Source organism: Dromaius novaehollandiae, chromosome 1 (assembly GCF_036370855.1).
Source record: "Dromaius novaehollandiae isolate bDroNov1 chromosome 1, bDroNov1.hap1, whole genome shotgun sequence".
In the NCBI taxonomy this organism is placed as follows: Eukaryota; Metazoa; Chordata; class Aves; order Casuariiformes; family Dromaiidae; genus Dromaius; species Dromaius novaehollandiae.
In genome coordinates this window covers 103,026,720-103,152,761 of record NC_088098.1, presented here as the reverse complement: position 1 = coordinate 103,152,761, position 126,042 = coordinate 103,026,720, and the positions used below count along the sequence as shown (strand labels likewise).

Genomic DNA, 126,042 nt, shown 5'->3' with positions numbered 1-126,042 from the left:
TTTACCAAGCCCAAGCCAGTCAGGGTGAAGTTCGACCCTACCTAAGAGAGCACAGCAGGAATTAGCAACATCCACAGGGACTTTTAAGCCTTCCAAGCAGACAACTGGACGCTGCCCTGGTGCACAGCCAGGAGCCTGGGGTGGAATCAGGGTAAGACAGGATGACTCTAGCAGTAAGGTAGAAACACTATGGAGGAAGCTATTCAGGATGAAGGAGGCATCACCATGTTTGTGCTGGCTTTTAGGGGGAACATACTGCTGAGACCCCAAGCCCAAACAGGCCAAGCTCTCTAGGGCCAGAGGTACCTGCAGCAAGCATAGGGGAGAGGTCACACACCAAGTCCCCTGCCCCAGCACCTGGAGTCGCACTGCATGCAGCAGGCGAGTGCATGGAGGCTGTATGGCTCCCCTCTTCCTCAATCCTTTCTCACCCTTCAGCTTATATGACCTCTGCTGCAGCAGCCTGGATCAGAGCAGGATGCAGGGCTTTGCTTGTCCTGTATTCTGCTTGGCCATGGGCTCCTCAGCACTTCAGCAGGGAGCACCTACAGAGAGCTCCCAGCACCACAGGCTGCTGCTGTGACCCAAGAAGGAGGGGCAATACAGCACTGGGTACAGGCTATAGGCAGGTTGTCAAAAATTGCTCCTATCTTTGCTTCACAGGTCTCAGGAGACATCCCCAAAGCTGGAGATGCCATTCCCATGTCCCCACAGTGACTAGGGAGGGGGCAGGAGGAAGGGAAGGGACGAGGTTTGCATGCTCAAAAGTGAGGGGTTGGGGCTGGCAGGGTCAGGGGACTTTGGGAATAGCATAGCATTGCCATGATAATGTGGCTGTCTCGGAGGAGGTACCGAAAGCCTACAAATAATCAGACACGCTAGCACAACAGACTTTGAAGTCTGCCATCAAGTTTTCTCAGCCCTGCTCTGACATCAAAGCCAGCTGGTTACTTCTCCCAATTACAGAGGCAAGCCAGAGCCAGCTTCCCCAAGGCTGGCAGTCTCAGCTGCAATCCTCCATGCCTGCTCTCGTGGGCAGAAATCTCCTGACAGAGCACAAGTGCCCAAATCCTCCAGCTCTTGCTGGAGCCAAGCTCACTTTCCTGGGAGCTCAGCTTTCAGCTACATGGGCTTTCACCTACGGCTTTTGGAGCCGAGCGAGATTTCAGTGGATAAAGATGTTGACACACTGCTGAACTAAACCACCAGCCAGTCCCAGGGAAGCCAGACAGCTATGAAACCAGCCTGAAGTCTAAGCAAAGGTGAAGAAAATAAATGTCATTTCTCATAACAGCAAGAAGGGCTGCTTCTGCTACTCACGTTTTGTGTGTCCTGTACCCTCACGGGACACAGCTCCATTGCATGTTAGAAGAAGAGTCTTCATGAGAAAAACCCACAACAGAGAACTTCAGCACAGAAAAGCTGTTACAATAGTTTTGCAGGGAGAAAAATAAAAGTTAATTGATACAGGAACTGAAACCAATTAGTTAAAAAAAAGTCTAAGAGCAGAACAGGCTGGGGAGCAGAGAAACACCCACCCTGTAAGGCTGCAGCTTTCTAGGACTGTGGTCACCCTCAGTCGCAAGCAGAAAGGGCTGGACCAGAATGGGAGCCCCACAACTCTTTTCTGGTGAGCTGGTGCTTGCTCTCCTTTGCATTGTCGTGTCTCCTGTAAAAAGTCAAACAAGAACAAAATTGGCCAGGCACTTACGGGGAGACAAAATTAGGATTATTTCTCCTTTACTGTGTCATTAGCAGACAAACACACTAGTTCTGAAGCTGTTCTGCCAAAGAGATAAAACTGGAGCCTCAACCACACACCTCATGTCTTATCCCAATACAGAGAAATGCTCTTGAGCCTTCCCTCCCCCCCGCCTTTGGCTCTTCTACACACAAAAGAGACAAAAAAGCTCACTCCTCTATCGGTATAGCTCCAGTCTCATAGTCTTGGTCAACAATGTGCTTCTGATATAGATCTCCTGGGCACCCCATCTTACTGCTCTTTACTTCAAGGACACCAACTGGGTTCACTTCAGATGAAGCTAAACTCGACCAGGTGCTCCAGAAGCATGCCTAAGTGCTCTAAACACTGACACATGCACACCTGAAGGAAAATTCCCCCCTAGACATGGTGAGGGCAGACACCAGGTCCTCAGCACAAACTGATTTGCTCTACAGATCCACTCCTTTTGTCCCACACTACTCGCTAACACAGACATAGCTGGTGTCACCCTGAGGGCACTCGCATCAGACATCCCTGACTGAAGCAGGAGGAGATGAAGAGCTGCTGTAGTGCTTCACCAAGCCCTTCTTTCCAACACCCACTGTCTCCCTACACCCAGCCTTTCCCCCTTAGTCAGGGCTGAGGGCTTCTTGGCACTGAAGGGTTGTGGCTGCACCTCCGCAGCTCCCCAGGCGCCCTTACATTTGCATCGTGCTCAGCTGTGGGGCAGCAGAAGGCTGGCAGGGATGATCTGCCTCTAGGGAACTGCGCAGCCAGAGGAGATGCTGCAGCAAGGGCAAGGCAGCAGGGAGGGAGCCAACACATGTCTTCCTGGCAGCTCCTCACAGCACCCCAGCAAGAAACGAGTGCATGTGGCACTTCTGGAAAGAGGCAGCCACTCCATAGCTGCCCTTTCCTGAGCTGTATCACTCTGCCTGCATGGTTTGGCTCTGAGGCAGTGCAGCCCATTTTCTTTAAATCACAGTGATCCCCTTGGCACAGCGCATGCAGGACCAGATCACATCACCATGCGGTTGACAAAAGCAGCCCCCTGCTTTGCTCGGCTGCTGCGTGGCACTAGAAGCTGTTACACACCTCCCCCAAAACCTTGCTGCGCCGGCATTCAAAGCAGCATTAGCATCTTTTAAGCAAGCCCATGATGAAAGACTATTTGAAGCAGATAGCAGCAGAGGGTAGCTGCCTGGTCTTTTTGCTTCTCGACAAATGCACTGACAGCAAATGCTGGCGAAGGGGAGAAGGAGGTTAAGAGGGAAAACAGAGAGAGCAATACCAATAGGCTCTTGTTCAGGAGGAACTTCTGTTAGGGAATACATAAAAGTATTAAGTGGTGAGAGAGAAGCTGGGTTTTAATATTATGCTGCTTAGGTCTCCAAGTTGTGGAGATGCTACGTTTCAAAACTAATTAGACTGACAGAGCTTGGATTCGATTACAAGATTTCCAGAAGCAAGAGGGTTTAAAAAAATTAAATGGCTGCCCTGGAAGTGTTAGCAAGAGAATTAAACAGCCATTGCTGCAGCCAATTGTTAAATACATTTAAGCTGGGAAACACAGTAACTCCAGCTGCTAAAATCCCTTTGCACCAGTGGCTGCAGTAGGGAACCACTCTCCTAACAGGCCTGATTGGAAGATGCACAATGTATGTGTTTCTCCAGCCTTAGAGGAAGGAACTGGGTCTCCAAGGTCCTCTGATGGCAACGTCTGAATTTGAAAGCATGTGGATTTTTCACCATCCCCAAACCCGTGGTAGCAAGCACAGCATGCAAGAGCCAAAGGCAGGCAACTGAGGGGCTGGGGCTCTAACCAGGAGAGGCTGCAGGTTCCACAGAGCAGCAAAAGGGCTACCCAGAGGAAGTCCCAGTGTATACATGGACAGAAGGCCCCATCTTTACTGCTCAGGATGCTGAGCCTCTGTCTGCCCTAGCAAAGTGCAGATGGACTATGGTCAGATGGACTCAGACCAATGATGGACTGACATACAGCTACACTCCTGAAGTGAGGAAAGCAAGGGAGCAACAGCAGCACTATGTTTACAGTTCCCCTAGCATCAAAGCCTTTGCTTTACTGACAGCTCACCTAAAAGAAACATATTCTCTCTGCCCCACTCCTCTGAAACCATGGGAAAGGCAGTAATTTCATAAGGGCCATTACCAAAGCCAGAACAGCCCCTTTTGAAAGCCCAGAATTGCCAGCTTCAGATCCTCTGAAGCTCCTAAAGCACCTTTCATTTATGGATTTCAAGTTTCTCCCCAAGCACAGATCCTCAGGCATTCTACAGAAATTCAGCCTGGAGCCTGGTGGGCTGCCAGGGTGGGACTCTGAAGTAAAATGGAGCATCGACATGCTGTTTAGTGGTCTGGATGTTCTTAGCTAGCAGAAAGTAGCTTCCAGCAATTCAAAAAATGCTGTACTCCCATACGCCACCCTCTCACCCTCCTCAGCATCAGTTTGAGTCAAGCATCCTGATCAACAACATGCCATAAACCCTATTTTCTCTTACTGCTGCATGAACATCCCAGTAGGAGAACAGCAGACTGTGGTGTAGGCAATGCCAGTGCTGTTGCTACTGCTAGCCTCGATTCACACTGGAGGAGGATGTCATTGCTGTAGTCACACAAACAATTATATTTATGCTAAGCCAAACCTATTTCCTTCCAACCAAAGGTAGGAACTGCAGGGAACTCTAGGGAGAACCGGTGCACAGCCTTGGTTAAACATAGACATAAACATAGACGGATTCCAGGTGTGTATGCTTGATCTCACTTCTGTGTGCTTGGACTGTGTGTCTCAGTCTCAAACCAACTCCTCCTTCATTGTTCTCATTGCTGCCCAAGGTAGCTTAATAAAGGGTGCACCCAGTAGCGCAACATGGCACCAGTGATCTTACTTTTGCCTAAGGCCTTCCATCTAACAGAGCCTGCAGCACTTCCCCTGCTTTGCCCGCAGGCCCAAGGAACATCTCTCACCACTGAAACGTGGGTCTCAGTCAAGCAGGAAGGGGTAACACTCAGACAGCACGTTGCTGCCACACAGAAGGTAAAGTTTAAACACAGCAATGCCATGGTTAAAGGTCCTGACAGCTGTTTTGTTAACACTGTATACGACCAGGTGGAGGAGGGGGAAGTTATTGAATAGTGACTTACAAAAGACTTTTCTGGATGAATGCAGGGAACTGTGGGAGAAGGAAAGATGAGGAAAAGAAAAAGATAATGGCACCAGGCAAGGACATCTTCACACACACTTAAAAGGCTATGGGCAAAACTATCACCTTCAAAAGGACCTTAATATTCTGTTTCAAAAGAAAATGCAAGCTGCTTCTGCCAGGCTCAGAACTCAGAGGTCAGTTTCTGAAAGGGCTCTCCCTAAAACATCAGAGACAAACATTTCGGAGCTAAAGGAACAGCCTATGCTTGTTAGGCTGCAGAGACTGATGGGAAAGAAGAAAAGGAATTAGATAGTGATAAAAAGCAGAGCTGGTACGGTCTATTCCTGTGGAAAAAGTCCAAACACCCAAAAAAGGAGAGAGACCTTGTCCTTTTCATTGCTGGAAGACTCACCTTACTGGCAGTGATTTTGCTCTAAATAAATGCTTCAAGACGATTGGTCACTCCCTATTGGTTCATCTACTGGATGAGTCAGATTCAGAAGGGCTGGACACCATTTGTGGATAACACACCAGGGACCTCAATGTAAGACTTGGATAACTCCAGTAGTCACATGGCAGGAAAGCTGCATGGCTGAAGACCAGGAGCCTGAGCAAGGGATATAAATCACAATTAAGGATGGACTGGATCCATTAGTCAACCTGATAACTGCAATCCAAGGTCTATTCTACATGGAGACAGAGAAGTTATGCAAGTAACTATAAACACAGCAAAAAAATAAAAAATAAAATAAAAAAAAAAATCAGGACTAAAATCTATCCTGGAATTGTTTTTCAAAAACATAGGTTATGTAAGAATGAAGGTTATCATGAGCTTGAGGATGCATCATCAGCATGTTGGTTCAATGACTACACCTACGTGCCCTCACTTCATCCCTCCCTATGCCATCATTAGAGGGAGCTGCTATTACCTCACTTCTCTCAGCCCTCATTTGCCTAGCCAGTATTAAGACACTCATCTCACCTATTTTTTCTTATCTAAGGTAAGTTTGTCACCCTAGTCTCTTCTATGGCTAACTGCAAGAAATGGGCACTTTCACATGGTTTGTATTCTAAAATATATGCCTCAAGCAGCGCATTCTTGAGGTATCTATTTCTCAAGTCCAGGATGACTAGTCTGGGTGCAAAACATGAATCTCATCAAAATTACTTTCAGGAAAACAACTTTGTTGCATACTAGATATAATGTTCAGCATAAAGGTTGCCTGCCTGGAGCTCATAGATAATGAGCAGTGCTTGTATTATGACAGCAAGCAGCCACTCAGGAGTAATCAGGCCATAAACATCATCTTTAGAAAGAAAATCTGTCCTTTCTGCTTTGGCAAAGGGAATCCAAATGTCTCTTTGGAGTCATTTCCCCATCAGAGATGCTCAGTTTTCTTCCATATTCTCTGGAGTCTCCATGACTAAAAGTTTACAAAACATTTGTAGGCGTGTGGAAGGAGCCAGCTTTGCAGTGGGCACAAGGCTAGAGTCCTAAAGACTGAGCTCTCAGCAGATGATTCAAGGATGAACAGCAACAGTACCTCCCCTCAGAGAGATAAGCAAAAAAGAAATGCAGAAACACAAACATCAGTCCAGAAGGCAAAGGCAAGAAAGATGTACTCCTGGAGGTGCGGAAGAAGAGGGACAGGAAATGAAAGAAGAGAGGCAGAGGGAGGTACAGAAGAAGAGGGACAGGAAATGAAAGAAGAGAGGCAGAGGGAACAAAACAGAGGAGTGAGCAGCAAGGCAGCAGACAAAAACAGAGAGGATGTACCTAAACATCAAAGGAGAGATTAATAGCATTTTATTTGCATTCATAACCTGCATTTGACTGTAGCTGCATATAGCTTTCATATATCCTTCCCAATTTAGCACAGTCCTAGAATCCCAGCTGATATGCTCAAGGCCTTTGCAGAGGTGAAGTCTGCAGAGCAGAGGGGGCAACGAGAGCCACAGAGCAGGCAACCCCCAGCTCCTTCCCTCAGAGATCTCCTCTGTGGTTTCTCAGATGCCCAGTAACTGGCTTGTTCATATTGCAGCCTTTGTACAGGGGGGAAAGCATACCCCTTTCTATCCAGTTCAGTCTTTAAGAAACTTGTGGGAACTTTGTATCTTTAAGATCTCTTGCCATCTGTTGAATATGTCAAGTTATTGGCAGGATCACACAAACAAGCAACCATCAGCCAGGTTTTCTTAAGCAACAAAAAAGAAACAAAACATCATGTCCTTCTATCTGAAGCTTCATTATTCTTTTTTTAAGCCATCAGAAGAGTACCCAGACTAAGTTTGTGGTCTAGTCTAAGGCCCAGTACATGCTGGAGCTAATAAAATCCCACGTGATCAAAGTATGATTATAATGCTAACTTGCTTTCACAATCTGCTTTGACAAACCCTCCTTTTCTAGCCCTTCAGCAGAGGTAAAAGCAGCTGCATTTACACTTCTGGCACTTAGCAGAATCCAACTCAGCCCCCAAGGGAGAAGAGAAAGTGCTGCCCAAATGGAAGGCTATATGCTGCATTTAAGGCGTGTTGCTTACCTCATACAAGAACGACCATTAGTTTTATCTTCAGTTAGCATGACAACACAGCTTGATCAGTTGCTGAAGGTTCTTCCTTGGAGCACTAACTCTCCTGCTATCTGCTATGGAGACAATAGCCCCCTGCAGTCATAAAAATGTAAAGTCCCACTGAAAAGCCCAGAGCAGTACTTTTTCCTAGGAAGATTTGCATGACCAGGTTCCTCATCTACACAACATGGTTATCCTCAAGCACACTACATATTGCCTGTCTGCTTCAGCCCAGCCAAGGCCTTAGGACTGGTCCTGAACTGAGTAGGGCAGTCAGCCAGAGCCATCACAGCACGACTGGGCCCTGCAGCGGAACAAACAGCCTCTACACACAAGTAACCATGTGGCCTGAGCCTAGTGCTCAAGAAGCAACTAAGTACTCAGGCCCTGGCACAGAAGTGCTTTTCAGGCTGCCTCTACTGTGCTAGGCAGCTAAATACTGCTATAGGCAGATAGCAGTGTCAAACCATGGCAGATACGAATTGATTCTGCAGAGATCTGGTAACTCTCACCATTCATAGCAACACTCAGTCAGTAGCCTGCAGCTTTCTCCCTTCACCCCCCAACTTTAGGTTTTGGCTTTACTTTCTTCTTTATGATATAATCATAGTACTGTTACATGAAGGATAGCAAGATCCAGGCCATCCCAAGAGGTGGGGGGACAAGATTGCATGAGACTAATCCATACTTGCCAGGAAGCATGTGACCTGCATGGCTGCTGCCTCACAAGCATCCCACTCACTACTTGGGAGTATGCACATGCTAAATGCTTGCAGCTGACAAAGGCGCTGCTGAGGGATCAGAGACCATTCATGGTATTTTTCTAATCTCAGCTGATAGTTCCTATTCCCCTCAGGAACTTAAAACTTGGTCCCATCTCCCAGCTTTCTGGAGGAACACACCATAGGGGACATTTCTTGACACCAGCTGCAAGACCACCAGCCAGAAAGAAGCCAAAGATCCATGCTTTGCTGTCAACTGGCCCACACGCCAGCTATCTCAGGTAGATCAAGCACCAGCCTGAACACAAACTGACTTTTTCAAAGCCAGTCTTGTCCTCCCAAAACTGCTTCTGCATCAAGCAACTTGGTGTTGGGAAAGAAGTCAGCTTCTTACTGTACTTACTGTGGTGTCTTACACTGCAGCAGCAGATAGTGGCATAATGAATGGGGGGGAAAAAAATTCTGAATTAAGCCATTGGCAAGATAAACAGGAGGTTTACTTCCACCACTACTCATTTTCATCCTGGTACCTTGGAAATGAGAAGTCTGGGGAAGGATCAAGGAAGACTCAACATCTAATGCCCAGGTTTCACAACTAGTATTAAACACATACTCCCGACTGACTTACACCCTAGCTAATGAAATCGAAACTCCCCCCAAAAAGTTGACTTACAGATGAGGGAGAAACAGCATAGATTCAGTAAGGAATTAAGAGCCCTGATTCATCGCACAAATGTAGGCAAACCATTTAAACTTGCTGAAAATTAGGGGTTATTCTTATTTCATCTGGTAGGCAGTGCTGGCAACAGTATTAAGATTTACATTTGACACTTGCTGCTATAATAGCGTCTGCATAAGTGCAAGCTACAAGGGAAGAACTGCTCATAGCTCAAAGATCAAGACCCACAGCACAGACTTAATCAAAAAAGGTTCGCTCTTTATTTTAAACATAAAAAGAAACATTTTACACAGCATTGTTAGAATTACTCAGTACCTGCATTCAGGAATTGTGCCGAACATTTTATTTTATAACTTTGAAATTAAAACAAATGAAAGAAAATATCTTGCCCTTCTGTTATACTATGTTCAAGCTTGTCCTGGGTCAAACTCCAAGTGCTTGGAGGAATTTACCAGCTTAACCAAGAGATGTGGCAAAGCAAACAGAGGAAGATCAATGTGAGCCCTTAGGATACTTAGACAATACCACAGGTTGCAGCTGGGAGGATATGGATACTTGTACTGCATCTCAGGCAGCTTACTCTCCTGACGCTCTCCAGGCTTAATACACAACCACATGCACACATCTCCACTCACATATACACACACTCCAATCACACAGGAAATAATAATAATAAAAACCACGGAAAGTGACCAAGACATTTTCTCATTAAAGACAAGATTACCAGAATATTTTTAAAAAGGGGAATAATACAAAATTGGCACAATTAGAAGGAAACCTGTGGGATAAGTCTAGCCCCTCAGCTTCTAGCCTTTCAACTACAGCAAAAATAAGATGTAAAGGGATAGATGCAGCATTGCCTTCCAAGGGACTGGCAGCAGTACGAGCTAGTGGTGAACTTGCTTCAGTTGGAATGACAAAGATGGTTTATTACAGGCCACGAAGGATGGTCAAAATTAACTAAGGGCATGGGGACCTTTCACTAAAGGGGCAGGGAGCCCTGACCAAAATAACCCTGAGTTTCTTCCAGCAGGGAGAAAGTGTGCTGTGTCGTGTGCTTGGGAAGAGCTGGCAGTTCCCTGCTCATTTGTTCCCTAATTATTGCATTACAGTCACAATCCTCTTTCCCCCAAAACTTAACCAAGAATACATAAACAAGAATTCAGTCTTCAAGGAGAACAAGTGACTGATGCTGTGCTTGAAACTTAACCAGTACAACCCCTCCTAAAATCCCCCAATGCCACAAGCTTTTGGTGAAGAAAGCAGACGTTAAAACAGGAAAGAAGCTGCTTAAGATCAGTGTGGGAAGGACAGCCAGAATTCAAAACATCAGACTAGTGTCCCAGAATATCTAGGGAAAAGCAAGATTTCACTACAGCAAGCAGAACAGGAGAGGAAGAAAAACTTGCTGTCAAAGTGGTATCTGAGTGAATCCTCTCCTCAATTCTTCTCCTTTGGAAAGCACCACTACAGATTTCTGGGCTTCCACAGCGGAAGCCAGAGACTGTTTCAGACCTACTCCTCAGCAGGAGCAGCTACAACTGCTGGCAACATAGGCCTTTTTAAAGCTCTCCCACAAAGAAAAACAACAGACTAGAAAAAAAGCTTCTGTGGATGTTCAGGCCAGGGTTTCCCAGAGATTTATAGGTTTGGGGTATGTCAGTTTCAGATCACTGCATGAAGTGTCTAAGAGTCAAATTTTAGAGCTGCAAGCCCCCACTCTGAAAGTCAAGCCCATTTTGAAGATGTCTCACATTCAGCTTCCAAAAATCATTAGCCATATGGCTGCATGTGTGCATACACGTGCACGCGCATGGGGGTGTTTGTGTTGAGCACAGAACACAGCTTTCTAGAAAAAAACTCACAACAACCTCAGAACAAAGGTCATAATGCAGGACAGGGAAAAAACAAAAGAACACACCACTCAAAAACCAATCTGGAATAGCTACAACGCTGAGTGAAAGATTCCACAAGTACTAATATGAAATGAAGCCATCATAATAACAAGGGCATTAGATCTGCAGCTCCTTTGGAATGTGCACTGGGATGAGCTGCTAGTGGAAGAGACAATCAAGGACAAAATTAATGTTTAGACTGGCAACAGTACACCAAACCACTACCTTCTGTGGATTTCCTCATCTAACATCTTTTCTTTCAACCTCAAAAAAAAAAAAAAAATCTAAGAAGGATGGAGCCCTGGCCTCAGCTCTAGACTCCCCACCCTTCTTGACATGAGCCAAACCCTGGCTGTAACATCAGGACAGGGTACAGTCCTACTTCCTTGTTTGTTTATACACAGTAACTTAATTCTGACTTTTATTGCTTAAAACACCAGCTGTGCTGGAAAGAGAGCTGCCAAGAAAAGGAGCTGCTCCCACTTAGGAGCCAGGTCAGAGTACATGGAAGACCAAAGCACAACTTCTTATATTATAGCACCTAGAAATATGCCTCAAACCCATGGGAAGCCCTGCTGCAGGCCCATGGACAAAGGGCCTTTTGCACAAGGCCAAGATCACTGGAACCTGAAGGATTCTTGCTTGTCTTAGGCCAATTCTTATTCCTACTCTGAATGAAACCTGAGCTGCACTTTAGCTACCGCAGATCTCAGACTCTGCTCACAGGCTCAAGGGTTACCAAGTGACTGGCAGCAGCAGTATTAGAGTCTGGTCCGTGCATTCATAATACCTAGCTTCCAAATCTCCCCTAAATGTGATCATCGGTTGGCCAACTACACACAAGGACCCATTGCCATTTTTTTCCATGAATCATACCATCACCGCTGAGTCAAGCTTTCCTACCTCTCTGCTGAGACCGGCAGAAAGCTGGGCCACATTCCTAGACACCACGTTGCCCCACCACAACAAGCAGAACAGTGTCTGAGGCACAACAGGAGCAGCTGTAGTGGAGAGAAAAGAAGGTGGAGAGGTAGAAGGAGAAGGTGGCCATAGGCAGAGATCCAGAAAACTCTTGTCTGAGGATTGACTCTTCAGGGTTGCTAAGCCAGCCCCTATTCACCACAGCTAAGAATTTTGAGCACTGAAAATAGAAAAATCCTTAAGAAAAAAATCTCAAACCTGCAGGCAGGCAAATTCTGTTTTGGGCTTAACCATAAACTCTTTGAAAGCCAGAGAAGAGAAGGCATGTCACAACTATAAACCAATTTTTCACCACAACAGCCTCAGGAGGCACCAGCAAGCACTCTTCTTCAGTCTTTGTCCTAACACAGAGTTAAGTCAGACACCAGGGCAGACAGAGAAAGGGGACAGGATGGTGTGATGGGGGAGGCAGGAAGAGCAGACTGGTTAACATGATGCAAGTCTAACACTCCTACCAGCTCCTTCATACCCATCCCCTTCCCCACCATCTTTTCATACCAGATCTTTTCAAAACCATGAGGGGAGTGAAAAACAAACAAACAAAAAACTCAGTGAATTTTGTCACAGGGCCCTGCTGAAAAAAGGCTTGACAGTTTGTACATGAGAAGGACTTTTCCCTGCGCAGAAAGTGCTGCTGGAAAAGGAGAACTCTGAGTTGCTAAATATGGCCTGAGCACTCTCAGGACATGATGTGTAACAAGGAGAAGCTTGAGGTTCAGGCTGAAATCTGAGAGGAAACGCACTGTCTTGTCTGGGCCTGCAAGTGAGTGTCTCAGCACAGTCCAAGAGCCCTGCGAGTCTCTCACGAAACGCAAGTGCTTTTGGTTCCCACGCTCAGTCCATCTCCATCGACATTAGCCGGCGACGTTCTCGTCTTGTTTCCTGCACTTCCTTCTTGCAGCACCAACGGGAGGTGCAGTAGCCGATGAGGCAGGATAAAAGTCCAATGACAGTGGCCAGACCAATGCCAATCAACAGGGGGTATTTGAAAGCATTCAGAACTGAAAGAGAAAGGCAAACAAAGTCATTACATCACTGAGAAATTCAAAGGGCATGTTATTTGTTCTTGTTTAAGAAAGGGGGGGACCCCACACCTTTCAGTCATGGAAAGATTATTTCAGAAGGGAATTAAACTAATTTTCCTTACTAACTTCTGCCTTTTGAGGTTTCAAAGACTGGTCTCTTTTGCCTCCCCTCCTCACCCTCTATTTCTTCCTCTACCATTCCAAAGACTCATAGAGACTGGAAGCACCAGAGAGACCATAGAGTGAGACAGCAAAGTGGAGCCACTTTCAAGAGGTACCTCATTACCTGTTCCTCCAAATGAAAGCTTTGCAAGGTTTCCCCAGATAAAAAGAATGCAGATGCAATCTGCCTAAGTTATTTTCCAAATGGTGAGGACTAGACTTATTTATCCTTTGTTGGATTACAACTGTGCATTCACCACCACTAAGCAATCCTGTCTAATCAGACGCCAAAGTTGGTGCCTAAACTAGCAATTCAGTCTTCTGAAGTGCTACCATTCAGCTAAAGGGCAGGGTCGGGAAATGGAAAGACTTTGGAAAGTACAGTTATAATCATCGTTACCTGCCCAGTAGGGAGAACAATAACTTCTGATTCATTCAAGTTCCTAGGACTTCCCAGCATGATCTTTCCTCAAATTGCTGAGAAGGAAGCTTCCAGTACAAAACCTTAGCTATGTGCTGAACACAAGCATCTAAAGCGCATCTTGCTTCTCATGAAAGTCTAGCAATGCTTGCAACAAGCAGACAAGACAAAGTGCAGGGAACAGCACATCTTGTGGTTAGGAGAGAAAGGAAGTCAGAGCTCTGTCTGGCACACTGTTCTCAGCTTTGATATTAACCATGACTGACTCAGTACTTTAACACACCCCAGCTGCAAAACAAGGCTTCCTCCTGCAGGCAGCAGAAGGGTTAACACTTGGAGAGAATGCTGCGTCTTAATTAAAAGATGCCCCAGCTATGTGTAATATCAATATTAGATCAAGAAAGAGAACACTCAGCCCTATGAGTGTGATCAATTCACACCTAGCAACATTGCAGAATTTAGAATCAGAGGTTGAAAACAACAAAAAAGGATAACAAAATCTAATCAGACTATCACAGTCACTTTTAAAAATAACCTCGGGAATATTTGTTACTGAAAGGCATAACAAAAGCTTAAAGCTCCCCCATGCTCACATTGCACTCTCTTACCATCCATTTTCACAGATAAGAAGATGGGCTTGGCTTTGATGTCAGGCTCCCGCTGCCATACCCCAGTGGCAGACCGCACCCATGGGGTCACTACGCAATAGTGGTTCCCAAAGTCGTGGTCCTCGCAGCCATACACACGGAGTCGAAATTCTAGCGGGCTGATTCTCTCCAGGCTGAGATCGCTGCTCCCGTTTCTCCTGCTTTGTGTCACAATCCCTCTCCGGTCCAGTGAGGCTAGCAAGACAGGCGCTCTATCCAATGCGAAGGAACGCACCGCAAACCAGAAGACATCAAAGGACATATCATCTGTGTTTGGGGACAGAGCAGAATTTGAACACACTGGTGAGCTCCAAAGGGTATTCACAGCGCCACTTTATCAGTAGAAGGGTGAATCTGCAAGTAGTATGAACAACTGGATGATTATTTCTGTTTCACCATCTGTCCTTCAAACACCAGCTTTCCAGCACAAACAGGGTTAATGGAAGAATCAGAAACAGTCTTAAGAGCACAAGTATGTCTGAAATGCTAAGACATGAAAAATAATTAGCACTGGAAACTAGAGGAACTAGGACTGATATTCATAGAAAGTACTCTAAAGGTTAATTAACAGCTGGGAATAGATGCTGGCATGCCCTAGACCTTCCAACATGTACAGGCAGTGGAAGCGCTGCTTTTGTGAAAGTGAGGTGAAATGTGTGAAATGGAGAAGGTAGAAAGGAGACAGACTTGAAGAGTTACCAGGAGAATTTCAGTAAATGCTGCCAGTTAGCTTGGGAAAGGGCTCCTAAAAACAGATGACCACTGAATGAAAGTGCAGTCAGCTTGTGAGTGAGTTTGGAGCTAAGAGCAAGAAGAAAAGTTTGTCAGGTACTGATCTGACAGTGGAAGACAAAAAGAGTACCCTGAACATGTCCTTAGTGGGAGGATCAAAGAACTGAATTGCAACAGGCAGAAAGAATATAGTTGCACAGAAAGGGTGACTTACTACAGGGATGACAGAGGAAATTGCCTGCTTTCCTGCCTACCATCTTAAAATTTATATTTCATCTCAGATGTAAGTTTTTGCTAAACAGGCCTAATGTCATGAGAGGTACTGATGCTGAAACTACAGTGACAAGGGAGCAGAAGTGCTACACACGTACTAGCAGAGTGTGATTCGCAATCACTATGTTCTTGCAGGGGCTACACAACCTCAAAGTCGGAAAGACTCTTTCCTAAAGATGCCTCTCACCCATATTTAGTCTGCCTAAATGAGGGCAGAGATTCTACAAAAAGCACAGAACAATTACCTACAAAAACACAAAGCATTCAGGATCAAAGCCTGACCATGATGCTTCTCTATGCATCTTCCACAGCTGATGTTTACTGTCATGCATCATCAGGCAATCATGCCTGTGTAAGTTTTATTATCCAAGGAGATAATCTACAAAAAGCCTTTGCAGCATCTTCCACCTTTAACATCAGCTGACAGGTAGTCAGAGTCCATCAGCACATCCAGCTCTTTTTACAGTCATGCAAGATTCTATTGATTGCATTAGCAGAGCTCAGTCTTAACCCTCTCAGGATGGTGTAGCTGAATATATACTTTAAAAATCACTGCAATGCTCTGCTAACATGTTAGAGTATTTTGGTAGAAAACAGCGGGGATGCTCTTACATACAAACTAGATACAGAGAACCAGAAAGGAAAGAAGTTTTTAAAGCAAAATAGGATTTGAATGCTACCTTTTCTCTGCCTGTGAAAGGGAATCCAACTGACAGCAACAAGGAGACACTATCACAATCAAGATGTGTAGAACCTAAAGCATAGAATGAACCCTTCTCTTCTGCATTCAGTTACTAACATGAAGATGAGTAGGAAGGATGCATCATGTCTGTTCTGATCCCCATTTACTGATTATAGTATGTTATTCTGAACATACTAGCCACGCCACTCTCAAGATAAATGGATTCTCACATATGGAGAAGTGCAGGGAAGAACAATTCATGGATGTTACATGAGACCAGCAACATCTGCCAGAGTCCTAAACTAGTATGACCTAGAGCATAGACAAGAGAGAGGGCTTTGGATGCACACATGTTCACCAATAGCTCTTCCTCCCTGTCAAATTAACAAGCTGATAGGCCCAAACTGGAAATGGAGGTTTCTGTCTGTGTGTGCGTGTTTTTGTTACAGCTAGAATGTGTGCACAGGGCTTAACCTTTTCACACTTAAGAGTCCCCCATAAATTCAGGGGCATATCAAACTTCCATTTGCTAGTGTTGAGATCCATAAGAAACACAGTATTAGCAATCTCAAACTTAAAACTGATCTTTCATCTAATTGAGTTTGCTGTTCCAGATTTGATCTCCAGGCTAATGGTAAAATTAAAGCCCTAGACCTGCTACTGTACTTGGATTCTTTACAAATTGAAGTGAATATGATTTTTAAGCCTCTCTCACGCAATATAACACCTCAGAAAGGAAGGGAACCTAAAGATAGCCTTGTAAAGCAAAGTAGGGACATCCTCAGCTATGCTACTTCAGGTGTAGCATTAGCTGTCCAGGTACTACATCCTCCCTCACTGCAGACAAAAAAATACCCTCTATTTGTGTGATAACTAGCTTCCCTGTAAGTTCCTCTGTGCAGGAATGGTGAGGAAATCAGCAGCAAGAGTAAAGAAATACTACAAGTCAGGTGCACAGTTCTCACATGCATCTTCAAAAGACAAACAATAGGTGAGAAGGCAGATGGCAGCACTCTGTTACTACCAGAGATGCTGCCTGACCAGTATGTTTTGGGACACCAGCCAATTTACTGCCCTGCTTGCCATGGCCAGCTGCTCCGGGTGATGACACAGAACCTCAAGAGGAAACCTGGCACATTTTGCAGCCCTACAGCAGGAAGAGATTTCCCAGTCCTATCTAGAGGTCAGCATAGGACATGGACCAGCAGCCCTCACAACCACCACTCTTATCTATCATACTGCAAATAGTACTGTCAGTTACTTGGCATAATGCTGACACCCACCACCACCACTACCCCCAGCAAAAGCAAAGCTAATAATAAATAAAATCACCACACACATCTTAAGTTAATGGGACCAAATTCTGACCCCTGCCTCGCATACTCATTCAACCATCTTTGGGAAATTCTGCTGGAGAGAGCTCCATTTCTGTAAAATACTCTTGGTCCCAGCTGCCTGTTTATGCCAAGTACAGTAATTGCACCAGTCCACACGTAGTCACTTTGGGAATAACCAGTTTCTTTTAAAGATCATCAAGATGGCCACTAGCTCTTTGTGCTTCCAGGTACTGCAGGTGCATGTAGATGCTTCTCAGGCCAAGTCCAACTACAGTGAACACACCATTGCATTTGCCATAAAGGTTTCAACAAGAGTCTAAAAAATCTCTCTCTCTAGCCTTCAGATTCCCAGACAAATTGCTATTTTTGAAGAATTCCTTCTTTTCATCCTCAAATGGCTCATTTTAGGTTCCCTTCCCTTCACACACAAAAATGAGTACAGACACTTGCTGTTATTTTAAAATAGCTGAATTTATCTTCTGTAGTTACAACATGAGACAACAGTATTCCACCAACATATTTTATTAGTCAGTATACACAGTGTGCAATTAGTGACTCACTACAGACAGAGTTAGAGGGAGGATTTGGCTGCGAGTATTCTTTGTCACTGTGAGGTAGCTTCATGCAGCAAAGTGATCTGATTCATTTATTTGTATCACACAGTTTTTCATACTATAAGAACATAGGAAAATTTAGCAACACCAGTGATGAACATGCCTAGCAGCTCCCAAGTGCTGATAAATACATGGCTTTACTGAGATAAAAGTCAGGTCACATGCTAGCTTCCCAAAGGCACCTGTTATCACCACCCCCCCACACACACCTTGTATCAGTGTTGACAAGTCACTCTCTCAATTTTTGTTCCCAATCTAAAAGAAACTCAACAACACCATGAGATACACCCTTAACACTGTAAAGGTGTCTTTCACCACTTTCTTCCCCATGCCACAATGTTGTAAGTATGACGCAACTGGGCAGGGACATGAAGCACCCCTGCATTACAGAGAAGCGTAACACCCCAATACCGAATTCATAAGGTTGTCAAGGACATCAGTGCCCCAGTTCATGCAACTTAATTGCTTTCTAAAGGAACACAGATCACTGGGAACTTGGCCCTTCAGAGGCTCTGTGAGCATACTAATAGTGGTGCTATACTTCTTCCCCTCCTCAGCTAGTGAGGATCATCAACATGTAAGGCACATCTTTACACACATTTCGATTTGACACACAGGACTAAGCTGTCTGGGTTTTAGCCGCTTCTCTGGCCAATCAGTTCTCAAAACAGGCAATCCTGTTTCTAGACCAGCTCTTAGGAACCATACACTTCCACTGCTTAGAATGGAGCTCTCAGCATCTCGTTACAGTGCTGAATCACAATTTTGAGACCCTTTTTGTTTACTACATTTAAATGAGGTTGAATAGGGCTTCCTAGAGAGCTGACCAAACTGCTTCAAGCCATACAAGATGTAAACAGAACAAGCTGATTTTGTTAAACTCTCCAGGGTGCCCACTGGGTCTGACTGGAGCAGATAAAAAAGCCATCTCCTTTCAGGGAGAGAAAGCAATACTCTTAAATCCCTAAGCATATAGTCCAAGAAGAGGTCATCTAGGAAGTCTAGAAAGATCATTTGTGAAAGTGTGCATTCAACAAAAATATTAGAAGAAGCTTTATATCTTTAGGGCACAGAAGTACCAGTAATTCCCCCAGACACACACACACCACCAATTCAAAACCCAACCACAGCTGCCAAGGCAAAAGAGCACTCCTTTAGACACAGCAGTTGCTGCTGACCTCAGTACTACACACTCCACTCCAGCAGGCTCTCAAAGCAGCACAGGAAATTAAAGCATGCAGCAGTCACACCAAAACCTTTTCCACCCTTCTGAAAAGTTTCCACAGGCCAGGTGTGCACAGACACAGTACTGTGAACTACCTCCACTAGACTAGGGCCCAACCAAGAATTAAGGCTCCTAGAAACACAGAAGATGACGAAAGATCATCATTCATTTAGCTTTTCCTCAGCTCCTTGCAAGCACTGTATTTTCCTGATTACGTGCTCAAAGAGGGAAAAGAGACAGCACTTGACAGTCCCTCCCCTTATTACATGAAGTGTACATGCTGACCAGTTCACACGCTTGCCAAGCTGAGTGGCTACAATAGCAGAGCAGAGCGTTTTCAAACTGTTTAGGACATGCACTTTAGGAAAAGATCCCATGAAATTCACTGATCCTTCTTTGCTCACAAGGGGGCCCAAAATACACCACCGCAGCAGATCTGCCACCAGAAGAGGAGGTCCGGAACCCAGGCCCTTTGAAAGCATTAATGCCCCACAGGATATAGTCAGAACAGCAATGTGCATATGCACTTGCTCGCCTCTTCTTTCACATCAGATTTCCAAACAGAAAAGCAGACCGGTAGTGCTGTGATCTGTTTTTCTCTAGGAGATGCCAGTAATTCTTGCTCTTCCTATCTGATTAGCTGGTTCAGGCCTCCTTCAACCCTGTACCTCACTGCCCCACTGGGATGACACAGTGCTGTTATCTTTCAGTCTGTCTAATGCTTTGCCATTCTTTTCAGGCAAGTGTTCCATTTCAGTTGTGAATTCAATTGTGATGCAAACTCAGCGCAGGGACAGATCAGAGATGGAATATGTGGATGAAGAGTTACTATTAACTACATCTGGTTGTTACCATATGAGCCCTTAAAACCCTTTTTCACCTAGCCTGCTCTGCTTTCCCACTACCTAGTCCCCTCCATCTCTCAAGGCCAAGCGGGCAGAGTTACAAGGGAACTCCACACACCCTGTAGCCATTCAGATCCCAGCTGTTCCCTGCAGCTCTTCTGCCAGTCTCATCCAGAGGACCAGCTAGGCTGGACAGCTGCCAGTTTCTCAGGCACGTCTGAAAAATGTATTTTCTCCACAAGAACATGCAGACTGGGGCTGGATGAACCCCAAATCCTGCTCATTCATCAACTCGAAGCTCAGAGCATGAACTCAGATGTTCCTCAACACCTGTTCCAATGCCACACTTCTTTACTCCTTGCTGTGCATATCCACTGTGTGTGCCTAATCTGCCCCGTTACAGAGAGAAAGAAAAAAAGAGAGGCAGAGATCCACCATGTTCACAATGATGTTACCCAGCTACAGAACAGATTATAGTGCTGACATTTAAAACTGCACTGGCTGTTCAGCAATCTCTGGTAACTGCAACAATTCCAAACTTCAGGCAGAGTCTATCAATTTGCCCTCTAATATCAATGCCCTCTAATATCAATGCCCTCTAATAAGGTTGCCCAGTTTAAGCTTAACTGTGCAGATCAGCAGATCCCTAGAGAGGCCACCTTTTTACTTAAATCCATTCAATTATGCTTATCTTGTCAGGGTTTCTCCCATTCTCACACTAGCAAGCACACTCATATCACAAAGCCAACTGCAGCAGAGCACTGGCAGGTGAGCCCCACTGTTAGCAAGTAGCTTCTTTCCGAGTTTCAAGTGGATGAAGGATGCTGAAGCCTCTTTGACAAGGCAATCCCAAGCTTATTTTAGCCATTAAACACCAGCAGAAGCAGCAGCTGCTCCCAGCCAGCAAGTATTGCTTTGTGAAGGAAGCCAGCTGCTTTGGGTACTGCTTCGCAACAATATGCATAAGAGCTTAGGAATACTTCAACTTAGAAGAGGCTTCTGCACAGCACAGTAAAGGACAGGCTGAGCCATACACACACACATATATTGCTGCAGAGTATGTTCAGTCTCCCAGGCTATGAATCTTTTAATTGCAATAAAGTTTACTCAGCTTTTTTCCCCCCTACAAAGCATTTCAATCTATCATTTTTTCACAAGCACAGAACTAATCTAGCAAATTGCTTCTGTGCTACACTCGCATTTAAAGTAAAATGGACAGGCGAACTTCCTAAACCTGATACTTCATCTCATCAGCAGCTACATAGTATTTCTTGCACAGCACCATCTTGTAGCATTTTATACGAGCTTTACACGAATCACAGCTTTGCTTATATGCTTATATATTTATATTTAGATATGTATTCTTATATTTAAAATATATTTTTATATGAACACATATAAAATGACTTTATTAAAAAAAAGAACTAAACTCACACCAAACCCCAATTTTTTTTTTTACTACAGCAACCAGAGCTATTCTGACATCATTCCTGATGAAAAGCAGCTCAGGAAACCTTTGGTAAGCAGCTAAGTTTTGAGCAATGCTCTGAACTTTTCAGCCCTTCACGAAAGTTTGCCATTAAAGTGTCCATTGCCCTTTTCATAGCAATCACATAGCACATTTATTCCTTCTTTTTCATGCAAAAGAGAGGCTCACCTCTGAAGGCATCAGCAAGGAATATTAATTTTCAGTATTTAGGCTACAGTAGGCAATTTTTGTGATTTTTAAATTTACATTCCTATCCACTCTGAAGTGTTCCATTTAAAATCCACTCTGAAGTGTTAATCTGACTGGCCAGTTGATTTAAGATTATTTCATAGATAACAGTGTTTTCTCCTAACAGGCTTTGCCTTTATAATTAAAGATGACAGGAAAAACTGTCATGGCCCATCTAGTGGTTATAGGCTGAGATTGCCAGCAGTAGGGCTCAGTGGGTACAGACAGCACCGGTGGGTTTAGCAGTAAGAACACTTCCCCTCTGCCCAACAGAATGTAAAACAAAAGTCTTGTTCTAAATGAGGTTGTGCAAAGCAAACACTCTCCTGGATTTAGCTACCTTGGTAAGACTTCCATGCTGGTCCTCAATCCCCCAGCCTCACTCAAGAAATATAGGGTTCTAGTTGTCAGTGTTATTCAGGCTGGTAAAGGCAAATGAGTTGCAACTAACGCATTTTTGTGGAAATACCTGGCTCGAGTGCTATTCCTTCCGTTGTGACGATACAGAGCAAATCTGCCAGCTCACCCTGGTAAATCATCTGGTTGTCAGAATGCACTGAGACATTAAACACAGGACCTAAAAAAGAATAACCACAGTTATGAATAACAGGCTTTTCTTCAATATCCAAAATCTTTCCTTGCACGTTTTTAAAGTGTTCTGTACTTGCTTATGGAGACAGAGGTCTGAAGTAGTAATAAGTAATCATATAATAGATTTGACAAAACAGTTACCTATTTTTAGCCACTAAGTCCTTTACTAGGACAAAGTACCCAAACTGCCAGACATGTAGTTCTGTTGGGTCACAGACCATGTACAACACAGAAGCTGCTGTCCAATCTGCCTTCCACTGTCGTGCACAAAAGCAGCCTTTCTTCCACTGGTGACTTTGCTAAGAGCAAGAGAGTTCAGGTCCCTAAGCTAATCCAGTCCAGATCTTTTTGGATAAGGCTCTCTATAGGAATTGAGGTTAGAGCAAACCAGTATTTACACAGTACAGATGGTTCTGCTGCAGGACTGAAACAGACAATACAAGCAGCACATCTTTTAACACTTTTCTGTGGGTTCTCCTTCAGGCTTCACCACACCTTCTGCCCTAGCAGATGTATCATGCCTAAAGGTATAGGAATTCCTCTAGCTGTAAAGTGGTGATGATATTGATGAAAACCACTAGGCCACTATGAAATGCTCATACCATAGGGATGTGAGAGTTTGACTTGAAGTACATATGAAAAAACAAAAAAAATTCCCCACATGTTGAAAACATCTATATCTTTGGTGCAAAATTAACAGTACCACAGTTTCTCAGATATGTTGCTAGTACTCTTCATTTCACAGGCAGAAGCTGAAGAACAAATCAAAATACCTTTAGTGATTTCTTTACTAAACAAGGCAAGGGAGATGAGAAGGAAAGCTGTTGTCAATAGTTCCCTCCAGGACAGCTTTGGGGGAAGGGGGCCAGGGAACCCAAGAAGGAACTTGGGGCTCAGATTAAAAACTGACCCTTTCCCTTCCCTTGACTCCTCTAGCTGCTGTCATTGCTAGGCTCAGCTACCTCCAGGATAGCAGCAGCACCAAGAATAGGATGGTCGTTCTGGGCAGGAGGGAAAAGCTGTTGAAAGAGTTGACCTTCCCCACTTTTTCAGGCTACTATTTTAGTACAGAAACTGTAATCTTCAAATCCACTAGAGATCTGTGGCAAAACAACACTTCTGACAAAGAACATTTAAGGAAACCATCCAAGCAACCCACCATCCCCTGCCTTCCCAACAGGTTCCTGTGGGAAGCTATGCTCATAACTCACCACACCGCACTCACACGTCACTTCCAATCTGAGGCTCTGGAAAGAGACGTTCAGATGCCATGAAGCCAGAGCTATCATTTTTGGTGCAACTATTCTAGACCACAAGGGCCTGGCTGGTTTTGGTCAGCAGAGATTACACAGCACACTAAGAGCTGAAATCCAATTACATTACAATAATTACTCTGTAGCTTCTTAAATTCCCCCCAGTTTCCAGTGGGCACAGTGTCCTGCTCTTTGTTACAAACCATAAATCCATTACAGTCCTATTCTCTGCCCCTGAAACAGTTATACTTCATATACCATGGTAGTTTGTACACAATCACCCCTAGAGGTTTTGTACCCATTTTCTCACTAGAAGTCACCTCTACTGAACACTAAGATGGCAAGTTACCCCTCCAAGCAAGGAGGAAATAGTGACAAAGACACACTAGAGGTTACATGTGGGCTACTGGCTGAAACTCCTACATGCTTATGCTAGAACATATTTAAGGAAATAAGAGTTCCAAATGCTCTGAAGCACAGCTGCTGCGCCAGTGACTTCAAGAGCAGGCCTTAATTAAGTTCAGCACTCTGGGATCCCTTCCGGGAAAAAGGAAACATATTAATCTGATTGCTTCCTCAGCCTCTGTCCAGGCCTCTTTCTACAGGAACTTTGTTTCCTGATATGCCCCCATTAACCATATTCCCCTTGCAGTCTACTTTATTCTTTAGAAGAAGCAAGATCTTTCCCATCGTTTTTTCCACAGTTGTGCAGCCACAAGTTCAAGGTGCTAAGGGACTAGTTAGAAAGGCAGAAGGGACCAGGGCACTCTGGCCAGCTAAAACCTGAAAAGTCTCAAGCTGTGCATGAACTGTCAAAACAATAGAAACAAAGTGACCATCAAATCTGCCAGAGGCATTCTCAGCACATATCCTCTGCTGCACTAACCAAATACAGAACAGCACCATCATAATCCTGGTCTGTTGTCTATAGCTCAGGCTCTACACTAAGTTCCAGCAGTGAGCAAAGGTCCACGTTGTGTCAGGAACATGGAACATGCTGCACTCTCCTATATGCTGACAGCAGAGTTCAGGCTCTGCTCCTGCAAACAGCTCTGCCCTGTCAGATGCTCGCAAGGATCGAGCAAGGGAGATAAACTACACGATTCCTATCTTTGCCCAGCAAAGGCTGGGCTGCAGGGTGCTCCGAGGCAGGGCAAACAAGGAAAAAAGGGTACACGCAGATAGCACTTTTTAGGTCTTATTTCTGGATCAAAAGTCCAGACCTCTACTGCATTCAGTAGACATAGGCTTCAAACTCTGGCATGCTCAACAAACCAGTAATGCAGAGTGGAGTTTGAGCATCCCCAGCTGAGTATTACAAGCATAAAAGCTAAGCTCTTTGGTCACTCAGCCAGGGAAGGCCACATCATGGTAACACAGCACTCCCCCATCCACACTTCCGGGTTACCAAGTGCATCTCTTGCCTGTCTCCCACGCAAGGAGTCAAAGTTTCCTGGGCAATAAACAAGCTACTAGGCAGCAGCTGCTCTGTCACGTCATCATCCTACTTCCCCTCAGTAAGCCATAAACAGTAATTTCCCTTTGGCTATTTCCCCACCAGGGTCTACATCTCCTACAAATTAATACATCCTGTACCTCCAGGGAAGAAATCACTGTCCTGTGTCAGAAGGGCTGGATTTCAACAGAGAACCCAGAGATATGTCAGAGGTTGTGCTCTTCCCTCTCTCCAGCTGAAGAAAACCAATTTCTCCCTCCCTCCCCCAGAAGCTTCATTACAGTGAAAGCTTCTTAGCTCACAGTCTTGAAGACTGTATGGTTCTGGCTTCCTAGGAGAAGCATCTTTTCTCTCTGCTCATATACCCCATACCTTGGCCTCAGGCTGCTCTCAGACATGAAAGGATAGAATAAAGCATCTTCATTGGGGCTTTTTTCCCCGCTACAGAACTTGACAAGACAGGAGACCATTTGCAACACGGAGAGGCATTAGCTCTGAGCTGGACCAGGAGGACCACATAACCCCCTACCTCTCCAACAGAAGGTGCATTCGAGTTGGAGCTGGAGCCACTACCCAGCCTGGGAAAAATTCACAGAAGCTGGCGACATGGCTCTACACTTCATTAAATGTCACCTGCATGCCACCCTTCCCTACAGAAGGGTTATTGCTATTAATTTCTTTTATATTTTTTCTGAAAATTAAACTGACCAAAAAGTGCTTTTATTCTGAATATTACTTGCCTGATTTATGTCCTCCCCAGCTTTAGCAATTTACCCTGACTTCAGCTAAACCCTTCTGGCAATAGAAAGGGAAGCAGCAATGAGCTGCATGCCAGTCTCAAATGAAAGCAACAGTAAATCAGTGTCCATTAGTGAGTTACAAGCAAAACCACCACCCAATCTAACTAGGCATCTGCAGACTCAAGAAAAGCACCTTAGCAAAAAAAAAAAAAAAAAAAAAAAAAAGGCACCAGAGCAACCACAGGATGCCTCCAGATGCACCTTAAAGGCTCTCAAGGACCCTCCGGGACAAATGTGCCATGAGGCGGTCTCCTGCAAACACATACACACACAAACACCAAACCCACAGATGCAAGCACATGGTAGCAGGGAACCCCCAGTGGACACTATGACTGACAGGGTCTCAGTATGCCACATTCAAGTGCTTGCAGTGTCACAAGAAGGACTGGGGGAGAGGGCAAACTCTCCTTCGATGAGATCTGAGTTTATGCTCCATTAACATTGAGAAAACTAGAACCCTTTACAGATAATACATGATGTGGCTTTGCCAAGCTTGCCACTTGTATTTAACAGCATGAAATATGGTTACTGGCACCTACTCATAATGCAAGAGAATAAACAAAAGAATTTAGTTTCAGTTGCAGGGTTGACAGATCGAGCATGACTTGTGAAGCTCATCAAGAACAAAGCAGAATTAAGTGTAGGAAAGCTGTTCAGTAGTTCCAAAGCTGAGGAACAATTAGAGCTGGATAACTTCAGGTTTGAAGATAACGATTGTACCTTCAGCTAATTTAGAAACAAAGAAAAAGCATGGACTTATAAAACAAACCAGCAATTCCGATTCTAAAAGTTAATCGACTCTCCCCTAAACTCCCATCTTCTGCAGTGACCTTTGATTTAAGCTAAGCCAAAGTCTCTGTTCCTTATCATACTAAGTAACTTCAAAAACAACCTTTTTTTCTTTAATGAAGTAATAACAACTTTACATTAAAGAGCATCTGCAGTCAAGAAAGGAATAAAAAAAAACAGCTTTCAGACCATTTCTTGATTTCTGAATGCTTGAAAAACATTATTATTTTAAATGGAAAGCAAAGAAGCTGAGGTTGGAAGTTTACTAGCACAGCCCTAGAACTGCTTAAAGGAAAAGCAAGTTCCAGGATCAGGACCTGTTTGGTTTAGTTTCTTCTGAATGCCCCCCTTCTGTGGCCAAATCTCCTTGCTCAAACCATTGATTTCATGCAACCCAGGAAGAAAATTCCAGGATCCAAATCCTAAAGTGACTTAGTTTTCAGCTAAAAAGTATATTGCAAATTCTTCCACACACATAAGTGAAATAGAAACCAAGCTGCACCAAATTTCATGTATTTAGTGCTCAATTAGGCTAAACAGGCTGGAGGGTTGAAAGGAGGCGCTAAAGTTCATTGAGTTAGTTTTCTCAGCTTAAAGATTTCTGTACTGGAAGAAAAAATAAAACCCCTTAGCCCTATTTAACTGATTTCACCCCATTCTCCCTACTTTGCTTCACTGCTTGATAATCCAACCAACTTCAGTCCCCCAAAAAAGGAAAGAGAACACAGAGAAGAATAATCAAAATCCAGTTAACATCTGGATTTAAAAACAGCAGGAAGAAGTCCTAATTACCTAGGTCCTAGACAACCTTTTAACCTTTTCTACTTCATCTTAGCCAGTATTTGTCTGCAAAAATAAGGTATAAACTCCCCACAGAACTGAGGTATCTTTACCTCAGAGCAAAGAGAGGTCAAGTAACTGGACTGACAGAGATCCTGTACAGACAAGAACCCTGTGCCTCATCCATTGCTTAGCACTGAAGCAGCAATCACTGCATGCGACTTCCCTGCTTACAGTGAGCCAGCTCCACAAACCACAAAGGGAAAACACTGATGCAATCCACTAGTTCTCTCGCTTCCAAAATATTACTCATATCTGTCTTGGCATGAGATCATCCACTCTTGAACTGAAGGATCCCATGATCTGCCTCTCTCCAAATAATGAGCTCCTTCACCCACACTATTCCAAGCCCCTTGCCCTCTCTCCCTGCTTCTTCATGAAGTTGTTCCCTAACCAGTTTCATACCAACCCTCATAACAGTTGTTACAGGAAGAAATACTCGGAGTAGTTTAGGCTATGCTTTCTATTTCCAGCTGCAAATTCACATATGTACGCACAAAGGCACACAATGACAAAGCATGTTCCTGCCCGTTAACGGGGGCTGGAAAATACTAGCCCTTCTTGCCAAAGAGTTTTGCTGTATTGCTCTTCATTCATTTCCATGATTAATGTTTCTTTCCTTTAAAAATCTCGCTGTTCTCCTTTTTGAAACTGAGTCTCTCTCTGGGTCATTACAGGGCATCATTTCATTTTAATTGCAAGTTCAACATCAATACTCAGCTCATATTTCAGCAGCACTTGGTTTATCTCTACTTCTTCCAAAGCGAATGATAACACATTGCTGTACAATGAGCTCACAGGCAGACGTAATCCAGAGTTGAAGATTTCATTGAGATGATTCCCTTAAAGTCCTCTTTTGTTTTGCTTTGCTTCTCCAGAGTTTTTTGCCCTCTGCTGAACAACACTGGGGGAAGCCAGCCCAGAGCACAGCCAAGCTTCAAATGGTACTCTCTCATAGCATACTTCTGCATACAAGAGAAAAAGCATCCTTCTCCCTGCTTCCCTCAAGGAAAAGTAAAATACCAGTGACTTCTGTGGAGAACACCAAGATTGTAGGGTGGGCAAAAGACAGTCTAAACACTACCACGGGTGGCTGGGCACAAAGTGGAAGAAAATTAAAGGATGAACACTAAAGAAAAATTTATTATTCCAAGATAAACCAGGTGGATTTCACAGAGACCAGGTGCCTCAGCATTAAAAAGGGGGCGGGGGGGGGGGGGGAACGCGCGCACACACACACACACGCGCGCACACACACGAAAACCAACCACCACACACAGCTGCAGGACCTGATCCCAGGCCAGTTCCCAGCTATTTGGAGCCCACCTTTGCTGGTGAACTCAGCAAAGGCTGAAGACAAAGGGGACCATGAAGAATGGTATCCTCTCCCATCCTCTGCTCAGCCCTTGCAGTGCAGAGGCACTGCCACTGAAGCTACACCTCTAGGTGACCAGGAGAGCCGAGTTTTCCAAGTGAGAGATTTCAGGCTAGTCAAACAGGATCACAAGCCTTACAAGAAGCTGTCTTGATATATCCAGCTTCAGAAGGAGAACAGCCAAGAACACAGAAGACAGATTTGTCCAGGCTAAAGGAAAGACTATGTGTACACGTATCACCTGATGGCTCAGGGCAGAGAAAATATTAGGATTCCAGTAGAAATGATTCAATGAAACTAAGAAAAAAAAATTCAAGGCAAGCACCAAGAGCTGCCTTTCTCCCTCAGCTTGCTGATCAACCTCTGGAAGAGATAACAGAACTTGTTTTAAACCGAGCTGAACAAAAAGAAGCATCAAAGAATTCTACTTAAAGTCTCCATATGGGATGGGTTTCTCCTCCTCTTCTATAAAAATAAGCTTAGTTTGGCTACAGTTATGGGATGCACAGCAGGCATTCATTTTATAAAATTAGTCTTATGATCCATGTTATTCATAAGCGCAGACCAGAGGATTCCCAAGATCCCTTCTGGCCTTAAAATATATACAATAGAGAACAATCTGCCATTGATCGAATATATGAAAACTAATGACCTACTAGGTTTTCCTCCCGACTTCTGGTTTACATAATTCAGTGGACGAAATGCGCTTTTCAGTTTTCAGTTCAGGAAGTTTCAAATAAATGCCTTTACATTAAAGTTTCAGATCATAAACTAACTGGAATATATATATCTCTCTGCAGCAGCAAGTGGAGAGAAGGTCTCTGCTTGCAGCCAGCAAGTTCTGCCTCAAATGGAAAGAATCTGAGCAAGACATTTTCCACAGATGTTCATGGAAAAACATTTCAGAGCACTGCCACATTTCAAGCGTATTGCAGCAGGAAACATTGAAGTTTCATGTGTGCAGTCCCCTGCTCATATATAAAAAGCTTCCAGCCCTCCTGCTGTTCAGATAGATCACATTGCACAATGCATATGCACAATATAAAATCCTTCCTCGAAACACGCTCTCCAGCTTGTACAGTTATCCAGGGAGCTGCATTCCCCCAAGCCTGCTTTTCCTGACCCTTTCCTATTAGCATCTCCCCTCCAGTTTTGGGAAGCCTTTCGTTCTCCCCAGAAACCACTAGCTACCTCAGCAATTCTCCCTTATACTGTTCACAGCAGGGAAAATATGGTGCCAGCTTCCTCCTTTGCAGGACGAGTTTGACAACCACCTGCACCACACAACACAACACAAGAGCATGTTATCTGAGCTGAGCTTTTATAGTTGCTCCACAATTTTGCCATTTACCTCTGGCTCCCTGAGTTAGTCACAGTTTGCAAAGACTCATCATCAAAGATGTCATCAAAGAGACATCTCAGTGGACAAAACTTATCCACAAAACACCCTCTTCCATCACGTACACCCACTTCCAAATCATTTTCTTTAATTTCTACTTGTCTGTTTGAGCCAAGAGCAGAGTAACAGGACACAGAAGAGGAGCAGGGTTGGAGGAAAGGAAGTACAGCAGGCCTTTACACATGCAACCACACTCCCGCAGACAAGCAGGACATTTGGAGGAAAGAAGGGGGTAATCTGGGAAGCAAGCTTGCCAGCATCCATTCTAACTGTGCTCACCAAGTCCTCTCGTCCCCACCAGCAAAGTTTCAATCTCACAGCACTGATGTATTCAAATAAGTCTATCAAAAAAGACTTCAGAACAAATTTGCCAAGACACATTCAGACAACAAGGATTTTTCAACAGCAAATAGCTTCTTTTTTTTTTTTTTTTTTTTTTTTTTTTTTTTTTTTTAAGTCAAAGAGAAGCCACGCTCACAGTAGAGGAGAGCCTTTAGAACTAGCCCAGAGATGAATGTCCAGCACAGATACTCTAGTAACAACCAAAGAGGACAAAGTTCATCCATCAGTTGTGGGAAGGAAAGTATTTCAAGCCAGATTTTTGCTACATGCCAAGATTATTTAAGGAAATAGCTCTCCAGTAAATTGTGCCTGGGGTCTCATTTCTCTCTTCATTCTTTTGCAAAGAATGAAAGGCTGAGGGGGTGTCAGGACCATGCCTCCTGCTGCTCAGCCCTGCTACTGGAATTCACACATTCCCACAGCAGTGCTCCAGGCTGCTTCCCTTTCTCACTCCATGCATGGGAAATCCTATCTGGGGGAAGAGGGAGGGAGTAGAGAGTGACAGCGAAAAGAAGTTGAGAATGCAACATACACACTTCCCTCCCTTGCATAGCTCACAGGTTTCCCTCTGAAGCATGGATATTAATTGGGTCTCACCAGACTTTTTGGATGGGAGTTCAAAGTGACGCAACACAAGCAATGCTGGCAGAGTAATCAACCACCACTTTTATGCAGGAAAGCCTTCAGGTAAGAGCTTGGAGGGGAAGGGTGTGGGACTGATTTCACCTTTGCTAGTTTCTTGCATCACTCCTTTGCAAATGCTGCTCTCTTACTGTGACTGACCCAGATATCGAGAGTAGTAAGGCTGAAGCTACAGCCTATTAAAAAACCTTAAAAAGACAGCGTAAATCCATAGCAATATTCAGCTGCGACTGTGCTGTTCCAAGAATGATTATCATTCTCAGCTATGAAGGCAACCAGAAGTCAAGCTGCTCTAGCTTAGTCACAGCCATATCTTGTAAAAACTCTCCAAGCCAAATACTGTATACAGAGCAACTTAGATGAAGAACAAGGGATGTGAGGAGAGACCTACTCCCAAACTGTGTTTAGGAATAGGAGTGGGGGATTGAAGGAGGTTTGAGATAAAAACGAAACAGCTAGTCACAGAGCCCCAGCATAGGAGGCATTCTCAGGCTACACTGAGAGCCAAGACTGCCCAAGTCACCAGTCTGGTTTAGCAAATCATGAGATAAGCCCTTCACTCATAAGTGCACCACCATTATAAAACAATTCCACAGCACTTCCCACCACACAGGATAATAGGAAGTCAGTGTTAAAATGCACCTCTGATGATCCAAACAACCCTTGCAACCCCTCACCTTCTCCAACAGTACACCAGGGCAGGCATGCTTCCCTTGATACATCTTGCCAGGTAGGCTATGTTACAGCTGAGGGTGAGGATTTCAGTAAGGCTGTGGGGAACAGGATGCATACTTGGGTATTAAAATTCATCCCAACTTGTAGCGCCTTGCAGTTCAGCTACAAAGGGCCTTTACAGTTTTTCAGTGACAGAGCACACTTGCTGTAGTTGCTGAAACATTACCATTGCTTTGAACTGATGATTTTCTGCAATTAGATCAACAGGAAGGTGTGCTCAGGCAATTTAATGCTATGCTAATTGAGTTTGTTTTGGAACAGAAATCCAGTTTATATTAAAGCTCTTCCAAAGCAATCGTTACCTAAGAGCAATCTAGTGATGATGCTGGCAAGAGTGGCAGCAATTATTCCATACTGAAATCCAGCTCTGAGCCTGCAGGACCTTAAAAGCTACATTAGTAAAGGAAAACCCAGGGGCTACGATTATAACCAATTCATTAAATGTCTTCCAGGAAACAACCAAGAGGAGAGAGGACACAAGCACCACCAAAGGAGACAAGCAAAGCTCTTGTCCATCCCACCACTTGGGCAGCCTTTCAATGTCAAAAAAGAGCACGCGCTTCCCAGAGACAAAGCCACTGGCAGAGCATCAAGAATTTCCTCTCCTTTTCTGGCCTAGACACACACTAGACAAATTCTATACCAACCTGAGGTTTGGAAGTCTATCTGGATAGGATTAGATAAGCCGTTCACTGCTTCACGCCACATGCCACCACCACCTGGGGACCAGGCAGTCACCACACAGCGATACAGCCCAGCATCAGAAATCTGGGTCTGATACATCCTATAGCGGAACTCATTCTCCTGGACCTTCTCCAGAACCACGCCGTCCACACGAGTCTGATCCGTCCAGTCTTCCAGCCGCACTACTGAATCCTGGTTCAAGGAGATTATGCGAGTGGTCCCATTGGGGTTGGACTGATCCGTCAGTGGCTTCTCTGCTGTAATGAGGACAGAATAGCGTGGCGTCTTGATGTTCTTCGAAGACACTTTGCACGTCATCTCAAAGGTGTGGCCTGCCACAAAGAATGGTTTCAGTCTCACTGCCTCCACTGTCAGCATGTAATCTGAAGAGGGAAGGAAATAAACAGCAAGGAAAGATTAATAAAGGCAACTATTTCTGCAGCACCCTTCAACCCAGAAGATTACTAGTAAATAGAGCGCTTTTTTGGAGAGACAAATTCCAGAACATTTCTCTAAACACCTAGAGACACCCCAGAAAGCTACTCAAGGGCACACAACAGTACACAACAGTTTCGGTGAAGATGCAAGGATTCAACAAAAAAAACAAAACACTTGACATATATTGTAACATACAGGGCATGCATAAGGCCTCCAAAATTTTTTTTATTCAAGAGTAGAGATAATAGTTATATGAGACTCAGAGCCCCAGTTTTACACTGGATCTGGAACAGCGCCAGCAGCAACAGGATATGAGGACACTGAGGAAGTACTGATGACTAATGACAAAAGCCACCACTGACTGAATTTGCAGAACTTAAGGTACCTTCTTGTATTTCCCTTGAAAATCCACCTGAACAGCAATCCAGACGCATTCAGCTGAACTCCCAAGATCAGCTAAAAGTGCATGACAGAAAAGTTGGTGGTAACATGAGAAATCCCCAACCCCAGCATCCACACACACACAGGTCTGTGCTGAAAGAGTTCAATATACCTCCTGCCTCCACACGTGCTCTTTTCACTTGCTTCCCATGCATTCATCTAAGCCTGCCAGAAGCCTTAACATTTCTCCAACAGCCAATTTTGCACCAAGAATGCCAACACTTTGTGAGGTTTCCTTCCCTTTCTTCAGCATTCTCCAAGTCTGCAAGCTCCTCAATCCCAAGAATCCCTTAATTACAGGGTTTGGGAAAATTAGACATCTAGAAGCAAAGCCTCCAGACACAAAAAATAAAGGTCACAACGAGAAACTAAGAAAATGAGGTGACCGAAATCAGAGCTAGATAAAAGGAAAGGGAGTTGCTAGTTTCATGGAACTGTGATGGAGACAGATCCCACACACCTAGGAAGAGCTCCTTCTACCTATGAAGATGAAGTAGGACTGGATTAGGACACACAAGCTACAGCAGTTTCCCAAAGCAGCAATATTGGAAGAACTGGACTAGTCCAACCTTCTGGACACTGACTTTGCTACAGCATACTCTCCCTTCCCCCTGCCCCATACTAAAAAAGGGATGACTACACATTAACCAAAAAAAAACTAGAGATCACCTTTATGCAAGGTGAAACTTTGCAGAATGAGGGAAATAAACTATGGTGAGATTGTAACACATCCCCAAAATTGAACTAAGTGCAGTAATACTTATGCCCTCCCCATGAAAGCAACAAGATACTTGTCAAGATTACATTTTGCAGCATTTTGCCTTCAAGGTGCAGTTTTCACAATGAGTAAACACAGCCCACAAGATGAGAAACCTGGTGTGACAACTTTAAATCAGTACTGTATAAAGCAGATGACAGTACAAAGCTATATAAAAAAAAAAACCAGCAGGAGGACAGAAAGCTGAGCTGCTTCTAGTGGTCTAGCTGAGCACAGAATTACTTGACACTTCAAACCCAACCCTGCTTGCACTTCCAGCCCCTAAGCAAGTAGGAATGTAAGAGCTGCATAGTTAAGCACTCAACTGAAGTTGCACATACAGTCATTCTCTGCTCCTTCATGTGAAGGCTCATCATGGATCTGATTCTGTTCTTCAAATCCATTTTTCTCATTTTGTGTCAATAAGATTCCAATATCACCCTCTTTACAAGGTTGCAGCACTTAAGAGTCCAGCATAGAGCAGTGCGCCACATATTTTAGGAATACAGTAGACAATTATACTCTTGCCTCAAAAGCAGAAGCACCAGTGGCTAACCATATTTCTCTGCCACATATTGCTACTTTCTAACAGTGTGAGGAGATTTGATTCTGGGCAAACCTCCCCCGACACAAGCCTTCTCTTTGGCTGAGAGTTGAGTTCTAGGCATGGGGTGGGGGTGGGGACAAAAAACCCCATCTGGTTTCCCCTACATGTGTTTAAGACAAATACCTACAAACGATCAGAACAGCGCAGAGACAATTGGCCCCCAAAGATCTGGGGCTCCAAATGCCATACTTCAGGTATTCTCTGAGCCAGAGGTTAGGCAGCAGTAAGCAGGAGAGTGTGCGCCTTGGCCCCAACAAGGCTAGACCAGACTTAATCCCCAGAAGTCTTTTCTTGGCTTCCCATTTGAAAGCAAGAAAAAAAATGCTGGTTTTACCAATCATTTTTGTTAGAGACAAAGGAGAAAATGGTTGTGGTAACATGCAGCAGCAACAGAAATGCCATCTGAAGAGTTTGTGGAAAAGAACATCTGAGGACCAGAGATGCAGCTGGAGAACAGTGATGGAATTCAAAGGGGTTAGAAAATCAGATGCAGAATGAAGAACAGGGAGAAATCCTTAAAGTACTCTCAAATGATTGTTCTACCCAAAGAAAAAAAAAACACACGTCCTTAGGTTGGATGAATACCACAGAAGTCAAGAGGGGACCAACTATGAGAACATAAGAAACGAAGACCAGGAAAGATGGCAGGCACGAAGAACAGCACCCACACATACAGGCACGGCAATGTTGTTGAGAGGTTTTTTTGGTTTTTTTGTTGTTGTTGTTTTTTAAAAGGAATATTTCTGAATTTGCAATACTAGATGTCCAATACTGATCTCTAAACCAAAAAACCTCCATACCCTATCAACTGGAAAAGTCTGCATCACCATTCTGGACATACAGTTCTGCTCCAAAACTGCTCTCCTTCAGCAGCAGCAGAAGGAAGGTAAGGAGAGCTCTATCATCACTGCTTAAGAAAGCATGCAGTTGTCTCTGTGTGTAATACTGCACATACAGGAAAGAGGAGGGGAAAAAAGGTTTGGTACGTAGGTTAGAAATAACAGTATTCTGCAAGAAAAGTTAAGTGGGAAAAGAGAGTTTCTTCATGTTTCATAAATTAATGGATACTACACATCCAATCTTTTAGCAATGGACGGGCCAGAGAGGTCAAGGAACAGCATTTTCTTCCAAGAACTACAGCCTAAGATTTCATTTCTGACCTTTTGAGATTGGCCAAGAAAGCGAGAGTTGTGTTCCTTGTGTCTTGAACACCACCTTACATGTTTGACCCTACACACACACAGCAGTTATGTGCACAATCTTGCCTCCTTCTCTCAAAAGGCCGTGAATGAAAAGCACACTCCTGCTTGTCCGATGCAAAAGCCTGCAATCTGTACAGTTTATGTTGGAAAGGGGTGGGGGGAGAGATCATAAGTAAACCACACCCAAAGCTTAAAACCAGTTTGGGCACTATTCCACAACAGAGGGCTAGCGGCAAAAGAAATCCTAGCCAAATAATTCAGATAAAATTTGAGTAATAAGCTACGCTTAGGAGCCTAGCAGCGTATGCTTCTGCCTTCCATCACTGGCCATTCCAAGTCAATAAGCCCTGCTACTACTCTCCTGCTGTTCTCTACTGCAAAGAGCGCTTCAGGAGTTTTGCAATGAGTATAAAGTATGCTTCTTGAGTAATGAATGAAAACGCTTTTCACCAAATCTAAACCAGCCAATTTGCTAGAAAAGCCTAACAGCTACAGGACAAGGAGACTTCAGAAACAACAAACTCCTTCCCTGTATTCCACTGACTCCAGTCTGATAATGACCACAATGGCTACAACTGACAGCAATCTTAGAACCTAATGTCTCTTCAGCAGCCTCAAGCAATACCATCACAATATTCATAAAGGCTTCTTCATCCCCCAGTGCACTAACTAAATTGAAAGCACAGGGAATGCAACAGACATTAAGGCAATGGCAGTTTTGCCTTCATAGGAAAATGGGACTGCAATTGCAGCCCCAGTAGCTCAAATAGCAAGAGCTCTGAAGATGGAGCAGGCATAGCAAGGCCTATACTGCTAAATCTTCAATGTTATGGGTACCCTAAGCTATTTACAGGGAAACTAGTTGATACATCTACCTAAGAGGCAACTGGTTTTCCCACTGCAGTGGGCAAACAAGTACGCCACCTTCATTGAGCTGCTCAGCTGCTAAGCAGAAAGTATAAACAATTTATCCTCTTGCAGCTGTGGGCATGACAAGCCCAACCACCCCTGCCTGGGGCCCTGCACACCTAGTTAACGCACCTCCTCGTTCCAGCACCCAAACTGGCACATACAGGAGACAGTTCTGTGCAATGGGCATGGGAATTTCTTTGCTCAAGAGAAACTGCATGCCTGCACTATGCAACGGTGCTTCTATCGCACACTAGAAATTGTTTAAGGCAAATAGGTGGAGGAAGTATCACTTGTTCTCTACTCTCAGAGCTTTCTGGAAAAGGCAGTCTTGCTTTCCATTAAAATTAATGCAATCGCTTGGGCAAACATTTAGGATAATGGACATTATGCTAAATATAATTATTTTGTAAATTAAAAACAAAACTATTAAGAAAACCCCAAATAATAGTATCTTTAGAATATGGAGGTTCAATCGAAAGATGATGTGCTCTTTTGTGAGGACTTCCATGCAGATCCAAAACTGACATCACTAATTTAAGAAACAAGCACCAATTCTGCACTTCCTTGCAAACAGCAACTATTTTAAGTGCAGACAGCATTCACACTCAAATTAATGAATAAATAAGACTATCCTTTAACATATCAAGCTTACTCTGGGTTCAAAATGATCTAAAGAACCACTCAAAAAAGGCTTCCTCCCTTCCTTTACCCCTTTTTAAAGTACAAGTCCCAATCAGCAATTAAGCTAAAAATAAGAACGTAACTGATGCTTTTCATTTGTGAGATTAGATAAGAACACTTCCTTTGTCACTTTTGGATGAAAGGAGTAGAAGCAAGAGTAGAAGAAACAAAGAAATTAAGTAGACCATGCAATAAAATAACTGCAATGCATGATGGTGAGTGCCTGCATTTGCAGAGCTGAGTAAGCAGAAAGACGTGAACTTTATCAATCTCAATAGAATGAATATGGGGATAAAAAACCTCAGAGTGGGCAACCATGCAAGTTATTATACACAAGCAAACAGGGCTTTGACATCTTCACATGGCATTTACATTTCAAGCAAAGGCCTCCTTGCCCTAAACACCCCCCTCTGTACAGACCAACCCACAGATGCAACACAGTAGTTTCTCCCCTTTCTTGCAAACCTCAGTTAAAGCTACCTTTTCCAAAGCGGGATTTCTCTCAAGTTCCCCCACTAACTGCTCTAAAGTTAACACAGAGGTTGCTAATAATGAAACAATTTGAAGAAAAGCCTTTATGCAAGCACAAGCTATGCTAGGAACAGGCAAATTTGGGTTCTCTCCTTAGGCAAACACGTGGGAGCCTGGCTGCTTGCTTTTATAAGCCTTGGGAGCAGTTAGGGACTCAAATCACCAGAGATACTTGTCAAAACAACAGCCAGAGAGCAGAGGCAGCAGCAGATTAACTCCTTCATAGCTACCAGCTACAGCACTAGCTGGCAGCACAGCCTTCAGCTCACAGGAATAGGCAGGGAGAGGCCATGTGGAAGAAGGCATTGGGAGCTAGATGGCTGAATAGGAGTAGATGGGAGAAGGAAAGGGAGGGGAAATCAAACCTGAACATTTTCCCCCGTACATATATATAAAATGTTTTTTCAGGAGGGGAAGGGCATTTGCAGGACATCTGGCTTTCACATCATCAATCTCCTAATTCCAAGTTGTGCCAAAAAGTGTACTTTTCAGCATGGAGACTATAACCTTTATAGTTGCATTTCAGTGTTGCAAAATTAGTAGCATATTTGGAAGAAAACCAGAAACAAGGGAATGTTCACACCTGTCACAGTTTGTTTGCCCTCAGAAACATCAACACAGGCAGAGACTTTTGAACTCCAGCTGGTTTCTCTAGTTGCTCCAAAGGCAATGATCCATTACGCGTGCATACACACACATACACGCACATGCGCTCCGTGTTGTGGCATAACAACTGAACTAATTGTGACCAGCATTTGGCCTTAATGAGAGATCGCATTCCTGCTGGAGAAGCTAGCCAGCAAAACAACCTTTTTGAGGATCACACTTAGTCTGGGGAGGAAGGGAGTTTGGAGCAAGTAACCCACCACCCTTCTCCACTGGAGCAGAACCACAGCAGAAATCCTCCAATTCATTTTGAAACATCTCTACTCTAGGGATAATCCCTGAACAACTTTAAACTGATATCAAACTAGTATCTTTGAGACATAGTCCTCCTTGCCCATGGCTGCTTGAGTTAGACTATTGAAGGAGATCTATTGGGGGACAAACACGTCTTAGCTAAGCACAGGGTTTTTGCTGAAGATGTTACCTCTTCAGTTATCCTATTCCTTCGTTCCACATCCAACAAACCCTCTTGCGTGACCTCACACCTAAGCAAAAAAAAGTACTGCTTTACTCTACAGGCCATCTGGCCTATATGCACTCTTTTTACTCCAGCATTAAGTGATTCAGGTAACTTTATTGGTCCCACAGAGAGTTTAGATACCGACTAGAGTTAGTCCACTTCTTCCTAAAAAAGATCCAGATCAGAGCTAAGCACTAAATGACTTTTGTCTGCCACTCACTTATTTTTTTGATACTCTGGTACAACTGTGCCCATAAACTTCCTCAATAGTGCCTTCTAAACATGGGCTTGTAAACATAAAGTGCAAGAGAAGAAAACTGTCAAACTGGTAGCCAGAGAAGCCTTGAAGTAAGTGACATTTCCCTTCTCACCCTAAGACAATGCTGTTGCTAGCAACAAGAGGTATCCTGGGGAGACTGGAACAGCCTGAGTCATGAAAAAGAGTACTGACCTCAGCATCGCTGCTGGATGCCACCCTTGCCACAGTGACAACCTGGCTCCTGCAAGTCTCAGCACAGTATGATTCATGTACCTCCGTTTTTCACTTCCTCTCCAAAACTGTTGCATAAAACTGGTTAGTGCTGTCAAGTAGTTATTTCCCTTCACAAATGGTTGCCTTTGCAAGAGGTAATAACTTTTTTTTTTTTTTCCTTTTCATAACACAGAAACACATTTCTAAAGCCCATTATCAGGCTTCCAGCTGACAGGGGCCGCTCAAGATAACTACCTTAGCCATCCAGGTCTTTCAGTCAATAGGTGCAGAGTTCCTACCTTGTGTAGCCCAGAAAATGCTGACAGGTGCAGAAGTCACATCTTTGCTCTTTACCCAGCTGTTGTTGCGGTGCCTACTCCATGCAGAAATGACACAGAAATAGTCCCCTCTGTCACTTTCTGAAGTCCACTGGATTCGTAAACTGAAGGTGTCAACAGCTTTTTTAGAGAAGATTATTTCCCCATTCAGAGTCCGCTTTCTGCTCCCGTCCCCAAGCAGCAGAGTCCAGTCTGCATCCATCATGGCCAGGAGTTCCTCTGTCACCACATCGTCACTGCGTAAGCGCGGCCTGTAGTACCAGGAAACTGTGAAGCGGATGTTTGCTTCCGAGTCCTGTGCATTTGTGATCCTGCATTCAAGCTCAGTGGGGTCATCTGAGAACTTGGGTGTTTTAGAAGCATTCAGAAATACATCATAATCCAGATCTGCAGAGGAGGAAACACAGAAGAAAGAGGTTAGAAGTTACAAAGCAGAAGTAGCACAGGTTAATAAAAATAATAAATAAAAAAGAATGCTGCTACCATCCAGTCTATAAGAGCACATGAGATAAAAACCAAGTGCCACAACATACGTTTTTCTGGCAAGACCAGCAGATTGGGAACTTCGACTTAAGCTCTCAGACCTGCACCAAGCAAGTCTGAAGCAAGTTCTCCCCTCCAGGCCTACATTTCCAAACAGGATTTTTTATTTTTTCTGTCTAGTCAGAGCATGTCAGAAGAGTCAGGACAAAGTGGGCAAGCAAATTAAGCAAAATCACTCCCTTTTTTAGGCCTGGCTCCAAGAACCCTAAATATGGCTTCATTTTCAGATGTCCAGTCATCTTCTGGACCTGTCCAAATGCCCAAGGCAGCCTGCTTCAACAGAAGACCAGTTATTCTCTAGCTTCAGACTGACAAGAGATATCCTATTTCCCTATTTTCTCTCCAGGGTAAGAGATTATCTCCCATCTCAAAACGCCTTCCCCCCCCCCCCCCCCCCCCACTTATTCCATGAGCTCTAACACACACAGTACATTCAGCAGGTATCATAACAAATACGAAGCTGGTTAACAGTCAAAGATGCATATATCAGAAGAGCCTTACAGTTTGAAAGTGAAGTACATGCCATACTTGAGGTTGGAATCCCTCAGGCTTGAAAAGGAGTGCCTGAAACTCACGGGTTAAAGAAACAGGCTGTTGTATTTAAAACTGAAACAGCTCATTGTCCAAAGCCCAAAAGCGATAAGGCAGTTGCGTGACTATTTTTTCCTCAGACTACAGAGATAGTAAAGGAAAAAGATTACAGCAAGAATCCCTCAGCACAAAGGAAATATATGTTTATTTACTAGTGTTAGAATATTCTTCTGTCTTACTGTCTACTATTATTTGGGACAAAAGAAAAAGACTAGCCTTCCAACTTTGGCCAACACTCATCACACCGATTTTGTTATGAATGTATTCTGTGCTCTATATTTAATTCTTGCTTTATGTTTTATTTGGCATTTTGCCTTCCTAGAAACAATTAACTGAAACTATAATTGGGACACAGAGGGCAATCCAAAGCTAAAATTACGGCTTAGATCACCAATGAGCTGAGATAATAAAACATCTTAATAGAACTGCTGCGCTAACAAGTGTGCACACATGCACTTTTAGTCTTCATAGATGCATAGGATAGAAACAGTTCTATTTAAGCAATGTGGCTGCTGTTATATCAGCTTGAAGAAAGGATCTCTCATCATTAGTATTATGCATGCAGTGTCCTTGCATCTAGCAAGAATGACAGCATTAACACAGACCAGGCACTAGAGTGTCTACATCACTGGGTTTTTGCAGTATTATATAACACAGAAGCATAAGAGTGCTGTTACCCAAGTCCATAGTACCTACTACCAATGATCTTGTGCAGATTTTTGCGGATTCTCCATATGGGTAAGGCAAAATGGGGGGGAGGGGGGGGGAAGCACACAGTTGTTCTTCTGCAGCCAAGCCATCGATAAATACTGGAGGCCATAACCCATTTTTGGTATAAGTAAATCCCCACAGATCCTATGACTACACCACTCTTCATGTCTCACTAACAACAGAAGACTACAGTCTTCTCCAGGGCCTCATGACATATTGCCCAGACACCGCAGTCATCTTCTCCTCATTCCCCCTTTCTCTCCCCCTTCAAAAGGCAAAAACATTCAAGACTAATAAATATTTTCACAGCTGCAAAGTCTATGAAAGCAGAAACTCTTCTCAGGATGGGAACACAAGAAGTAAAGAGCTGAAAGAAACTGGAGTTCTTAGCTAATCACTTCAGGGTGGATTGGGGGGGTTTTTTGGTTTTTTTGAGAGGGGAGGAACCACTAAAAGAATGAGTTTTGACTTCGACAACACCACTCTAGATAGGCGCTTCACTGTGACAGACACTTAGAGGATTTAGAAAGAATAAAAGATTGGCTGGATAAACCTCATTCCTCCACTCTGTCAGCTGTCAAAGAACAGCCTCACTGACAGTTCAATGACTTAATACCACAGTAGCTCTTAACTTCCATTAAGGAGGAGAGAGTTAGTGAATTCTGGATGCAGCTAAGAACTTCAAATGCTGAAAAATTCTTCCACTTTCCCTTGCCCTAGCAACCAAGTTCCTGTTAAAGAGATTTTATCCTATCTTATCCCCAAATAAGTCCCAACTGTAACAGAAAGAGTAAGGAATATTCCAGCAATACAAGAGTCTACAAATGTGCACCTGTGCATGCATGACTGTGTGTGCAGGTGCATGCTTTTTAAGGGGGGGGCCAGGGGGCACTAAAAGGTGAACATGTAATTGGAACAGCTGAATGGGGACTGGAAATGAAGAGTTATCACTTGTGCACTTCTAGCACACATTACAGGTATAATTGAAATGGCCAAGGCTCTTACTGCTCTGCACTTAGTCTTTTCACAATGCTAAATGCAAAAAATAGTCATTGTCACTGGGATTTAACCCAGTGACAGAGACATTTAATTCTGAAAAACAGGCTTCAGAGTTGTTTTTCTATACACTGACCTCATTCTGTACTTTGACCTTTGAGGAAATCTGCTTCTGTAACTGGACAGGACCATTGGTCTCTGTTTACAAGAGGCTCTGACATCAAGGTACATCAAGAGGGTTTAGGCCAAAGTACTCGCATTCAGTCAAAGCTGGGAACAAGCAGAGAGTACTGTATCTCTGCCTGTTCCTTTCTGGTTCACATTTATGTTCATTCATGCTTCCAACACAAGCAATACTTTGTGAATTTTAGCAGGAAGCAGGAAGGTGGAAATACCTGACCTACTGTGTTCTGTAACATCATCAGGAGTTTTATTGTTTCTAAGTTGAAGGAGTTCTTTTCTCTCCAAGATTAAACAGAGGGATAGGACACGTAGGCTAACATATAATATGTAGAACCATCCTTGAAAAGACAAGCATTTTAGAAGTTTTGCCTGGGTTTGGTTTTCACTATTGCTCCCAATAACTTGCTTCTAAGGATATTTGCATAAAGACAGTTCTCCAAAGCTTAAGAGCTCAGCTGGGGTAATGCAAAGCAAAAGCTTCACAATCTTCAGTAGCATATGACAGCAGATCTTGAACAGATTCATCTCTTGGGAAGGAGGCGTAGGGAAAGATGCTGTTAGCCTACCTTTGTAAGCCAGGTAGACCAGATAAGCCCGCTGAACCTCCTTTACCTCCACCCTTCTGCTCTTCGCTCACGATCTTGTCCAAAACACCAACCTCTACATCGAAATTCAAGAACTCAATGTACAGCAATTGTTAAACACAACCCCCCCAACCTGCCCTTTACAATAAGTTTGGACATTGGTGGTATTAGAGCAGTATGATGGGGAAACATACTAAGAAGATTTGGGGGAGGAAGGAGGGAAAGAATAAAGAGATCATCAAGTTGCTGTTTAAGTAGATGTTTTTTCCATTGGTGAATGAAAAGAAGTTGATGCAAAAATATTGCAGGCCTTGGAAGCAAGCCATAATTTCAAATACACAAATAATCCTTTGCATGTCCAAAGGCCTAAAAATACACTCACTTCTAGAATTAAATAATTGAAACACACACCACAAAATAAAACTGAGTAGAAAGCTAAATGCCACAGGAAAAAACATATTAATGGCCACTCTACTAATCAACACTTCCTGCCTTAAATTAGCAGCTAGCTAGGTCTCCTTCAGTCACACTACTAAGCAGCTATGCGACATGGTCTCCTAAAATGGACTCATGTGCATTAAGCAAGGAGAATAAAGCAGTATCATGTCCCATCCTAAATCCATCTGCAGCCTGTGGTCTCTCTAGCGTAGAAAAAACACCCCCAAAAACACCCCAACTTGGAAAGTCAGAGTTCACTATGAAGTTTACATTACAAATAATCATTATGGTATACAATTCATAAAAAACATGGGAACTATTTGATATCACTATGTTCAGAGCTCAGAGAGAATGCCAGTTGCTGGATCAGAGCCCTGCTGATAGTACAAGGGGGATGAAAGGAGACAATGTGACACTGGGGGCAGCTTCAGCCCCTAGCAGACTAGGGAGGCCCTTTGGTAATATTCCTCATTTGCAGACTGTTCAGTGACACCAGAAAGCGGAGTGCATGAGTGGGACATGCATAAAGAGATCCAAAACGCCGTTAATGTACAAACGCAAAACTCCGTAAGACAGATCAGTATTTCTGTATGTGAGAGGGAGATACCCTACATATAGATGATACGCAGATACTTGCAAATGAGATAGGAACGTGCCCAGAAGGGACCCTACAAGGTCCTCTGCCTTTTCTGATGGGACCAAAGAAAGAATGGTATGTTATCCATCAAGTCTAACAGCAGAACTACTCACCTAATGCTGTCACCACCACATTGACTGGCGCAGACATTCTCTCCACCACCCTATGCCAGCTCCCATTGTGCAGTGGTACCCAAACAGCTGCTTGGCAGAAGTAGTAGCCAGAGTCCTCCACATCCACATCACGCACCAGCAGGCGATAGGAGTTCCTATCTACACGGCTCAGGCTGATGAGGGTCGAGTCACTGACAACAGAATCATGGTCCATGCTCAGCAAAACCTGAGCATCTGAGAGGGTCCCATCAGGAGATGCAGTGAAATACCACATCACCTCAGCTTGGAAAATACCACTCCTGTCTGTTGTGATGTTACAGGTAAAATCCAGGGAGTCTCTTTCAGTCACAGACACATTTCTTGTTGAGATCAACACATCTAGGGCTTGGAAAAGAAGAGAATCAAACAAACAAAAATTAATTAAAAAAGCAAGTTTTCTTTTTTTTTTTTTTTTTTTTTTTTAAGAGTCTATTATAGGTTATCCAGCACTTCACATTCTATTACAGAAACTTCTCAAGTACCTCAGTAGTCCTACTTCCACATGCTTCCTTGGCTACTGAGCTATTGAATTGTCTTGATATATTACAAAAGAAGTGTGCTTTATCATCCAAGCAAGTGATATGTGATGGTGGGGAGGCGGGCAGGGAAGGGAAGGGAGAGAGAACAGAGCTTTTAAAAGTCAAAAACAGCTGGTCCAGGATCACCTGGGAAGGCTTTGTCCCAGTCACAAACTGCATACCACCTTCCCACAGCATGAAAACAGGGACAGGATTTCCCATTCTCACAGGAGGGTTAAGGTGTTACTGTACTACTCTCAGCCCTCCACCAAAACCACTAGGAACTACATTAGAGCTCAACTTGGCTTCTGATAAAAATGTTTTGAGCTCCTCTAACAGAAGGGAGAAAGAATTTAGATGAGAAGCAGCCATGGCCATGTTTTGAACTCCTGACTGACTGCAAGGGTGTGGCAGAAATGGAAGCCAAGAGAAGGCAACAGTAACCCTTTACACAGCTAACTTCTTCACTTACATACATTAAAACTTTGCAGCAATACCACAAGCAACTCGCAACATATTCAAACTCCTCTTCTGGACAATGACTATTTTTAATACACGTAGTACACATTACCACAGCCAGCATTCAACCAGGACCTTCTGCATTCTGTAGGTTATCAGGCTGTCAATAGTTTAGTTAATAAATAAATAAATGTCATCAGATGGCAAGGGGACTTCGGCATCAAAGTGTCACGGCCAGGACTGGAAAAGCCTGCCCAACTCAGTGGTGAGAGATGAACCAAGAGTGCCGCTTGTACTGTTTGGAAACCTCAGCACAAATCATACTCTTAAGTTATGTGGTCACCACATGCCTTCACCTGTTCATTCCATCATCCTAAAGATTAGATTTGGATCTCAGCAGAGCACCAACTGTTTCCGCAGCGCATACTGCAGCTGCACTTAAAGTCTCAGTTAAAGCCAGTGGACAGGGTTGCCACAGTAGTTCTGTGGCAGCTCTGCAACCAACATAAAGAACACAGGCTCCTGCCTTAAACAGGCAGCTGTGCCTCAGGGGAAGAGCAGTGACTTCTGCGTAAAACCATGTCCTAGTACCTAATATATACCCACCTGTAAGAGCTTTCTAGGACTATCATCAGGAATGAGAGACAATCTATAAATGCCAGAGCCAGACTCGGTTTCTGACTGGCCACAACTACGGCCAACAAAACCAAGCAGTACTCCTCTCACTGCTCCCCACCCAAGAGCGCACAGCAGTTGAACTGAACAGAGCTTGGCAAGCCCCACCTGAGAGGTAAAGCCACGTGCCTCATTGGGATTTCCCTCACGCTCTTGTCATAGGATTGGATTCAGTAGAAAGGCCTAGCTAATTCAACTGACTAATGCCAGAATAGAAAATAAGACTCATCTGCAAGGTTAAGAGCAGCATTACTCCAAGGTCTTCGCACACTAGTGACAGGCACTCAGAGCCTGGCAGTATAACCATAGAGAAGCACTCCAAGAGAGTTTACCCAAGGCTCCTTTTTCTGTTATAGAAGCGTCTGAAGGCCCCATTTAGGGTTATATCCCTGTTGTACAAGGCATTATTTAAAAAAAAAAGTATATCGAAGTACAAAGTCAGGCCCAGAGATGTCATAATTTAAGGAGATGTTAGTTTTCTCTCTGCTCGCCCATCACTTTCAACAGGAAGGAAAAAAAAAAACCCATGTAGTGTTTTTTTTTTTTTTTTACTGCTACTAACACAAGTAGTCTTGGCTTTTTTCTTTTCTTTTTAGACACACACTTTGGATATGTTAGTCCACCTTAGATTATTTATCTGCTTATTTATTTTATTTCTGCAAATTCAATCCCACAGTTTACAGCAGGGGAGAACAAGAGAAGTGCAGTACCCAGGTCTGGTATTTACAACTCAGGTTCACCTTAGCTTGCAGGTACAGCTCACAGGGACTTCAGATGCCAGGACAAGATGCTCTGCAAGTCATACTATAGGATACGCATGGAACAAGTTGCACATCATTTTGCTGGAGAATGACCTCTCCGTTTAGTGCAAGTTTAGCCAAAGCTTTCATGCCCCTGACAAACTGGCAGTACTGCCAATGACAGAGCCTATCAGGCACTGCTGCTGGTCCCGGCCTCTCTCAGCCTGTCCTCAGCCACTGATTTAACCTCACCTACTTAAAACAACTTCTCCAGAAGCACGACAAAATGGAGAATTACAGCTCTTAATTAGCCATCCCTTTCTCAGCAGAGAGCACATGCAAGCTTTACTGTGTAACAGACATCCTGAGAAAGGTAGGGCAAATTGATCCTCTCAGATTTCACAAGCCAAGCACCACCAGGACACTAAAACTTCATCTAACTGAGATGGCCGAAACCCAGCAGTTCTGAGTCCTCCCATAGCGATTAAAGGATTTTAAATGACAGATACCCTGTCCGAACATTTCTTAAAATATAGTCATAATCTCATATTTCTCAGGGATAATCACTGCCTGTTTTTCCACCTATTGAATGATAAAGCAGGGGCTGGTGCATTTCCCCTCCTCCAACTAGCAGTAGTAATGCTAACGTAATTAAGTAATCAGTGCATCTACTGAAACCCATGGGCAGGGATAGCCAAATATCCTCAGTACAGCATTCCCTGTATTTTTGTCTCATGAACACCTGTAATCTACTGCTCCTTAGTCAGGTATGCAACCATGTATTCAACAGAACCATTACTATCCTAGACCTCTGCCAACAGTGGGGCAATCAGTCCAGTGCTCCAGCGGCAGTGTTAGAAATCACTGGACAGTACTGGATCATTTGTCCTTTGAAATCATCACCTCCTTCCTCTTTTCTCCCCATCTTTATAAGCTATTTTAATACACAACATACAGAAAAGCTTCATACTTATCAGTGAAGCACAAGGCACTTGGTGGGGGGGGGGGGGGAATGCAGCTGTTTAGTGCTATGGAACAACCTTAAATCAATGAGAGCGCAGAGAGGTAAGTCTGGAATGCTCAGAGGTAAATACGGTGCTGCTTGCAAAATACATAAACTAGACATGATCAGAAGTGATCTAAGCATGAGGTAAAATCTTTGTCTAGGCATCTAAGACATTCCAGTCAGTCCTTCCATGTCATCATCCCCATTTCCCCCAAAATAAGAGCTTCCAAAATCATGACAAGAATTTGTCACCAATTCAGAGGTAAACAGGCCAAATACCCAAACAGCAGTCTAATTCTCCTGGAAGGTATCCTCATTTGGTTCAGCTTACCCCATTTCTACTCTCAAAGTATCACAGCCTGGACACAACACAGTGGTAAGCTACAAGCTTTGACACCCCAGCCAGTCTCCCACCAGTAATACTCACCAGTCTGTTGGATTGCCACACTTGCTATCTCCACACTCTTCTCCTGAATCTTCTGCCATGAGCTATCTGCCCCTCTCACCCACTCGCTCACAAGACACCTGTAGACACCCCCATCCATCGGCAAGGCCTGGGACACAGATAATTGATACGTGTCATTTGCTCCTGTGTCCAAACGGATATCTCCATTGCGGTAGCGTTCTTCATAGCCAGAACCAGGCTGGAACTTGCCCTCATGAGTCAAAGATAGGATGTCCCGCCAAGTTGCTCCACTTTTGATTTGCCAAGTCACATGCAGGTGAGTATGCTCTGGGGAGGTGGTGATGGCTGAGCAGTGCAAGTTGAAGGAATCACCCTCAGATAGCTTGAGAGACGTTGAGGAATGGGCTTTTGTACCACTCACCACTAAGCCATCAGAAATCACTATTCAAAAAGAACAAAACAAAAAACAAACAAAAAAAACCACACAAGTATCATAAAACAGGAGCAAAGAGAGTAGGGAACACCCATACTGACTGGTTCAGCTCTCAGATACTAAAACCATTGCAGATCATCACCTGGACAATCATTTCTTCTTCCATTTCTTCTTCCAGCAGCATTCCAGGAACAAGAAAATTCAGCTAAAAATTCATTAAAGGAAGTGCCCCACTTTAGACAAGCCACAACAAACGTTCAGCTTCATTTACCCTTCCCCTCACTTCAATTTCTCATCCAAGCAATATCATTCTGACTGTTCCAATTCAGAACCATTTTGATTTTCATGGTAGTAAAAGATAAAAGACTTCAAAAAACAAACAAAAAAAAGACTCCTGAATTATTATTAAAGAACCCTAAATGAGAGCGCAGAGCTGGGACATAAGTGCAGGAAGAACATGCTAAAGGGGAAAAGGAAGATTACTTCCTTCATAGAGAGAGAGATATCTAAATGACACTATAAATAAAAAAAGAGAAGACAGGTTGTGTTTTTTACCTAAAGTTAGCCTCTCTACCCAGAGGCTTACTGAGATTAAATATTCACTGACATCTTCAGAAAATTCACTGTTTAGTTTTCCCATTTATATTTACATATTTGCTAGATAGAAAAAAAAAGTACAGTGGTATTTAGAGTAATTGCCTCCCTTCACTTCTTCATCTCACTTCCCTCTGTTGCTATCATACTTCTAATTTGGGATTTTGGCATTAGGAAAATTAAACATAACAGGAAGAAAAACGGAATGCTTATGAGCAACAGAAATTCAACATGAAATGTACAGGTAAAATCAGTATCAAGAACAAATTTAGAGCACACCTCACTCTTCAGAAATACCTTTCACTTGGACCTCAGCATCATAATTTCCCTGAACGGTGGCATCAGTGCTGGGTGTGGAGCATTTGTATTTCCCTTGATCAGTTGGCTGGATGTCTCTAATCACAAGTTCCACAGCATCATTGCTGCTCCGTCTCAGTTTGATATCCCCTCGGCCCACACGTTTTTGGTACTCCTCGGAGGTGAACGTAGAATCCCAGGTACTCACTATCCGCATGAAGTCAGTCTCCCGGGAGAATTCCCAGTCAAAGTTCTGTTCACTGGGTCCATCATAATCACTAACACTGCAAAGGATCACCACTTCTGTGCCCACGACTCGAATAAGAGGACCTTTGGGCACTCTCACAACACGTCCTCTGCAGAAAGCTGGGTAGAAGAATTAAGAAAGAGAGCAGAAAGTTAACAAAGGAATTACTGAGTTGGGCTGTTCACATGAAAACCTTGACCAAAAACCCATATGAAATAAAATCAGGTAGTCCACCCCACCCTGCAGAAAGCTAGAACTAGGAAGAGCAACCTTTCCTATTAACATCGCACTAAAGCAAAAGCCTGTAAACATACCATTTTTAGTATGGGCAATCTTTGTTTCACTGCTCATTTAGTAATGCATTAGGTAAAGAAATGCAAAGATAGAAAAAGCAAGAGAAAGACAAATGTAGAGAGAAAAAAATAAAAAGCAGAGAACTAGCTACAGATCAAATGGACAGCAGTTTCTCCAAAGACCAAGCGCTATGTAAGACACAAACAACATTAATTAGTAGTTTTCAGTGAAGGCATATTCTAATCTGGCATCTTTAAAACTTTTCTGCTGACATCAGTGGAGGGTTCAAAGTAGGAAATTCTAAATTTCCTCTAGCTTGAGGGACATAAAAGTGGTAAGTTATTCTCCACAAAATGAGTACAGTCACCTCCGCCCTAAAGGGTAGCAGCTTTTCTAACCCAGGTGAGCTTCCCTGCCTTCCTAATGATTAAAAGTTAGAACTGATTTCAACAGTTTGCTTGAACTGCATTTCTGCAGTCACTCCTGTCTCCAGCACACACTTCATCTTCGATGGAAGTCCCAGAACATGTTGGCCCAACAGGAAAACTACATTAGCCACTGCGAAACACTACCAATACAACAGTTGGCCACTGACAAATTTACATTCAGGTCCCATAACCCAGTCAGAAGAGAATCATCACTGTTAGTCATCAGGTAGCCAAGGAGCCAGAAGAACTTCAAGATCCAAACTGAAAAGTAGTCCATTTCCAGCACTCAGATTTCCACAGTAACTGCTAGTCACACCCCAAATTTACTCACAGAGCTGCCACGGGGCAGTGGTGTCCTGCTTTCTCACATCAGAAGACAGGGCATGAACAAGATTCAGGTAAACATCAAGCTGCTGACAAACAAGACATCAAATAACCCCAGAGCTCTCAATTCAAAAAATACCTCAAAATACCAGACTCAAATACCAAAGAGGAAGAAGTTATCTCATCACCACCACAATGGAGGCTACAGTTAGCATAGAAGGGTTGTTCTTTACTAGATCGGCACATAGTAATACATAGAAGAATAGCATTGCATCAAGAATATCGTACTGAAGGGAAGGCACTTGGAGTTCTGCAGCGCAGAGGAAGATGGTGTTCAGCTCAAGTTTTCTGGGATCACCTCACTAGAAGGACAGAAGAACAACTGCAGTTCTCTGCAGAAGCTGGCAAGGCAGTATATTTTGCTCCAGGCAAAAGTGCAAACCACTTAAAACTAGCCTCAGGACCTGGCAAAGACAGAGAGGGAGACTTTTCTTGTGTATTTGGTTCTATAGTCCAAAGAAGAACCTCAGTAGCTGCACATGGATTTTGGCAGGTTCTAACTTCCCAGAAGAGCAAACAGTTTTGATGCATAGTCCCAACGACAAAAACCTTTTCAGCAAGAGAGAGGTCCTACCTAAGCTCAGCCTCCAAACATTAAGTAAAAACACAAACCTACTGCATCCCATCAGCTCCAATCCAAAGCAAAATATTTTTGCAGTATGGGAGAACGGTAGAAACCCAAACACAGGATAGGTCTTCCTAAAACCGAGCAGACTACCATAAACACAAAGCAAGATCACATGCACCTAAAGGCTGTTCTGGCCACTCAGGCAGAGCTGAATTTAAACAAACAAAACAACCCACAACTGCTCTAGTTTACCACTATTAGAAAAAGCCACCAGCTACGGCTATGAGCAATATAGTTGCTGAGCCTTCCCTTCCTATCGTATTGTAAGTCTTACTGTAGATTAAGACTCCATTCACTGGCACAGAACCATCATGCCATTAAGTACCCAGGAACAGGCAAAGAAATTATTCTCATGTAGAGAAACCACCCATTGGGGAACCCGCCATGAAGCATAGCTTGAGCCCTCCCAAGTAGCACAGAGCAGGGACGTGTTAAAGACCAAAGGTTTCCTGAGGGCATTTAAAACTGAAATAAGTAGATGGGCACACTGAGCATAATTAGAAGAAGAAAAAGTTATCTTTGATCCCCAATTACAGGTAGTAAAATTTGCACCACATTTCAGCAAACAGTTGAACCAAGGACTGACACTGTCTTTACCACCCTAGTGCTCAACTCCCAGGATGCTCTTTGCTTTGTAGGGTGTTCATGTGGACAGGCTCATTCATACTAGTCTAGTTTCCTGATTGCTATGACCTGCGTGCAATATTGGTACTTCATTAAACTTATTGTAAAACTAACATGGACTGGGTTTAACCTCCTTTAACCTTTTGTCCCTTCCCCCGCTTTTTTTTTTTTTTTTTCTTTTGAAACATAAAAGTACTGTAAGTGAAGTTAACCCATACAGGAAGACCTGTTGTTATTTACCCGATCAAGTGACTGACTAGTCCTAATTAGGAAGCTGGACTTCTCTGCATCATACACGTGAATGGGATGGGAGAGAAAAAACACTACTGCCTCTGTATTGCCCCACGGCCACCATTAAGGACATCTCTCTAAACACAAAATCAAGAGTGGGGGAAAAAAATGTACAACCAAATAAAAATTGCTGAGGGACTCCAGCACACATAGGTCTCAAACAGCCTTAAACTGAAGTGCCATTCAATCCTTCAGCTTATGCTTTTATGGAAACAGATAGGAGCACAGTCTGACAGGCAAAACAGCTTTGGACAGATCAGTGCAAGAAATCAGCTAAGGATTCCTAACTGAGAGTATTCATAAATGCCATCTTCCCTTGAAAACACTCTCCTGTGACATTGAAACAAGCAGACAACACTGTTCTGCATGTGTTTTTGGCTGTAGACCCACATACCATGCACTGCACTAATCCAATCTAGAGGTGACAAAGGCATGACTAATGTGGCAAGGGCTGCATATTTGTGCTTAAGATTAACAGTGACAGCTCAGCTTCTCTTTTTTTCCCCAAGGTCACTAAAGACCCTTTGACATTAAACAAAGGCGATCAGCACAAAGGTGATCAGCACCTCCAGAAGAGAAGAGGTGCAAAAGGGAAAGATAAGGGCAGAGGAGCTCCTCAGCAAATCTGTTCAAAGTCAGTACCCCACAGCTGCAAAGGATAGATGATCCCCCTCCTCACAGCAGCCTCAAAAGCAGCAACAATTTCAGTTTTACAAGACATTGCAAGGAGGGCAGGTGAACAGGTTGCAGGAAAGAAAAAGGACAACCTATAGGAATTTTTATAGTTTTATACTTTACAAACAAGAGCTTTCATGACTGCCAAGATGAATGAGGTTTCTCATAAGGCAGGCACACAAAGACAGCACAGCATGGTCAGAGGATATGAACTTGCTGCAGAGCATCTCATACCCACAGGTAAGGGAGAGCATGTACCAGGCAGATACTCCAAGGGCAAGTGAGCTGCTATTCGAGGTGACCTGGGAGGCTCATTATCTCACACACAGCGAATTCATCATTCTGCTTTTTGTCCTGCAGCAGTCAACAGCAAGAGTATCCCTAGCTGCTAAACAAGGTGTTATGTTCTTTGCTGTGCTTGAGGGGTTAACATTGCACGTAACTGCAGCAGAAGGCACAGACGCTGATCTTGGCAAGAGGTGAGCTCTTTACTCCAGCAGAGAGATGAGGAGCTTTTACAAATATTTGGTTCTTGCAGTTCCCTGTGCTAGACCCACATACCTCCCTCCCATCTTCCCAGAGTAATCTAAGTTCAGCTTGCACGATACAGAAGAGCTTCACACCGTAGATTTATTGGGAGCATTTATTTTCCATGACACCTAGTATATTACAGTGTTAATACAAGGTGACATGCTCTTAATGAACTCACTTGAATCCCATTTAACTGTAGAAACAGATGGAGCAGGACAGAACAGCGTATATAACAGTGACAAGAACCAACAGAACATTGACAACTTAGTACTTTAGAGTATCACAAAGACCACCAAAGATGTTTATTTAGTAAGGACTCAATAACTGGCTCTGTATCATAAACAGCAATGCTGGACATCAAACCTGTCCGAGCACAAGATTAATTGCTTAAATGCAAAACTCTTTTATAGCCTTACCAGACCACCAGATGAAACTGCAGGGAAGTATTTTCCGAAACAAAAGATAATGGAGTCTCTGTAAGGAGGCCAACACACAAACACACAGGATGGGACTCGTTCCTCAGGCTCATTAGACAGGTGACAGGACCCTCAGAGAGCAATGGTGCTTTTGTTGGGCTGGGCCAGAAACACCCAAAAAGCAGGGCAATCACAGAGTCTTGGTGATCACTTATCAAACATTCGACCAGAGGATTCTCTCTAGGGAATGCATGAAAAGCTTCACCAGGAACTCGGGCAAAGTCTGGCTCAAGGTAAAATAATAAACTGGGGCCAGTCTATTAACACAGAGGCAAGATGGTCTAGAAACAGCCTATGCAATTTTAGGCTAGTGCTTGCTCTCTAGTGATCAACAGCTTGGCTCATCCATGCAGTGCCTAAATTAATTTGTCCTATCACCTAGATGCACCATATCATCAATGTCATTAAATCAAATCCTTTCAAAGCAGAGAGCAGGAAATGGAAATGACTGAGTAGATGGGTTACTAAGTCAATCCAAGTACTTTAAATAGCAACCTGTCATTTTTAGGATAACCAAGAAAGCAAGGCAGTAAAACCAAGTAGGATCTACAGAACAGGTGGCCTGTTTAAACTCTTGACAAGCTACATGGCTCTTTAAGAAAGAGGAGCTGGTGAGGATTTCCTCTCGTGTTAGGGATGTTACTACTGCTGGGAAAAATCTCTTAGGAGCACGATTTATAACTATGTATCATTTAGGAAAGAAAGAACATGATTTAAGTTATCTGTGGAGTCACCCACAAGGCTGAGAAGGTATTCTCATTGCAAAAAGAGCACACTTCTACTTGAACACTCTCTTACACATGGTGCTTCCTCCAACCTGCCCTAGACAGCTCTATCTAATATGAAAACATGTTCTCTTAGCAGCCTAGAGAAGGAAGCTGACTATGTTCGCCATCCAAAGGAAAATACAAGGTGACATGCAGTAGGAAGCCAATTAGAGACGAAAAAGTAAGAGCAGAAGAATGAGTAAATTGGCTCAGACTAAGCACTCTGAGTCGCTGCATCAGGAAGAGTGAGAACACCCAGTCCAGCTCCTCAACCAAGGCAGTCACGGGAGGCTTAATGACAACTTCGTTGATGTCTTTCATCCCAAAAGCATCTCAATAGAGCTTTCCAAACAAAAGGTTGCTTCATTTGCCAACTAAACATTGCCATACCTGGAAAGGAAATACAGTAGCCCTTTCAAATTCACAACAGTTTATGACACGAAAAAAAAATACTGCAGCCAACTTTGCAAATGGTGGCAATGATTTTCCCTCCCTGAATTTCATTTATTTTCAGTCTAGGCATCACTGTGTCACAGCACTGTGTAAATGAGGGGTTTGAGCAGGGACAACCCTTCTTGTGCCAAACTGAAGAATCAGAAATGGATTCCCCACCAGAGCAGCTGTGCACTCTGCCTCCTGTTTCTAGCAAAATGCCAAAGTGACCACTTCTGTACCGCACTGCTTAACTACAGTGTTTGTGATGCATGAAGCCATTTTACAGAATGGAGATGGAAAAAAGGATTTGATTTTCGCATCTTTTTTGATCAACCGAGGAGACATATCCACACAAATCCTCTTCCCCGTTTTGAAAGAGAGCAGATCAGGCCCCTGCTGGGAGGCTTTCAGTGACTTTTTCCAGCCAGCAGACAGGTGAAGGAACAGACAGCACACCACACATTCACAGGCTCTTCTCTAGGGAAGAACAGAAGCACAACAGCATGAGAGAATATAATCTATATCTCCAGTCTTCCCCCTTTTCCCTGCCTCTCTTCCCAGCTCCAATTATCATTAGGCAGCTCTAAATCAAGAATGTCATATGTGACTATCTGAGAGAAAAAAAAGCTATAACAAACATACCTACAGTATGTGAAAACTCCTCAATATTATTACTACAAAATATAATTTCTTTATATAATGTGATTTTCCTAGAAGTGGCACACTTGCACAAACAGCATGTTGCTTTGAGATTTCCCTCCTTTTTAAATGCAACCAATTACATTTCTTTTCCCACACTGTGCATGTATGTATATATGTATATATAAAAATAAAAATACATGAAAGAGGAAGAAATAGCAAAATTAAGCAGATAAAAAGGAATTTCCTTAAGAAGTACCAGAAATTCAGCTAATTGTCGAAATTGCTTTGCTGGTTTTAAAAAGAAAAAAAAAAAAATCTAATTAAGTGAGATCTCTTACCATCCCTGCATAACATGTGCCAGCACTGTACTCTTCTCCCCAGTGCAGACAAACACATAGGAGTTGGGCTCTATCCTTAATAAAATGACAGACTCTCACTACTCTTTGCAAATTACAAAATTCAGATTGCCATAATCAGCAGAAGCAACCTGCACCTCACAACCAGACTGCCAGCACAGGGAGAGAACAAGGTCCATTGAAAGAGCCCAGTCTGATTCCATGCGTCTAAACCATAATCATCATACTAGCACTGAAGTATTTGAAGCGCACAGGGCTCCATAGCCTACAAACCGACAGCACTGTTATACCTCCTCAACTGCAATACTCTACCTAAACAGCTACTAGCAGATTTTTATGGCTTGAAAGATCTGCAGCATATCATCAAGGTATCAGTGAAGAACAAATGAAAGAGTTCACGAGAGACACATTTACATTGTTCTTTCCCAGGCGGCTGGGGTTCTTTTTTTAGATAACGTAGAGCTCTTATCAAAAGGAATTAGCCTGGGTGTAATTGCTTAAAACCCATTATCTCTATCAGGATGAAGAAACGCATACTGCATCTTAAGTGAAGCCTCAGAAATGCTATCAAACTGCAGTCTTGCTGGATTGCTCTAATCTCCATGCCGTCTAAGATATCTCAGAAAGGCCAGGTCTCTAGCACTGGGTGAAAAAGTGAACACCCCTCCAGAAGAACTCCATCAACACCATGTGGATTAAGATTCACATGAAAGGATTAAAACAACATCTTTCAAGCACAGTAATGACCTGCTGTTCTGTCTTCCCACTCACATTCCTCCAAGAAAAGGCATTTCAAGTGTACCTAAGCAAACCACAAGGCTTTTGCTAGGACACAATTCCCAGCTATGCTACGGTGCAGCTTCCCATTTGCAAGAGTCATTCTGTACCACCACCACTAGGTGTTTGCCACCTTAGCTGGCTAGTTACCTGGGCTCTATCATCCGTGGAGAGAAGCTCTCAAAAACTTTTCTCCATCTGCTGTCTACAGTCAGAGCCTAGTGAAGCAAGCCAGCTAAGCTCAGTCAAAAAAGTGACTAGATTCCACCATGCCCTCCCCACTTAAATATAAAAAAACCCACCCACCAGCAACAGTTCTGCAGAACACAAGATCGGTACAAGGGGCCAGATGAACATCTGGTGAGCTAGTCTTGATCTGTTCTGCCCACAAGTGTCCAAATATTACTGTGGACAAACACATAGTAATTGGCAAGTTCAAGATCTGGAAATAGCAGTTGGAAGGCCTTGTTATCTAAAGAGCTGAGGATGGTAAGAGAATATTACTTCACCATACCAAGTACACTAGATCTACTGATCACCGGCCACAAAGGTCTGTTTTGGAAAATCAATAAACTGTCAAACTGTTCAATAAACTGTCTCACAAGAAGGAAGGCCACCTTTTCCTGTCATAACTCCCTGTTAAGACAACTGCAACAGGCAGAATTGCCTCCCTTGCCACATGCTCAGAGGACCTCTGGGCTATGAAGAGTGAAGTATCTAACCCTCCCTACAGCTCCACCCTTTTGAAAGGCATCTCACTAGCATCTCTTTTACCTGAGCAGACAACCCATTTCCTCTAGAAGCCAAAATGAGCTACAAGAACTTGCCATAACTGCTTCTGTGACTACTCCTGCTGCAACCCAAGTAGAAGAGACCAGTAAACTAAAGTGGAAGCTTGTAAGGCAGAAGAGAGGCTGCATATGCAGTACTAAAATAAACACAGCTTAAAACACTGTATCATCAGCTGCTGACACCTAAAATCCCTCAGTGCAGGGCTGCTTCCCAGTCACAGGAATAGGTATGCCACAGGAAGGTAGAGGTAGCTTACTGCAGGTAGCAGGGAGAGAAGAACCGTATCACCTTTGCTGCACAAAGCAGAAGGCTAGCTTGAACTGAGCAGCTCTCAATACTGTGGCACTGCAGACTTGTGGACCAAATAGAACAAGTGTCCAGCAGGTTGTGATAATACTAAAGATTGTGTTTTAGATTCCTCTGGATGTCAAAGACAATTCTTTATCATATGTGATCTCCACTTCCTTTCCCTACCACTGACTAACAGCTAACGATAAAAGGCTGTACATAAGAAAAAAAAAAAAAAAACTATTTGCACTAAGTCTCCAAAATGCAGCTGGGAGCAGAGGGGAAAAGAGAAAAAGAGAGAGAAAAAAAAAGATGAAATGCAAGAGCCAACATGCTGCTTCTTCCTGGGTCTCACCTGAAAGACCTGCCCCTGCTAATGATCTTCATTTACTTTCCTCCAAATATTCTTATGGAACTCCATTTTTACCCTACTCTGCCAGAACAGCCTGTTTAGGTTACTTGGTGACATCTGACCCTGAAAGTCCACAGACTCTAAAACTGTTATTTAGACAGCCACATAAGACAGGTAATTTTCTGTTGTTCTGCCTCAGAAGCAATTTGTGTTCCAAGAGGAGAGGTTCACTATGTTTCATTCTAAGAAAAAGAAGTTGACAAAGCAGTAAAACAGCCCACAATTCATAAAGCTGAAAAGCTAGCACAGTTGGAAGCATGGCTGCAAAAATTTCCAGAAATGCTTGTTCAGAAATCTCTCCCCATTCCTGGGGGGAAGGGCACAGGAAAAAAAAAAATCTAATACTAATGCCAACCTAAAGAGGAACACGTAATTTTACCAACATTAAAAAAAGAAGAGTCCTCAAACTGGAATACACATAATTAAAATGAGTGCTGTTCTTCTCTAACATCTTTTACTTGCAGTTATCCATTATTTTAGATCTTTCCCCAAGCAGTTAGAACTGAGCAGAGCAGAGCAGTCCAGATGCATTTGCTCTGCACTGTAATTTCCTCTGGGCAGAGACTAACCATTTTCTTTGCTCTGTGTGGAATGGAGCACACCTCTAGTATTAAACTGAGCTTTCTGTGGATTAAATTTGAGAAAACAATCAGACTAGAAGAGATCATTTCTATATCTGTACTAAGTAAAATTCATACACTAAGATAAAACCCAAGACAAGATCATATTAAACTATAAAAGTAGATACATTTTTCAACCAGCATGATTTTAAATAGGATAGCACCTACTGGAGATGAGAAAGTAACTTTAGCTGTAAAGCTAAGAAAAATTAATTTTTGTTCAAAGCCTTAAGAAATGTCTATATAGCAATATCCACATGCCTTAAAATTTTGGTTTCACAAAAAAATTCATTTAAAAAAAGAAAAATCTTAGAACACTCCTTCCTCCTCCTCTCCCAAAAAGGAATTTCCATTATTATTCTCCCCTTTTCATCCCAGGGCAGACAGTACTTTTTTTGTTGTTATAAAATAATCATTCATTTTCAAATTTATCTTTAATGTTAGGTAACATCCAAAACCACTCAGTCATTTGAAATATAGGAAATGCTCAATTCAGTATGAAGCCTTTTACTTTGTATTGGTGATTAAACACACACACAAAGCTATTATTTACCTGCTCAAGTTTCATGGTTCTGGTCCACCCCAAGCCCCCAACCATACCAAACAAAGTCTTGTCTAAATCCTATTTAAGTTTAAACTGGATTGGCAGACACGACCCACAAACAAAAGCTACACTTTCTTAGTCCAGGCATGAGTAATCTTATCCCCCACTTTCCCAAAAATGCTTTTTGAAGATCACCTCAGATCTCAGTAGATACAGATTCATTTCCTAGCAACTTTTCCATTGGAGGAGAGAAGTCATTACATAGCCTTTAAAGCCAGTAACAGAGCCAAGCCCCACTACAGAAGACAGCAGCCACAACACTGACAACCTAACACACATCTGGCTCTTAGGCTCTCTGATTGGCGTAGGATCTTAAAGGGCAGCTTTGCTCTGTTTGCATCTGCTGCTGCGAGAGATTATGGAAGGAGGTGGCTGGGCAGCAAGGCTATTGGAATTGCTGCATAAGGCAACATATGGCACCAGATCACCTTGGCTCCATGCTTGACAATAGATTTACAGCCACTGGAGTGAGGGATCTCAGTGTTTATAGAATAATCCTTTTTGTCTGTAATTTAATTATCTAATGGTCCATTTTCAACATAAATAAACTCCAGACAAGAGCCCACATTAAAAACACCAACAACAAATGCACACAGAATGGGTTTTATGGTATGAGGACGAGTGCCTCTACCTTGTCAGCACGTGCCATTAAGTGCAGTAGCACAGTTATTGGCAGCTATTTTGCTGCAGATGACAGACCCAAATTAACTGACTTGACCAAACTCATGCAGTAGAAGAGGAGCAATAATGGAACAGACTACAGCCATTCCTGGATTCAAGCTTATTGCTCATTTTACTGTATCAATTTCTTCACATAAAGATGAAGGAAAGAGATGTACAACTAGGCAAATTAGACATAAGCAAACGCACAGAAAACAGTTAGCTTCTGCCCTAACAACTGGTGCGCCTACAACTCGGGAGCTTGAAGGCCTTCATTTGGGCACCAACACCATCACTGTATCCATGAAGCGGCAGATTGCTTTCCGCAAACTGGAAAAATCAGAGATCAATGTTTTCCAACCCCTTCTCTCAAAACCCATAAATCCAATTAGCACTCAAAAGCCAATTTCAGGTCATGCAGAGCAAGACTGTTTAGTATGCTAATGCCTACAGAGCCTGCATGTCAGGAGCACAGATATTTTTCTCCTAGGCAAGAAGGAATTGCACACGTACACACACACACACAGAGTATGACTTAAGACACACGAGGGATCTTCCTTTTTTAATATAAGATTTATATAACCAATTCTGTAGTTGAGAACAGAAGTGCAAGGTATTTACACTAACAGTTCAGTAGTAACAAGGACTATTTGCTATGATACTGACAATGAGAAAACCTCTTGCCCCAGAAAAGGTACTTAATCTCCAGCACAAGAAAATTGAACACAAAGTTACAGTCTCACAAAGAGGAGAGGAGTGGGTGTGTGTGCGGAAGGGGAGAGGGGAGTGTTTAGGTAAGAATAAGAGAGGTCAGGCACATAAAACAGCATCTAGAAGATGCACAAGGATTCAGGTCAAAGTTCTTAGGGAGGTCTGTGCAATCCCAGCATGAAGCATCAAATAAAATCAACTACAGATGTGTCTGCAAAATAACTGGCTTTAAACCAGCTATGCCACCAGCACTCTTCGTTATTTGCAATGGGCTTACAAAGATCAACAGGGACAGATACAAGTCCCAGAGACACAGGGGGAAAAAAAGCTCCACACAAGCAACATTCAAAACAATCAGGTTACTTGCATTAAAGCTACTGAAAACTGACACTAAGATATTTGATCAGTAGGCAGATCTCAAGATAGCCTGCTTATTTACTTCACTGATGTTTAAAGAGCAAAAAAGCTAATACACCATCATTTGTGAATTAGAGTGGTGCAACTGTCTAATTTAGCCATAGTCCCAAAGGAGAGGCTGTGGAGGGCAAACCAGTTGGTGCTGAGGCTCCAGGAACCACAGTACTCAAGTTTTGAGGGGTTACCTTGGACTAGCTCCTGTGCCATAGGCTAAAGACCCAAGAGAAACTGAAGCACTGCAGGTATGATCCTAGAGTGAAAATTTTGGTTTAGTCTCATCCAAAAGGAATTCTAACCACACACTCCAAGGCTGCTTCTTCAGTAAAAAGCAGTATGTAGAAAGTGGAACCATGAAGAGGTTGACCTCAGAAATTCAATCCTGACTATGACAAATATGGTAATGAAGATGCACTCTGCCTACTCGTAAAGGATACTTGAAGGGCTGTTCAGATTTAACTCTAGAACTTTAGGTCAGAAAGGTATTTCTACCTTAAGCTTCAAACATGAGTTAAGCCACATACACATGCAAGCCTGGGATAAGAAATCCAACCACTCTCTGTAGTGATGGCTAACTCTGCTCAGCCAAAGTTTTCAAAAATCTGTGTGAGTGGAAAATTTGCTAGCAATCCCTGTCTACTAGTGCCTGAAGGCAAATAAACTGTGTAATTAACTGTCTCTGCCCTGAATTATACCTCTAGAAGGCTGCTTTGACACTTGAAAGGAAACTGCATTGTATGAGGCTGCTGTTTAACTTAGACTGCATAGAAAGATGTTCCGGATGGTGGGTGTGCACATGTGGGCAACATATAAGAGATTCAGAAGAGCTGCAGAGAGCTGAACCACCTCAGGTGAAACTCACACCTGGTACAGTTTTGCCCCCAATTACCCCAGTCCTAGAGAGAAACAAACACCTTTGTACTTGCCCCTTAGTGGGGAGGGAACACTCCACTCATGACCAGTTTGCTAGTTCAAGATATGAAAAGGCTCAATTTTCATGAAAACCTTGAGCATCAGCTTTCCTGGGAGTCAAGTCTCTTTGCAACATTTCAGGCTCACAGCCTCAAGCTCTCAATCACCTCTGAAAGTCTTGCCCTGTATTCAGTGCTGGTACTCCTCTGTCTCCAGTAGCAGAATAGCAAGGTTCATCAAATCAGTACTTGGCTGAAGAAGTTCTGCAGTCTTCTCATATTCCCCATCACAAATTGAAAGTCTTTTCTCCCCTTACAGATTGTATACCAAGAAGTTTTCATCATTACTTGTTTTGATTAACCTGCAGCATTTGCAGTAGTATGTACTTTCTTCTACAGCCCAATTGCAATAACCTGCCTTGTATACACAGCAACACATAGTACTACTGAATGTCAGATACATTTAAGCTTATGGGGAGAATTTTATCACATGACCACACATGGATTTTTCTCAAATGTCTAGTAGCATAAAAGACCGCATCACACTACATTAGTGCTTGGAGTCCTAGTAAAGCTTGGCACTCAGCCATTAACTACTAATTTTCAGATAAGCATGTTTAAATACACATCTTAAAAGTGGGAAAAAACAGAAAACATTGAGAAATGTATCTCAGTATTATTGACTCTGCTGCTGCTTCTGTTGGCATGCTGTGCATAGGAAGGTCAACACTATAGGTGATAAAAGAGAGAGAAAGTTAACATGAAATCAAAGATCAACCGATATGCACCATCATCCATAACATTACAGAAAATGAAACTTCAGAGGTAGCAAAATGCAATGCCTGTAAGTCAGCAAACTCTTGGAGGAAAAAATCCAAGGTTAAGCATGAAGATACCACTTTTAACTTAAGTAGTCTCCAAACTACAGATGGTCATGAGATTATGCACTAGGAAAGTAACACGATATGCTCCCTCATTCGCTAAGTATCCAGTCTTGGTCACTGTCAGAGACAAGACACAAGGCTGAATGGATCTTTGGTCCAACCCAGCATGACTCTTCCCATTCTCCAGCTCTAGCAGCTTGGAGGAAGCACCCTTTGCCCACTCTTGCTCCTCAGTTCCATCCAGCCTGGTTGACTGGGTTGTGACCAGGAGTGAGAAGAGAGGCAAGAAAAGGAACGAAAGAACAGAATTTTAAAAGGAACAAAAGTAACTCTTAAAATCAGAAGACAAGGAACCTTTTTGGACACAATTCAGGAGGGAAAAGTAGGTAAAGAACCAACATGAAATTAAAGCAGCAGAAGGAGGAAGATACATTTAAAAAACAAACAAACAAACAAACAAACAAACATACACACACACAAGCCCAGAGGGAAACAGCTTGTTTCTTTTCTGCTCCATTCGCCTTGCAGAGTTGTTCTAGGTTACGCTAGTTCATAAGACATCCTACAGGCAGAAGCAGCAGCTCTTTGGGTAAAACTTGAATATCCTGAAGTTATTCATTAGCTAACACTTATAATGAGCTGACACTGAAACAGACAGTAGATTGTATTCACCTTAGGCACTCTCACACTTGCTATGTTGAGAACAGTTATGACCCAGAGCACGTTTTATGACAAAGCAAGAGGTTATAGCCAAACTCCACCCCAGCACAGAGCATGCTAGCCATTTTCAGACTCCTGAACTGGCGCATCTACTTAGTGTAAGAACTAAAGACAACATTTGCAAGTTCCAAGTACCAGCCACAGACAGCTGCATCAGCAACAGTGCAGTGTGGACTCTTCAGGTTTCAAAAGTCTTACACCAGTCAGTGTGTATTTACACAAAGGAACAATTTTAACATCCATTGACAAGAAATGATGTCTGCTGCAAGTGCAGCAGCTGCCTAACAGCATACAATAACATTATAGAGCAGCACAAGAACAGGAAGTCGAAGCTACAGTATCCAATTTAGAAAGCCAGCAGTGTTAAAATTGAGCTGCAAAACTGCAGAAGGACTTGGCCACATATACTACAAATAGCAGTCCACACTTTTAAACAGCTTGAGAAGTAGCAGTATTCTCTAAGCATCTTTGAGATTCAAGATAATAAACACCAACGCAAGTGGCTCTCTGAACTGCCTCCTTTACTTGCAAATGGTGTTCAGGTAACAAAGGCGATGCACTCAACACAAGGACAGCTGAGATTCCCCAGACGTACCTTTGATCAGGTGCAGAAAGCAGCAGCGTGAAACATTACTGTCAGATGTGCAGAGCAAGTCCCAATTCCTTTATCAGAATATATCCTGGAAGCCATGCCAAGTTAAGGAGTCCTATTCATTCAGCCTTGGCACCAAAGATGGTATGAATTAACACGTGTTTTAGACTGCAAATACAAAACATTGACCCATACACAGAAAAACAGGGAAAAAGTGGTAGAAATGTGAAAAGACATTTGTACAACACCAGCCTATACCCAAGAGATGCCCATTTGTCACTTATGCCTTGAACTTGCAAACTGAACTGAAAGCCTATTCTCACAAACATTAACAAAAAAAGGATAAGCAAGAAAGGCACTGAGTGCTGTTCAACACAAGGAAATTCTCCTTGCTCTCAGATCTCATGATAACCTCTGAAAGGATAACATTTCTTGAAAAAGTCAAAGTTTTATATCTAAGCCCCAGTGGGCAAAAGAGAAAGCATTATACCTTCACTAACTCTCAGAACAAGATGCAGAATACATGTAGTCACACTTCTTGATGTATGGTTTAAATAGAGAAGATGCTCCTCCCAACTCTGCATCTAGGCCATGTCCAATGTCAGCAAGACACAAAAATTCAAGAACCATAGAAGGCTGACAAGCCATCCACACAAACATACCAAAAATGTTTATTTTTTAATCTCTTCATTGTTTGTAGTTCCTACCTGAAAGCTTCAAAATATCCCTACTCCCTGCTCACATGACTTTTTATTCTAGTATATCACAAAATTAACTGGTTTTAGCTCTCTTGTTGATACAGCATAGTTGTAAATCACTTTAACAACCGTATCTTAAAACATTTGTTATTAGAGTGCAATCAGAAATATTACCGTTATATGAAAGTAGGAAAGTATCTAATAGGCACTCCCGCTGCTTGTGAAGACCTACATAGAAGAGGGTACTAGAAGTTATGGAGTTTAGTTAACTAGGTGAGCTTATTCCTCACCCTCCCATCCCCACCTCGCCGCTTACTTTTGCGGAAAGAGGAATGGGTTTTTAGAGATTAACAATCTAAGGGCATTTCCCAGGAGCTTAAATGAGCTAAAATACAACATCAAATTAAGACATTTCAAAGTATTCAAGCAGAAGAGCACCAGCCTCACATAATGCAGTGCAAGAGAAGCCTGCAAATGCCTTCACTGTTTGCAGTTTTATAGCTAAGCCTACCAAGAGTCAGAAAGTAGGGTTCAAAGCATGCAACTTGTTCAGGTTTTGCCCTTCTCCAGACAAAACACAGATTATTTATACCTTCGTCCCTTTCACAAGGGATAAACAAGCCTTGTACAAGGGATTGCTAGAAAGTCTTAAAATAAAGTACAGAGTAGGAATGCTATCTGTCCTAAACTGAAAACAAGCAACTTTTCTCCCCAATCATAAAAGGAGATCTGCTTTGCTGAAGAGAACAGGTTTAAAAATAATAATAATAATCAGTTAAACACTTCAGTAATTATCTTCCTCCAGTAGTTTTGGTTAAGGTATTTGTATTTTGCCTGCCCCATTCACACTACTGTATTTTCAATGCAGTTCAATGCAAGAAATTCACTTCCCATCCATCATATATAGTTGCTTAGTAGAGTCACTAAGATCTCCCAGAGTTCTCCCAGACCCTATTAAAAAAAAAAATCTCTCTACTGATGAAGAGAACCATCCTCATTAAGTCATCTGGCAAATGCATTCTTTCCTTCTAATCATCACGGGAGTTTACAATTCTAATAAAGCTGTACTCATGTCACATTATTCAGATTACAAAATCTCGGGAAAAAGAAAGCTCTCAGACATGGTGCTGTAAATCATCAAAAAACACTCCTTATTCTTAGCTGATAAGTTCTTTGAGAAAGGGTTTGTACAGAGTCAACAAGTAGGGAAGAGTCACAGGCGTGACCAGGCAACTCGTTTCCACTGAAACAAGCAACCTGTAAGCCGCAGACCTCATTCTGAGATCATAATCACAACCCTCTTTTCTACAGGGAATAGGTATGTTTATACATATTTTAGTCCAAAGTTAGAGTGAAACCCACCCAAAACAGATCTATTGTAAGCCAAGCCTCCAAGTTATCTGCAGAGAGTCTGAAACAATAGCAGAGGTGAAAGTGGCCTCCCTGCACATCACCACTGAAAGCAAATGATAACAACTTTAGCATTATTGTGGACTATGTCAGCATTCACATACTTTTGTGGAAATGTGCAACACCTGAATTTTGTTGAATTGCAGGCATTGTAAAATATCAAAGATACTAAAGCCATGAAACAGTACAAAAGTCACTGGAAACATCCTACAAGAAAAGTTAACTTGAAGTTCCATCACTTCTGCCCATAGAGGGGAAAAGGACAGTTACATGTTTGTCCCCATTTCCTCCTTAAAGGTTGGAAAACCTCAAAGGACAAGGGAAAGAAACCACCAACTCATTCTAGGTAGTTTCTGTCTCAACATAAAAAAAGTAACTTGTGCAACAAACAAAATTCAAAGGTATTAAGTAGAGAAAAAAATCCAGAAATGGACAATAAAATTTTTATACACCTGTCTCCATAAATTCAAAGAATATTCCGCCAGCTATTTCATTTTTAGGGCTTACTTGCTTTTAAACTCTAGTTTTATTATTACTTGAGACTTCCAAAAGGAGCTTCTATGCAATGCATAATTCAGCATGCGTGTGGCAGAAACCATCATCAGAATTATAACTTCAAATCACAGAATAACTCTATAATCTAGTAGCAGTACTTACGTAACCACAGTGGTCTAAAGCAAGGTTCTTAAGAAAAGAGAGCTCTCATTAGACCAGTTGATAAAGCTGGAAGAAATGGCATACAAGCCCTTCTGAAACACAAGCAATAAGGAACTTCTGTAAAATTCCACATACAGAGTTGTACATTTGCTATCACCCTCTATCAACGACCTCAGATCAGCAGAGTCCCACAGCGTCTCACAGCTCTCCCCTATCAGAAGAATACACCCCAATGCTTCTGCCCATAGTGACTCTCCTGCAGAACAAAACATACAAGATCTGACAAAATCCTTGCCAGCATTCACACTTCTGATGCTGTGGAGAAAGTTGTTTAGGTAACGGCAGTGGACTCAAATGCAGGAAGAAAAAGGAAGATAAAAAGATTATGACTTCACATAGAAATGGTTGTTCTGAAAGAGGACCAAAAAAAATATTCCACTCTCCTAAAAATTCTGATAGAAAAGAAGTAAATCACCAGATAAGCAGAATTCTCTCTAAATGATTGCTATTCAAGTTTCTCAGCAGGCATTCACAGCCCTTTATTTCAATACAAAGAATGCATGCCATCTTTTACAGAAGAAACACACACAATCTGAGTACAGCCAGACAGCCTCAGATCCCAGTAAGCTCCCACTGAACATCCAAGCTACACAGAACATTTGAACCTGCCATCTCCAAAGAATGCAACGGCAGAACAAAAATACAATTAGCCACATTTGCTCCATTTTACACATCGAGAGCAAGTGTCCAAATCCAAAATAACTCAAGTTTAACTCAACAAAAGACATCACAATAGGCACAGCTGAATTAGGTTACACACTACTGCCTCCAAGGAAATACTCCAGGACTCTGTTTCAAACAGTGTAAAGCATAAATGTAACACTCAAGAGCAACTTGTATATCAAGTTGCTACAGAGAGCTCACAGCCGGGCACATGTAAGTGCTTGTGTGGGGTTTAGAGGCCTTGCCAGACAGGTACAATCACCAGATTATTTCCTGTCATGAGCTGATGGCATACATCGAGGGATCCAGGGAGGGGAGGGCATTAATTACCACAAGCTAGAAGTCTCCTTGACTGTATTTATTGAAAACAATTGTCGATTCGTGAGCCTTCCAAATTTATAACACATGTAAAAATTATAACGCATGCAGAGGGAAGTGGTGACGTTAAATAGCAATGAGAAGCACTCACATAACCTTGAAGGCCAAAGTCCTTCATTCACCCACTAAAACAAAACAGGCAGGAGCAGGGCAAACATCCCCTCAACAGCCTCTGCCTGGACACGTCAGCCTACAAGGGCTACCTCAGCCAGAAGCAAGGTACCTAAGCTCACTCAGCCTGTGGTTGGAGAGCAAACCCTTGACCAGAATGCCACTCTACCTGCTCCTAGCCTGCTTAGCCCTACAGACATGTGTCCACTCAGAACTGAAGCAAAACCAGGAATCCATTTCACACAGCCCTAGCAAAGGGCAGCCACCAGGCTAAATTCACACCAGCACACTAAAAACAGAAACCTCTAGCTTCACATTACCAATCTCCTCCACCACTAACTCATAACATGGGGTCTCAGATCTGGTATCTTTCTCCTCCAACAACAAGCACAAGACCTCAAGCCCAAAGCTGTCCATTATATTAGGACAGCTTGAGAGTTTGACACCTAAACAGGGAGGTGGGGAGAAGCAATACCTAACTTACAACAACCAGTCTTTTCAACAGGCCTTCAATACATATAATGCAAACAGATCCCAAGCAAAGATGCAAGACAGTGCTTGTCCTATCCACCCAGCATGCCTCATTACCAGTTCTGCTAGCAGCTCACACCCCCACCTCCTCACATCCAGGTACCCCAGCCCCCATTTTTCCTTTTACTCCCCTTCCCACACCCCACAAGGTCAAAAAAGACCATATGTCATCAGACTAAGATGACAAAAAGTTAACATAAAGTAAACTGTAACAAAGCTTTTCATCACATACACCATTTACAGAACCAGCAGCTTGGGCCCTTGCCTCCTCCCTGCCAAAACCTCCACGCATCCCCTTACCCCTATTCCACACACGCCCTGCTCTTCAAAGGCTCCGTAACTAACTGTCTCCCTAGCAAACAGCTTCTCTGAACACAGTTTCAGCCCTAAATGCCAATCACAATGTCTCATGTCAGCAGTCTCTTCTGCTGAAGAAACCTCAATTGTAGAGCTTTAATTTCAAGAACCGTCTGTTTACTTAAGACAGTCACTTGACCAAAGTCCCACTTTAGACTGCAAGCAAGTCCTTACAGAAACAAGACAATCCTGACACCAGAGGATTACTGCTGACCCCGGACTGTCACTCATGTCAGAACAGCGTATGAACTCAACCTTAGCCAAACCCATATAAGTGAATTCTTGCCTCTACGCACTGATATCAGAAGTATGATGAAAAAAGAAAATACAGAAGCCGGCAAGTTACTCCGATGGCATATACACATTCCAGGAAAACACTGTAAAAGGACTAACTTCATTGTTCTAGACACAAACTGTTTAAGAAAGCAAGGAAGAGGCCCATGTTACAAGTGTGGGCATGGAGGTGCCCGTCCTGGCACCTGCCCTGCATCCATCTGCAGATATTAGCCTTTATCAGATGCAAGAAGAACAAAGTGCCTCTCTACAGCTGCAGAGAGAAAAAAAAAAAATCTCTCTCTACATACAAACCAAAAGCTGACTGCTCACACCAAGAAGGGGGTCAGGGAGAAATATTTTAAGTCACCTTTAACAGCTCCTTTCTAAGTAGATTTGGCCTATCTCAGTTGATCCCCATAGGTTTACTAGGCAGACACAGTCTGAAACATACACTCACAGTAGCTTGCTGGTCATGAACAGGAACAAGGACACCAAGTGAAGTCTCATTTGTTCTTCTGCTACTTTGGAAGACACCCCCCCACCCCCACCCCCCAGTAACCCTATTCACAGTACTGCAGCCTCCCTGCCCCCCCTTCAGACTCAAAAAGCAGACATCAGCATCAAGTCAAGATGCCATAGCATACCCTGCAGCCACAGGCATCCTGCTTCAGTCCTTGTTTTAAACTCTGCAGGAGTCCAAGATTAGATATTCCATTTACCTGCCAGTGGTTAGCAGGAAACTTTGTTCAATAAACAAGGATATTTCAAGATTTGCTTGCAGAGCTTGAGGAAACCTGTGTCTTTTACCAACGTTGTTTCCTGGTGGTAACTGCCCCAACATCACCATCTCATTACAGACACACCTCAACTCACTCTTAGTTTTACATAAGCTACTCCCCACACACACTCTTTCTTTCTGGGGACTTTCTCCTCTTCCAGTACACTCTCCTTGCTATCATTCCCCCCCACCTCTAGTTTCTAACATCAGCCACACTTGTGTCCATTGACTACTGGCTACATTTCTTCCAACCTTTTATAAATCTACGCTTGTCAGCAGCTTTGAAACTATTGACAGGTGCCTATCAATACAATTGCCAGCATCCAGGGCTTAGTCAATAAGCTTTAATGTCTGTTCAACCCTGCTTTGTGACAGAAACGAGGAACCGAGGTTTACCTTGCTACCTCCCACCTCCAGACAATCACAGAGGGATTTTGTCCCCTATAAGCTGTTGTGCTCTTTATTTTCTCATAAAGAACTGTTCTAAGGCTCACCTCTTAGAACTCACCTCTTCATGACAGAGACCCATATGAAAGTACAGATGAAGCCTGCTCCATGCACATAAGCTCTCTAAGCCAGAAGGCACAGCATGCCTTGTCTAGAACTAAACCCAGAGGTCAAAGAGAAACAAGGTTGATACAATAGACTTAAGACTCTGTTAATTTAAAACTCCATATGAACTGAATATACACAGGCACACTCTACATGTAACATAAGGTTTTTTTACATATACAAAAATTCCATCCATTGGCACCACCTCCAAATACACAGTATGTCACTGGGTATGGTATTTAAAACATAACACTTCTTTTGGGAAAAGGGGAGGTTCAACATCTGGGTACATATGGGTGGTGCTCTGAAAGCACTAAATAGCTTGTGGCAATCGGAAAATGCAAGACAAGATGCATCTCCTGTCCTACCCTCTAGCACTGAGTAGGATTGGAGCATACAGGGAAAGACTAACACCTCGCTGCCTATTCTAACAGTTTTCATTGACAAATAATTGCCTATTTTGCACTTCAGCATTACAAATAAATGATAATATATACATTTCTGGGGAAAAAACAGTACTGAAACTTGTGATTATCTTTAAGATTGAGAAACACCACACAAATTATGTGAACTCAGAGTTTTTCTCAAAGAGGTTGTGTCTGATATCCTGAAAATTTAGAAAGTATCCTGTATTAGTTCAGCATCTGTTTCATATTTAGAAGCTATTCTTTGTAAATATAGGGGTCAAGCTGCTTTTAAAGCAGCTACTGACAATTCTCTTTTGCAGGGCAAATTTAATGGCATATTCCACTGCCACAGGACTCGCTGGATAATAATGAAGGGTAGTGTGTCAATAGATGAAACCAAACACATCAATAAGAAGCTGGCAGAGGTCCCCATGGATGCCTCTCTTGCAACAATCATTTTAATGCGTGTAGAAGAACAATGCTGTTACAGCCTGCTCAAAGATTCCCCACAGCCACATTGCATCAAAGACTATCCAAAACACAATGCTAAATCTCTGCAGTTGGAGCAAACACTGGAGCATGCACGGAAACAAAGCCCATTACATTGGTCATGATTCTTTTAAGACTGGCAAATCTAAGCAGGGCTAGCTTTTGTCAAAAACTAAACTCTTGCTAACCAACACGACTCCCATTGATGGCTCCAAACTCAATTTTTTTAATGGCTACTGATACAGCAAGAAGAGTGACTTAAAAAGCATGAATACATGCAAATTGAATCACGAAGCAAGCATTAAGCAGCACAGCTGAACCACATCTTAAAGAAGGCTAGCAGAGGCAAGCCCAGACTAATCAAGCATATTAAACAGAAAGAGTAGCATGTTCTTTACTTCCCTGAGAGAAACTGTTGCAGCAGAAGGAGTTGTTTTACAGCCAGCATCAAGTAAAGGACAAAGGGGTACATTTGGGAAAAAGTCTGTGAGAAGAACTGAAGACAGAGAACAGAAGTTAAAAACTGCACATAAAGTTTACATTGACTTTAAAGAAAGCCACATATTAGAAAGATGATATCTACTTTGTGTGCCATAAGCAGCAGACACGATCAGTGATTCACACAGGCAAAAAAAAGTTAAAAAACTAAAAAATCCAACATGAGCTTGACAGTACATTTACAGAAGTCAAACTGGAATAAAAAGACAACTGCCTCCCACCCAATCCGAACTATAGTCCTTTGATACCTTTAAAGCAACTACAGAGTGCTCTCTCTCTCTCTAGAGACCTGGGCCTAATTCCCTACCAAGCATTTACAAACTGATACTCTTCCAAGTTTTGTAATCTGGTCAAATCAGGACTTTTTTTTTTTTTTTTTTTTTTACAAGAACAGCAAAAGCCACATTCTTAAAGTTGTCTCCAGCCAAATTTCCAGCCCCTTGCTCTAAAGCACGGAGGTGCTAGAACTTCTTAGCTTAGCAGCTGCAGTATTATTATTCTTTCAAAAGTGGGGAAGGAGAATTGGCCAGAACATTTGGGGGGGGGGGGGGGGGGAAGCTTCTTCTCCCTGCTCCTCCTTCCTTCCCAAAGCATAATGGTTGGAAACTTTCAAGCTTTTTTGTGTCCACCACCACCACGCCGAGGAAAAGTAAAAAAAGAAAGAAAAAAGCCAACCTGGGGTGGACAACCAGCCCAGAAAATTTCAGCTTAAATGGCTAAAGTTTGGCAGAGTAACGAACAAATTACGAGATGGCCCTCAAAACAAAGTACCAAGCAGACAAAGTACAGGCATTGCTGGCAGCTCTGCCTATCAGCATCTGTAACAGCTTGCCATAGAGCTCCAGTCTTTAATTAGTTCTTGTTCCTGAAGTTCACAAGTCAATCACTTCCAAAGAACATTCTCACATCTTTTAAAAGGAGTAACACACTGGCCAGGACTCAATCTCTTACTATACTCACTTTTTTCCCCACAGCTCAGCTAACACTTCAGTTCTTTTAGAGCATCCATGCAAACACCATCTGATCATGGAGATTATCACCAGTTAGCTACTTCAGCTTCTTTCAGTTCTTCTTGAGACTTCTGCAGCAGTATTTTACCATTGCTACACAGGACAGACAAATGCTTCTTCAAGCTGTTTCTTCAGGTCCAGCCACATTAGAATTTTCCTGCAATTTGCTTCCTCTCATGTTACAAAAAGGAACATCTACTGCAATGCTCTACCACAAATTTTAAGCAGCTAGATGACAACCATATTGATTCAAATGTACCAGCATTCCCATATAGCTTTGTTAAGTTTAAGAGACTCAAGAAATAAAGATATTTAGCAGCACTGTTCTACCTTCTAGCTAGCTCACTTTTAACATTAACTATGGCATTCTAACTGAACTTACAATGATTTCCATTGGGTACCCAATTTTGAAATCTTTTCCAACTCCAGAAAAGTCTATCCTTTCTTTCCCCATCTCAGACTTGAATCAATTATGCTTTTTAAATGTGAAAGTCTACACTGAAATGAATACACCAGTTTCTGATATGAAACTTCAAAAAATAAGACACTGTCTTGCAACTTGTAACAGTAATATAGAAAGACATTATTCAAGGCTTTTGGAATCTGTACAGCTATTTTTCAGATCATCCTATCACAAGAGCAATTTGGTCTGAAACTGATCACTTATTTCATACCTTTCATACTCACCTGCAAAACTTCGTGCCTCAGAGGTTTAAAGAGTTCAGCTCATTATTTTTAGAGCACTTCTCAGCAGATATTCAAGCCTTCAAAGAAAGTTACAATTTCAAGGCTTCATTAAAAAAATGACAAACAACTGGGCAATTGGAGACCTTAGTATCTTGTTGAAACAAGCTTGTTCCTTCTTTGGGGGAGAAGGTTAACACCCAGACCAACCTGCTTATGTTACAGCCTCTCCCTCTCTTGCTCAACCCAGTTCTGGGGTATCTTTTTCAGGTTAGGTATTGGGTCATACAGGAAGCGGCTTATTATTCTTGGATAGAGATCAAAACATTTTTATCCCTAGACAACTACAGGTCTTTAGACAATAGACAGGTTGTTAAAGCTCTCTGTTAAAGAGCTGCTAGAAAACACACCTTAATAGAAACACATTTTTCCCATCCAGAGTGAAAGGATTATCAGCTTATCAGAAGATTGCCACACCACAACACTCATCTCAAGCAATACTGAAAACTTCTTTTTCTCTCCCCTCCAGACACAAAAGTACTTTCAACAACTGCAGGTCTCTGGACAATAGGTTGCATCACGTATTACTGGAAATGTTGTAAGAGAGCAGGTCTTGGGAGGTAACTGCAACATCTCCAGTAAAAGTCAAAGGTCAAATATTAAAAGGATACTTTTATTTGTATTATAAAACATATACTTACTTTATACTCTATCTAATACCTTTCTTCCAAGACTACTAGAGACTTTGTAGGGATTATACTGGTGTTTATCTTTGACCCAGGTAGCTTTAGTAATGTTTTCCTCAAGTCCTTTCCAACTTAACTTTCAGGTGGTTGATTTCTATACATACCAGAAAGACTTATTTTCAGATAATCTTTTTCTCTTCCTCCTGAAATACAGAATTTCACACACAAAAACATATCACTCAAAGTCATCTGAAAACAGATGACTGAAATGTTCACTTTCTAAAAGTATCTTATTCAATATGTAACTTCTCCACTAAAACAAAATCCAGATCTGTTTTGCAGGTTAGTGATTGACAAGGGTTATGGAGAACAAAACCACACTATCCGAGTTGAGTTAAAAAAATAAATAAAAAATGCCCCCAAAACACAAAATCCCATAGATTTATTAGAAGTGAAAGCTGGAATCTCAGATGTCCCTGTTGTTGTTCTTGTTTGAGGGGTTTTTTTTTTATTTTTTATTTATTTATTAAGTACTCTTCTAATCAAGCATGTGACTGCATTTTTGAATGACCCCTACTGCTTACTTCAAGTCTTGTTCAGGCAGGTTTATACCTCAGTTCAGGGACTGAAGCCAAGTACAACAGCGGCCACCGAAAGAGCACAAGCTGTCGCTATGTTGAAGCATAGCGATCAAGAAACCTGGAGAACAAGGACAAGGAATTTCAGAAAAAGTATCTGTGCTGGCCACATCCAAGGAGTAGCCCTGGACAGGAACCTACAAAGATGCAAGAGAGCCAGAAAGGGTGACTAAGCTATCTTTCACCAACCAGAAATAACACAGGAGGCAAAGGGAAAACCACTCCCTATAACTTCCTTTCTTTGAGCCTCGCATCTTCCCAGAGCCTACATCCTATGAAAATACAACAACATAGCAAAAGCACATGGAAAATGCTTCCTCCTCAGGAACAACATCTGCCTTCCAGCGCTTTACCAGCCCATTTCCAACATTCAGTACATGCTTTTACTACCTTAGCAGTCAGCTGCTGACTAAGATCAAGACAGGCTTGTTGGTATCTCCCCTTTGGGAGCTTTTTTAACTACCTCTAAAGCTACAAGAGATACAGAGGCCTAGTTGTCTGCTGCTTCTCCGAGTACTGGTGAGGATATGAGTCTGCTTTCTTCCAAGAAAAAGAAGGCAAAGGCCACCAGCAATAGCAGTAATGAGCACCCTGGCAGATGTCCAGACACCAATAAGGGAAACAGGAAGCAGATTCCACCGTAACACACCTTGAAAGCTACCTGGGCACTCATCCTTATATCATCTCCCTGCCTTGCACCTCAAGGCTCTTTAATTTCCTAATGTTTTCATGTTAACTGCAAATGCAGAGCAAGAATAAAGCACATGTTTCCTTGAAGTTCAAGATTGCAATAACTTATACTAATGACCAAAAGCTTTCTATTACAGAGCCTGAAATAAACCTTGATTCAAATGACTAATTGTTGTAACTTCTGAGGAAAACAAAAAGAGACCTAAAATCTAAAGAATTCCAGATACAAGTGATGGGAAATAACCCTATTCATCTATACGCACAGCTTTTGGGCATCTGGAATACTGGAGCTGGCTGTCATCACAGTGGACAGAGGGTATCACACAGGTCCGAGCGGTAATAAGAAAAAGGTCACATCTGGGAACACATAATCAGAGCCTTTCCCCCAGGATCTGCTGAGTGCCTGCTCTCAAGTCCCATAGCACTTCAAGAAAAGCCAGCTTTTTCTCAGTTGCATTTCAATCCTTACCTTGAATCTCAAAACAAGAAAAGCAAAAAAAGATCCGGTTGCTGCAAGGCTTACTGTTTTCCCTGAGCCCAGGTAATCATCAGATAACTGCTTTCTTTTTTCAAAGTCTTGTCCAAGGAAGGGTATTTTGGTTTTCAGAGCATTTCACAAGTTGATGATGTAGATTGACTGCACAATGAAATCACATCTAAAACATCCTCATGCTGCCCTCCGTCGTCATGATGTAACCACACCAGAGGAGGGAAGAAAAGAGAGACTAGATATCAAGCCTTAAACACAGACACCACAATCTTCCTACCACATGACTGGAACTAACAGATCTCTTTGGTAACAACTGTACTGGATCCAGGAGAAAGGATGAGAAAACATTCTTGTCTGTCACTGACAAGCCCTTTAGGCATTTGTATCCTTTGCCGGGTTATTTTGTGAAGATCTGAACAAAGCAATTAAGCATAAGTACACGCAAGGGATGAACTTTTGAATGCTTCAGCCACTCTCTCCACCTTGCTTACACAAAATTCCTCAACACTTACCATGCCTCAGTTAAATCAGTTAACAGAAAAAGAAAAAAAAAGACCTCTCTGTTAAAGAGCTGCTAGAAAACGCACCTTAACAGAAGCACATTTTTCCCCATCCAGAGTGAAAGGAAGATGACCTTATCAGAAGACAGTCACTCAACAACACAATCTCAAGCAATACTGAAAAGTTCCTCTTGCCTGACACAAGAACACTTAACTTTAACAGCACAATTTGATTTTGAAAAATCCCCAAGAAGCAACTCAGAACATTCAGACAAACTGTACCATAAACAGTGGCCTAATGTATATGCACATTAAGTTCTTAAAATTCTTTTGTCTGGAAAGAAGATGAAAACACTCTCCTGTTGCACCTCATACCTGAAGTGCTCAAGGTCACGCAGCAAAAAGTAAAAGTTAGTATCGGCGAGTCCTGATTTTCAGCTTGTCCTACTAAACCATTCTTTTGAAAAATTTTATTCCCGTTCTGTTTCTAAACAAACACTAAAGGTGATCCCTCCAGTTCTTCACTGTTCTCCCAGCTGGCAAAATACCTATATCATGAAGAAAAATGAGATGACTAACATCAACTGCAAGTAAGAGAAAGCACAGCAGGCACCTTGTGTGGTAGGATCTTGACTTTTGCATAGACATCCCCCAGCCTAATTTCTTCGCTGCCTCTAAGCAGCCCCAGGAGATAGACTGGTACAAGCCTAGATGTGGGAAGCTGACTTTTCAACTGTAACTATCTGCACTGCAGACCTGTCTATTGAAAGACTCAACAGCCAAACCATGAGGAAAAGTGCTCTGGCAGAGTTTAAAGAAAAATTAGCCATAGCAATGTCAGAACTACACAGACAAACTAGGTCAGCAAATATGGTTTTGTTTAAATGAAAGTGTTGCAGAGTGGGTTTCTTGGGGGTGAGGGGCAGAAGTGGGGGAAGAGACTGCTTGGTTACTCACTCCTTCCACCTCAAATCTGGAAAAGGTTCCCACTTACTACCTGCAATTAGCCAAGGGGCCTGGTTGAAGAACTGCAGGTAATAATTTGTGGGCCATGCTCATTTACCGACAGCTCCAGTACTTCTAACTGCACAGAGCTGACACAGCACCATTTAAATACTGTGTGTAATTATCTTTCCTGAATAATCTTCTCCTTCTCTAGTTATTCACACCACTACTTCAGTAATGCTATTAGCAACAATGCTACATGTACAGTGTTGCTTTGAAAAACAAGAGAAATGCACAAAAAAAGGCCCCCACTACCACCCTTTTGATCAATTCTTGCTCTGTGAAGAGCCCACGACCTTTATTTCTACACACTGCCCATCTGGACTTAACAGTGGCAAAGAACGCTACCACATGTTAATCCAGCGTCATCTACAATTATTTGAATACAGCATAATCTCAACCACCCAGTATTTGTTATCATGTAACACAGGAACTTCAGCAGAGGTAGCAAAGCCAGAAAAAAAAAAGGAGGGCAGGAAGCGGCACAGAAGTATTAGTATCTCCCAAGAAACACCTGTGTGACCACAGTCCAGGTTTCTGTCCCTGTGTCAGAAACCCCTCCTGTTATTTCACTTGAGCAGCATACAGAGAAAGATCACCTCCTAACCCTTGAAATGAGTCATTTTATGCCCCGAAACGTGAGATTTCATTACATTTACCTTAAAGACAGAGCACCTACTGCCATACTGCCAGCATTACCTCACCTCGCTACCAAGCCAGGCGCTCTGTAGGACTCCGACCTCCTGTGGAAACCCCTTTCACAGGGCAACCACACGAAGTGGTATTTCCTCCTCCTTCCTGCTCTTCACCAGCCACCTGAAGTTTCGGGGAGAAAACCAGCCGTACCCGCGAGGGCCCGGTCCCCCGCGGGCTCACAAGCCGTTAGGGCGCCGCCGGCCGTTAGCGCCCGCGGGCGGGGCGCACGCCGAGGCACAAACGGCCGCCGGGCGCGGCACCCGCCGGCCCCCTGGGGGGCTCCACCGCGCCCCAGGCGGCTCCACGGCCGGCCCCCCCCGGCCGAGGCCGCCCCGGGGCCGGGGCCGTGCCCGCGGGCGGCGGCCCGCCCTGCCCTGTCCTCCCCCGCTACCTGCCGGCGAGGCGACCGCGGGCAAACGCCCGCCCACCCGTCGCCGCCCCACGGCCGCACACCCCCGGGCTCACCGAGCAGTAGCAGGAGGAAGAGGAGGCAGGACGCCCGCTCCCCGCGGTGCCCCATGCTGGCAATGCCCCCGCGTGCCTCTCGCGCTGCGGCCGCCGGCGCGCTGCGTCGCCTCGCCCGGGGCCCGGCGGCAGCGCGCTCCCCGCCGGGCGGCCGCTCGCCTTCCCGCTGCCCTGCGAGCGCACGGAGCCGCCCGCCCGCCCCGACCGGCCGCGCCGCGCCGCGCAGCCAACCACAGAGACAAACTTTCCCCAGCGCCCGCCCCCGCGCGCCCCCGCCCGCAGGTAGCGGGGCGGCGCGGGGGTCCGGCCCGGCCCAACCCGGCCCCCACCCCCTTAAAGGGGAGGAGAGAGGGCGCCGCCGGCCCGTCCACCCACAGCCGAGGGGGCGGGGAGCCCCCTGCCCAGCGGCGCTGCGGGCAGGGCGGCGCCGCCCCGAGCCCGCGCTCCCCGCCCGGGCGCCGCTCCGGCCTCCTCGCTGCCCCCACACACGTGGCCGCGGGAGCCCCGCGCCCACGAGGGGAAGGTGCGCGGTGGGGCGGGGGCTCCCGGCGGGGCCCCGCCCCGCCCGCTTGGCCCTCTCGGCGGCGGCGGTTGGGCGACCCCACGGAGCCCCGCCATGGCGCTCGTGGCCCCGGCTGCCCGCTTACTTCTGCCCCACTGCTTGCGCCGACCCGGGGCTTGCTCCTGCCCTATGTCGCCCAACGGGGGTCCCCGCAGCCCTCCTGTCCGCCCCCGCACACAAACCCCAGCCAGAGGTGCCCCACTGCCCCCCCCACACCCCAAAAGCGAGTGTTCACGCACGCCTATGGCCCAGTTACACAAAGCCCTGGCTGTGCAGTCCGCTCTTTCCGCCCCCCAGCAGAAACTTTGGGGCCCACCCAGGCCTCCTGCCCAATGTGGCCACTGGCCCCACCACAGGGGCTGCCCCAAACCTGCCCACTCCCTGGCACAGTCCCACCGGCATCACTCCCCACGGCAGGCACCTGCTGCTGCCGTAGGCACCACGGCCATGGGCATTGCCCTGGCCAGACGGGCGCGGGTCGCCTCAGCCTTGGGGTGCCTTGGGAAGCTGCCATCCCTCGACACCCCGCTGCAGGCAGCCACCTGGCACGCAGTGTTCGGGATGGGTTTCTCCTTCACTGTCCGCCTCCCTTGTAATTCAGAGACAGGCTGCAGCATTGATACCACCACCGCCGTCCTTCCTGGTCTGGTCGCAGAGGTTTTTGTTTGTTCAGGGATTTAATTTCCTGTTTGTTTGTAAAAACAAAGAATTGAGGAGCTTGCCTGCTCTCTAGCAATTTGGACAGTATCCGTAGTCTCAATCTCCTCGCCACAGTAATTGCAAACCTGTGCTATCCCTGTGTGCATTTGTGCATTTTACCGTATACTCCTTCGATTCCCTTCAGGCTACCTGATTTTCTGTTGTTTGGTGCAGCTAGCTCCACATTACACATTTCGCTACATGGATGGTCTCCGGAGCCCATGCAGGGTTTGGAGCTGCTCCTCCTGCGGCATGTGTGCTGGTCTTGCCTGTGTTTCAGTGTCCCCACACACCTGGCATGCCCTGCTTCAGGTGAGGTTGTTTGTTTCCATTAGCAGGAAGTAACTACTGCATTCATAACCATGAACGATTACCAGAGTGGATTTTAGGTTGAACTTTGTTATTTTCTAATGCTTTGCTGTGGAGAGGGTGTTGCCTGTTACAACTGAAGCAGGACCCTTGATTAGGAAAACTTTAGCCCTGCAGCCCCAAACACATCAGACACCTTTGCAGAGCCAAAGCTGTGGGGTGCCTGGGGACTCGGCCCTCTTCAGGCACAAGCTCTGCTAACTTCCAAACTGCAAATGAGACCAAATCCAGGCATGACTGAGAAAGGGCTTCCCAAACAAAATAGGGCTGACTCCATCTAGATCTACAGTATCCTCCTATACCCGTTTGCTCTTGCTGCCTATTTCTGATTTTTCTGCTCTATCTCCTCCTTTGGCCAGCATTCATATATGCTTTTTTCTAAACTTTTCTTGTTCACTGAAAAACATCACTTCTGTGAACCAAGACATGTCACTTACTTCACATTCAGACAGCAGATCAGAAGATCTCTCCCCCTTACTCATCTACTTTTGTCATTCTGGTTAAAATACCGATACTTCGTTAAACTTTAGCCCTGAAAATACATCCCCTTGTGCCTCTCCAGGCTTGCGCCAGTGATCCTAATAGGTACACATGAATGTAGTCATGGACATAAAGTCCACCATATGAGCCACCCCGCTGTATTTGCAGGAACTCCAGCCCGTTTGTTCTGTGCTTTATATTTCCTGTGGTCTGTTGCCAGTTTAGGATATCCGATTCATGACCTGAATTAAAGTGCTGAGTAGTTAGTTACAAGCAGTAACTTTCTCCAAGAGATGGACTTAATTATTTTCCTTATGTCATTGGAAAGCTTTTCCTTATGACTATCCAATTTGGAACTCCCCAGTGCACTCACAGTAACATCCAGATACAGGGGTCTACTTCACCATTGCTTTGCATTGTTAATCGGTGAAAAATACAGGTAAAACCCTGAGCTGTGGTGTGTGGTATCCTCAACAAGTGTAAACCGACTTTTTCACTTAGTATTTAGCAGGAACCACTTTCCTCCCCATAATATTCAGACTTCTAGACAGAAGGGGCCACTGTAATCAGTTAATCTGACCTGTACATGCAAGCCATAGAATTTCTTCCCAGCTGCTGGATCACAGTGAGTTTGTTTGAAAGACAACACATCTTGTCTTAAGACTCCAAGTAATGGTGAGTGCCTCACCCCACCTACTAATTTATTCCAATGTTTAATTATCCTTACTGCTAGAAAATTGCTTCTTTCAAGGTTGAATTTGTCTAACTTCAACTTCTAGACATCAGAACTTGTGCCTGTGTCTACAAAAACTGAACACCCATTCCATTTTCATGGATAAGTAACTATACAGAGTGCTCATATCACCTCTCCTTGCTAAACTGAATAGATTGTTTTCTTTGAAGCCTCACATTATGAGATTTGGTTTCCGCCCTCTGCAGCATTTTTCAGACTCTCCCATATTTCTAAATACCTTTTGACACATGGGCACCTGTGTCTATACACACGTGCGGTGCACAGAGACAAAGTCACTTCCCTCTCTTTACTTGTTATTATCCTTCTCACACCTCTAAAAATGGAATTAGACCTTTAACTGTCAACACTGCTCAAAGAACTTGTGTGGAGGGTACCATGTTGAATCCTCAAGTCTCTTTCTGCATCTCTGTTTTCCAAGACGGCACCTTTATCCTGCCATTCATCAGTGATATTCTTTCTTTTTCACTACATGGCCTTGCAGTGGAGTGTGTTAAAATACAATTCATATCACTGTGACAATTTAAGCAGATATTTGAGATCCCTCATTCAATTTGGTAACTGTTCCTCTGCGGTTGATAAATCACCAGTGTAGATGTCCGAAAGAACAGGGCTGAAGTTGACCATGCTGTTAGTCTACCTTCTTGCTTCAAAGCCCATTTTCTTCTCTTTTTTTTTCGTGTCCTACTTTCAATGGATTGTTACATGTATGTGATTATGTCATTTTTTCCCCTTGCCAATTCCATTTTGTATAGTTCAGCTGTGGGAGCCAGACTGAGTCAAAAGCTTTCTCTGAGTATAAAGCAGAGACAAATACCTTCTTCTGTTTCTGTGTTTCCTCCATATTTATTTATGAGACACAGAGTAAATATGTGGTCAGTTGTTTGTTTCTCAGGAAGGCATCCAGCTTAACTTTCAGTGTTTAGCACATTGTTGTTGTTGGGTAGATACCATATGCTTTATTCATGATGCTGCAGAAAAGTTTGCCTACATTTCTTTATACCTAGATTTCTCCATAATGCCTTGGCTGAAGGCATCGCTTATTTTGGGGTAACTAGATTAGCCAGCAGAATCTCCATGAAGGATCCAGATTGAAGTGTTATATTAAACAACATGCATGCATATAAGCGTGTGAACATGAACACACACAGATCCTGAAGAAACCCACATGCAAATCCTTCCTACTTGCAGCACTCCTCCAACACGTAGTTGGCCAGGTTTTGTGAAGTTTCTCTCTTGACAAATATGGACAAACAACTGCTTTTGTCTCTCCAGCTCATTCCCTGGGCAGCAGAGGGCAAAGATGAGGTGACTGCAGAGCAGGCCTGCTCAGGATGCAAGCATGAGCAGCATTCAGCAGTCCCGCACACTTTGGATAGCAGGAGGCCCCTCCAGACAAGCAGTCAGCACCCTGTTTGAGGGCAGGACCTGGAAAAACATTGCCCATGCACAACACAGGTTGCTGCCTGCAGACCTTAGGCACGGGAGCCATCTTTCAGTCCCATTGTCTCAGTTACATGAGGCCCCTTGCTGGAAGCATGTGTTGGCTGTCAGTCCTCCGCAACAGGAGAGAGGGACAGGCAGACAGACAGGGCTGTGCTCAGCTGCTCGAGGACAGGATGGAGACTGTCAGCTGCTTCCAAACTGCTTGCATGAGAAGCCAGGGGAAAGGGAACTACAGTGCCAATGTTGTCCTGGAGATATTTACATGTAGATGTGTCGTCTCGAGTCTCGGTGGCTTATTGAAGACCTTTTTCTGAAGAGCTGAGGATGTTATCTCCACCGTGCTGGCCAAACCCCTATTGGTTGATTTCATTGAGCTTCTAGGTTCCCTTTGTATTTTGAAGCTAGTACAACACACTTCTTCATTTCCTCTCCTCAACTCCTGTTAAATTTTGCCTTGCTCTATTAAAGAGCTTCCATGTTGCAGCCAAGACCTGCCCCATCGCAGTCGTGGCTGCTGTGATCCCTGCACCCCCAAAGCTGTACAGTCAGTTTTGTGAAAGGCTTCTGAGCGTACCTGGATGGAAAACATATGCCCCCCTGCCATTCTGATCTCAGTAGCTGAACAGAAATGTGGGGAAAAGCAGAGAGCTCACAAATAATTGTGAAAAACTCAGCTTACCCATAATGTATTATGCGTTAAAATCTGTCTCTATTGAGCTGTCCAAGATAAAGTCATACTGGTGTTTGATCAAAAGAGTAGGAAATAACCTTGATTTGTCCTGGCTACCTTGTATAAAAAGTATTTGTGAATAAACTATTTGCAGATTGATGGGGAAAAAAAGTGAGTAATTTATTTGATGAATATTGTTCAGCTGGCTATTGAACTTACCAAATCATGAGGGAAAAGTATTGGTGAATGATTTATTTGAAAACCTAGCTGAAATCTGACAGGAGAAAATGGTCAAACAAACTATCTGCCACTACTTTCGCCAGTAGACCTGGATGGTATTCAGGCATTAGTAAAGTGCACCTTGATGCTCCAAGACATGGCCTAAGAAAGGTTCCGAAAAGTGAATTAAAATTTTCTCTCATCTTCTCCTTAAGAGAGATTCTCCTCAACCACAGTCCAAAAGCTACTTACCGATGAGCATGGAATAGATTCTACATTTGCAGTTATTTATTCTTATTAAATATGAAGACATTCTGGAAACTGTCCTGCATGAAATAATAGCAATGAAAATTGAGTATCTTTTACTTCTCTATTGCCTCCCTTCACTGGATCTCTAAGCACTTTACGAATTTCAATATATTTAATGTTACAGCTGTTCTGCCAAGCAGGAAGGCATAATGAAATCCAGAAAAAGTAGGAAGCACACACTGCTTGCTACAGGTTTCATTACTTCATAAACTCTCAGACTTCATGAACATTTTCAGACTAGACTCCTTCCAGTAAAGCACATCATTTAAAGATGGACCACTTTTTTCGTATCTGGCTTCCTAAAGTTTGGTTCCTAAATCTGTACTTAAGCACTCATAAACAGCTGCTTTATATTACATGGTGAGCTCTTGTTGATTTTGATGGAATTTTTGAGCACTAAGCACTGGAAGAAAAAAAAAAACACGCATCTTAATCTATAGGTGCATACAGACAGATTTAGCAGCATAACTTTAGATGCTTGCCTGCAAAAATGTTTATGATGGTCTACAGGTTAGTGCCGCAATGACTAGGAAACAGGCAGGTTGCAGGGACTCACGCCCATGTTCCTAACACCACACAAGCAAATTACACACAAGTTACCTGCTGTGCAATAAATGAGACATCTTCCTATTTCATGTCTGTCTTTTACACTTCCAGGAGCAGGGCTGGAGACCTCTCCCTTACCTTTTGTTTGAAATTGTGAATGCCTATTATATAACATAAGGAGCTGCACTTCAAAGCACTATGTAGGTATTAAAGATTCAGCATTAAATGCTATGGTGGCTCCTGCCGTGTCATGAACAGTAGGGATAAAATCAACACCCTATTCAAACCACTGGACATTTTCTCATCAACTTCAGTGCAAACAAGATTTGATTTCTAGGACCAAACTGAGGACCACCAACCAAAGAATTAGTGAACGCAGGCTACATGCTAAGGCAATACATGACAAAATTACTCTCCAAGAACTTGCTGTCTGAATTCTTGCAGAAGTGAATAGTTAAAGAAACTATCTAAATTATATATATTTTTATGAGATTGTAAGGAAGGACTGAAGAGCGAATTAAAGATCCACCGTCAGCTTAAACACAAATACTATAAAAACAGAAGAAAATATTTGTATGATTGCTGTTGATCATTAGAGGCAGTTTAAAATCCAGATTTACTCAGCGTGATTTATCTTCTCTTTCCCATCGGCATGTCTCCTCTCTTGAACTAGGAAAAATCAAAAGGAGTCAGTTGTGCTTTTGGGTTTTCTCCATTCCTGTGTTGTGACTGCAAAAATCATAGGGGAGGATATTGCTCTGTTTTAAAGGAGCAGTTTTCATTAGAAACAGAGAAGGAAAACAATAGAAACATTTCTGTTGGCATTTGTTTGTTTTTATATGGATTCTTCTAAGCAAAATGGAAGTCAGGAGGGAAGGGAGAGTCTCAGCTTCACATGAGCAGGTGCAATTCTCACCCTGCTCCACATCCACTCCTGTGATGCAGGCCAGCTGCACTCCACATCAGGAGCCTGCTGCTTTTACTCTCCACTGTGAGTCTGAGCCTACCTCTTCTTGTGTTTTTACCTGCAGGACTGCTTTCTTCCCACCTCAGAAACAGACTCAAATTCTTCTCTAATCTTGTTTGCAATGAGTAGGACATCCATGCAGTGAGGCTATATCGGATTAAATCAGAAGCAGTAAGAGTGCATTTCTCTGGTAGGTCCCAGAACCCCACATTCTACTATATCAGGTACATAATCCAATCTTTATTTTTGGCTTTTTTGAGACACAAAAATTACAGAAACAACAAGCCAAGATGCCTCTGTCTATGCAAGACAGCTTTTAGAGTGCATTTTAAAGTGCATTAAGAGAATTAGCCTGAGGCTGATGATCATGACCCCTTCTGACAACCTCGGCACATTCTTTATTAACTAGAGATTGTAGCAGTGTCTCAAAACAGGAAAGAGGCATGATATTAGATGGCACAGTCGCTGCACCGTAAGGAGTGGAGTTCTCAATCCAAAGGACCATCTAGAAGTCAGTATTTTGGAGCTCTTCCCTCTCCCTAATAGGACTGGAGGAAATGTTATGAAGAGAGCTTTAAGTTCTCAGACAAAAGGCTGAGAAAGTTAGGAAGTCCTGGGGAAAGTTGGAGAAGTCCTGATGTGTGTTTCTGAGGTTCATTTTTAACTTGCAATGCCAAGCAAAGAGATCGGAGATGCATAATACGTGCCAAATAAAACAAACATTAAAGTTCAATGGCAAACTGAAGCCTTTGCTTTTAACAGAGTTCCAGAAACAAACTCAGAGAACTTGATGCACAAATAATAAAGGTGTGCAAAACAACCTGTGTAGTTACTTTATTTCCAGTCCTTTTGGCATCCTAATATTCCAGCATCTCCTGCTTGTTGCAATTTGTTATCATCTTCCCTCTGTTTTGTTTCCACGTCGTAGGACCAGCTAACTAGTTATTGAGCCAGAAGGGAAAAATGGGTCAAAAACTGCAGATGTCTCAGTGTTTGTGCCCAGGGGACATCACATAACAAGCTGTTACAGTCTGCCTGCAAACTCACTGGTTGGCTTGTTATTCCTGAGTGTCTCCATAAGGCCTCATTGATTCTGGTCTGGCATTTTGCTCTTGATCCTGCAGCGTTTTGGGGGTATCTGCACTACAAAAGGCTCATCAGCTCCTCCAGCACTTCTGTGAGTCTTGGATAATGTTAAGGGAGGCAACTCAGAAGCTAACTTCACAGAGGAGCTATAGCTCTCTCACACCAACCTGCAGATGAGCCATCAGCTGGCAAATTCTGCTGGCCCCTAGGAGACTGTTGGATATACCTGTGCCTTCATAACACTTGCATCCTTGAAGACATTCACTTTTACAAGGTGCTTCTGCATTGGCAGCCCAGGGAATGTGCCTGCTGATCATGCTTCTGTCCTGGACAGCCCAAAAAGCCAGCTTATCATAAGGTAAACTATAGCACAAAGTCTCCTTGCCTACTCTGTGAATTCAGGAATTGCCAGCAAGAAAATGCATTCAAAATCAAATCACGATATATAAATTCTCACTAATGTAGACCCGAGACACTTCAGAAAAGGGCAGAATTTGGCTTTCTGTGACAAAGCTGTGCCTGCAAGTAAAGCTTCTGGAATATGTCCAATAAAGCTACATATACTGTGTCCCTCAAAATACTCCTCTCTGATTTCAGGGGTAGCTGGTCTTCCTGGATATTGTTTTAAAGAGAACTCTGACCCAGGTTTTGTGCAGATGAGTGTGCAACAGCAAAATTGGGCAGGGCAGGTCTGCACAGGGGCTCAGGCTAGTCTCCTGTATCCCTGTGGAAGTCAGCCAGCACCTCCCCGCTCGTGGAAGGGATGAGACCTGTGCATCGCCCTGCCACTGAGGCATTGCACAGGCTTTCAGACCATGGGAATGGTCTGCTCTTCACTTCCCTGCTGTGGCAGCAATGCTGTGGAGCAGCGTGCTGTGCTGTGGGCAAGATGGTCCGCGAGTGAATGGGGAGTTCACCATGTGGATGGGTTGGAGAGCAGGGGGGGCCTAAAATATGGGGAAGGACTAGGGCGAAAGGAAGGATCGTGTCATTTCCAGAGCTTGCCACAGAGGATCAGGGCAGCTGGGTAGCCTTGGTGACAGAAACTGGAGGTGTGTTACGGGGATTTAGATGCTGTTTTTGGAAGCCTTGTTTCAGTTTAAGATGATTAGCAATATCTGTGAAAACCCTCAGGAAACTGGCTCCTTGAACTTTTTTTTATAAAGGCATTAGAGAAGGCACAGCCCCTTCCTTTTAGCAGGAATTCCCTAGCCAGTGACTGAAGAAATGTGTTGCTTTTCTCCTTGCTGAGAAGAGGCAGCTGCTATGCTTGCTCAACTACAATCCAGGCTGCATGGGAAGGCTGAATTTAAGGCAAGCCTGGCTGATGACTCTCACATAATGTAAAACTTCCAAACAAGGTGGAGGGAGCAGCTGCAATTACAGTTTTGGACTGGGAAGTGAGAAAATAGAGATAATTTCCGTTTCCACAGCAATGAGAATAATTATTGTAAATAAGATGGTTGATTGGCAGCTGGAAGACTTGTTCCTACTACTTAGAGCAATGGGCCACTAACAGCAGTACAAACAAAATCGTTGGATGGAGGAGTCCATTTCTAAAGTTTAAAACTCCTTCCCCCACTCTCAGCTTCATGCTTGTTTGTTTGTTTGTTTTTCAGTCGCTCCTTATTTGGACTTTACTTCCCCCCCCCCCCCCAAAAAAAAGCACTGTGTTTTACAAGGTTTGCCTGTGACCATCTCTTCTCTGATTCCACATTACCTCTGCTTCCGTCTGAACTGCTGATTGAATGAGACTGCAAGCCATTCAGAGCTGCAAGCCATTGGCTTATCTTCTCTATAAAACTCTGCAACCACCTGTAGATTAAAAGCAACAATATTCACTCTCAAGAACATTTGAAAACCAGCCATTTTAGCAGGTGACAGACATTCCCCATGAAACTGCTTTCATATAGAGCTGGTTCTCTGGTGCTGTCTCAGACAGAGAAGCCTAGCACATTTCACATACCCAGAGACTGACAAAGCCACGTGAAATAGCCTTTTGATGTGTTAATAAAACACCAAGCCAATTCGGAAGCCATCCTTTGGCATACTAATCTGGACTTCTTTATTTGAATGTTGCCAATGCTTCTGTTGCCACCTAAAAGAAGGTGAGACACCATGTGAGTAAGCCCAGCTCAGGTGAGCTACCTGACCACTGCAGAATGAGAAGGCCGGTGGTGCTCACCTAGTCGAGCTGAAAATCCACTGAAATCCACTTAGCTACTAAAACTGAAAATCTACATTGTCAGAATTAGAATTATCACACAGTCAACTTTAAAACATCAGTACAATTTTCCTGCTGAGCCTATGTGGTCCCAGAAATAATGAGCCTTAAATTAAAAAACAAAAAAACAAAAAACAAAAGACTTCTGAAAAGAAGCGCAAGCTGAGATAGACAAGCAAGTCTCACAGATATCTTGGGGAGCAGGTAATACCTTTTATATTCCTCGGAGAGCTTGTGTAGCCAGTCTTCTCGGACTGTTCCCGTCAGCACATGTTGGAGCACATCTCATGCCTATTCAAACAAACAAAAGAAGATGTCTCATCTTTCACTTTCTCCTTCCTGCATGCTGCAGAAATTGCTGCATACTGCAGGGAATTACTACTCTTCTCTTCTTCATTCTGCTTCGTATGTGGGGAGAGTCATTTTTAATTTTTTATTGCAGTAAAAATAATACAAAGCTTCATGAATGAAGCTGGCAAAATACAGAAGAGGGTTTTACTCTTCATGCACAAAGATAAAATGGTAACATAATATTTAATCAGGGAGTGAAAGAAAGAGAAGTGAGTTCATTAACTTTTCCCTTGACTGAAAACTCCTATTTTCATTCTTCTTTTATTTTTATTCAAATAATTTCAAGAGAACGCCATCCATATGCAAATGTATATGTGTTCTCAGAATACAGCTTTCCTTTATATAGACGATCATGAACACACTCCAGTAGAGAAAAGAGTCAAGATTTTTTCATAGAAATAATTGGCCAGGCAGCCAGTAGTACAAGCTCTATTAACCTCCAGTTCTCTCTTCCATGTTCCTGAGAGTTTGCATACTTCAATGGACAGCATTTTGGAGCACTGGACATCATGGATCCAATTGCTTTTAGCCAAGTTTAATTTTTCATCCCTTCCCCATTATTGATAGAAGAAAAAGAAGACACAACTTTTGCATTTAATTCTCTAGACAGTAAGACTCGTGGTCTCAATGGCTCTGGAGGCTCTGTGTGGGCTCAGCTACCTTTGTCTTTGCTTCTGGGTGCCAATGTCCATGCTGGACTTCGTTAGGCAGTGAGGCAGCAGCCCAGCCTCTTTACTTGGGACACAGAAGGACAGGCAATGGGCTAACACGCTTCAGCATGAGATGACATCTGGATTGTGCCCTAACACACTGGAGTCCTGGAAATGGGAAGGTGACTCATTTTATAAGGGAGCAAATGGCAGAGTGACAGCTTCCAGCCATAACAGGGATCCTCAGCCTCGATGCTTTTGCCTGCTTCTGCCTCCCAACCTGTTGAAAAACCGTCTGTTACCGGTTTCCTGGCTGGGGCCACACATCGGCTCAGACTCTCATCCAGTATCCTCATCAGGTGGAGAAACATTCTTGTTTAGCAGATATCTCAACAAAAAGCATGAGTGAGAAGAAGAACAAGTTTAGCAATAGGAGGGCATATTCAGAGGCAACGGCTCTAGATTATCCCACAGTGCTCCACCCCAAAAACTTCCTGGGCAGGATTCTGTTGGCAGCATGCTCCAGTCACAAAGCACAGAGTAAAATGACAGCACCAGAATATCCCAACAGTTAATATGTCCTGGAGGTGTGCTACTTTTAGAGGATCCTATAATGCGTCTCTTCCAGATGATCCCTCTTATGGGTGTTACCTCCAGATACACCCACTTGGAAAGCAGCTCGGTTGAGCAAAAGAGAAAGAGATGCAAAAATGATCATTAAAATAACCTAAGCAATTCTCATTTTGCCTCTGTGACATAAAAAAATATACTTCTCTCCCATCACCTGGATCTGTTATTTCTGAGTTCTTCCTGCTGTTGTTTCCTTTCAGATAACCACGCTATCAGAAGCCACTAATTTATGAGGAGCAGACAAAAAACAGGAGACCCAGTCCCTCCCTCAAAGACCTTAATTCTGTCAGATTAGTATCTGAAAAACAACCAGGAATTTCTCAATGAATCTTTTTGGAATATTTCCTAAGCAGCTGCTGATTCTTTCAGACTCATAACAGAAAAGAAATCTGAGAGGAAAAACTGCAGCTGCTGCCACAACAGAGAGAGCTTATTATGAAATATTGAAGTCTTTTGGGTTTTTTATTTCATTTGTTTGGGTGGTTTTTTGCTTTTCTTTTTTTTTTTTTTTCTTCTTTTTTTTTTTTGGCCAGAGTGGCAAATTACTATGGAAAATCCACACCAGGAAATTGATACATAGCCCTGCCAACAGGCATGTTCCCATACAACTGCAGATGACTTCGGCTATTTCGGTTAGTAAGAAATACTAAAAGGTCCTTTTCATTTTTGTCCCCTTTTGTGTTTCCATTCCCTTTCTACAGGACTCATATTTTGTGCTGAAGGCACAGAACTGGGATTTGAGTGACTTGCCACCAGTGCCTGCCTCTTTACGCTGCATGCTCGTTCAAATTACCTCAGTTTTCTGTGCCACATTTCACCAGAATCACAGGTATCCTCTTAGCTGCCTCTATGTTTAGTGTAATAGAAACTAAACCTTTCAGAGCAGAGATCACATGCAAATTGGGTTTTTAGGCCCTATTATAATACGATAACTGACAACAGGGAATACTGCATTAAAGTAGGATTCCCAAAGCTGCACTTAATGTAACCTTTCAGTCCTTAATTACTTGATGCAGAATCAGAAATGAAAGAAAGAAAATCCAGGAAAAAAACCCCACAAGTTCCAGGCATCTGCCTCTCGCATTCTCCAAATAGGAAACCCGAGCTGACGGAACTGGAATCCCCCAAGGAGAAGTGCTCCTCTTGCTCAAAAGCATGGGAGCATGTGAGGAACCAGGAGCTGCTCTCACTAGAAGCCAGTTCATCCTTCCACCTTCTGGGGTGCCAAACAACGTAAGCCCTCTCTCACAGGCATCCTTCTCAGGTTACCAAAATGCCTGTACCCTCACTAACCTTGCTAAAAAAACAAAACACTCTTTCTCACATGCTTGAATAAGTCTGGGTTCAGGTGGAATAAGCCTCCTTCTGCCCATAGGTGAATTAGGCATATCCCCGTGCTGTACTGATCAACACAGATGTTTTGTGTTGTATTCAGGGCCAATAGGATCTAAAAGATTATGAAATGAGATATGCTCATGGCATATCTAGCCCAGTGTTACCAACTAAGAAAAATCAGAAAAGCTCAACTTTTGGAAAAGAATTACCAAAGCTTTTTGAGTTCCACAAAATGTTATTTTACATTTGCATTACAAAGCCATGTGTCACTGAGGCCTAGAACCAAAAACAGGGGAAATACCTCATATTGCAATATAGATGGACTTCAGCTGGCATCTGTGGAAGGTGCTAACTGGAATTGAAGAAACTTCTAGTCGCCTGGAAGGCCTCTGACTTGCTTCAACCTCCTCCTTCATGCTAAACACCTAAATATAATAAATGCTACTCTTGAGTAGGTAGGTTACTTACCCATCAGGCAGAACAGGGAAGCTATTTACCGTCCTCCTCTTGAGGCTGCACACTCTTTTTTTCCACCACGGTTCACTTGCTGTATAAGTTCAGTTAAGCATCTATCAAGTCCTTTCCAAATCTGGAAACACTGAGGTGTCATGAAAATATTCCTTTGTTCATGGGTTACTGGCTGGCTTAATTGCAGTAGCTCCTCAAAGGGCAGCTCAATCTGCCTTAGCAACTCGCATGCTTCTCAATGCAGCTACCATGTACAACATGTTGTAAAGGATGCATGGGAAAATAGGAGTTTAAAAGCATCTTGACTCTTCATATCTTTGACAAGTCTTAAGCAACTTGACTAAATGGCTGGCAAAAATTTACCTCAGCATAGTTGTTAAACGTACTGTCAGAAGGAGCCAGCAAAGAACTTCAGGCTGATTTGGGGCTTTTTTTTAAACTTTCTTAAGGAATCAGCTAGACCAAATCCTCCTAAGGAGCTGAGTCCCTAAATTATTCACCAATTTTTAAAAAATGTGGTTTTAACCAGCAATGTGACTCTGCAAACAGCTCATTGTATGTCTTGGAATCAGAACTGCTCTGTGACACAGACATGTTTCATTATCGATTCAACAAGTTTCATTTCCATATGGCTTCAGTTACAGGAAAACTAACTGGAGCCCTTCCTTTCTTGTACAAAAGCATCGTCAGTGAAACTCCAATAACAGAAGATTATTTCAGGCATGTGTAAGGGGTGGAAAGAGCCTGACTGAATCTGATTTGATAGCTTTGCCAGTTTCAAAAATTAGTGTGGATTGACATTTTTCCTGGAAGAAGGAAACAAAAGGTAGGAGGCCAGCTTCTTAGCTGGTGCCTGAGATGATGATCTGATTCCCATTTTCCAGCTAGGAAAATAATCATCCTTGAAGAGAGGGAGGGTGACTCCCTGGGAATACAACAGGACAGTGTGGGTAAGTGGTGAGAGTTACAGTAACTCATCCACAGATCAAAAGACAATGCGAACACCACAGCACAGGGTTTTTTGGTAAATCTGTGCTCCTGATTTTGGCAGCCATTGGGGCTCAGTTCTGCTGGCTTGGACACCAGGGACTTCTCAGGGGGGTAAAGGCCATCCCTTAACAGAGTCCTGCATGGGGTCGTGGCGATTCAAGGCTTCCTTCTGCAATTTGTGGGCCATAGTCAGTGGCCACTCAAGGCAACAGGAGTCTTTTCACTGAGTTCAAAGGATGCTGACTAGGCCCTAATTTGTCACTAGATCCTTTGAGTGTAATTAAAGCCATATTGTGTAGAAATGGAGGGTGGACACAGTTCTTTGGATGATACATTTTACTATCACTGCTTGGTTAGTAAGACTGATGATGATAATAATACCAGTAACAGAAACATCTATTTTGTCTGTGCTGTGAGCCTGCCAGTGGTTTCCAAATGTTACATGATTTAAAGAATCATGGCTTTTTCCCAGCCCCAGCTTTACAAAGATTCACAAGGAAAGAAAGCTAAATCTTCTCTGCCTTTGACATCCCTTTTCTTAATCATGCTGCCTCCTTCTTTCACTAAATTGTCTCACCATTGCTTGAGCCTTGGATGTAAAGTACATCCTTAGACCTTTTTATTTCAATCAGCATTTTGAAGCTTGGTGCTAGAAGACACTATTTTGCTGAGATCTGATGTCATTTATGATGGAGGCCATGGGGGCCCTGAGGAAGGGAACTGGGAACCAGCTCTCTTTGAGAGGCCAGCAAAACCTTTTCATGGAGGGGAGGGGCAAGGTCTGAGCAGCTCCCTGTCTACAAGGTCGATGTTTGGGATTTCTTTACAGCTCTTTCACCGATTACACTGCTTTGGACATGTCACCAGGCGATCATGGATCAAAATCAGAGAAATAGCCCCAGCTCCGGCTGTGGTGCCTTAACTGAGACAGGCAGCAGCTGATTTTTAAACCAGTGAAAGGGTATAGCAACCTCATCAATGTATGGCTGGGAAGGGCTTGTGCCTCTGGCCAGCTGTGAAGCACCACAGCTGTACCACGTGCCAAGCCGAGCATGGGCACAACCATACCAAGTCCTGCTTTCAGGTCCCCCTCAGAGGGGAGGAAGCACCACAGCGGTTCCCATGGGCTCCCGTCTGCTAACCGAGAGGAAGCTCCATGGTCCCACTCCTCTCCCTCAGCTCACAGGCTGGGGCAGCAGCAAATGCACACATCCTGCTCCTTGCTGTCCCAGAGCATGGGCTGCAAGATGCTGCTCACTCTGGGCTGAGCAGGGCCTCCATCCTGAGGGAAGGGCTGGTAACATGTCCTGCACTGCACTACCTTCATTGCAGGGACAAAATGGTTAGTTATCTCACAGTGTATATACATACAGAAATGAGCTAAAAATTAGTCAGATGTGCCTACTGCATCTTTTTCAGCTAGAGCTGCCTAGGCACAGTAAAACGTGATAGATTGTTCCAGTTGTTCTGACCTGCATCTGTGTTTAATCAAGCCAGGTGTCCAGCTGTCTGCTAAAAGAAATTCTTCTGGAAGCCACCAAGATGGGCTTTTCTTTATGAAATCTCCTTACTGTGATAGGTGGTAGCAGTGTCTATTACGCAGGTTGCCATTATATTCACTTCCTTCTAATGCTGCCTGACTTTAACTGGCCAGGCTGACATCTTCTGTGAGAGGTGCTTGCCTCAGGCTGATGGATCCTCAGCCTTTTGTACTGCCTGCTATTCAGCTCCTGTTACTCTGGCCCTATTAATTTCCTCTTAGGTTCTTCCATAACACCGTTACAGTGCCAGAGTCCCTACAGCAGCTCTTACATCCTCACCACCTGATGGGAAGTGGCAGTCATTTCTGATACCCTCTTTGAGCTGCCTCAGGTCATACTACCCAGGGACTGGCAACTGAACACAGCATCTCACAGGTTCAGAGCAGCACTGTCATTGATCTCACTTGCAGCACCAGTCAGCACCTCTAGGATTTCAAGATGGGTGCTGGGAAACAAGAGTGCACAGAGGTGGTGAATACCGGCGAAAGCCCGGTGAAGTGGTGTGTGTAACATCCGGCGGGAACGCTGCAGCAGCGGCAGGGAGAAAGTCCAGTTCTCAGGGACAGCACTCCAACGTCTTGCTAATGAAATGATCTCTTCCTTCAGCCTCCACCTCAATTACCACATGCCTTCCAGCTTCCCCAGCACAAGCAGGATAGGTCAATTGGCAATAGCCTCATCCATCCTTGTGTTTTCCTGTTTGGCCCCTCTGCAGCTGCACTCTGTGTACTGAAAGAAGCCGGGTTCCAGTGGCTAAAATAGCATGCAAGTTAGATAGTCATAGAGCCCAAAATAAGATTGCACAAGGCAGCCATTATTCTGGCTCTCACTCCCTTCCTGCTCGTGGAGGCCTTGGTTTTGCAGTCCTTCATATTGTTCTGTTAACAGTGTTGTGCCAGGGTGTGTGTGAAAGTCATTTAACAGAAGCCGGCTATCTTTTGTAATGATTTCTCAGTGACAGGTCTGGAGCAGAAGGCCAGGCCAGCTGCCAGCATAGTGCCTGGGAGACAGGTACTGTCATCCTATCCATGGGGCTATCTCTCCTTGGGAAACTGAGCTGATGGAAACCCCAGCTCTACTTTCTGGGAAATTCTGACCAACCCACATTAGAAGAGTCTTAAGAGGTATCCAGGCACTAAACCCCAGCCAAGATCAGCCTGCCAGGCCCCACGCTACCCAGGAGAGGGGCTCATATTTTAGAGCTGCCTAGAGAATGTCTTTGACATGTATCATGGTCCTCCTTAGGGTCCTGGCCATGCAGATAAACACCTGCTCAGAGCACACCACAGCTTTCATCTGGAGTCAGCATGTCCTCCTGCATAGAAATCAGGGCGCGAAGAGGTAGAAGAGTATTGATGTGATCTTACTGTGAAACTCGGATGTGGCCAATGCGTGTACCTAAATTCAGGTGCTGAGATGGACCTTCAGCTGAGATAACCCAGATGTGAACCTCTGGTATGAGAGATCGCATGCCCAAGAGCGCTACTATTTACCCATCCTGGCATCACCTGGTTTTAATATTTAAAACAATGTTTCAAGCCTAAATTCTTCCTGCAATCATGAAATAAAATAAATGGAGCTCCCAGCTGACATGCAATCTCTTCCTCCTTTTTCTGGTTGTGTCACAACTGGTCCTGCTTTATCAAGCCTAGCACCTTTGCTTTCCACTGAGAAAAGCCAATTGGGATTTTATACTTATAAAAAAGCATTAAAGCAGATCTCACAGTCTATCAGAGCATGTGGTGCTCTTTATCCTAGGAGCCCATCTTCACTGCTGCACTGAGCAAAATGGGCAATTCTCCTTCTGCAAGCCAGCTATTCAGATCTCAAACAGCTATTTTTTTTCTGAACGGCAATTATTACAAGCTCTCACTTTTACAGGCATGTTGTGCTGGATCAGAAATAGTGATGCATGGCCACTGAAGGTTGAGCCCTGTGTTTTGCTAACGCTCTGGAAGATGTTACCATCTGTGACATGATTCAGATCAATGGTTTAGTGAAATGCTGTTGGCAGGGAGATAGTCTCCAGATTAATGCTTTAGAAATTCTCATGTTTCCAAATGATGTTTTGCCTTCCCTTTCCCTCTGCTATTTTCTTCCATGTTTCCAAAGGTAAGGGCTGTCAGATGTCACAGGTGCCCCATTAGCAGTCTGGACAGGGCAAGAAATACAATTCTCGTTGGCAAAAAGACACAAGACAGAAGGGGACCACAGAGATCCTTCCCCTTAGCTGCTTTGAGGGAGAGCAGGGGCACACTGGGGTGCCCCCAGTGCCAGTATCACAGGCCCACAACGAGCACCCTCCTCACAGATACCTTGTCCTCACAGTATCCCAGCATGGAGGACATCCTCAAATCACACGCAGAACGCAGCCAGGAAAGAAAAGACTGTTCTTTTGTGAGAGCCAAATTTTGTCCATTTGAAGACCACCATGGCAAATTGTCAGGTGCCTGTGGGATGTGCCCAGTTTGTACAACTGAGAACGAATTGAAACCACCTTTGATGTTAATACTACATATAGTCAGCCAGTACTACAGCTCCTGGCATGCAGTGGTCTTTTCTGGTTTGCAAGAGATCAAAACAACCTTGTTACTGATTTGCACAGAGGGACTTTGCAGAGGTCGCCTCATTGCTTTAGGTGCTGCTCAAACAACGACAAAGGGGTGGGTCTTTTCAGTAAAGAGCTCACAGACTTATAGAAGACCTAACAAAGGCATACCAGAAAATTTAGACACAAGAAAGAAAATTCAACAGTACTGTTCTGTGCACCTCTCCCCAGCTGTTTCCAGCTATACATTTTTCCGTAAAATAGCTCTTGCAACGCGGGCAATTTTCTTCAGCATGGTTATCTCCGAGATGGCTCCTTACAAAGCACATACCCAAAACCAAGCTCTTCATCTCTTTCTGTGGCAGTTCAAAGCCTGCCTCCCAAAGCGCACAGTGAGCATGGAGGTACCCAGGGCAGTCAAAGCAGTGCTGGTGCACAGGTATGCCTACACCAGGTGGTGGGCAGTATGCAGGGAGGGACACTCTAAAGGGGAGTTGAATCTCATCAGATGTCCTCTGGGTAAAACAACCTCCACGTAGCAATATTCGTAATTGAGAAACAGAGGTTAGACTAAATGAATTCTCATCACCATCGCGGATCTGCATAAGCTGCCCAGTGCCACAGTAATTGAGCACAATAATTAAGCAATAAAGACAGTCATTTTTGAAGCACTTTAAACACCATAAAAACAGTTTTAATGGTTTAAAAACCAAAGTGCTGGAAGCCGTCATTGTGACAGCTCTGAAGGCAAGTGTCGCATTCCAGGAATGAGACTCAATGAATTCAGTCACAGCAAAGGTAGGACACTTTGGAAAAACCAGTTTGGTAAAACAGAACATTCTTATACCTGTACTTTTCTGTTATTTTGTAGATTGGACAATATGTCTGATCATTTTATGCAGCTCAGTTAAAGTAACTTAAAAAATTATTTCTTTGAAACAATTTGGAAATATTCCTGTTCTCACCACATATTTCATCTGGAAGGCAATTTTCCCCGGCCCTTCTCTACATCAGCCTAGCATTCTTGTTAGAAAGATGTGGTAATACACAGAGACACCAGCATCATTCACTGAATGAAAATACTGAAACAGCAAACGGTTTCTAAAAATAAAAATATAGTGAATATGTTCTTAGGTCTCTAAGGCATTATACGGTGACTAATCAGAGCAGTTTTCCTATGAAAAAAGGACAGAAGCAATAGAGATGGAATCAAATTTAATAGTACAAAATGCGAGGTCATGCCCTAAGGGAGTAATAACGAGAATTTCTGCTGCCAGCTGGGAGCTCATCGGTTGGAAGTGACAGAAGAGGAGAAAGACCTGAGTGCGTCAGCCGATCAAATGACTGTAAGCTGGCAATGTCGTGCAGATGTGAGAAAGACAAATGTGAACCTAAGACATGTCAGGTGAGGGATTTCTAATAGAACTAGGACAATTTTAATGCCATAGTAGAAGTACAGAATATTGTACACCTATATAAAAGATGAATTAATTTAAAACGGCCTTTTCTGTGCCTTTCTATCTTAGGATGACCAAGGGAGGAGAGAGCTTTCTTTTACAAGAAGAGACTAAATGAGCTTGGTTTCTTCAGTCTAGCAAAATGCAGGCTGGAAAGAGATATATTTGTTGCTTATAAATACCCTGGGGGGAAGTACCAGGAAGAGAGAAGAGCTATTTGAGTGAAAGGGCAGTGCTGGCACAAGAACAAGTGGGTATAAATTTGCCAGGAATGCATTTCAGCTGGAAATTAGAAGAACGCCCTGGCTGTCCAAGAAGTGCATTTCTGGGACTGCCTTCCTGGAGGTTTTATCAGAACAGCAATCCCACCTACTTTTAACACAGAACTAGAATGCTTCTTAAAGGGATTATATACCTTAGCTACCATTAACAGCAGGGGATTGGGCAATATGACACAGAAGGTCCCTTCCAGCCCTGTTTTCCATAGTCCTAAGGTGCCTATCTCACTCAGCAATCAGGTTTCACATGGATGATATTCAATTAGCTTTGAGCTGTCAAAGCTATCTGCCTTTCCTTGCTTTTCTGACTATAAGAACTCATGCTCAAGGCCTAGGGCTGTCTCCTGGCTACTTTTTGGCCCACTTCATTGTAAAATGAGTGAAATCAGTCTCAAGCCTGTTTCTAATAGATGCATGCTACACAAGCAGACTCTCCACCATGGCTATAGGAGAATGGGCCACAGATGCCAGGTTCCTTAGTGCACTGTGATCGCTTCCTGCACAGATTGGAGAGAGATCACTTATTTTCCAGCCATTCCTGCAGCTGCACATTGAGCCCTCGCTCCCACAGTGCCAGGAGCTTCATGAGCACATCATAAACAACTTTCCGCCTTGAGAAGCTATCTAGCTAAAGATGAAGCTTGGGACAAAGGCATGGAGCAGGGTGGGAAGCCATAGTTTGCAAGCCACAAGTAGCTGACAAATGGCAGCTCAGGGCAGCTTGCTTGGAAACTGCCCAGCTTCCTCCGTGCAGCACACATTCCTGTAAAGTCACCTGAAATGCAGAAGCAGCCCACTACAGAAGCAAAAAATAAGGCAAACAAGTTTGGCGGATGATTACATGGTAGGGGCTGAGTGAGGCTGGGTACATGTCACTCAAGTTTTTCTCACCTGAACACATTTAAATGTATAATCAGAAGCTGGGAACAACCCTCAGCTCTGTGAAGGTTTTCTAGGTGGCTCCTCAGATCAGTATGTTCTGACCACCACTGAGATACAAGGGAGTTTCTGCTTCCCCTACCTATAATGGGAGATTCAACAGATGATCTCAGAAAGTGTCTAAATACAAATCATGAGATAAGGATGTTTCTCTAGTTTCAGGCCTAAGTGTATCAGCATCAGCCTTCATTTTCTTTAACCTTCTTCTCCCCGACATATCACTGCCATCAAGTTGCAATATTGTTGGGGTAGTTGTTGTTTTCATGTAGCACTGTAACTTTATATAGCAATTTGTCATTGGAGATAAAGCATCTTTGCTGTCCCAGGCAGCTTACAAGCTGAATCAGGCATGGTATGCAAATTCAACTGGCAGTTAAGAGTTCAAGCGCAGAGGAGTCTGGAGGAGAGGAAGGAAGGGGGGAGTGTTTCAGGAGAAGGATTTTCCAGAGGCCTGTCAAGGAAAATAAATAGTGCATGTGCAGGCGAGAGCAGGGAGAGCACGCCAGGCAGAAGGGCAAGAGCCAGACAAAGGGAGGCCACAAGGAACATGAAGAAAGTGCAGAGACGTGGAGGGAAAGGAGGTCAGAGGAGGAAGTTAGACCAGAGCTAACAGCGCTGTTCATGTGATGCGAGGCTATGAAGTGAAGAGAAGGAGTCCAAATGGCACAGGAAGAAGAGGCAGGGAAGCACTGAAGGGATGTGGCAGAGCAGGAGAGAGGCAGAGCTGGCAGCAGACTTTTGGACACAGTCAAGTGGAGCAGAGAGACAATAAGGAAAGACAGAGCCGCCAATGTGAAAGGAGGCTGAAGGGAGGAGTGGAGCTTCAGATCCAGGGACACTGTGGAAAGTGTGGATTTCTACGGTATTCAGAAAGAATACAGCAGCAGAAATTAGGGACACAAAAAGACCCCAAGGCTGTATATCCAAAATCCCTCCACAATTACTCCCCAGTCTTTGTGGTGGTGCAGGCTGCCATGGGAAACAACCCAGCCTCTGCAGCACAATCATCGCTGCATTATTTGGGCAAAGCAGGACATAGCCTTTTGCTCCTAGGAAGACAAATGCCTACATTTTCAGTCACCTGTCCTTCTCCAGGATCCTTTGGTACTTTCCCCTAGCTCTTGGACATTAACTCCAGTGTGCTGACTGCAGTCCTTCTGCAGGGATTGGGATCTGTGCTGGAGAGGGGGACTGCCAGGGGAAAAAATGAAAAATGCTGGAGGCAACTCTACTGTCCTGTAGGGCAGTTTCTTTGTTCCTCCACAGCAGAAGAGGTAGGAAGGGATGTTCAGCAGCGGGAAGGAAGGGCAGCACAGCAGAGCTCTACTCTCCCTAATCCTTTGCTGGTGAAAAGATACGGTTGCCCCATATAGCCCTACAGTACACTGCAATTAGCTCTGAGGTAGGAGTCACAACTGGTTTCCTCTGCCATTCCCAAGCCCTGGCATCACTTCTTGGCCAAAATCATGGAAGGATCAGAGCTAAGTCCTCGACTTCTTCAAAGCAGTAGAGTACTGTAGGTAACACAGAATGGCTGCCGTGTCCCACCCCAGGCTGCCTGCACTTCATTGCTGGGCAAGCAACCCTCTTATATAAACGAATCTACAGAGCATTTGGAGATGCTTCAAGGTGAAAAGCACCTATAAAAGGACTTTTTATTACTGAGATTAAAAAGCTGTACAATGCCTCACTCAGAAGTGGCCCCGAGTTTTGTCCTTTTGCAGCATGGATGTTATTTAACTGCAGATGTGCATGGATGTTTCTTAACCACAGCTCTTTGCCTTCAGTTTGGCCAGTTTCTTTGTGTTCACAGCAGTGGAATCATTCCCTGTGTGTTTTGACACTACGCACACAAAGCAGTACCTCACTTAGCCTTAGCACAGCTCCTGAACATATATGTTTATTTCAGATTTATAGTCCAAGCACCGCACAAGCCCTCAACAAATGCTCTCTTCAAAAATTGGCTGCGCACCCAAGCCAGTCAAACTTTCCATGGAGTCAGAAACTCAGAAATCCCTGACCAAGAAGGAAACATTGGTCTAGTCTGGATAGATTTAAGGAGAGGAGGGGAAAAGAAAACACATTCATCAAGGTTTGTCTAGTCTAATGATATTGGCCTGAAACTCAACCTTCCGGTTTTTTTATACTTTATACCCTAGCTGACCAGCTACATCTTATTGCAAAGCCCTACACAGAAGCAAAGCTGGAAGTAAAACTAAAAGAAATAATGCTATTCCTCCACTTCTAAGGCTACAAATGCAGCCTCCTGCCATGAGGTCCATGCAAGCAGGCCCCTAGCTCAGCGACCATGAGGAAAAGGGATCTCCATGGTCTGTAGTTGGGAAACAAATGGGATGGGAGCAGACCTTTTTCTCAGTATGGCCTTGGGTAGCACAAAGCAGTTCTTCCCCCACAAGATAAGAATTCATGGGAGAATCTGTGCTGGTCTGCACCAGGACTGGCAATGGGGACAGTGACTAGCCGAGCATGGTGCGCTCAGCACACGGGCTCCAGAGCAGGGATAGAGCCACGGCGCAGTGGTGCAAGCAGCTGGCCAACCATGCACTCCCCCATGACTGAATACTCCTGGGTAGCCTGAGGAGCACAGCGAGAGCTTTGTGCTGCCCCATCCCTGCATTGGTCCAGTGAGCCCAGGTTTCCAAAGATAGTTAAAGCTGCCTTTAGATGGGGATAGGAGGAGGAAGCAGGTGGGAAGGCCTATGCCAAGATGCCTTGACGTTGATACTGTCTATGCAGGAGCCTGTGGTACTGTTGGAGAAGCCTCAGCACCCCAGGGAAGGCAGGTTTTTCACTGGGTTCAGTTTTTTCACTGGGTTTTCAAAGGCGTTTGTGTCAGGTGACAGAGCAGGGCTTGATTTTCAGGAAGGCTAAATTTGAGTTAGGCAGCACAGAGCAGATGTCAAAGAGACAGCCAGGAGGTGGGACCAAGGGAAGCCACAGAGAATGAGTCACCCACGGCCAAAGCCAAGCAAGGGCTGAACGTTGAAACAAAGTGTATAAAGCGAGAACAAGGCCAGAGCAGAGTGGGAAAGAGAAGTCACCCTCGCAGGAAAACAACTGGAGGGAGAGAAGAAGGAGAGCAAACAAAATCAGAAAGGCACTGGAGAGCAGGATGTAAGAATGACTACGCTTGTTTAGACTGGTAGGCCATCCAGTTTGGTATGCTGTGGCCAGGAGCAGACATTGAAGGAAAAAGTGCAAAAAAGCCAGGACACGTGTAGTGTGACTTTCCCCAGAGGACCCTCCCAGCTTCTGGCAGTCAAAGGCATAGGAACTGCTCGAGCCAGAGGCTGCATCTGCAACTTTAATAGCCTTCAAGGACCTTTTCTGCTCTGAAACTAATTGCTTTTCAAACCCCTCTGCACTTTTGGCCTCCATCCTACCTGGCAGTAGTGAGCACCGCGGCCCCAAGGGTGCACCGGGGAAAGCACTTCCTCCGGCACTGGCAAGGGAGGGCAGGCAGAAAGCAGCTGAGAAATCGGGGAGGACAGAGGGGAGCGCTCTGGCAAGGGATCCATTGCATCAGCCCATCCACCCACTTAGACAGCACTCCTGAAAATGGCAGAGCGAGGTCACATCGCTGCAACGCGCTCTCAAATTCTCCTGCCAGCCCTTCACTGGGGCCAAGACACTAGCGGCGCATTTGAACAGACTGCCCCAAGCATAATACCATCTAAAGGGAAACTTTCTTCACGGAGAAAATGCCAAGACCAACGACGTTCAGCATGGAGAAGTTGCTTTCCCCTGCAGAGGCCTGGGGAGCTTGAGGTCCCCACAAGGCCAGGCCCTCTCCGAAAGAAGAGCCCCGGGCCCTTTTGCAGCCTGTGCCAGGGCTGCTTCCTGGCCACCTCTGCACTAACCAATGTTGGAGAGGCACAGACCTGCCCTGGGAGCAATGAGAGGACAAGAAAAAGGCTGTATTTCTCAAATGGTAGAGCCTTTCTTTTTCCTTCCTGGAAAGGGGCAGTAAATGAAGGTATTTTGACCATTAAAAGAGATAAGGAGAGAGCGGGGAGGGGGGAAGGGATTTGGTTTACAAATGAAACCAGCGTGTTATGGTGAGGGAAGCTGTGAGGTACAAGGCCGTAGTGGAAAAAAAAACATTCAAACCCTTTACAGCATCCATCAAAGCAATAACATTATTGCATGATACGTTTATAGTTCCCTTGCAGCCGCAGCAGCAGCTTTCCAGCCAGGCTGGGCTTAAAATGAGGCCAGAGTCAGTTCTCTGCTGCTCTGACACCAGCAGACAGGTCTTTTTTTCTTCTTCCTGTGCATGGACGTTTCCTGGCCTCTAGCAGTGACTCCAAAATTCATTTCACCCTTTAATTTGATTTCATGGAGCAGGGGGAGGCTGGTGAGGGCTTTAGGGGGAAGGGGTACCTGCCACCCGGCCACGAGGGCAGCAGCGCTGCTGCAGAGGCAGGGGTGGGACAGTGTTGCTATGGCAATTTATTCCCACATATACACACGCGCACGCGCGCGCACGCACCCCCCTCCATGGCTCTTCTGGCAGGGAGAGCAGCTAATGCCCTATTTCTGGTGTCAAATTTCAGCGAACACCAGTCGCTTTCATTCCATCACATTCAGAAACTGCTGGGCTTAACTAGGTCACATTTTCTCACTGTATCGGAGGCGAGGGCTCGCTTTGCCCAAGCCATTTGAGCACCCTGGGAGGGTCTGACCGAGCAGCCCCCTGTGCGCCCGGTGGAGTGCCGTGTCCCCCTGCCTTCCTCCACAGCAGTGGCAAAGACCTGCAGGAGGAACCGCGTCCAAACGCTGCTTACAGTCCCCAGGGTTTACGGTCCGAGGTGGGAGGCAGTTGCTGTTCAATGCTACAAATATATGCATCTCTGAGACAAACTATTGCACATCTGCATTTCCCCCACTAGCTGTCAAGGCCCAACCTTCAGAGGCTGCTTTTGTCCACAGCCACGTGTGCAGGGCAGGGAAAGCCCTGTGCAAACGGGTGCCATTCCCTGCTGTGGGGATAAGTCTTGGATGGCAGAGCCTCAGAGGGGAGCATTACAAGTTGCCCACCAGCACCCGCCAGGCTGATTCTCGGCCCCGACGTGAAATGTGGACGTCTGTGATCCAGCTGTGCATCCAGCCCTGCACTGAATCGTGCTGGACACTCACAATATCAGCACCTGGCACCATTTCATCCTCCTGGCTGATGATGCATGGCATGAAAAAGTCCATCCTTCTGCTAGCACTAGCCATTTTGCCTGTCAGCGTCAATGAATGTCTTTTTGATTGTGGCTTTTCGAGGAGGATAAACTCATTTGTCTTTGTTTTTCAAGCACCTCATCACAATCGTCCTTATACAGGTGGGAACAAGACAGACTTGCTGTTTCCAGCATCTTTGCAGTCGCCATCTTCTTTGCCAGTTTTGCTCCCCATTCTCCACCCGTGTTACTCGTGCAACAGGAAGACCGCTCTGGCCCATAATTCACCCGCTTTTGCTCAGAAGGGCGGTAATTCCAGCGTGGTTTCTTTTCCCCGTCTATATACAGCCAGCCATTTCGTTCTCGTCTGCGATGGCTGCTGCAGCCTGAGCAGATGTTTGCCCTGAACCAAACACAATGACGCCTGGTCCCCCCCACATCATTGCCTGGACGGTTACTGCCGACCAAGAAGCCAGCAAGGCGGAGGTGGCGTGGAGACGTCCTTCCCCTGTTTGTCCACAGCGAGTTTCGCCTGCCCATTTGCCCAGCATGAGTAAGTCCCACTGGGTGCCTTCGCAGCCTTCTCTAACCTAAATAATTTTTGTACCAGCTGCAAAAGCTTGCTGCTTCACTGCCTCTCCCACTTTTCCAAGGCATTAATTAATATTAAGCACTGGCAGCAGGCTCACAGCTCGCTGCCCAGCCCTGGAGGGTGCACATGTCCCCACCATGCTTGCGCCTGCCATTCTCCCCACCAGCAAGAGCCCCAGCATCGCCTCTGCACCCCCACCTTGCCAGGGGCTTCTTGGGGCTGCGCGCTGTTGTTGTGCTTGGCTGGAGGGGTGTTTCCAGCCCGGGCCGGCCTGTGTTTTTAAAAGCAGCACGCAGGTTGCCCGATCTTGGATGGCTCCCTCGGCTCCTCCGCGTTGCAACACACTCAATAATTCAGAGCATTAAATGGCCCCTTCAGTTCAAACTGAGCTTCCTGTCCCCTGGGGAGACAAGACAGTTGAGGGAGAAATGAAGCCACGAGCGCGAGGAGCTCGGGGCAAAAGCCTCCACTAAGCAACATGCGATGGGAAGTCCAAGCCACTCGTAGCACCCAGCTCCCTCACCACCCACCCAGGCTGGAAATCCCTCTCCACAGCCTGGAGAAGGCATCCATCCCCCTCAGCATGCTTCCCCACAGTTTCCCCTAGTTTTAGAGGTGTGGAAAGGCTGTTTTTTTCTTGCCTTTAAAGAAAAATAAAAGGAAAACAGGAGTTTTGTTCTGCAGGTCTTCAAAGCACTGCTGCCTGGCAAAAGTAGCTGTGGACATAATATCTACTTGCCCAAAGGTCAGACTATCCCAGGTGCTTTACCACCTCCCCATGCTTTCTTTGGCTCTTTTAAGCTCCCCTCTTTTTCCTGAAAGACTTGTCTCTGCGTGGGGAAATCAGCTGCTCATGTGGCCTGCAAAGCCCTGTTCAGCTGCTCACTTTGCGAGCATAGCCACACGAAAAAGTCCCATGCATGCACAATACAGGCCTCTTAAGCAATCAAAATGTGGTCAACAGAAAACCACCTCCGCTGGCATAAGCTGAGAGAGTTCCCCACAGCAGAGGTTATTTCCCTGACTAATTTCAACCTTTCACTGTCCCTGGTTTTGGCCAAAGGGCCGCTAAGAACATTGTTTGTGCTTTCTTCCAGACAATCTGTTGAACCACATTTCTTCATATTTTCCAGAGAAAGCAACCTTCCTGCAAAGACCAAGGCTGAGGCAGTGAACACTGCTTGAAAGATGGACATTTTGAGCAGCTGGGGAGCAGAGGGTCAGAAAGAAATCAGGTCCCCAGGCTGGCTGAGGCACCCCAGGCCGCCTTGCTCTGCCAGCCCCCCCTGTTTCGTAGCTGCAGCTGCTGGCAGGGTGACATTTTCTTGATGCTCTCCCAAGCCCATCTCTGAGCTTTGTTCATGTTCTCCTTTCTCTGCTTCAGTGATGTTTCCGTGTCTTTTCTCCACGAAGCAATACAGCCCCCTCCCACTGCACCCAGCCTCCTGCACTTACCTTCAGTTACTCTCGTCCCTGGTGACACCTCTCCTGACTCACCTTTTTTACAGCTCCTGTAATTTTAGCTAAATATTCCAGAAACAAACCCGTTTGGCTTTTTCATATGTATCTTGAAAAGAGAGCGGCTCTTAACAACATCTCCTGCTGATCTCCTTGCTGCATCCAATTCATTTTTAAATAGTGCCACTAACAGGACTTGAGGACTAAAAATCTACATCAAAAATATTGCGTGCTACTCACCCCCGAAGGTTACTTTTTTGTTCAACGCTTTCTGTTGCTTTGAGTTCTTTCTGAGGCAGGCTCAGGAGGGGAAGAAGAGCTCCTGAGAGAGAGAGATTTTGTTATTTTCATTGTGACTACAGACTAAATAGGAGAGAGAGAGAAGGACTGAGTGAAAACTCCTTTTTCTCAACTCAATTTGTAGTGCAGAGGCATTCATTATTTCATGATAAATCTCTTTCTTACTACCTTGCTATCAAACTTTTTCTAGTCATGTTCCACCCTCATTGGTTAATGTTCATCAGATTACTACTAATCTTATCACAGACTTTGTTCCACTCCTTGGCCAAAAGTCATGCCTATATCACATGGCTCCCCATCTCTGCTGGTGACCAGCTGACAGCTGCATCTGAAAGAGAACTGGTAGAGCTTTCTTCAACATATTTTCAGATCTGATGACACCCAGATTTCATGGGCTTATCACAGTCTGCATAACTGTTCATGTTAAAAAAAAAAAAAAAAAAAAAAAGTCTGACCAACCAACTCTTCAGGCAGCCAAAAGGTTTCATTTCAGCAATGTAGCAATGTAAGCTCACCTCCTATTCTTTTCTAAGCCAAAATCTCAAATCTTCAAAAAAGGAATAAAGAAAATGAAATGAACCATTTTTTGATTTGCTGGTTTTCAAGTTAATCTGCCTTTTCTTTCAGGGGCATTGCCAGAGGTTGTGCCAAGTTTCCAGAGCAGAGGATCAGGGCGCTCAGACTTTGTCTGCCCATGAACTCTGCTTCAATCCACGCTGCTGCATCCAGTTAGGAACACCATTTTCTATGAGTGCTGCTGCTACTCAAAAAATGCTGTTCTTGATTTTCCACTGATGCTCTCCCCATTTACCCAAGACGTGGGGTCTGATCAGGAAAGCCCTTTAGCTTGTGCTGAGCTGCATGGAAAACTGTTTCCTAAACAGGGGTCCAGGCAATGTAAGCTAACCTCCTATTCTTTTCCAAGAGGTTATATGCACCAGAATATTATTCTAATCAAACAACTTTGCCATTTCCTCTGTAAATGACCAGCAGTTTGTCAATACCCAGCTGGCCCTGTGATGCCCAGAAGCGCGCACAGCATTGCAGAGCCTGCATCATCCGTGCGGCACACTGACACACTAGCATCCTTGCTCACTGTGGGAGAGTCCTCTTCTGCCTGGTGGCTAGCCCATAACCACCCAAGCACTGCTGCCAGCATCTGAATTGCAAGTTTACAGTACATCTAAATTGCCGTCCACTCCCCATAGATCTCATCCAGCATTTCCGCTAACACCCTCTCACTGAATATCTGTTTCAAATGAATTGCCCCAGAAGATCGCGTAGTGTGCATTTTTCTGGATTAGTTCCTGGCCAAGCTTCTAACTTCTACAGATATCATTTTTTTGAAAGGAACATTCTGGCAGAGTATCAGAAAGGAAAACTCCCTGATGGTGCAATTATACTTTAATATGTAATAGCCATCCAAGAGAAGCTGGGAAAGCCCAGGCATTGTGGGTGTGTGAAATGCAACTAGCTGCCACAGAAGGAAAAAATGAAAAATCCACTGGAGGCAATACTGCAGCCGGCAGAGGTGAATGGGCTCTGTGTGAGCTGGCAGCTCATTTCCATCACTACCTTCGATACCGCGTGCTAGGAGGGCTTATGCCGACAAATGTTGGCCACTGCAGGGAACTGCGGGGGTACACGTGGGCCGGGAGAGCCTCTCCTCTTGGCCATAGCCCTAGTGAGAAAATAATACCAGCTTGCTCTGATCTTTGGTTCAGTGACACTGATGAAGTAAGAGGAGGGATTAATTCAAACTGATTGACCAAAACTTTACACTTTACATTGCTGTCACATATGATTAAAGCTGGTCAAGTTGCTCACTGCAGACAAATCCTCTGACAAGTGCAGCTCCATTATCTGTACCCAAACTATCAGCGAGCAGCCTGTCTTCTTACAAATGGGACTGCTTTTCAGACTGGTCTGACAGATAGTTTGCGTGAAGATGTTTTAACATGTGGCTTAGTTGGGACCCTGTTGCTGAAAATATTCTGCTCCTCAGTCGCTGTTTACGTTATGTCATTGGTCATGTAAGTCATACTGTATTGCTTCTAGCTAGATGCCATGTTTCATGCCCAGGAGAAACATCCTTCTCTAGTTGAAAGTTATTCGCAATCATGCTGAATTGTTCAATGAGCCTATTTTGCAACTGATAGGGCTCTTCAAATGGCTCTGAGAATAATGTCAGCATGAGCATTCAATTATATTTATTCACATTACTCTAAAAGATAGCTTGCTTTCATGAACATCTTTGTGGGTAGAAAATTATTTCAAGAGAATGTTTGGGAATAAAATGGGTCACAGTCACTAAGAAAGAGAGTCTGCATGTTTTGTTCACAACCACATTTTGTGAACATTTATTGCTACATATGCCCAGCTCTAGCGAAGCTGGACATCCCTAGTTTTTCTCTTCATTTGCCCTCCCTTTGTTCTCATTTTTGTCTCCATGTGTTAACTGCCACCGCAGGGCCAGCCTGGCGGCACTGCTGCTTGCAGGGCACTCGCTGCTCTGGCCATGCTCCCAGTCCTTCGGTTTCTCCGGCCACCAGGGCCCAGGGCACAGTTTTGTTTCAGAAACACCTTGTTCAGCTTTTCCAGACACAGTGTGCTCGCACTGCCAGGTTTTCAAACGGAAATGTGGCGGGACTCTGTCTTGCCATGACCAAATGCAAGCACTGCTAATCACTCTGCAGCTCACAACCCTGCTCTCTGGGCAGCTTGAGGCACCACTTCCCATGGTACCATTTGCAAATTTGCCGCGCTCGTCACGTCGCTGTGCTGGGCTCAGCAACAGAAAAGAGACTGGGAACATGTCAAGTGTTTTGTTGGAGGAGCAGAGGCTGTCAGTCAGGAAATGGTGGGGAGGTGGCTACCACATTCCCCACAAATGCAGCCAGCAAGGAGCAGAGGGAGCGAGGACTCGGCATCCCTGGACAAGGAGGAGGAGGAAGAGGAAGAGGAGGAGTTTCTGCCTTCTCTGAAGGCTGTTCCTTTCCTCTGCTTCACAAAGATCAGGGTGGAAAAGAAAAAGGAATGTTCAAGCCAGCTCTAGAACAAAGATAACTATAGCTTTCCTTGAAGGCAAAATAAAAAGCCTCAGTTTATAAAAAGGAGGAGGAAAAAAGAAAGAAGTATTCCCCTGACTTTTACTATACATTACTCTCTTGGGAAATGTTCATACCTGTGGGGAATTTTTTCATCGCTACCACTCTCGGAGTCAGCCAATATTTGCTGAGGAGCAGGCGTGTGATGGAAAGCGCGTGGGAAGGTGCTGGTTTCTGCCCGAGTGGCGAGGAACACCCATGGGTGGCTACAGCAGTGCTGGGGCCCCGGGGGCAGCCTGACAGCCTGGCCGCCCTCGTGTCACCCCGGCGGCAGCAGCCCTGCTCAGTGTCACCATCCAGGCTGGGGGCTGCAGAGGCTGCTGCTTGTTGGGGCCAACGAGGGTCCGTCGGGAGCTGCCGGGGCACAGAGCACTACAGTGGCCTCTCCGAGGCCGTGGAGCACCTCCTTTCCATAGGCGAACAAGGGAAAGAGACGGATCAACAATGCTCCCGCAATTAAATAAAACAACACCCTCCCGCAGCCTCGTCTGAATGCGGGTTTGTGAGTATTTTACAGGTATTAATTAATTAAGCAAGCCCAGCAGCTCCTTTTTAAGGTACTAAATCACTATTCCCATTTTACAGGCAGGGAAGCTAGGGCAGAGCGAGCGAGGAGGTTTGGTTTTGATCCCATATGGTCTCTATTATGAATTGTCGCACTTCCTGGCTGCCGCGTGACCCAGCTGAAGTGCTAAACAACATCCCACATTTGTTGTCCTCCTCCTTCCTGGCCAACCAGGAGCGAGAAGTGCAGCTGCAAGCTCATGCCGACCTGGGAGGTCCGGGGCAGGACCAGGGCCGCAGGGAGCGAGCGTGCAAGGTCCCAAGAGCAGTAACTCCCGCTGTACTGACCTTTTCTGGGACAAGATATGCCTCCTTCCGAGGGACGGGCACAACATCACACTGATGCTAGCAAAAGAGGACATTGACTTTTTAAAGAGGCAGGTTTCTAAGCATCTTCACTCCTTCCTTTCTTCCCCTGGTTGCAGAAGGGTGGCAGGAGCGGCACATGGGATGCCCTCAGGCTATGTGAACAGCACCAGTGAGACAAAACCACCGCCCACACATTAGCTGCAGGATGTCAAAGTCAGTGGTGACAGCACTGTGTGGCCTCCTGCCAGCCACTCTGCTCCTAGGTAAGTGCGCACCTTCCCCACTGATGCTGCAACAACGAGCCCCTTCCTGGGAGCCATCTATCAGGTGTCCACACAGCATGGCACACAGCCCTTCTGCCTTCGCTGCACCAAAAGATGGTCACTTCAGGGAGAAACGAGGCAATAATTTGCCCAGTCAAAGCAAAGAAAGCACAACCACAGTGACGGGGCACAGTGTACGTGGTTCCTAGCAGATGCGGCAGGAACTGCTGAAGGAAGCAGAGTTACCCATGATCCAAATGATGGAGCAGGATCTGCACCACAGCCCCTCTGAAGTGCGGCGTGAGTGCTCAGGAGTGATGCAAAGTGGGGCTCCATCTCTGACCCCACTTATATTACCAGCAAAAGTCCCACCAAATCCCAGTGAGACAAGATTTACTCCCAAAGTTTGTCTCCTCAGCAGCACAGTGCTGCCTCAAAGTCTTCCAGCTTCATTTGGGGGTTCACTGGGGCTTGGACCAGATGGCCTCCACGGGGTCCCTTTCCAACACAAATTACGCTATGACCCTATGATTCTCCAGCCTGGAGGGAAGAGGATCCAGAGAAGTGGAGCAGTTCAAGCAACAGTGCTGCTCCTTCCAGCATAATCACTTCCATTTTCAGTGCATCTTTGAGAGAATTGTTCTTGGTTTCAGCTTGAAAAGCAACATCCCTGTGGAGACACAGCTGCTGCTGTGTTAACATGACTGGTCGCTCAGAAACTTCTGAAGAAAAAGTGGACCATTTCAATTCACTTTACATCAAGGATGCTGCCTCACTCTTTCATTGAGTCTCAAAGCCATGACAGAGGTATGAGGGAGGGCTTTCTGTGTGTGAGTTCAGATTATCCTGGACACACACACACAGAGCCAGGGTGGATTTTGCGAGGAGACTAAAAAGCCGCAGCTTCCCCATTAATGCCAGCAAATAACCTTGCTCAACATAGGCATTTCACAGCTTCCATGGCCACATCCAGCCCAGACCCCAGAACATATATAATATGACATTTTCAACCTGAATCACCTCCTCAAGATAAGTGGGGATGTGCAAAAGAGATTTTCTCTCCTTGGGTAGTCTGGATGTTCACCCAGCACCCAAAATCAGTCTAGAAGCATGGGGAGGAGCTGCACATGAGACATTACATGCGACTGTACCACTTACTGGGGTTTGTACCTTCCACCGTGAAGATAAAACTCCAGCTCGTGTGAAGCTTGTGTGAGGGCCCAGCCAATGGGCGCAAATAGAAATACACTGCACTAGCAGCCTCCCTTAGCTGTGAGCTTTCCAACATCCTTTTCGGAAGAGCTGACATCTACGGTTCTTTCAGCTTCCCGTAGAGATCATTCCTCAAAACGTGGCCGAGTGCCATTCACCCACGTCCGGTTCAAGCCACTCATCTTCTCAGCCATCAAGACAAATTAATGTGCTCCATCCCCAGCTCGCCTGGCTCCTCATCTGGGCTACCCTCGCGCCTTCCCACGCAGAACAGCTGGCTCCATCCGGGTTCACATTCCTCCTACGGACCTGGGGGCTGCACCAGTTTTCCACTAACACTGCATTTTGTTTATGCCCAGAGGCCTTCAGGTCAGCAAGCTGCTGGGGCAGGGCCATTGTTCTGCTGTACACAAGATGCATTCAGCTCTTACCCTTGGTTTGACTGCGAAGCCCGTGCAGGAGGCAAAGGAGCACAGGCACAAAGTGAGCTGGGGCTGCTCCCCACTGCGGCAGCACTGGTCGCTGTCTCGGACGCAGCAGGCGAGAGAGCTCACTGAAAAACAAATGACTTGCACAAAACCTGGCCCTGTTAGACCTAACCATAGCTCTGCTGTGACTAACTAAAGGTTAAAATGAAGGGATGAAAAGAGGGAAGAAAGAGGAAGTAGCACAGCTATGACATCCTTATACTGACGCTCCAGAGGCGCTGTACGTAGGCTGCTCGGAGGTGACTAGAGATGGGTGGTACGTCTGCTGGCCACTGTTTCTTTCCTCGTCTCTGTTCTGAACAAGAGAGAATAAAATCATAGCATGCCCAATAAACCTGTAGAAGCTGTTCTGGTACCTGAGCTCCTCTCATTATTGTTTTCAGCTGATATACCTCAACTGCATCAAAACCAACACACTACAGCAACACATCCCTGGGCTGGCCAGGTGCTGTGCGACCCACTGGCAGTGAAAGATGGGTGGTCTCTGCCATGGAGAAGGCCCCCAAGGAGCAAAAACCTGGGCAACACAGCTGCCTCTTCAGCACCACACTGAGGTCGCAGGTCAGCCTGTGCTCGCTGCCCCACTACTACTTTGTTAAGTGCAAAAATATTAATAGTGTAACTGATTTATGGTTCTAGCCCCAGTGAGAGACCCAGAAGACACTGAGACCAGTAGGTGAGAAAAACCGGTTCAGTATCAAAAGGGCTGTTGATGCAGCACTGCAAGGAAAAGCCAGCCAAGCCTGTGACATGTCTTTGAATGTATTTCATCTAAGGGTCTGTCACCAGCATCTCCCCAAGGCACCAATGCTAGGCAAATGCTCCCGGGGTCCCAGCAAGGTCTCTGGGGAGCAGGGCAGCAGTGCAGCATGCGGGTCAGCCCAGGCAGGCTTGCCACCAGCACCCGGCCCCTCTCAGCAGGAGCCCGCCACCCCTTGGAGCCAGCACAGGGAATTTCACTATTGCAACAGGCTCTGAAGAGGAGCCGCGTCCCTCGCCCCTGCAGAACTGAGCATCCCACCATGTCGAAACGCTTTATAAAAATGCCGTGTCGAATTTTGTACCCTTAATGTGGGGACAGGGGGATTTATTGAGAGAGCGAGCACACATGGAGGCAGTTTTAACAAACCCCACATTGCCCCAGGAAAAGGCTTTGGACAACACAGCTTCAATCAGTTTGTCTGCAGCAACTTGCAACTTAGGTGACAGCCTGAAGAAGCAAGAGAGACAAGCGTTAGGGAGAGCACAGCAAGAAACAAGGAGAAAAGAGCAGAGAAGCAGAGAGAGCCTGACAACAAGCTTTGTCTGTACAGGGGTAAGGAAAGTAAGTGTGTGCATGTGTGTCTGTGCAAGAAAGAAAACAAGTGTATTTACACTTAGAGTGTAAGTCATCTGTGCGTTATTTGGGCATGTCTATACAGCATGGAATATTTACTGTATGCATGCATTGGCTAAGAGAGTAGCGCACTCACCTGAGGAGGGAGCTGCAGGGAAGTGATGCAATTAGTGCATGAAGTGAATGCAATAAAGCACATAGCAGAGCATGTACAAAACATTTGTTGGTAGAGATTTCATGCTTGGATCTGCAAGCACGCATGAAAAATGTGGAGGCAACTCTGTGTGTGTGTGTGTGTGCGCGCGCGTGTGCGTGTGTGATGAAAAGAGTGCATATATATGTCCATGTGGGACAGGGAAAAGCCACTGGACACTCACGCTCCCCAAAGGGAGGCACAGCAGGGATGCTGCATGACGAATGCGTGTGTCAGAATTTGCTCTGAACAAACCCCAGGAGTTTTATAATCAGGACTATATCGATATGGCACCCGGCCATCCCTCGGTGCAGCTGAGCTCTGCGCATTTCTCAAGGCTGACACCTCCGATTTGAAGGCTGATGTGCAGGATCCCACCTCAGTGTTTTCAGGCTTCTGAAAAACCGGCTTTTCAGAGAGTAACATTCAACCAGCACTAGCACAAATGGAGCCAGCACATAGTGGCATTTCAAAGAGAGAGAGCAAAGCCCAGCACTGCTTTTGGCTTGACGTTTGTGCCTGCTGAGGGCTTTTTTTTCCCTTCCAAGTGTCGCTGTGGTTCGAACACAGGTGCTGTTTTAGTGAGGTCTGCATCTTCCAGGGAGCTTTTCAGGAGTAAACCACATCTGGTTTTGGTCCCACAATTGCTGCTTTTACAGTGTGGCCAGAATATACTTGTATGTATGTGTGTGTTTTGTAGATGAGAACATTGCTCCATGCGAGCACATGCAAAATGGATGTGGACTGGGGGTGAGAACAGGGGGTAAGGGGGCAGGGGCCGGGGAAGCTGCACGCTGCTGGTTGACGGGGGCAGGCGAGAGCAGCACAGCGCACTGGTACAGGCAGATGAGGATGGGTTTGTGCTTTCCTGCCGTGCAACAAAGCAGGAAATTCCCAGAAAGATGAAAACAGCTCTCAGGGCTTGTGCAAAGTTGGGGGGGGGGGGGGGAAGGAAAAAAGAGAAAGCAAGAAGGCAAAGGGAAGACTCCAACAGCACACACAGCTGTGCACAAAACAGTTGTTTTCAGGTGCCCTCTTCTGGCCTTTCTAGGTTTTCTCTTTGCTCCCTCCAGGCTCCCCGGGGCCGCTGGCGGCTTGCTGGGCAGCGTTGGCCAAGGGGCAGCCGAGCTGTCCCACAGGGCCCCCCCCGCCATCAGCAACGCAGCGCCCCAAGCCCCAGCCCCGGGGGGAAAACACCCAAACGGGCCGAGCAGGGCTGCCCACGGGGGTCCCTGCTCCAGCCAGCTTGGGCTACGTTTACTTGAAAAAACACATTTGGTCTCGCTTAAACATGCCACACAAACTCGCTCTTCAATGTCCTGTAAAACAGGCAGCGTTTTGTGCCCGGACCTCGCTGCCATTCCTGCCACTCGCTTCCCCAGCCGTGCTCCCGGCCCCTGTGTCCTCCCTGCCTGTGGGAAGGGGGCTGCGGTGGGAGCGACCTCTGCTGCTGCCGAGCCCCTGCGGCCCCCAGCAGCTGAACCATTTCAACCTAAGCAAGTATTCACAGTGCAGTTAAGAAATCCCTGCGAGCAAAACTGCACCGGTACAACTCTGCTGTCATGTTTTGGATACAACTCAGGCGTTTAAGAGAAGTCTCTAGCTTTGACCATTCAGATTTCCTTGGGTGCAAAGCAAGAATTAAATTAGGTGGGAGATTAACCCTTATCCTATTTGTACATCAGGCTGATCTTTTTTTTCAGGCACAAAACACACTGGTGGAGGGGGAGGTACATGAGGGGGAAGTGCTGGGGCTCCGAGTTTGTCAGCTTGGACGAGCTCCCTTTAAGCCTGGCCTACAATGCACAAGCCTGGTAAAAACTGTTTACAAAGCTTGAAAACATTAACAGCTTTTCCACTGCCTGTTCAAGAGAAAAAGCCTTACGGCCCCTAAAAGCCCCCCGGCCCTGGCAGTCGGGATGTAAATTAGCACGAGGGAAAAGTGCGCTGAGCAACAGCCAGGCAGGGGGGCTGTGCTCATGCTGTCCCACTAGGTGACAGCACCAGCGTGTCCTTGCACACCCCGCACTCACCGCCGGTATGGCAGGCACCGAGCAGCACCCGCTGCCTCCACTTCTTGTGCCTGGAGGGGGCTGATGGCACGGCTGAACAAAGCATTCAGGCCAAAAGCTGCAAGACAAGGCTTTGTACAAGAGCTGCTCGGTAGATCCGTGCTGTAAACTGCCTTCTGAAGAAGTTTCCCTGCCTAGAGGTATGCGCCAGAAGGTGGCTAATAAGTCCTGTGCTTAAATGAGGCACCCCTAAAAGCCAGCCCACAATGTCCCCAAGCTGTTCCCCAAGCAGCGCTGGGCCAGGTGCCCGTTAGGTACAGGCCCACATCTGCGTCCACTCCTCCTGTGGTGCTGCTCCTGACCCAAGGGAGAGGACTTAGACTGGGAACACTGTAAGGAGCCAGCCTTGGATGGAAAACAGGCACACCAAATCCTCATGGTTCATGCGCGTAGCCCCCCCTCACAAAACACGCACAGGCTGCTTTTTGCCAGGGAACATGTCCAGGGGCATGTTTTAGGTAGGACTTCCCTCCTGGCTCACTCTGGGTTGTATCAGACTTAGGGCTGACCCTAAAGCAGCAGCAGGCAAGTGTTCAGCTTTCCCACAGCTGCTAGGAGACCCATGGCAGAGAGGCCACAGATAGGGCTCCTTGCCGCTACCAGATAAGTTTCTGCTTCCAGGACACAGCTGATCCAGGAGACAATCTGACTGCTCTTCACAGGGTGGCATGATACCTGGAGCTGGGAGAAGGCGCAGAGCAGGCAGGTCCCACACCAAAGACCTGGCGGGTCTGTCAGGACCCTGCAGCCTTGGCCATCCCCAGGCTCAGTCCCCATAGGTTTTTTGCCTGTAGCACAATTGGCAGTGCTGGGCTAAGCCTTAGGCATCCTGCAGGAAAGGATCATCCCTATCGTTTCTCTCATCCTTCCTAGCTACAGCAGCTTTTTTTTTTTTTTTTTTTTTTTTTTTTTTTTTTTTTTAAGAGACCACAGCATCTTCACAGAATCACAGAATGGTTGATGTTGGAAAAGACCTCCAGAAAGCACCTAGTCCAACCTCCCTGCTCAAGCAGGGTCACCTAGAGCATGTTGCTCAGGATCCTGTCCAGATAGCTTTTAAATATCTCCAAGGATCTTCTAGTTATACCTTGCAGAAGCAGAGCTTTTGGTTCCCTCCCGATCAAGCGAGGCCCATAAACCATTCCACTAGACTATCTATTAGGACTTTGGAAGCAGGGTGTCCTGCAGAGCTTCAGGAGAGAGAAAGGACTAATGATTCTTGCTACTTGACATGTGCGTACTTATGTTGAGTCCGTTAAGACAGGTGCTTTGCTCCCCACTGGTACTAGTGCAGTTTTTCATCTCTAGATAAGACATGAAGCCTGCGTTTGCCCCCGGGTGCTCCATCACAGATGCTTTGCTCCAGCACAGATGCTTTGAGAGAAAGAGGATTCACAGGTACTTCTCTCACATTTGCCATTTCACAGTGTCTCTGCTCACTTGCCCGCATCCCATCTAATCTCAGCATCATCCATGACTTTTTGGAACTGCAGTGTGCCGGTTTCCTAAAGCCGAACCCATATTCCTGATAGGCCTCTCTTGTGGTGCTGAGGAGAGCACATCGCCTCCTGTACCCGCAGCCATTTGCAAAACAAAGTGCCACTGCATGGGGTGACCCAGTGCAACAGAGTGAAAAACAGATGCTCCCCCAAGCAGTTCCCCTCTCCTGCCTTCCCATGTTCCCCATGCTCAGCTCCAGGGAGCAATGGGCAGAGCTGGCACAAGGGAGAAGGTCGCTTTCAGGGCCTGGAGCTGGGAAAGGAGCAAGGCCTCCCCCTTCCATGAGCAGCAGCTTCTAGAGTGATCGAATGGCTGGCCCAGCCCCAGCCATGCCTGCCTCCAGAGTTGGGAACATTTTACAGTCAGAGAAGGGTAAATCCAGCTTCTCTGTCTTCCTTATAACATATCCCAGGCAAATATTTCTGCAGTACATTGATGACAAGGAAGCGTGGTGGGATATACAGGAATGAGCCTGATAAGCGAGCGTACTTTGGCAGCAATAGCTATACTCTTATTTGCTGTTGTCAGCAGTGCAAGATTAGGGAGCCCACGTGCTGCCTAAATTTCTAGGCAAGTTGAGATGTCTGATAGAGGACAGGGACACCATTTATTTCTACTTGTTTTTGCTTATTAAACATACCTTTCCGAGGAAGACCTTGGATTCCTGGTAACTCCTCCAACATTCAGAATTTAATTTCCACTACGGGGTCTAAAGACTCCTGAAAAATCATTTGCTTTGCAGCTATTTCCTTCCTGTCATTGCCTTTTTTTAGGCTTAATATTGCTCATTTCCGCTTTTTTTTTTTCTTTTTTTCTTTTTTTTTTTTTTTTTTGGCAGAGGCTAGCTTTTGGTCAAAGCTCTTTTTTTCTTTTTTTAATGGCTAAAAGAAAAACAGAGTCTATAGAAACTGTAAGCTCAGCAAAAGCATGGTGGAGGTTTTGTACAGCTGAGTTTTGGGTTTAAGACACAGACACTTCCCCTGCAATGGGAACCACATCCTCATTCTGTCGTTCACTCACATTGGCCCTGGCTACTGAAATCCCAGTGACGCCAACTAGCATTAAAGGTTTCGCTATTACAGTAACCAGGGTGTTGGCAGTGCGTGGACCTTAGGGTCACCCTGGCCAGCATTGTACAGCCTTTCTCGGGGACACAGCTCCCTCAAGTGGCTCATTCATTATCTGTAAAAGCTCCAGGAAAGTGGAAATAGAGTAAGACTTAGCTACCACAATGCCAGGATAAACAGATACCTGATGTGCAAGCATTTCCTTTGCAGACAAGAAGAGCAATCAGCACCCCATCCCCAACACGGGTACAAAGAGAAACATCACTGAGGCACCTCGAGCCTCCAACTGCCCTTGCTCTCCCATATAGGTAGCAGCAACAGCCCCCAAGGGAAGCGAAACGCCTCAAGTGGCGAGTGCAAGAGGTCGGGCGTGACAGCAGAGGAGGGCAAACCCCCGGCTGGCCCCCTCGCTGGCACTGAGCTACCTCAGAGGCGGGCAGCCCAGCAAGCTCCTTCCCCGCGGGACCTCTGCTGCAAATGCAGCAGGCTCTTGGGCACCTCTTTGGATGCCGAAGGGACGGAGCAAGCTTGGGGAAGACCCCACCATGAAAACGGGCAGGACACAGGTGTTTTGTGGATGAACAGCTGGAGATCAGGGTGTTCTTACGCAGAAACACATTGGCAAACAGCACCCCTCAATCGCATTGCCGTTCACTACAGGAAAGCTCACCTTGCCTGGGATTTCCAAAGAGATGAGGCAAACACTCAGGGAAAAAGTGCTTTACAGAAGAAAAGGGATTTGTCTGACTCAAGCTAACAAGAACAGTCCCAGACTGCCCCAATGGGCATTATTTATCAGGCTCTTTGAGGGCGAGTTGTGCAAATGCACCAGCCTTTCCACCTGTCCCCAAATCACTGCGGTTCAGCCAGGGCCCGGTAAGCACAGAAACGTCCTGTCCAGGCTCCAAGTTTCAGGGGGCCTGCAGGCAGTTTTGGTGCAGAGCTGCTCTACTCCAGTGGTTAGCAGCCCTCGTGCCATGCAGCTTTCGTACCTCACAGTCACGCAGCGCTCTCGCCTGCCCCAACCCACCAAGAAAGGCTAGAAATGAAAGATGCCCAAGAAGTGGGTATTTGTGTGGGAGGCCAGGCACAAAACGCTTTGTGTGGGAGGCCAAGCACGAAACACCTTCCTGCTGTTATTACGTAGACAGAGAAGCGTGTGGGAAATGCAACCAATGAGCATTACTATGCGTCTGGCTTCGGTGTTGTGCAGTTATCTCTTCCTGTTATCTTAACTAAGACATTTCTGAGGCACTGAAAACAGAGGCCATCTAACAATTGCACCCAAAACAAGGCGCACAAAGTGCCAGCACCGTTTTGAGGTTGGTGCATGCTGCACACAGCTGAGAGGGCTGAATCAGACTTCCGCTTACTCATTTTGCCGTCCTAGTTTTTGTCCCTTCCTTCTCTCCACAGACGCTTCACTCAAACCACTAGCCTACCAGCGACGCCATGCCACAGGCCCCGTGCTAGCGGGGCCACCACACGCTCAGCAAGACTTCAACGGAGAGAGGGAGAGAGAAACCACAGCACTAAAAGGGTTGGGGAGAAGCAAATGAGAGGATGCAGAGCAGTGATGGAGAATCGAACAGTGAATGCCGAAAATGGCCTGCAAAATACCCCTTTAACAGGAACACACAGAGGTCAGGGAATCACACAGATAGGCACCAACTAACCCGCTATTTCCAGGGCAGGCAGGCAATGTCGGTGCCTATTTGCCCATGCTCCCAAAGCGCGCGAACAGCTCACAAGCTAGCATATTTAACAGTACGACAGGACGCTGAGGTAGGAAGGTCCCAGGATCCACCTCCTCTGGATGGGGGCAGCTGGCTAAGGACACACGCATAGCCTGAAGCAGAAGAGGCAGGGGAGGCTGTGCATCACAGGCAACCTGCCTCCTCTGTGAGGAGACTTCTCCTCAGTGCTTATCCTCAGTCCTTTCCAAGCCAGCGGTTGTTTCCAACAGCACGGATGCAGGCTGATCATAGCAAAGCAACCTGGAGAGGGGCTTCCCACAGCAGGCATGATAAACAGGAACCACGCTCTGGAGCCAATTGGAGGCTTTGGAAGTCCCCTGTCCTCCCGCTCGGCTGGCACGTCATCTTCAGACTGAACCATATGTAGGTGGAGCGCAGAGGTCTCAGAGGAAAAATAAAGCCAGAGTGGGTGGTTTGTAGGAAAGGAAAATGAGAAAAGAAAGTAACACTGAAGTGGTGCTGTTTGGGAAAGTGTCACAAGAAGCAAGAAAAGGGAAGCCCATGCTGGGATAACAAAAGGAGGGAAAGGCAGGAGGCCCAGCAGGGCATGCAGGATGTGCCCCTGCCAACAGTCAGCCCAAGGGGTAGGTCACAGCGCAGGCAAGATCTCCGCACAGGGAGAGAAGCCCCACGCCAGGACTGGGAGCATGACAGAGTTACATGACTCAGCTCTTGCTCCCCAGACATTCAAAAGCTGGGCCCAGACCCTAGGCTCAGGGTGACCATCACTCAGTTTGGGGATCAGAAGGCGATGGCCCCGCCAGCTCACCACTGCCCTGCTGGTGCCTCCGCATGGCGCGCATACGCCGAGGCAAGCTCTGCTCCTGCTACCGCCTGCAGCACACCCCTCAGAGGGCTGCGGTCTGAAAGACAAACTCAGCATTTTTTGAGCCTGTTGCAAGGTTTCAGCACAGCTGCTCGGTCAGTCAGAACAGAGAAGGGAGCTGACGGCCAAGGGAGTCCCAGCTGGGCTTTGCCTCCACATCAAGGCCTGAAGATTTATTGCAGAGTAAGGATGAAACTGGTCTCTCTTTCCCCATGCTATCATTTTGGCAAGCGTTCCAAGACAGACATTTGAACTAGCCACAAGCTCCTGCTTGACCTTTCACAAGCACAAGGTTTTATTTTAGAAATGAAATTATCTAACTATAGCTCCAGCACTGCCTGTACCAGAAACAGAGAGGCCCCCCGGACCAGCTAATGCCCAGGTACGATTACCAGCGGGTCTTGTGTACTTTACTAGAAAGGCCAAGTCTGGGCAGCAAGTTCTGCTGATGTCAGTGGAGTCAAGCAGCCCAAGACTGGGATAAAAGATATGAAGGCAGACCATTGCTCTCTTGGGTGCCTTCTCGGACCACGTAACTGGCAAGCACTGTGTGACCGTAATACAGCCCCACTCTGATCCCAGGGTTGCACTTGCCTCCCATTCCTTCCCTTCAGTGCTGGCTCTGCAACACATCACCAAACAAAACAGGCTCCTGATACCACCCACAAAGCCCAAGCTGCATTTCCCAAACCAGGGGAGGATAAGCCAACATCCTTTGGGAACACAGCTCGCCTTGTCAGCCCTCTTGCCTCATTCCCCTTGAGAAGTGTGGGGAAAACAGCTTGGTAAACGAGTGACTTGCTGAGAGATGTGTCTGTGAAAGAAAAACCAAGAAAGGCTGCAGCAAGCATCGCCAGAGCTGAGCACTTCCTGTCATTTCTTACTTTTTGATATCAGCTCTTTTTCCAGAACTGAAACATCATCTACAACACAAAAGGCTAAGATTTGAACGTTCCATGAGACACGTTTAGAAAAATTGCTGCCTTTTCAAATACGCACCAAGCAGAACGTACGTGATATCCCCCTCAGAGCGCACCAAAGGAAACATGAGACATCACAAAAGCAGTTGTGACTACCAAGAAAAAAAAATGCAAGAGAATCAATAACGACCATTGCCCTGATGAAACTTCCCACTTTGTGGGGTACTCTGCACTCATAGTATTCCCTTATCCACCTGAGGGACGGCTGCATTTCAGTGCAGCTCCTCCCAACAGGGCTAAATTCTGCTCTTCCTACTTAGCTTACGGTCCCTTGGCACCTAGAGAGAAATGTTCAGCTGGAAAGCACCATAGCAAGAGTGTAATAACCTGGAGTAGCCCTCAGCAAGTTGCACAGACAGCAGAAGTGCTTCTTCCAGCCAGGCAGAGGGCAGTACTAAAAAAGGCACCTCTGCACTTCACTCACTCCTGCTGTTACAGCCTCCGGCCTGCCCTGTGCTCACAACATCTGCTGGCAGCCCTGCTCTCCAGGAACGGGAACCCACACCGGCATTAGGGTGTGCTCAGCCCTCGCATGTCTTAAGCTGAGATAACATAGCTTTCATGGTTCACCAGGTGGTCTTGAGGTTGGGTTTGGACCCAGTTTATAACCAGTGGCAACAAAGCTTCTTGCTTCTCATTCACAAGGCTTATTCCTTGTGCAGTCGTTCCTTGCCAGAAGATCTAACACACCCCTACGCTGGGCCAGAGTCATCCCAGCACTGCTCTGCACACCCACTGGTGCCTCCCCACAAAGTGCTGTAGCAAGCATCACCCTCACAGGGCACAGGCACCAGGGGAAGCATAGTGTCAGGCAGCAGCTAACAGGAAACCCAGGAGGGCTTATGAAGCCTGTGGTTCATGGCTTCCTGCCGCACACATGTCAGGGCAGGAGAGTCCTTGCTCACATACAGAGCTCTTTCTCTGCCTATTGACCAGTGCTTTTCACAGTCAAAGGCAGAGAACAGGGGCCTGCAGACAACTCACAGGTTAGGGTATTTTCTGTTTGCAGGGGGACTAAGCAGAGAGGTAAATGCTGTGCCTTGGCTCTCTTCAGCTGAGGAGGAGAACGAGGAGCTGAAGCCAAACTCAGGAGCATCCACTGCTGCTACAACCACGAATAAACCACAGAGCACGCCCTGCCTAAGAAATCAGAAACCAGCAACAGGGTTCCAGCAGAGGGTAGAGGCCTGCTACACACTTCATAGAGAGGTCAACTACGAGCAAGAGCCAAGCTACAGCAGAGTACCTAACTTGCCGCATGCTTACCTGACAGACACTTGTTTAGCTGCCACTCCAGAGAGCCATAAGCACAGCAGTTCAGCTGTGTCACAGGCTCTGCACAACTAGTCCCAGGTGATGAAGAAAAGAAGCCTGGCACAAAACAACAGCTGAAGAGATCCCCACCAAGTAAGCCAGAAGAGCTGGTCCCATGACTTAAGCAGGTCTCTACAAGTAAACCACTTCACAGAAGCTCACCAAGCCTTAGCTACAGAGTAGGAGCACCTCCAAAAAACTCCTACAGTGAAACACTTATCTCCACCACCTCAGTGCCCCACCACACCTGTACCCCCTTCACATATCCCAGCCATGGGATGGGATACCTCCACAACTGCCCCCAAACACCTGTGGCAACT

General features: G+C 44.9%; 1 protein-coding gene and 1 long non-coding RNA gene across 4 annotated transcripts; both read right to left on the bottom strand.

Annotated features, from left to right (window-relative positions):
* Positions 1-9,095: 9,095 nt before the first annotated feature.
* Positions 9,096-79,874, bottom strand: PTGFRN (prostaglandin F2 receptor inhibitor). 3 transcript variants are annotated; one of them, XM_064522793.1, is made up of 9 exons: positions 79,681-79,874; positions 49,789-50,154; positions 48,486-48,905; positions 44,622-45,005; positions 39,787-40,212; positions 32,284-32,703; positions 21,884-21,991; positions 13,951-14,256; positions 9,096-12,735 (listed from the first exon to the last, which is right to left on the bottom strand). In XM_064522793.1, exons 1-9 carry the CDS (start codon positions 79,733-79,735, stop codon positions 12,569-12,571), a joined length of 2,652 nt encoding a protein of 883 aa, XP_064378863.1. In that variant the 5' UTR covers positions 79,736-79,874; the 3' UTR covers positions 9,096-12,568. The 3 variants fall into 3 exon arrangements, with proteins under 3 accessions (XP_064378863.1, XP_064378865.1, XP_064378868.1); XM_064522795.1 differs by lacking the exon at positions 79,681-79,874 and adding an exon at positions 79,224-79,411; XM_064522798.1 differs by lacking the exon at positions 79,681-79,874 and adding an exon at positions 64,955-65,107.
* Positions 79,875-86,199: 6,325 nt separating this feature from the next.
* Positions 86,200-108,847, bottom strand: LOC135330271 (uncharacterized). Its single transcript, XR_010392186.1, has 4 exons — positions 108,675-108,847; positions 90,220-90,299; positions 89,505-89,599; positions 86,200-86,400 (listed from the first exon to the last, which is right to left on the bottom strand). It is a non-coding gene; the product is annotated as an uncharacterized LOC135330271 (long non-coding RNA).
* Positions 108,848-126,042: the final 17,195 nt, after the last annotated feature.

Coding starts and splice junctions, on each gene's coding strand:
- PTGFRN (XM_064522793.1), bottom strand. CDS start 79,735: ATGGGGCACCGCGGGGAGCGGGCGTCCTGCCTCCTCTTCCTCCTGCTA. Junction 50,155..79,680: donor CTTCCTCCTGCTACTGCTCG/GTGAGCCCGGGG, acceptor TCTTCTACCCAG/CTTTCTGCAGAGGACGTGTT. Junction 40,213..44,621: donor TGTGGTGGTGACAGCATTAG/GTGAGTAGTTCT, acceptor CCTCCTCTGCAG/ATCTGGATTATGATGTATTT.